The 144179-nt window shown below is 38.4% G+C and overlaps 1 pseudogene; it reads right to left on the bottom strand.

Annotated features, from left to right (window-relative positions):
- Positions 1–48326: 48326 nt before the first annotated feature.
- On the bottom strand, positions 48327–115687 carry LOC121333654 (annotated as a pseudogene).
- Between the last annotated feature and the right edge of the window lie 28492 nt (positions 115688–144179).

Raw genomic sequence — 144179 nt, 5'->3', positions numbered from 1 at the left:
CTGCAAATTTTCATTCATCATATGTTTGCTGTCTCTCTCTCTCTTAAGGTACCCTTATCTTGACACTTAAAATGTCAAAATAATTTGCAACAAGCATGCCAGCATCCCTTTAGTGGTGATAATTCATTTGATTGGGGGGCGGGGGGGACGATTTGGGATAGGCTAAAATATCCGGACAGTGTTAGGACTGAAGAGCTCATTCATTCTTGTTCCCTTCTTCCAGGAAATACAGGAATAAATTAGGTGAGGGAAAGATTGAAAGACACTCAACAAGTGAAAAATTTGGAGGCTTTTCTTCCTGTATTTTTTACTTAGCCATCTGTGTTCTTCAGGCCATATCTTGCCTTTAAGTGCTTTTCATAGTGGGAAAATGGCACTTTTTTCCAGAAACTTTACTGTGTGGAATCTTCCCTGCTGATAAGAAATTGCTGGAGTCAGGAAACAGAGAAGCAGCATGAAAACCTGGGATGATCTGGGTTAACTTGACCTTCATAAGTGCCACTAAAGGGCAACACTGTTATTTTGAAAATTAAACATTGGTGCAGCTGGTAGGTGTGTTACGTGAAGATGATGCGCTGCAATCTACCAGCAAAGGCAGCAGTGTCCTGCACATGGCCCATGAGAATCCTTGTGAGGGTCCATGCCAGGAGATGATACAACAGGATTGAGTGTCTAAGGCCCTACAGTCTTGTTCTCAAATTTGCCACAATATATTTATAACTGGCTTGTTCAATCTTGGCACAAAAAAAGGTGTCAAGTCAGACCTTCGCGAAATTAAACAAAAGGCATTCCTCCTCTCCTGACATTACATACTGGAAATAGGTGGCTACAGAGCCATCAGATTGTGATTCTTGGGGATGGGTCTGTGCAGGGCCAGGAGCTGGACTCAGTGATCCGTGCGGGTCCCTTCCAATTCAGCATATTCTGCGACCAAAAGCCATTCTAACCTTTGCCCTCCCACTGTAGGTCCTGATTCCTCTGTGAAGCCTTCACTTCCTTGCAGACTCTAATCAGGACTGAAGGTGTCAGTTTGTTTTTCTGCTTTGTAAAAATAACCTTGCTCATTTTCACTGCTTTAAAATGAAACAAAAATGCATTTTAAAAGTTCTTGTAGAAACACAAATCTTTCCATACATGAGGTGCAATGTTGCGGTGCGTTTTGAGGTGGGGGCACCCCGGGGATGTCACTGACCAAAACAACCTCAGTGTTTTACATAGAAGTATTTAAAACAAAAATATTACTTGGAACAGCAATTCTAAAATAACTTCATTTTAAAATACCTTTGTCTTTCTGTTTCCACCATATCATGGACCCTGCACCTGAGAGTCATTCCTGGGGACAGAATTTTCTGGGTACTTGCCTTAAATGTGGACTCTGAAGAAGGAGTTGCATACATCTTCAGCAAAAACTGAATCCCTAACAGACTGGTACCTACAGATTAATTTGTGGAAATTAACTCTTTTAAAATAACAACCTATTTATGAACCCGCTTTCTTCCAGACTGGGTGGATTCTTTGCCATATAATGTAATACTTCAGACAGGATGCTGTACCAGAACAAAATAGCTAAAAGAAAGGGGGATGCAAAATCTACTGCGTGGTAGGAAACAAAGCTTTATTTTATTTTCCAAATTTAAAACCTCCTTTGCTCCAACTCTGCAATTAAATAGATTCTTATAAGCAGTATTAAGAGAAGTGAATTCACCTGTGCGCTATCAGGAATAACTAAAAACTATCTGTAAGGAAAATGCATATATTTACTCAGACATCAAGTTTTACCTCTCACTTTCTGGTAAACAAATTAAACCTGACAAGGAATTAGAATAGCTTGAATCATTTGGCTAAGAAATAAGATGAACCCATTAACATTTCTAGAAAACAGGATGTATTTATATACTAAGTGGTGCCCTTATCTTTGAAATCAAAACAGAGAAAAGTTGTTTTGTTCTTGTTTATTCCAGGCTGGATGTTTATATTGCATGTAAAGTAAATCTCTATTACCTTCTCCTCCTGAATTAGAAATCAGAAAATATTATCAAAAGGTGTCTTTGATTATCCTCAGGTGTTTTATTATAACAGAAAAAACAAGGTAACTTTATTGGATTCAAAGATACTTACTACACCTTTTATAAACCCTGGTCTGAAAGAAAAACTACCTGCTTTGTTGCACACTATTTAAACACTTTGTGTATTTATCTTACTAAGGTAATCTGTCAAGATGAAATCTGTCTTTTTTTTTAATTTTTTTTTTTATTATTTTTTTTCCATTTATAATGCCTTTGTCACCACAATAGCTGAGAAGTGAGAACTTAAATGGAAAAGGCTCCAAAGCAATCATGCTTCCCAATCTCCATTGGGTTTTGATTGTTTAATTTTTAAGATCAAAATTCTTCAACAGTTTTGTGGAGAGTTTGTGGGGTTTTTTGGGGGTTGCTTTTGCAACTAAATGAAAATTCATTACTGTCTGACAGAAGTAAAACCTGATCAGATCATTCTTATCTCTGTACCATGGCCAACAATTCAATAAACATGTTTTCTGCTGAGGAAAGAATGTTTGTGATTGACTTAAACCATAAACCAGGACCTTGCAGTGGTATCCACCCTGGGCTGCAAATGGTTGGAAACTTTGCACCAGGTGTGCACTCAGTGCCAGGTGTGCTTGTTTTAATTCAAAGCCAAGGGAATTGTAGACAATGGTCATAATTGGACTAAAAGGGAACCTGCTGTTCCTTTGTTGTTGGCAGTAAATTGTAAAGAAACTCACAACATTAATAAGTGTTGTGCAAACAACAGCAGTGGGAATGAAAGCCAGAGTTGCTCCAGCTTTCAAGTACTTTCCACCTTCTTTTGTCCTTCCTTATTTTTTTAACACAAGCTAGGTTTGGAACTAAGAAAAGTGCCTTTACTCAAAGCTGATGAAGCAGCTGCATTTTAATCTGCAATTTTAAAGTGCATCAGTTTTTACATTTTCTGAGTAGTTTCACCTGAAATGAATTCAGGATTTGTTTCTTTCTAGAAATTTTCATTATGCATGTTGGTGAGAGGATTTTAAATTCATAAAGCTAGAATAGTTTTGGTTCAGCCCATTGTGGTAGTGTAAAATAAAAAAGCAATTTTCCTGCTCTTTTGTCCCAACAGGTGTATTTGATAATTCCTTTCAAGTGTAGCATTTTAACCCTTTCTGCTTTAATGGAATAAAAGCACATTCACATGGATTCATGGTGAATCCTCTTTTAAGTAGCAATAACACTTTCAAGCCTGGTCCTCTGTGTGTCATGTACAAGTACCCCCACTTGTTTTTGTGTCCACATGGGATTTTGGTTTGTACCAACAGCGTGTCAATCCTCTTTTAGTGGTCAGCCTCACTCAGTGTTTTTCCTAAAACAGCACTGAGAAACTGAAGATCAAAGAGTCTGAGGTAGTGCTTATGTTTATTAAGGTAGCTAGAGTTACATTCATTTTTTAATGCATTGGGAAAATAAATCCGGTTTTTTTACGGGTGTGAGGGAAATGTGGCAGAATTTTTTGCTAATGCCAAATTTGCATTTTACTCGCTGCAGTATGGATTCCTTTCTTCTGAAATGCCTTCCGCATCTCTACCAAATGTTAAAGTTGATAAAATTTTTTTCAGATTTTTTGAATAAATATTATTTTGACCAATGAAATCAGACTTCTCTGGCTACTATGCATGTGAACAGAGTCTTCAATGAGCAAGGAAATGTATTTCATTCAAACAGTAAAATGTGTTGCAAATATTATAACTTTTTCATTCTTACCACCAAACTGCCTTATTTTTTAAAATGTTTGTTAAACCATGTTTCACTTGGCTCCACTGGAATATTGAAAAATGTTTTGTAGAACTGAAAATGCAGGAAGTGTGAAGCTCCTGAAGTGCCTTCTGCATTTGCAAGCAAAATTATTAAATAACTTTGTATTTCTATTTGTTTCACAGGCTTGAATGGTTCACCACTGTGAACACAATTGTACTGACTGATCTGTGCAAATGTTTATTAATGCATAATGAATATTTGTAGGCAAGTGACCTTGCTTCCAGATGGATACTGCTTGGAAAATTACACTCAATTTTGTCATAAGGCATATGCAATGAGTGGCAAAGGTGAAAGTTCACCCACTTTTCTGAACAGGACCAGATGTGAGGTTAATTTTAATCTGGAGCAGGAGGAGATGATCCAGAGCTGCAGAACAGGCATGCAGCCTCCTTGTGTGCAAAATTCATAGTCTTGTTTAGCTAGAATAGGTGAGGTCAGAAATTTAGTTTGCCTACAAGTATGAGCTACTTTGTGTTGAAGAAATCTGACTTAAATCACAATTGTCATATCTGCAGGGAAGAAAAAAAAAAGTTTTCTCTTAGGTTAATTCTTTCCTTTGTTTAGTAAGCATTTACACTTATGTCTTGTAAAAATTCAATTACAGAAAACACTTAAATCCAGTTTCCCTTGAGTAGGCACAGCTTTCACTGTCCCTGTCTCTTGCAGTCTCTGCTATCTCTCAGGTAAAGGGAATAGTTGAATAGTTATATTTTCATTTCCTACTATAAAAGTTGCTAGAGAAAACAATTACCAAGCATCCTACTGCTGAGGAACAGGGAAATATTTACTTTTTTCCCTTTTTGCATACTTTAGAACTCTCCATATTTGACATATTATGTGTCCTAATATAATGACATATTCTTTCCACTTGGAATCTGACTTTTAAATTGTGCAAAATGATAATTTTCTATCCAAAGCCCTTCAACATGTTTCTAAGTGGCTTGGGATATAAGTATTCTCTATCAGGATACAAGTATTTCTACTTTCCCTAATCCACTTTATTACCAAGACAGTAGTAAAGAATCCCTACCAGCTAAACACAAAAATAGTTGAAGAGCTACTCAGAGCTTCTTAGGATGGTCTGGGTTGGAAGGGAGCTTAAAAATCATCTAGTTTCAACCCCCTAAGGTGGGCAGGGTGATATTCCTCTATCAGAATGGGACACTAAGGATTTGGCTAACAAGGAGCTAAATGAAGTCAAAGCCTTTTTCAGTCTCACTTGCTGTGGGCTCTGCTTGTAGAACAGGCTGGCACACAGTAGATGTGAGGAATCTGGGTGTGTACAGGCTCTTGCTGGGTGGTTCTTCAGCAGATTTCAGAGCTGTCTCTGCCATTCACATCAATATGACCCAAAAAGGAAAGACAGCCAAGTCACTTGTGGTCATCATCAGAGCTGTAGCCTTCACCAAAGACTCCTGTTTCCCTAAGGTTATCCTGAACATAAATTCCACTTTCTTGAGCAAAGTGCATCAGACTTTATTTTCTCCATGTTTTGTCAAAACACATTATTGAAAACTTTGTCTCCAGTATTGTTACGAAGTTCATAATGATGAACCAATGAGAAACACAGTCTGGGATCTACTGTATGTAAGGACAATGCAGGAAAGTTGAGTCACTTTCATCAGTGGCTGCTGCAGAAGAGAATGAATATTTAAACTCTAAATCATTTAATCAAAGATGACAATTGTCAATTATTATTCTTTTCTGAAAACTGTGGTATTTGCCAAAGGTTTCTGCTTAGCTCTTCCAGACTGACAATTGCTGTGAATAAAACATGGTCTAAAGTGTCCTGGAGCAGTAAGTATTAGTACAATTTTCATATGGCTTTACTAGGTTGGTCTTGCTGTATGAGGGACAATCACACGGTTGTGAAGAACCAGAGACAGAACACAAAGTCCTAGAGAGCAATTTCCTTACAGCTTTCTCTAAGAGACATTTCAGAAGTCTGATTTTAGAAAACTGTTTCTACTTCTGTTATATTTGGTAAAAATATTTGTAGAAGAAGTCATGTAATATAAAAAACAAACTAATTTATTCATTCATATTTATATGATTAATAGATTTGAACAACATATATTTTCCTTTTGAATCATACAGACACAGAAGTATGTTTACTATTAGTCTTACACCCTTTCCCAGTAGGAATTTAGGGTCCTGCAATGTATTGGATCCTGCAGTGGCTTGGAATCCTGATGTATCTTGCAAAACAACATTTACTACAATATAACTTTCGTCTCCCTCTAAGACTGAGGGAGTACCCATCAGAAATGTCTCCTGAAATTCTATCATCCAGAGATCTTTGTGAATCACCAAATAAAGTTAAATTGCAGTTGTGGGTACAAAGCTCATAGTTGCTCAGAATTTGGAGCTATTCCTCATGCAAGAGCATGAGTTATAGGTAATGCTGAGTTCTCAAATTTTTTGCTGGTAGAAAACCACCTGCTCAGTCCCTTTTACAGTCACCCACCCCTGAGCTACACCTGAAAGCTCATTACGCGGTTTAATTGTGGATCCACTGACATAGTATTGTGTATGCCAAAGAACCGAATCAAAACTCCAGTGGAGACATAATGCTCGGGCCTTTCTGATGAAGAACAGAATAGCCTATGTCACAGAGAGTTTCTGAGGAGTGAGACAAAAAAACCTGGGATTTCTAAAACATTTCCTGACAGAACCATGTTTTATACATCCTCTGTGAAGACAATGCAATGCCAGAGAGTACAGATTAATATTTTTAACAGTATCTAAAATAATATGACTTGAATCTAAAATCAAACATGCAGAAACACAATTTCTTATGTAGTCCTGCTGGCCCTAACTCAGGGAGGAAAATTGTCTTTGTGGACTAGCTGTTAAGTAGAAAGTATGGAAACCTCGGTCCTTTTGTTAGAGCTGAGAACAGAACTTTATTTCTCTACATATTTCAAGTGTAAAACTGTTCAAAAGAGGCTGAAAACAGGTTCTCAAAATATTATAAAGAGATTGAATAAAAACGGATTTGGTAGGTAATTGTTTGTTTATGGGCTTAAACCATATCCACATTCATGTATGTCTGGACTCTTTTAGCAAGAAGTTTGACAAGAGTCAGACAACGCTCTGTGATGTTTGCAATATTCCAGGCTGGTATCTTGACTTAACTAAAGTGAACATGAGGCAGGGAATAGATTGCAGGGAAATGAATTGTTAAAAATACCACATAGAAATAGGTCAGTACAAGGAGACAGAAGAAAAGAATAGAAACACAAAAGAAGGATGTGAAGATTTAGGATAACTTCAAAAGCAGATGGGAGCAAGGTACAGCAGTATTGTTAGAAAAAAGGTTCAATGATATCCTTCCTAACAGAAGATCCTATTTTCAAATATCTGCTGGCTCCTGCTGACTCAAGTGCATTGCCTCTACCTTCCATCTAAACTCTCAAAGCACCTACTGCAGTGAGGCTGCCAGTTAGTTATTTTAATAAATGTCTCATCACTGTAATACGTGCTGCCAGAGAGATCCTCCTGCACCGCTAGATTTCCTTTCTTTCCTAAGTACATCATTATAATTAAAGAAACCTGTTTAGGTGTTTGTATAGTTTTATTTGTGGCCACATTTCAATAATTCTATGTACTGTTTCCCAGGCACTTCACCCTCTGAAATTCAATCATTTTGAGAAGAGAGAAGGAGTGGAAATATTTGAAGTGGAGTGGTTCTGTTGATCACCTTGAGGCAATTTTAATAATAAATGACTTAGAATGGTAAGATTCAGATAGTAATTAGAATAAACAAACTAAGTTAATGAAAAGAATTTAGATGTACAAACTCTCTGAAGTATTTAGGGTAACAGTAAAGTCTGATTAAATTTATAAAAAAGTTTTCTTACATACAGTACTAAATAAAGATAAGATGTATTTTAATGAAGAAGGTATTTGAATGTTAGTCAAGGTAGAAAAATCTGGAATTACAACAGCATATATTTGACAGTCCCTATGCCCATATATTATCCTGAGGACTGGGAAAGAAGTCCAGGGGAGCAAGTTACCCCTGCTGCTTCAAAGGCTGGATGGTCTTTTTTTCTCTAAGACCAATCTCATTAAAGGTTTCTGTGTAAAACTTAGTTGAGTCTCCCTGTGTCTTCTGTGCACGAGATACTGTATTTTTAAGAGACTCTGATAATTACTTGCACAGGTGAAAAGTAAGCCAGGTGCAGGGCAGGTGCAGGCCAGTCCAGGTGGTGTAGTGTGAGCATCATATTTAAGGATTACAGCAGCTATTGGCACTATGCTGACAGTACACTAACTTTTGCTTTTGTAGTTGTTTCTCTTCTTAGTCTTCGTGTCAATCACAGCCTGCACCTCACATGTTGATTTGTACTGCCAGCACCATGAGTTGCCTTAGAGATCTTCAGATATGGAGGGGGCTGACTCTGTAGACCAGCAGTGCAAGATGACGAAGTTTCAACAGTGACTCTGACTAAGAGGTGTGTATGTATGTTGGGCCATGCGCTCTACCGTCAAGAAATAAATTGGTTTTGGAAAACATTTTTATAAATTAATACATGACTGATGGCTTTACAAGATGCCTATTAGTGACTGAAGTAAATTTATAATGAGATGTATTTTAAAATATAGCAGCTGTAATCCAGATCAATTTTTTTTTTTACTGTCTTTTTCATTAACCCTGTAAGGGAAGCAATACAATTTCTAACTATTTTTCTGAAAAAGTTATGCTGCTTGAAGAGACAAATATTCCTGTCCTTAGGCTGCAAACATTTTTAATTATTTGGTTTATTGCATTATCCCCTGAGTGATTATCAACTGATTTTCCCATCAATTGTTATTCACTCATCACTTTTTCGACTTCATTTTACTCACCTTTATTACAATTTTTTACTACTGAGGACTTTGGATTGCTATACTTTTATCCGTGAGTTAGTTTGAATAAAAAAGAAAAAAAATAAAATAGGTCTTTGATCTTCATCCAAAATTTAAACTGAATCCATTTATGTTTTAAAAATTCAGGTAGTTGGATAAATATTGGTTCATTCAACCCTTACTAAACTTTCTGGTTTCTTTTGACACAGAAAGCAAAAATACTGAGTTACACTAGGGGAAACTTTGGATTGATTTCTGATTCAAGAATGAAGAAACTGGGAAAAAAACTTCACACTGTCACTGATAATTGTGTGTCTCTAACTTAGTAGTCCTCAGACCTTCTCTCAGAAAAACTTGTGAACTATCCTGTTAAGTAATGGGCATATATCTTTTCATGTTTGCTGTGACTGGTTGATGGTTCAACCTCAGAGTGAGATAATAAGTAATTCTCTACACTGCAATAATAATCCAAACCCATTTGTTCTGCTTAGCGTTGTCTAAATAGCCAGGCTTGTGTGCTCCCTCTGCTCATTTCCAGTGTTCACTGTTGAAGCCAGAATAGAAGGACAGACCAGTCTGACCCTACAGGGCAGCAGTATTCCACCTCTTTTGAGGCATTGTGACTGCAGAGAAGAGAGCGATAGGAATCACTACAGGTCTACAAAGCATGGTTTCTGAAAAAACAGTGGATTAGCTGGTGTTGCATCACCCACAGAAATGAAAGCAGGGCAAACAAGGCAAAAATATGGCCATAATCTTCAAATATGTACCCAGCTACAGCCAAGGAAATGAATAATCTCTTCATGATGACTGCATTAGCTAGGAAATAAATTATACAGTTATGTTTCTGTGAAGGCAGTGAGGACTTGGTATCAGGTAAACCATTCTAGTAGAACAGGTTTGCTGAGAGCAATTGCATAATAGCAGCTGTTGCAGACTAATTTAGAGTAGGGAATGCAAAAATGCAGCATGAATACAGGCATATCTTTAGTTATGTCTAGGGGGTTAGACATGTAGAGTGGTTAGTTGTCCTTAGCTTAGATGTTCCTTTGTGGTTTTGTGAATTTAGGAAGATCAAATACTCCTTCCAAAAACAATGCAAGCTTACAAAGTAGTTACTAGGGTAATGCAGAGATTAGGGATGTTGTCTCAGCCTTCCACTATGCTGAGATAACAAGTATCAAGAAAACAGATGCTAAAATAAAAAAGAGTCATTACTCATTAAATGAGTCAAGTTAAATAAGCAACAAACCAACAACTGGTACTGGAAACAACCTCATTTTCCATTAAATGCAAAGTGCTGATATGCTGTAGCAGTTTCATCTACGATTTTGTTTCAGGTCTCTGGCATTTCTGCAGTAGAAACAGTCTGTGTTTTGGCTGCTTTAGCTGACTGGGTGGGCTCAGCAGGTGAGATACCTCCCCACAAGTGATTTCTTCACCACTGACCTGTAGTGGGTGTACTGGAACTGGCTGGGATGAAGTTAATTTTCTTTATTGTGTCCTTCATGGTGCTGTGGTCTGGGTTTTTGACTGATGACATGCCAGTGCTTTGGCTGTTGCTGGACTGTACTTGCACACCATTAAGGCCTTCTCCTTTTCTCGCTCTGATCTCCTCAGACAGTAGGCCGCAGGTAGGGAGGAGGCTGGGGACAGACACAGACTGACTGCTGACCCAAACTGTCCAAAGGTGTCTTCCATGCTATATAACATCATGCTCAGCAAAAGAAGTTGGTGAGAGCAGGCAGAACTTTCCAAAGTAGCTGTTGGCTCAGGGACAGGTTGGACATTGTGTGCTTGTGGGAGGTCGCAGACTTCATGTGCACCACTTGCTTGGATTTTTTCCTCTTTTTTCCTCAACTCACGTATTTATCTTATATTTGCTATTCAGATTCTTTCCCCCATCTTGCTGGGTGTGTGGAAGGGTAGTGGAGGGTAAATGAGTGGCTTAGTTTCAGGACAGGGTCAAGCCAGTATGGGAGCAGTACAGTCCAGCTCAGGGATGATGTGGACCCTGAGCTGGGCCAGTGCTCAGTGTTTGAATGATGTGTGGCAATACAAAATATAGCTACCTTCTCAGACGAAATATGGGTGGAAAATAGTTTGATTTCCAAGGCTTTGCATTACAATGCAGATCCATGTAATGAGGATACATCCTTGGGCAAGTTCTTCTAATCAAAGCCAAGAGACAGAATTTTTTCAAAACTTTTGATAACACCTATTTTACTGTGGTAAAAAAAAAAAAAAAAAAAGAAAGAAAAAAAATCACATGACCCTCCCCTAAAAACTCAAACCCATGCTGTATAACTCTGATAAAAATTTTGAATACATACGCTCTTTGAGCAGCCTGTCCAAAATAAAATTTATATAAGACTCTGAGTCAGTTGAGCTAAAGATAGAAATGTTGAGTTTTGGGGAGAAGACAATTTGTATTCCTGTCTGAGAAGGGCCATGAACATCTGAGGGCTGAAAACATACTCCCATATATTATGAAACACTGATTGCTTGTCTAAGAAGATTTGTTTTATTTCTTTTACAGCTCTGCACAGCAGAGAGTGTTAGAGTGAACAGTGGAGCCATTCCCACTAGGAACTGTTGATTTGGGTTTGTTATTCTATTTGAAAGCTTATACAATGTCAGAGTGACCCTGAACAGTGTGTACTAGCAGGTGTTTGTGGAAGATTGCATCAAATGAACATAAATGCTGTGAAATTTCTGAATAATTACTGCCTAAATGAATAAAACTGCCTGTCTGAATTGGTTCTCACAGTTAGAGTGGAAAGAAAACTTCAGGGAGCATCAGGATAAAACAGAAAATCAGCTCTTAACACCACAAAATAGGCACATAAATCTTTCTTGTGTTTTCCAAACATGCTGATGAGTCACTGAAGATATTTTTGCTCCAAATTTCAGTTTCCTGGTTGCAAAGGGCTCCACTCTCAGTTTCTTCCAAGGAGTTAGGATCCCAGAAGATGAATAAAAGTTTGGATAGGTGAGACACTCTATCAGATGCATGGGCTTCCTGCAAAGAGAGATGAATAACTATAAGAAGTACATAATCTCTTTTAGAGTAAGATCCTTCCCTTCTAAGCAGAAAACACAAAACTGCATACTAGATCAGAAGGTTAGGAGAGGAAATAATGAAATATAATATCCTTCTTATACCTTCAGCCACACAAGAACTTGTTTGTTTTTTTTTTTTGTTAATATATAAAATTCTTCATAGCCCAAGACCCTGACTTTGTAACTATAGAAGAACTCAGTAATTTTCAGTGGTAAAATAAAAGTCAACTCCTACAATTTGTTCATGTGGAGGATGCAGAGCAATAACAGGTGAGGAACTGAAAACAGCTTTTCATTCCAAACAGATGGAGAAAAAAAATTTTTTTTTTTCTAGTAAGGCCACTGTTATCCTGGAGCTTACACTTGTTGGTCCAAACTAACCATGACCATATGCAGAAAAGATTCTGGAATTTGTTATAAACATGTAAATGTTTTACGTGTTCAGACTTTGTTCAGGTTATGGTGACACTGAGGGGTGAGCACAACGTGGGTCCATGCCAGCACCCCCAGCCAGGGAGCAGGGTAGGCTGGAGGAAGAATTATTGCAGATTTTTGCAGATGTTTCTGTTTTTTTGCAGAGAAGAAAAAAAAAAAAAACCACACACACACAAAAAAAAAAAAAAAAACAAAAAAAACCCCCAAAAAAAAAAAAAAAAAACAAAAAAAAACCCACAAAAAACCCCAAACAAATAAACAAAAACAAAAAAACCCCCAAACAAACAAACAAAAAAAACAAACAAAAAAAACAAACAAAAAAAACAAACAAAAAAAACAAACAAAAAAAACAAACAAAAAAAACAAACAAAAAAAAACCTAAAAAACCCCCAAACAAACAAACAAAAAAACCCAAAATCCAAAAAAAAAGCTAAAAGGGAAAAAAAAGATTAACATTATGCAGAAGGAAGGGACTGCCATCATACGATGGAGGACTTGAGGGAGGTCTGCATTCCCCATATTACAGATGCATGTTTTATCTACCAACCTCTGTCCTGCTGTCACATATCCTGTGCTGGTCGAGGAAAATGTGTCTTCCTTCTGCACTTTACCTGTGGTCACCTTGGTTTGTTTAAACATTTAATTGTCATCGAGAATGCAGTCTGCAGGATATGTGATCCGTAGGGTTTTGCAAAGGCAGAAACCCTATTTTTTGTTGTATACTGTCTGCTTCTTAGCCAATATTCATGTGGCTTGTTGTTGTTTCATTAGAAATATCTACATTCTGTCTCTGTAATTAACTGCCTTCTTTTATATAGCTGTGTCAATACATGTTTCTTGTTGGGGTTCCTCCTTTTCCTCAAGATAATTTTTATTCAAAAATATGCTAAGAGGAACTAGAGAGGCTATTTGTTCAAAGAGCCTACAATATGTTGATGTTTTGGATGGTAAATAAGACCTTTGAAATAAAATATGATCACTTAATCTTTTTATGGAAGTATTTGTTAAAGTCTGTTCTGAAATTAACTCCTGTGTGATAACTGCATTATGGATTTCTTAAGATTTATAATTTATAATTGAACTCTGATCTTGAAAAATACTATATGATTATTTCATTGTCTGTGTGAAATAGTTATTCATCTTTTAGCCAAGAGACGATACCTGAGTGTCGTGGGTAGGTGGAGTGTTGCAGGAGTGAGATCTCAAAGGGTTATATGTGGAAAAGTGCCATTTTTGTGTTGTTGCACATGCTTTACTACAGTGAAAAGCAAAAAGCTTATTTGTCGTGGTATGGGGTACATTTAAAAACTGGAGATATCCCATTGTGGAAGCTGGAAGGGAATGTGTGGGGTGTGCTGAACATCCCCTGCGAATGGGTAGCTGAAACAGGGAATTACTGATGATCCATCATATCACTGATCATTATGCAGGGCAGGAACAGTGGTGCAGGGACACCCAGAAATTAATCAGAAATTTCACAAAGATAAGCCAGTGTGTTTCCAAATAATTTTTGCTTAGAAAAGTCCAGCACAGGGGCAAAGATTTAGGAAACCCATAATATGGACCATAAATAGTTTGATTGATGGACTTTGGCTTACCCAGTCTGCTGGTTCTTATGTAAAACTTCTATAATTCCAAAGGAAAAAGTGTCATTGCTTCAGCCTCTTGCTACATAAAAATATTTTAGTTTGAGTCCACACATTTCATACACCTTGATTTATGACAAATGACATCCAAAGGATTTTCTTCCTTGACGTATGTATTATAAAGGAGCAGGGGACCATTTGCATTCTAAAAATCTCCGTCCTCCCAGGTCTCAAAATACAGGCAAAATAAAGAAATAAATACAGGCAAAGCTATTTTTTCCCCCTCACTGCTTTCCCTCTTGTGAAGTTCTTTCTTGTATCTCGTGGGAAAGGAGGATTTCTCACATGCAGTTGTTTGAATCAGTAAAATCTTGCTACCAGTAAGTCACCATGTTATCAAGGTTTAAACACCTTAAAATGTAAACAATGCAGACATCATATAGGGTTTTAATGTCTTGGAAATTCCTATAACTTTTTTTTTTCCAGTTGTGTTTCTAGTTACATTGTCTCATCTTGAGGTACCTTAGGGTTCTGCAGTAATTCTGATTATTAAGTTTCAGCATTTGTAGATTGCTTTACTATTACCTAACTGATAGCCATGTGGTTGATTTTTAAAGTGTTCCCTAAACTTTAGGGTGATTTGATATTTTTCAAGAAGATATATAATAGAAATATTTCATCAGCATAACTACAGTGAGGAAAAGGATTTATATTATTAATGAGTGGCTTAAAATAATAATCACAAACATTACATAGCAAAATAATACTGTTCATCAGGGCTTATCATTTATAATGAGGACAGCTGTGACAATATACAATTTCATGGCTGAGATAAAGATGAGTCTTTGATGAGTTATGAGTGTGGAGGTTTGAGTGTCTAGCCTTTTGTATGGAAAATTGCCGTTTGCTGATTAGATGCATGCAGAAAGTCAGTGAGCACAGAGTCAAGTAGGCCATGTACTAACCTCCATTTTGCTTAATCTGCCATCAGGGTGAGGCCCTGGCAGCCAGGGATGACAGAAATAGAAGTGACATCTGGGAACTGAGCTTCTGCACAGGGTGCGCTCCTTGCCATATTGCCCAAATAGCATGTCCAGAAACTGCCTTGGTCTCATAATGTGAACTGGTCTCCCATCCAGGAATCCACCTCTACCCCAAATTAGACATAAACAGGAGTTGGTTAGATCTGAGGGTGTACTGGAGCAGGGAGAGCTAGGCTGTGACAATTTTCCTCTCTTTCTGTCTCCCAGGTGTGTTTGTTTAACACGCAATCTGTTCAGCACACACTCCCCACAGCTGCCTAGCACTGATGGTAAGGTGAATCCAAGGCTGCTGTCTTCTGTTTATGTTTGAGAGCGACCATCACAAATCAGGGGGCTCTTTCTGATGTAACATGGTAATTTTCTAATGAAACCAGCTTCATTTTCCTTTTGTTCTGACACTGCTACCTTTTCTTGGGAAGGGCTAAACTCTTTGCTTTGCCTCAGTCTTCACAAGTTCTTGCTATCTTGAAAGATTAGTTATGCTGTGGACAATGACAATTTACAAAATGCCAGCTTGCACAACAACTAGCCAGAAGTAGGTGGGATATTAACAACAATCCTTCAGTGCATGACTTTTCATTGTGAATGCACTTTTTACTCTGTGTTTCGGGAAAAGAGCAGAACAAAACTTTTTCTGTGTCATCCTTTACTTTACATATTGCCCTGATCTCCTTTCATCATCCTCTCACCATACAAACTGCTGCTTGTCTCTAACAGCCCCTCAAGGAACATCAAATGTGTTGCACTTCCGTGAATATGAGTATTTATTTTTTCCATCTTTTTTTTATGTAGGACACAGCACATTATAAAATCCAATGTATATAGAGAAGATTTATTGTGAGTTTTTCAAATTATATTTACTTGTAATTAATTTGGCTGTGTTTAATATTATAGCTGTCAGATCACAATGTAAATAGAAGAAGAACAGAAACAGAAGTTTCAGGTGCACACTCATAAAAATGAAAACATCTAAAACCTTGTTTGGATGTGAAATTTTTTAAACCCAGCTTGCACCAAAGTCAGATCACAAAGTTATATTAATAATTTGTAACTTTTTACACTGGGTCGCCAGGGACAAGAAGGTTGTTTTTCATTGCACTAAAAAGGTATGAAAAGGTACAAAACTATTGTATAACTGTGTTTCTTTGACAGAAAAGTAACAAGTGACATCAATGGGAAGAAAGACGCCTACCTCCTCAGAAAGTAAGGTCCCCTATGTATACTTGCCTAAGTTTGGACACCACAAGGGACTTACTCAGTCTGCATACTCTTGGCATGTTTGCTATGCATGCTTCAGTGAGCTGAATAGAGAAAATAATCTTGAAATTTTTTTTCAGGGTGAAACTAAGTAAGTTTGCAGTTTACTTAAGCTCATACTCAAAATATGACAGCCTGTCATATTTTCTTTAGGTGAAGAAGACTAACCATTTTCCTATTTCTCCCTGTTGTGAATTGAACTAATGATAGCACCTAAACTATCACTTGAAAATGGAGCAGCCCAGGTAGAAGCTTGTTGTGGTCCAGACTAGCAAACATCACTGCCATGGTAAGACTTATATGAGTTGTGGTTCGCTCTGTGTCAAGAGCTGAAGTTTGTGATGGCAGGAAAACATACCAGCAGCAGAAGTGTTGCAGAGAAACCATGTTCTCAGAGGGACATTTTGGATGGCCACCAACAGAAGACACTGCTTGACAGAGCTCATCTACTCCTCTCATTCAGGCCAGAGCAGTGTTTCACTTTAGAAAGAGATGTTTTTCTCCATTGGGTTAATATTCAAAGCATAGACAGCTTAAGGAGCATGGCCTATTTTACTGACAACAGCCATTATTATGGGCTGGCCAGTGGGTGCAGATAAATGGTGTAAAGTGGAATCAGAAACAGAGAGTCCACTCCAATCCATGTCAGGCATCTACAGATGAAACAAATTCATACAAATTGTGCCCTATGGAAGGTCTGTAAGAGAGCAGGATTAATGTGATTTATGGTCTCTGGTATATAATAACTGGAGCAGATGAAGGAGTGAAACACGGTTGATTCCTAAACTGTTCAGAAATAAGGAATTCAGCCCAAGGTCAAATGTGAGACAAACATAAAGAGAATTAAGCACCATTTGATACACTTCAAGAAGAGCCATTCTGGCTTCTTGAAAGCTAGTTCTGTCAATTAGCAGGTACTTTGTGTTCATCTCTTAGAAAATATGATGGGAGATTACAATAATAGCCTCGAGTGACTTCAGGAAAGCATATCCTGTGGAGAAGCTGGATGAATTCAAAGGGTAAATAACATTTCTTATGAAAACAAAATTCCATAGCCCTGATTATTCCGGATTATTGTTATTGTCCTAATTGAGGAGTTAAAAAAAAAAAAAAAAAAAAAAAAAAGAAAAAGAAAAAACGAAAAAAAAAAGGAGAGAGAGAGAGAAAGAAATCAAAACTGTAGTGTAAGAAAACTGGTCTTTTTTTCTATCAAGAACCAAAAATATGGTTTGAGGAAGAAATCACAGAGCCTATGAATATTAATGACAATGCAACAAAATAATGCAAGAAGATATATGCTTCCTCTGAGGCTGAAACATTCTGCAGAAGTTGTTTGTTGGACAAATTTCCACCTGGAAGGTTTTTATGTTGTCTAAGCAATGAGAGCAACTAAAATTTATACACAGTTGACATAAATTCTACCAAATTTATTTGACTAAGTATAGCCATAAAGCACAGAGAAGGAGCCAATAACACTACTCAGACTTTAGGACCTTGATCTGATCTCCCATCAAAGATGTATCCTGGACCCTCTTGGGCTCAGTGAATAGGGCTGAGCAGCTCTCTGACTGAATGAGTGAAGGAGAAGCCTGCATGTCCACTGTGTGCACTCTAGGCCTTCCTGACAGACACACACTGGATGGTTTTACTTCATGAAAAAATGTTCAAAATAGTCTATATTAAAAAACTAGGAATTCTGTTTTCGCATTTTAAAAGTTTGTCTCACAGTTATACACATTCTTCCTCTTTAATCTTCAGCAAATAAACTTCAGTGATTTGGCATTTTCCCTGCTTAAACTTAATGTCACACTAATAGTTAGTTTGTGTTTGTCCATGACCTTATATGCTGCAATGTAAGAACTGTTTTAATGTCAGAATTTTAATCTTTATGGGTCCTTTTGATCACTGACTCACATAAACACAATGATCTTCACAAAATGCAATAAGTGAAAACCTTTATTTTGGATCTGAACTGAAATAAACCTCTGAATCTTTTGAATGGTAGTGAGTGGTAGTGAAGTATGGTTCCTGTACAAGGAACTGTCCTTATGGCTAAAATATTTCTCAGGCAAAACCACCATAACTGTTTTCTAGTCACAAATAACAGTTCTATTTTCTGTAGGAAAAGTACAGATTCTGTCAGAATTATTTGATATGCAAGGATTTGATAATATAGTAGGAAAAATAATGATAATGACATTTAGACTCGTCTTTGTTGGTTGTCAGTGAAATCATGTTCTTCAGTCACTTCTACTTAGGTGGAACAGATGCTGTAACCCCTAAATCTGTTGGTGATAAGTGACACATTTGGTAGTGTATTACGGGAGAACCAAAGGCAGCCAGCTGCAGAATTTTTATGCAAGAGCCGGGCATTTTCCCTTCCCAGGCTGATTCTTTGTAGGTGACAGAAGGAGGTGTAACTGGGAAAAAGATCATAAATGCATTCTGCACTGATGGGCTGTACCCCATCACCCTGTGATGCACCCCTTCATCCTGTGACTAGAGCAACAAACCGATTTGCAATTAGGACTTCCAACTCCTTCACAGATTGAACGAGTGAAAATTATAATTGTTTCATATAATTTAGCATTCATGACAGATTTTGCAGAATGATGCTGAAATAATGTGTCAATTCATAAAGTTTCTTGTGGGAAGTGTCACTTCACAGAGCAGTGAAGCATTTTCCTATTATTTCTGGCTGCAGTGTGGGTATTAGAACCATCCCTGAAACTGTATTCTGTCTTACTTAAAAAGGGACTGCTGATCTAGAAAAGCACAGAGAATATCAGTGGCAGTGGGAGAGTCTTGGGAATAGCGACCTCTGGGGATAGTTTGAAGACCCAACATTCAAAAAGTACACATGCATTTTAGGTCTGCACACAAAAGAGTTGAGCCAACACTCCCAGCAATGTTTGCCAGGCCATGACTAGGTCCCCATTTGGCCCCTCACCAGAACTTGCAAACACACACCAAAAAATTCATGCAATTAGAACAGATGAGAACTTCATGAAGTATGCATTTCTTTAATGGAAGAAAGAGTTATATTTACACTGACAAAAAAAAAAAAAAAAAAAAACAACACCAATAATGAAGAACTGTTGTATAGAACACTTTAAAAAGCATTAGGAAAGGGTAAATAAAGAGCCAGGTGAGGTTACCACATGGGTGACATGAACAATATGTTCCAACAACACCCCTGCAAACTTCTATTTCTTCTATTTCAATGAAATGATCTGCAGATAAATTACATGAAAGCGGTATTATAGAAAGTAATTCCTGGTGTGAAAGGAGACAGAACAAATGACCCCTTCCTTCCATTTCTTGCTTACATAAAGTATATACTGTGCTTTTCCCCTGTGTAATTCACACAAACTCAGTACTGAAACTTTCTTCCTTTTGTACAGCTGTTGCAGGTCTGCAGAAGAAAATTGCTGCATAAAAGTTAGGTGATGTGATTTATCAGAGTGAAATTGCTTTTCATGTGGAATTGGTAAATTGTAGGCAGGAGATGGAGGAACTAAGAAGGAAACAGAATGAAGTGGTAAAAATGAAATACTCTTAAATAGAAAATTAAAACTACTTCTGAAAGATAAGAAGCAGGAAAGAGTGTCAAGGAGAGGGCTAGATTCATGGAATTATCTCTGGGGTTTTTTTGTTTGCCTATTCACAGAAATTTGTCTAATTTTTTGTTATGTAGAGTAGATTACAAATTGCCAGAAAAAATGAAGTCCCACTTTTCTATATTATAAACTTGAATATCAGGCTTACTTAATTTTCCTGTTCTCTGTTGTTCTAGCCCAAACCACTTGCCTAAAGTAAAACTAGTTTGTAATTTTTGTTGGGGTTCATTTTACATAGCACCATGTAGTGCAGACAGCGAACTGGGTAATAATCTTGTTTGGAACAGGCTCCAGCTTCAGGTGGTAAATTTAGAGAAATACTTCAGGTCAGTCATTTTTTTTAATGTTGTGGTGGATGGATGACAATGAACAGTGTGGCACAGTCGATGTGCTGGAGGGAAGGGATGTCACCCAGAGGGAGCTTGATAGGCTTGAGAGGTGGGAACCTCCGCAGGCCTCCTGAAGTTCAAAAATGGAAAGTACAAGATGCTGCACCTGGGTGGGGGCAGTCCCAACCATAAACAACACAGACTGGGCCAAAAATGGATTAAAACAGGCCCTGTGAGAAGGACTGGGGGGTGCTGGTGGGTGAGGGGCTTGACATGACCCAGCCATGGGCACTCCCAGCCCAGAAAGCCAAAGGTGTCCTGGGCTGCAGCCAAAGCAGCGTGGGCAGCAGTGAAGCGAGGGGATTCTGCCCCTCTGCTCTGCTCTGCTGAGAGCCCACCTGGAGCCTTGCATCCAGCTCTGGGGTCCCAGCACAGGAAGGAAATGGACCCATTTGAGTGAGTCCAGAGGAGGGCTGGAAAGATGATTAGAGGGCTTGAGCAACTCTCCTGTGGCTGAAAGGCTTGGGGTTCTTCAGTCTGGAGAAAGAAGAATAGAGAGACCTTATAGCAAGCCTTCCAATACCTAAAGAGGGTCTGCAGGAAAGCTGGAGTGGGACTTTGGGCAAGGGCCTGTAGTGATAGGACAAGGGGTAATGGCTTTCAGCTGGAAAATAACAGGTTTAGATTGGTTATTAGGAATAAATTATTTACTGTGAGGATGGGGAAAGACTGGAACAGGTTGACCAGAGACGTATTTCCCATCCCTGGGAGTGTTCAAGGCCAGGTTAGATGGGATTTTGAGCAAGCTACTCTAGTGGAAGGTTGGACTGAAATTAAATGATCTCTAAGGCTCTTTCTAACACAAGCCTTTCTATAATTCTATGATTCTGTGATTCTATGATTCTATGATTCTATGACTGTGGTCTTCAAAGGTATGAAGGAGACCATTATCACCAAAACAACAATTACTATGACAGTCTTTTTATGTGGTCACTTCCTTACAGAATCTGCCTTGTTGTTAACAATGCAAGCTTTGGTAATGATTCACCTCAGACAGTGAACAAAAATGAAGGACTTCTCCCTTCCCTAGTTTGTGATTCTTGGTGACTCCCGAGCCAAATCCAGCCTCTCAGCCTCCATATGTGGTTGCACAGAGTGCTTCGTACAGATCTTCTTTCACTAAACATCCTGTAACCAGAATATCCCACTTTGCAGAGAAACACCTCTAGCAAAAGCAAACAACCATCAATAGAGGTACAATGCAAGTAGGTCTGTAACTGTACCAACCTCCAACCAAGAATAAACAGGAATTCTTAACATTGCCTTTTTTCTTTGGTTATGTAATCAAAGATAGAACTCAACACAACTCTACCTTGCAGCTACTTCAGGTTGCAAACATTTTCTTTAACCATAGGGGACCAACACAGGAAAAAAAATATGTATTTGCAAGCAAAGGCAAGAGGGGAAAATTAATTAATTAATCAATTAATTAAGCACATTTTAATTTATTAATTATCACAGCACACAAAGACAATGAGAGTTTGGGGTTTTGTTTTTGTTTTTTTTGTCTTTTATTTATCAGCAGACTGTTACAGGTTATGGCAGCATATGAAGTGACAAATGTTTTATTACGTTTTCTAAATTGCCCTGCTAATATCCATTGACCATTATTAGCTTCAGCACTATTCAAACATGCAGATTCCAGCCATTTTTTTGCACCATTTTAAGTCTTTTCATCTCTGGCCTTACAAGTGTTGAAATCAACTTTATTTTCGGCTTTAATTTTCTGCTTTAAGAGTTCTTTAAGTACCAATAAGTGTTCTTAGATACATCACACATGCTAAAATCCTCCTGAGATAAATATTTTAGAGTGAAATCCTGTCCTCTCAGTCACAGCCGCTTTTGTGAAAATATCAGTGATATATGAAAATAATGGACTGTGGGACTCACCAATGTGCAACAGTTGTTCTGTACTAGTAACTTTTTTTTCCTTAAACTGAATTTCCTCATATTTCCTTTTATATGGTTCTCCTCATGACCTTACTATTGCAGAAGTATGCAGCTGATGTATTCAGCTGAGTTACTAAGGAATCTCAAATTCTAATTTGTTTTTATTATCCAAGTCCAGCTGTTGTTGTTGTTGTTTTGATAATTTGGCATGAATGTGAAGATATATATATCAGCATCATTTTCTGAAATCTAGATTTCTGTTTTCAAGCTAAATAGAAATGGCAGTAAGGAGTCAATAAAGCACCATAAATGACTACTATATGGAGAATCAAAAAACAAATTTCAGTAGTCTTGTGCAACTATCTAATAAAGCCTTTCAACAACAAAAAATTATTTCTGGCTTCCTAATTTCTGTCAAGCTGATACTGCGCCACTCCTGAAGTCTGAGCAGATACATTAACAGAGCTTATGCTACTTAAGCATTATGCCACTAAGCAGATGTTAAACCATGTTGATTTATTACTGATTATTTCAATGGGCTTGCATTGAGATCCCTGCTGGAAAAGTTTCAACTGCAACTTGTTTAAAGAACAAGAACACTCAAAGAGCAAGGGTCAGGCATGTCAAGTATGTGTTCAAATCTGACATAGCTACCTATAGCACATGGTTTTAAGTGTTCTAAATTTGAACAGTCATTTTAATATTACAGTCAAATTTCAGACTTAATTGTTTCAACTTGTAGATTTTCCTTCATAAACTATAAAATTCCCTCTGTACAGTGATGTTAATATGAAATTCCATTTAAAAACCTAACAATTTTCAAATAGGTAAATATCTCTTTTCATACACATATATACGTGTGTATCTGTGTCTACCTGCCTGTATATAAGTAAAATTGCTGTATTTCCTAAGTAGGAATAGACTGTCTCATTTGGGAGAGGAAAGATTTCAGCCTGTTCCTTCTACCAAGAAATAGTGCATGCCAGGAATGGGTGAGTTCACAGGAAAAAAGGAAGTGTGTTTGAGCCAAGTGGATTTGTCCTGGGCAGGAAGTATAAGACAAGATGTGCTGTGTTATAAACCATTGCTGTAGGTTTTTTGAGGGATCTAGCAGCATGCATGGATTTGTTACAGCTGCAGTAGGTCACAGCCCACCTATGACATTCTGCCTGACAGTTGACTAGTATTTTAATTTGCCACTTAGCAAATGCCTCGTAGGCTCTACATGGGCCCTTGACACACCTGGCTGAAGGCTGAAGAAACACTTAGAAGATTTGAGTACCTGTGAGTGTCTCTGTTGTGGTCTCAGTCCTTCATGGGACTGCAGAATGGATTTCACTCTTTCCAAGCTCTTCCAAAGCACAGGGATGACTATGAACAAACCATAACATATGTTGGAGGACTCTAGCAAACAAGGGTTTGAAAATACCTTCAAAAAGGGAAAAAAAGTTTGAGAGATATCACCACACAGCAGAAAGATGAGATGTTATCACTTTCTGTCCAGATGTTGAGAATATGAAGAAATCAAATAGCCTTACTTCTTCTCTTCATTATCAAAGAGAATTCTTTCCTTTAATCTAAATTTCTTTTGGTTGTGATGAATAACAGGTAAATAATTTGACAATACCTGTAGAGAGGTGTAAAGGTTGAAATTATTTGCCCTGATACTCTAGGCTTTAGAAGAAATGTGTACATTTAATTTTTTGTACAATAATACTTTAATTTGTGTTCATCTTAAAAAAGCCTGAAACATAGCAAATGCAATAAGAATATAAATTAGTAGAATAGCAGGAAATAAATCCTGGAGACAGTGAAAGAAATTGCTGTGTCAAACACAAAACACCAGAGAATTTGCAATCTCTCTAAAGACACACAGATTATTTTTTTACTTATGTTGTTTCCAACATAATGCAGGGTGCTTATACTACCCAGTCAAAAAAAAAAAAAAAAAAACAAAAAACCACTAATGAGTTTATGTTCTTACATTTTTTTAAAGGGAAATAGAGAAGAAAACTACTTTGATTCATGAAATTCAGGAAATTCAGCAGGAAAAAGATATAATTTATCAGTTAAGAATACATGTTGAGAAGTATTAACATTTGCACTGCACTGTTTCCTGGAAAAAAAGCATGTCTAAGCTACATCATTTAATTAATATTTAGGTCTAATCTGTATAAAGAATAATTGGCTTACTTAAAAGCTGATTAAATTAATATTATTATGGCAACAATAGGGCAGTTTTAAGCACATCCCATTAAAAAAGAAAAAAAAGAAAGAAGTATTACATTCTTCTTACAAGAAAGAAGTGCATGGAGATGCTGGCAAGAAGGAAAACAGGTGGAGAGTTTTATTTCCAATATAGCAAATAGAAAAATATTTGGATCATGGAACTACTGTGCTTTCTCCATTATTGCATTCACCGGTGTGGTGAATGGGTAAAGGATACCTTTTGATACACCCTGATGTTGAGTAGGGACGTGCGCATCTTGCTGCCTTTGTACAAGGGGGAGGAGAGATTTCAGTTTCACTTATCCAGCTGGGGAAGGAGCAGAGAGTTCGGGAACAGTCTGATTCAGCTTATTCTCAGTGTATAAGCCCCATGGAGCAAAACTTTACAAACAAGGAGACCTGTGGGGTCTGGGAAGTAAGGAGCAAGGGACTAATCCAGGAATTGATGTTAATTGTAACTGAGTGGTAGTTTTCTCTAAACTCAGAATTTAAATGTATTGTGCAGTAGTCACATGTGCAAAAATCATCATGCAGATAATCACTACTTCTTCCCAATAATTTTTTTTGTTTTAATTTTTTAATTTAGCTTCAAGACATATATCTGAGTTCTGCCCAAAATCCTAGTGGAAAAAGACCCTATATTCTTTCATAGCCACTAAGAAATAAACAGCAAATTTGTTGTTTGGTTATTTGGGTATTTTTTCAGATCCTAAGAAAAATAATTAGTATTTAAAGAGCTGTGATTAAACTGCAGTTGCTGCAGTTTACTGTGTCATCTCCTCCTACGAGGAAAGAGAAAATATACCCTAGGAAGCAGCTCTCTGTGCCAGAAGTACCTCTGTGACTTTAGTTTTGTGTCCTGTGGTTAGACAGTTTTTTGTCCAAACAAATTGTCAGTTTAATCTGGTGTGAAAACACTAGTCCATACCTTAGCCTTTCCTCTGAAAAGGGGGAATTTACAGCTGCTCAGTTCTCAATATGGCAGTTATTTTTGCAAAACCTGTAGGGGTTTAATGATCTCCAACATCTGTGTTAAATGTGATGGAAACTGATGACTGGGGTAAAGAAGTTACTGGGATCGTTCATAGACAAAGGATGAATTAATAAATCCTGTTTACATATGAAAACAAACAAAAAGCAGAGAGAACCTGAGTAATTTTAGTAAAAATTATGTATTTCTCCACACTACTAATTACACTGTTCTCTGGAAGCTGGAGAACTGAAGATTTTTTTGAGAGTAGCACTAATCCTGAAGACCTAGAGTAACCTTTCATGTCTTCTAAATGTTTGTATCTCTATTGCTGAGAAAACAATCAGTCTTAAAGTCAAGGGAAATTCATTAATACCAGTCCCCTTGAGACTAGAGGAAAAAAATGCCACAGGTATCTGTAGCCAAGATGAACCAGCTTGTTACGGCTTGTTTTGTCCACTGAAAATAGAAATTGAGGCCTGTTGCATTAGCTAGTGCTTCTCTGAAAGTGAGTCACGCACAAACACCAGAGGAGCACCACAAGGAATGGGAAATTGTATCTCCGAATGATTTGTTATCAGCCACTGTTTGTTCCTGGGGGATCCCTCATGCCCCTCTGCTGCTGCTGATTCTGGGATGAAGGTGCATCTGACTACAGGAGGAGGTATGAAGGACAGCACAGCTCAGCACTGCTCTGCAGTCCCCGGGGATACAGCCCCTTCTCTGGGCACCTCACAATCACCTCACCAAGAGGACGCTCGCTGAACTTAGGGTGCCTGAGGCTTTGCTCTTCCACCCACAGCAAATGCTGGCCTCAGACCTGACAGACATGCAGGACACTTGGTGTGTAGGCTGCTCCAGTCTCCCCGCTCTGCTCCAGCAGGCTTGCACACGGAGTGGGCATGTTTCTTGTGGATTCTGCTGCTTCATTAATATCAGATGCTGGGCCCTAGTTTTGAATTTCTTGTTTAGTATGTTGCAGGAGACTGCAACCCCGCAGGGAGAAGGGGTGTTTAAATTCCAGCTGACCAGCTATGTCTGTTGTGGATTGTACTACTTAGCTCAGAATGTCATTTCATGGGTACAACAGAGTGGATGCTCACCATTCTGACACTGGTTTAAAACAAGGAACTGCACTGATTTCGTCTTTTTTGTGCTCTCAGATGGATATTCTTCAACTCTTTTTTTCACTAGGCAAAGTCAGCCCCCTTAAGTTAAACAGGCATCAATCATTCCAAAAAATACTATGCCTGGCCTCCTTTTGAATTGTTGGTTTATTTTATGGCTCTGACTAGTGAGGTCTCTTTGTGAAAACTATCAAATGCAGAAGAAATAAAAAAGAAACAGGAAAAGAAAGTAAAAAAATCTGTATATTCCAGGGGATCCTTCATAGGTAACTGACTTATATATTTCTACACTTGTCTCTTTCCAAGCACAGAAACACTGTGCAACAGGCTGGTGACAAATGGGAAAAATTAATCTTTTGTTCTCTAGAAATAGACAGCAGCACTCTATATGCTGTCAGCTATCACTACCAACTGCAAACCACAATCTTTTCCTTTTTTTTTTGTTGCTTCTTATACTTTTGTGAGCTTCATATGCATGTACATGGATACAGGATTCATTATATTAAATGGGGTTACATCAGACTGGTGACCTGACACCCATGGGCCTCTGCAGGGCTCCATTTTAAGCCCAGTTCTCTTCAACATCTTGACCTGAACACAGGACTTGAAGGGATACTGAGTAAGTTTACCACTGACACTAAATTGGGAGGAGGTGCTGACTCCCTTGAAGGAAGACAGGCCCTGCAAAGCAATGCCCACAAATTAGAGGGTTGGGCATTCACCAACCATTTGACATTTAACAAGGACAAGATTCTGCATCTGGGATGAGGCAACCCTGGATGTACAGACAGAATGGGGAATGAAATGCTACAAAACAGAACAGTGGGAAGGGACCTGGGGATCCTGGTCAATGACAAGGTGAACAGGAGCCAGCAGTGCCCTGGCAGCGAGGAGGGCCCCGTGCCCGGGGGGCATCAGGCACAGCATCAGAGCCGGGCAAGGGAGGGGATTGTCCTGCTCTGCTCTGCACTGGGGCAGCCTCACCTCCAGTGCTGGGGCAGTTCTGGTGACACAACACAAAAGAGACACTGAGCTGTCAGAGAGTGTCCAAAGGAGGGCCATGAGAAAGGTGAAGGGCCTTGAGGTGAAGCCGTGTGAGGAATGGCTGAGGTCCCTTGGTCTGTTCAGCCTGGAGGAGACTGAGAGGAGGCTTCATTTGAGTTACAACTTCCTTGTGAGGGGAAGAGAAGGGGCAGGCACTTATCTCTTTTCTGTGGTGACAGTGACAGGACCTGAAGTTGTGTCAGGGCAGGTTTAGGTTGGATATTAGGAAAAAGTTCTTCACCCAGAGGGTGGTTGAGCACTGCAAGAGGTTCCCCAGGGAAGTGGCCACAACACCAAGCCAGACAGAGCTCAAGTTGTGTTTAGACAATGCTTTCAGGCACATATTCTAATTCTTGGGTTGTCCTGTGCAGGGGCAGGGTTTGGACTCAATGATCCTGATATGTCCCTTCCAACTCAGGATACTCTGTGGTTCTTGATTCTACTTTTCACAGTCAAATACACTCACATATGCACAAATGGAATCCACCATGTCAATATCACATTATTTATAAGAATTATTTCCAGTCTCTAGCTCATACAGTGTAGCATGAATTAGCTAAATGCACTCTGTATATGTTTCTATTTAGGGAGGAAGAGACAGTTTTCATCTTTTGATAGACAAAAAAAGTACCATTACCATGGTACACACAATGTACCATTATAGGACACCAGTGCTAAAACTAGTAATAGAAACAACATGCTATGAATTTCCTTAACCATAAGGAATTGTATAAGACCTAGAGAATTTTATTTGCTCTCATTTAAGAAGACTCTTAATAGAAAGAATAAATAAATCTTTCTGAAAGAAACCAGTCTGAGTGCATACTCTGATATGGTTTATCTTTCTGATTCAAAGGGCAGTTGCTGACTCTGTAGAAACTCAGAATTGGAAACTGAATTACTCTGAACTGGCAAAAAGGATGCACAATACTTAATCTACACTGCAGCAGGCTGCTGACAGGTTCTTGGTAACAAAAAATGTAATTCCTTAGCTATAATTTTCTTCTTGAGGGAGTAGTGCAACCACTGAGAACCTATCTATCTATATTCTTCAACTTTAAGAAAGGAATAGTATCTTCTTTTTTGTTTATAGGGCATGCTGAGGGACAGTTGAACTAAAATAGAGAGCTGTTTAAGAATTCAAGGTCCAAAGTGCATTTGTATTTCAAAAACTGAGATAGAAAATCTCTATTCTCTAAAAATAACAAAAAAAAATTCTGCTTTTTGTAAAGACCTATGCATTTATCTCTGTTTAGTTAAGCTTAAATTATTTGGTACTACTTCAAGGACCTGAAAAGTAAACATACACAGCTCTGATCTTCATGAGAAAAAGAAGGTCTAAATTGTGTTTCAGAAGTAAGTACAGCACATTTTCTTGCTTGGAGCCACACTTCTGCCTTTAATATGTACACAAGCAAAAAATACATTAGACTTTAAATATAACAAGAGAAAATTTCAAGTCCTTCCAGTCAGATTTATCTCCTTTCTTTTTGCTTATTACATTACTCTGAAAATGCCAAAGAATATGACACTTGCTAGCCTGGAGACCTGCAAATCTTTTAGGCAGCCATAGTCACAATACATCTTTTGATTCACATTTAAGTAATTTCCCCTCTAACTACAGCTTCTTCAGAGATACTAACCAGTAGGAACCCACCTATTCTAAGGTAAGAACATTCAAAATTATAAAGGCTTATTTTACATCACATACAGGATGAGAAACTACAAATTCATCTCCTATATTAGAATCTCCTATTATAGAATGTGAAGCCACGTATTTGGTAGAGAGGGTAGATAGAAGCAGCACTGTTCCCTTGAGTACTAAAGCATTGCAAAGTTTCTTGGGATCTTGGTTTTAATTTCCTCACTGTCATATATTATCACACTGCATCTCTCTGCCTTCATATTTAGGTAAGGACCACTTAGATCAACTTAGATGCCATTGTGAATTATTGTGAATTATTGTGAAATTATTTTTACTTCGACATGGTAAGAATGCAAATGGTTACTGTCTCCAAGGCGCAGTGTTTTCCCTGTAAGAAGTCAAGCTTTTCCTGTAATGCCTTCTTGGTGCCTGCAAGAGCAGACATTATTTCAAACTGGTGAAGAACAGTGAGGTAATGATGTAATGATGAGTGCATTAACACAAGTCTGTATTTTCACATGCCATGTAGAAGTACTGTAAGGTTTAGAATAAATCCCACAATATCCTTCTCTGTATCTCATGTATCTCACTATGCTTCCATCAGTTCCACTACATGGCATTACACTGTCCTGCAGTGCAACACCTGCAAACATTAGTGCATTAAAGAGTCAAATTCCCAGTTTCAGGAAAATGAAAAGAGCAGGCTGATAGTTTCTGGCTGATGTGTCTCCAGTCTTAAATTAAAACTTGCTATAGGGCGAATGAAAGAACAGGGAGAGACTGCAGTTGGTGAGGGAAAGGGCAGGAAAGAACCTGACATGAGTAAGCTCCTCTCCATGCAGCTGAGGAGGATCCACCACGAGAGGACTCCACCTGCAGGAATTTAATTGCAGCTAGGGCTCACTTTAGCCTGTTCAGGGATACAGCTCTTTTAGTAAGTGACCAATTAAATTAAATGTGCTCAGTGCTGAAAGAATGAAGACATGAAATATAGAGCAGCTGTGACACTGGGATAGTTGTAAGTAAGGAGCTATAGAAATATTTTATGTTAGGAGTCAGGAAATATCTAGCCACTGTTTTATTTCTCAACATCCTGCAGAAAGTTTCCAGATAGAAAACAGAGAGGACATGCACTCCCCATTACAGCATGAGTAAAATCTGAGTTTCATACAGTTGAAAGAACAGAATCAAAAGGTTTTAGAACAGGGCTATGTTCCAAAAACTGATCTCTTTCAAAAACTTCTGGTGTGCAGTTTTTATGTTGCAGCTTTTCTCAACCTGAGTACCTGCCTGAACCCTTGTATATATAGCCAAGTGAAAAAGCCAGCACTGAAATGCCATCATGCACTTTTATATATTTTTAAGAAAAGTATTTAATCTCTTCTCAGAGCTTTTCCACTGACCCAAGCAGAGACATCCCCAAGTATGCTGCTGTAATTATGCAGTGAAGGTGGTTGTCAGATACATTCTTTCTGGTAGTGATGACTATTCCTCCCTTGCAAGGTGGGGAGAAGGACATGTGGGAAGTTTGGAGGGAATGTGGGCTTTTCGTCTTATCAGGGGGACTAATATTTTTGTGATAATTATAATTTTATTCAGTACAGTGTTCCTGTGGAGCAATGCAGATGCTAAACTGTTATTTATCTTTGGTTATCATCCAAGCTAGAATTGAAAAAATATAAAGAAAAACCTCTTCTGTTATTTTTTTTAATACCTAATTGGACATTAAGACTATCACAGCATTTTTATGAAAATATGTATTTAAGATGCAGTTTTGGAATTGCAGTAGTAACAACATTTGTTCTGTGTGGTAAACAGAAGCCTTTTGGCAGTGGGATGCTTTAGTTTTGAAAACTACCAAAAATTGTTTGTTTATGTACAGAGCTACAGCTACTTACTTTGCCTGTGACTCATATGGAAAGGAGTCCAGGGTAAACACAGAGCTGTAGTAAAAAGTAGGTGTGCAGGAAACATGCATTATTATGCTGGCAAGCTAAGCTACAGGCAGCACCCTGTCATTAAGAGGAAAGAAAGAGTGTGTGGGGGAGAAGAGCTGAAGTCAAGCCTGGATATTCTAATGTAATTTGGAAAGGACTGCAGAGTAGTCTAAATGGTAATGGTTTTTGACAGTTTGATATGTATTTATAGCTGTTGCCAGCCCTTCTTGAATATTATGTAGGACTATCTGGGATTTTCTGGGTTTATCACCACAGGCATGCAGGATTAACAGCCTGATGAAGTAAAAAAAATAAAAATTACTCAGCCAACCCAATCCCTATACTTATATAGCGCCCTTCACACACGGTCCCAGAGCACTGCACAAGAAACACCATAACTGCCAGAAAGGATGGTGAAATAAAAAATTGCCATCTATGCTTGAAATCCACCGTGGAGCTGGCTACAGATTATCTCCTAATAAAAGCTTCCAAAGAGCCAGTGCCCAGCAGAGCAGAGAATGGGCATCACTCATCACACTCCCTGTTGGTAGTACCAAAGACACATAAGACTTTTTTGTGCTCAGCACTTTCACAGTGGAAATACACAGATCGATAAAAATTTCCTGAGGCAGCTAGAAGCTAGGTGGAGGGAGCTCCAATTAAAAGTAGATAGTGGATACACAGGATCTCCTTTGCCACAAAACCAGTAGTCCATCCTACCTGTGGCTTTCATCTGGTTTTGCCCAATCTCTTTTTCTTTTTCCCTCTTAAGCATTCCTAAAATTTTTTTCTTCAAACTTTGCAGTAGCATTCATGCTGCAGAACAGAAGGTTTCCCTGATTTTCATGTGTCAGTCTATCTTGAGCTGTGTTTCATCAAAAGATTTGCTAACCATTCAAATGTATTTAATTTCTTCAAACAGAAAAATATACCCAAACAACAATGAAGCAAATAAATCTGAGCCAAATTACAGATTAAAGGCTCATCACTCACAAAAGAGCAGTGGTGGAGACCCTGCCTGCATTCCCTATCATAGACTGGTGGGGAAGTCCTGTATCCCACACTAGCCCACTATCAGAGTTTGTCTTAAGATGGAGATTCTAATGTAGCTCCTGATAAATTGCTAATTTTTAGAGGAATGTTAGAAGAGTGCTGAAGTTGCAGCCCAGCTGAAAACCAGCAGCTTCTTTCTATGCTTTTCAGCACTGTAGCTCATTTTCTGGTTATTGATCAGGATCCTTTTGGGCAGATATCAGCTGTACATAGAACCAGCTAAAGCTCCAGGCTGCCTGCGATAAAGAGGAGATATCTTTAAGAAATAGTGTTCAGCACTGTCTGATTTGGAAAGGATGTCTTGGAGGTGACCCAAGGGGTAAATGTACCCATAAAACGGGATTAAAACGTAACTTGGCCTAATGTTTGCAGCTTTCCCAGTCACATGGATCTGAAGGTGGGTATGCAAAGTCAGAAGTGTTTGCCCTGGGTTTTGCAGGATGTACTACATGTGATCTCTCTCTTTAATCAGAGCATGTGTTTTGCAGAAGACCTCTGGGGACTACAGCCTCTTTACTGAAAAATCTTGTTAGGACAGTTAATGTTCATCACTATCACTCCTGCCAAAGTAGCTTGTTTTCAGCTTTTGAACTTCTTGCCTAGACCAAGTATGAAATATTTTTTTTCCTGTTTTGTTTTTTGGGGTTTTTTTTAAGACAGTTATAGACAATATAACAATGATATGCATATGTTGTGGGATGAAACACAGATGTCACTGCATCTTCAATGCTTGAGAAAAGGCACTAATGGTAGCATTTTTGCTGATGCAAGGAAACAACCTCTCTGTGCTAGTAATTATTATGAATACTACAATTTGTATTTGAAGGGTGGCTGGTCACCTTCTCCTGTAAAATAAATCCAGTTTTTCCACATGCAGATTTTGACATATGCTTTGAAGAACAGTTAACTACATGTTTTCCTTGAAAGCTATTTTTAACTGCTTTCAATAAAGATTTCCCTTTTAGATATGCTTTATTGTTGTAATAAGGAACCAACATCAAAAGCATGTTTATTTACAAGAAGAAGTTCAAGACCAACTTTTCTCCAGGCTTCAAGGTAATGATGTTTTGGATATGCACCAGGTAAAAAGAACTATGAAAGAAATAGAAAACTATTTTTCCAGGTGTGGAGAAATTTTCTCTAAAATGAAACAATAAGAGGGAAAAAAATACTTCAGTATAATAAAAATAATTATTTAAATAATATTGGATCATTGTCTTCTGATTCTTTTCAACTTAATAAGGTCACCTGAAACAAAAATGTTCAAAACATCCTGTTCAATCTTATTTAGACTTTTCTATTTTTTCTTGCAAAAGAGAATGGTGTTGCAATTGAAATAGTACAGCAGGAAGATTTACTTTTTCAAAAGTGCCATTTTTGATAGAAAATTACCGGTTATATACTGATGAGGTTGTCAGCTGTGTCCATAAGAGGAAACTGGATTGTATTTCAGTTTCTATTTTTATAAAGTTTTTTACATGAGGAAAATTTCCTTCAATAACAATTCTTTTGCCTTATTGTCACAACTTTGATGCACAAACCCAGGGAAAAACAAAGAAATATCCATCTTCCATTGCTCTTTTATCTACTCTTTTTCAGGAAGGCATTTGTTGGATTTGTTCCCCTACTTATGGTAGAGTGAGCAAGGATAACTAGGAGGCTTTTGTGCTTCAAGCAGGATGATCTGGGGCTGAGCTGTTCTTCAGTGCCTGTGTGAAAATGCCAGCCCATGACAAAACTCGTCTCATACTGATAAGCTTTAGTATTGTGGTCCTTACTGCTGATATAAGTGTGAGGTCTTCCATCCACAATGTAGTTTGTGCAAGTACTGTACAGTAGAAATTATTAGAGAGCCTTCATTTTTGATCACAGTATTCATACACGAGCACACACTGAAATACATGAGCACAAAAGACACAGGTGCATGTGCACGCACATGCACACCGTTCTCCAGTGACTCACGAGAAAGAAAAAATTATTATCCTTATTTTTATGAGGCCAGCAATAGGGTTACCAGGCTAATAAATGAAGCATGAATTATTCATCAGTCTGCATGTCGTATGGTTCTTTTAAATTACAGCTTAATAAATGGTAAAACTGTGAGCTTCTACCTTTCTTACAAATCCAATTTAATTGCAAAGGCATGATAATGTTTCTCCCCCTCTTTTAACCATTTGCTATTTTAATGAAACTAGAGGTAGCAGCTTAGGTAGATTTACATAATATACAGCTAATGTGATACAAGGTACATTAATAATTTATAGGTCTGAAGTGTGCTGGACCTTTAGAAAGAAAATCATCACAGAAAAGTGATCACATATTTCCCAAACACCTTATTTAACAGAGACATTGGCTGCCTTTATGAATTTTGTGTTTTAGCAGATGAATTTTGTAAATATGCTGGACTGTATTAAGCAGAGCCAAGGATACACTTTTTAATACTTCTACAAAATTAATTTAATTCAGGCCTAGCACAGGGAGATAGAAAATATTTAGATGTATAAGATTGTTTACAACGAAAGTGTTTGAAACTGTTGTCACATTATGATTCACACACCTCAGCCTTCTCTCTCAGGATATGTGTTTTCCTTCATTTTATTGGAGATGTTTATATATAACTGCGTAAAAGGCTGCAAAAACAGTCCTTATACAACAATATACCAAATTGTTAATGATATTTCTACTTTTTTTGCCACTCAGCAAACAAATAAATAGGCAAAGCTAAATTGAAAAAGAAAATTAATGTGGCAAATTTTAAATGAGGTAACCAGATCTTTCATAACAGCATAAAATACTTATATTTGTTTATGCAACAGAGTCTAAGCATTTTTAATGAGAAAAAAAATCATTATAAAAGAAATACTCTGTTTTGTTCTTTTTCTTTCTTCTGAAATCTTACATTAAGGTTTATATTTATCCTATCAATTTTTCTTCTTAATCAGATAAAAACAATCTTCACAAAAAATGTGTTGAGGGGGACTGTACAAAAAAAAAAAAAAAAAAGCAAAGCAGAAAAACATTACATCTATGTGCTATTGTGCTATTGTCTATGCTGAAGTTCCATATTTGAACAGAAAACATGCAACACATTCAAAAGTGTGCTTAAACCCATCCTTTACCCAGACCACAGAGGTACTGAGGGTGTCCAGACTCTTACAGGGATGAGTTTTTGGTATATCTCAATACCACCAGTCAAATTCAGTCATTCTGGGGACCCTGGAATGACAGCCTAAGTATACTCTTTTGTAGCTTCTGTCCTGGGTTTATTGCTGCATTTGTTATGCTTCCTTCCTTAGGATTTAAGGCTCTGGAATACAAGATGATCTCTCCATAAAGAAGGACCAAGCTGCATGTTCTTCCTGAATTAGTCTACTGTAACTTCACATCTAGCACATCATAAAATACTCTTCAGAACTAGTAATATAACTGATGAAGCAGTTATAATACTGTATAATAATACTACTATTATTATATAGTAATATAACTGATGAAACACACATATGTTGCCTATTCTTCAATTTTTAAATCATTCTCAAGCTCCCAACCGTAAAAAAATTCATAGGCATGTCTGAAGTGACAAAAATATAATGGTATCATAAATGTAGCTTGATGTCAAAAAAAATAATGTGCTGTGTTGACTAGAACTGATGGAATTATATCTCCTTTTATGTTGGTTCTGATGCCCATGCTGGGCACCTTTCAGAAGTTGGAGCTTTCAGCAGACACAGTACCACAACAGGGATGTGAGGTCAGAATGAAGGGAAAGTATTCATCTTCAAAAATCCTCTGAGATGCCAAAACACTTCAAGCCCACGAGATACCATCAATATACTCATATAATTAGTGCTTCTGCAGTGATTTGACCTCTAAACAGCAAACATCCAGTCAGGACAAATTCATTAACAAAAAGCATTAACAGAATAACTGTCAGTGGAAGTCACTGGTTTAGAAGAAACAGAAGGAAAACTGTATTTCTGTAGCTTCCAATCCCTGCAATACCCTAGTCCAAAAATATCACCAGAAGAACAAACTAATGAGCGGGGTGTCACCCCACCTTACTCATCAACAACAAAATTGGCAGTGAAAATCAAGCTGCCAAGTTTGTACCTGCAGACAATTTAAGAATTAAAAGATCTCAGATTGATCTTTCAAGTCCCCAGCTGAGTTTGCTGTCTGACAGCAGGAAAACTCATCTTCTAGCTCTTTAACTGCACAAATTAAATATGAAAGAACATTGAAATAGAACAAATATAGAAGCTGTCACACATAATCATTTTTAGGGTTTTATTTTTGTGACAATTACTGAACTGAAATCAAGGGTGAAAACATCATAAAACCACCACTGTTTAGTTTTATGATTTTTTGAAAATACCTGTCTCTGGAAATTCGTAAGCATGGCTTTTGGTGTCCTATTAAACTGTCTTCATCTCAATCCATGAGTTTTTTCTAGCTTTTACCCTTCCCTTTTTCTCCCCAGTCCCAGCTTGGTTGTTGGCTCCAAGTAAACCATGACAGACCTTCAAAAATCTGTGGGAAAGTGTGAAAACCAGCACCATACATCAGGGAAAGTACCCCATCCTGAAACAGACCATATTAGAGGTCTGGCAGCTGAATTGCTGCTCCATAGAACAAAGAATTAATAGTACCACCATAAGTGGTATTTTTGTCTTATCTTGGTGTGACACATTTGGGTGTTTTTCCCTTCAAATATGTCCTCAGGAGAGGGGAGGAATCAAAAAGCACTTCCTTCATTTTGCATCCCCTTGCCTCAAGACCTGGCACCATAACAGTCCATGTGACATTTCAGCAGAATACAGTGCTTTTGTGGTATCATGGACTGTGCTGTTCTCACAGGAAAATTTGTTTTGGTGCATTAAACTAATTCTGGTGTTACCTGAATATGCCTGCACAGCCACAGAGTAAATGTATCTGCACATATTTCAATCTAGCAGTGGTAATATCAATAGATGCAGAATAACAAGGGCTTTCACAGAACTCAGAAATTAGAGTATTTTGGTATATTTAGAGGTCCTTGGAAATTCTGTAAGCATAAAATCAATACAAAATCCTTTGTTGGTGTTTTCATTTCTTTTGTTATCTCATTTTCTGTCTAGGATGTCTAGGCTTATGCTTGTTGCAATCTTCACTTTGCTGGGCAGGAGCATAGAACAATCAATCAATCTGTTTCATATAATGTACTCAACTCTCTTCTGCAGACTGCACATCTGGAGGACCAGTGCCAAAGACAACTTGTACAAATGCCAAAATGGGAAAATGATAAGTGTCATTTCTTGCAGTTCTTTGGTACGTACCCCTTTATCCTGAAACCTTGCTCATTCAACACCTTTTTGATAGCCGTCAGACTGCTCTGAATATGTAGCTGAACTGACTTTAAATCAAGATAGCCAGTTTTACTTGGTGTGGTTTCTGTGGCAAATGGAGTTCAGACAGCCTTTTTTTAGCATTTAATAGTTGAATTCCTCCCTAAAAGGGGCACAAAAGAGAAATCTTTGTAGAGCTGATGATGGTGGTTTGGGGAAGGAAAGACTTGTCTTTTGAGAGGAGAAAGTGCAGAAAATAGCAATGGAAATTAATAAAAATTGACTTAAAGTGCACATCAAGCTTTTCAATAAAAGTTTTCAGTAAAATAATAACACCTTTCCAAACAAGCAATTCAAACTGTTATTTCACTAGACACTGGAAACTATTAAATACGTCAAAATTCCTGTCTTGTGCTCCATTGCTGAAATATTATTCCTTTTCTTTCCCTTTCCCCCGAATATGTGTTTACAGACTTTTCATACCAATCTAAACTGAAGGACCGAATGCACTGTTTACCATATAAACATCTTTGAGGTTAATTCTCAAGTGAAGTATTACACAACTGTTTGGGAAAATGTATTTTTCACCACTCAGAAATCTTGAGATACTTTTGTCAAAACAGCTGAAGAACATCTGTAAAGGGGAAAAAGCACATACTAACTTAGAAGGTATCTCAAATCTGCTTCTGGGCTTGCTTGTTTACTAGCAAGAGAGGAAAGTAAAATTAACTTGGGTTTTCACCTTCCCCAGAGAGGTGTCTGCTTCACACACAGAGTTCTCTTTGTGTCAAAACTTGGTGGGAATTTGAGGTCTGACATAGTGGCTCCTTTGGGAGCTTCCTTTGGGCAGGAGATTGGACTACAGACTCCCAGAGATTGCCTCCAGAGTGAATTATCTGCGTGAACACTGTGAAAGTGTGGCAGTACAATAAACTCCCTCCAAATAAAAGAAATATGGCAGCTGACATCTCTAGATTCTCCTGCCTGTACATCAACAGTTTCTTCTCCTGGTACTTCCTGTTACCATTGTGGCTTCCCAAATTTTCCTTCATAGCTGCAGTAATGAGCTTCCTCCTCTTCACCCTTTCCTCAGGAAAAAGACAGATAGGTAAAGTAAGAAGACATTTACATTGAGAAGGTCTAGAGATTTTAAGGCTGTAAAACTGCATTTGTCTGTCTGGAAAATCAGAAATTTCTTTTAAAATGGTGTAAATACACTAACTTGCTTTCATACTAAGCTATTTTTTCCCCAGTCATGTTGTGCTATTTTTCACATCCCTGTTAAATAATTTTGTGTTACTGTTTCACTAATTTATTTTCATACATTTTTTTCCCTCAGGCATTTGTGCTATTTTTCACATACCTGTTAAATAATTTTGTGTTGCTGTTTTTATGTTAATCTCATTACTAACAAAAAGCCATTATCTCACCACACAGCAGTATCAGTTGATTTATCCAAGATTCCCTTCTGACACTGGGGAAAAGCAGCCTTGCTCTGTTTCCTATGTGCATGCAGATAGGAGTGGGCAGGATAGCATTTCTTCTCATTTCTTTTGCAAAGTGTGTGCAGGTGATGCTGTCTTACCTTGAATTTTGCCTCAGTGGAGTATTTGCCTGCAGAGTTTTGCATCTGTGCTCCATCTGGGCTAGGAGTTCTGTGCAATCTGCCAGGGGATCTGGAGGAAGGGAAACCCCTTCAGCTGGGTAAATTACCCATATATTTTGCTGGCAGGGAATGGTGAAAAGTTACCACATGTACTCTTTGTGTGAGAGATGCCAGAAGAAGGAATCTGATTACAATACCTTACTCACTCAGGTGTCCCCTTTCTCCTGTTTTGCGTTTTTTTCTGATAGTCCTTGCCCTTTTATACCTCCCCCCTGCCAGAATGAAGGGTAATACTACAATTGTTCCTCCAAAGGTATCTCTGCCTTGCTAGTCTGCCCACAGACCTCAAAAATGCACCGAGGGGACCTAGCCCTGCAGTGCGTGTTGTGAATCACACATCCTGCACCAAAGGCAACTTTGCTTTGAGGAGCCCCCAGACAGGGTGAAAACCAAGTTTCTACCCCACATCAGCAGTCACATTTTTTGTCTTTTGATCCTCTCCTTTTGAATCACAGGAGTGACTTCCCAGAGCCATAAGACCTGAGGCAACAGGCAGCTTTTCCTTAGAAGATTCCCTGCCCCTCTGTCTTCTCAGACCCACCTTCCTCCCACCTTCTTCACCTTACTTGTGGCATTTTATCTCATCCCTGAGAACTGGATTATTGCATCCTGGCTGAGCTCTACAACCAGTTTCCATTCCCACATTAATTTCAGGTAACCAAATATCTGCTTGCTTGCTTGAACCTTGACCACTGTGAAGGTTGTGTTTGGAAAGCTGATTTTTTGAAATTGGTGCTGGTCAAGTAGTAAATTCTTTGTTATACAACACTTGGTTATACAACATATAATGTTTTTATTATATTGTCTTAATTTTTTATTACGTAAATATACTCTCCATCACTTTTATCACTATTCTTGTCCTTCAGAGATACTTTTATAACATTTAAGGTAACTCTTTGGATAACTCCTCTGATCTGTTTGGAAAATAGTTGTCCTCAGATATTACTGCCATCCTGTAGCTGATGCACAGCCATTGTGACAAAAAGGTGGTGTAGAACTTCAGGGTGAGCATTTGCAGCACCAGTAAGGTGTGAAATTTTCTGAGTATTGTGATCTCAACACCATTACTGGTATCACTGGCAACCTTCTGCCCTTGCCATTAGGAGTATGTGCAAAATTTGGATGGAGAAGGGAGAAAGAAAATGATGGTGAATACATTGAAGAGCTGGACAAAACTCCATCCTCAACAGCCTTGGCCTCCAGTCACAACATATTGCATTTGTAATGTAACTGTACTTGAAAGAAAATGTGTTCTCTTTGTCATTGTAGCAGGACATCTGCCACCACCCCCCCCTCCCCCCCCACCTCCCTCAACCACAGAAATCTTATCTGCTCTGTCCATCTGCTGGTGAATATGGATGAGATAACCCAGGCCTGGACAGGTGCCTGATGGGGGGCGGGGGGTCATCTCTGGCTCTAAGGGAGCAAAACCCCCAGATGAGAAATAAATATCTTGGCCTTGACAGTGAGATGTAGACAGATAAGCCAGGAATCATTGACTGAGAGACACTGATTTTGCAACAATAAAATCCATACAAAATTCCACTGAAACAGAAGCCTCCTACACACTTCCTGGAAACATGCAGGGCTTCCCCCCATGATGTTTGGATGCGTCTCCATGGATACTTTTCCAGAAGCTGAGAGGAAGGGTCCTGTGTATGCCCCAGCAGAAACTGGATGGTAAGATGCATTGAATCCTAATCTATACTATTTCTTCTCTAGCTGTAACACAGGGGCCTCACTCTCATGCTGTATGTCTATCTGCTAGCACTGTTTCTTTGCTTGTCCCGTGTAGTAAGTCATCTGTTAAAGTCTTGTGTCATTTAAATTTGCATCTATCAAATAAATGGTTCATTTTTTAATAGACTTAATCAACCATTATTAAGAACTTGCAATGAGAGGGGGCTTTGGGGTGCTGGCCACCTCAGTAAATGTACTGTCTAAAGCCAAAGGGCTGGAAAAGACAGAAACTGATTTAAAACTCCCCTCTCCATTTGTAACAGTCATAAGGTCACTCTGCAGTCAGATTACATCTATTCTTTTCTTGCTTGCTTCTTTGGGAGTAGCAATTACTGGAGTAAGGAGTAGTTTGGAATAGGTACTGATACTTCCTCAAGCTTGCAAACAAGAAATCATACTTTTTAAAATGTTTATTCCGAGCTGACCTGAACAGGAGACACTGAGAGGGAAGGCACTGAAAGAGAAGGAAAGTTTTTTATATTTTTGAAAGAGCTATTGGTTCTTTTTAGAAAGGTGAATAATAAAAAGAGAAATCAAAGTATTTGTTGAAAAACAGCACGTTGCATCCAAAATGGAAATAGAAATCCACAGTATAATTCATATACTGTCCATATAGATTTTTCAAACCTATATATCCTATTCAACATATTTTATAAATTTATAGGCACCGAAGATTCCAGTTTCAATGGGTTCCTCAGGGTATTGGTGAACATTACCAGTCAAAGCTAAATAGACAAGAGAATACTGTGCAATATCAAAATTGAGTAAATGGCAGATTTTTCTTCCTTTCTATTGAACTTTACTAGAACAAAGAGTGACACATATTTTCCATGTCACCACTGCAAACATCACAAAAATAAAATGTTAAAAGCTGGTTATATGATGGAGATCATGAGAATATAAATAGGTAGTTTATTTTTGTAGATTCCCGCTTGCTGTAACTGAGAGCTGGAGTTGAGCAGCATCTCGGAGGGTAATTTAATCCATGCTTCTGGAGGTGTCTACCTTTTCTGTCACTTTCATGACAGATATTCAAAAGGAGCCAAGTTAAAACTATTCTGCAAGTATTTCAGGCAGCCACCTGCAGCATTCTTGTGTGCTTACCTTTCAAAAGTAGTTGTAGTAGTGTCGTGGTTTGACCAGGAAGTGAGGTTTTGGGAAGTTATGGTCAAACCAATCAGTGGCCAGATTTTAAATTGGCACCTGATGTGGCCACTGGGGACTTGGATAAGCCTCTGAGAACACACAGGGGTTAAAAGCAGAGCGTTCCCAGAGAGACTTCCTCTTTGGAGTCCGGCAGGTGAGCACATGGGATCTTGTCCCCTGCCCGGCTGAATCTGGGTGGGGGAGAGGGAGGCCATACAGTCTGAGGGAGGGAAGCCGGAGCCGCTGCAAGATGCAGGGGTGGAGGAGACCTGGGATGGTTTGGGCAGCACCCCCCCCACCCCCCAGGAGAGAATGATAAAGAGATTTTGCTGGCTGGAAATTTGATATCATGTGCCGGCACCACGGTCAGGAGGAGAAGGTGGGGGGGGCAAGGTGCCCAGCCGCTGGCAGACCAGCTCTTACACATTTTCTCCTCTAAAGTGGTCTTATATTTAACCTCAATGGAGACTCATTCGAATTCCACTTGCCTTTTGCCCTATGCACTGTAGCTGTGAAAGAGACATGTTTTCCTCCTTTTCCCTCTACTAAAGGCTATGCAGAGCATTTTGCTGTAAGCAAAACTGTTGGGAAAGTAGCACACATATTTTCTAATTTCATACATGAAAAGGCACACAGAAATTTTAGCAGACGCTTAACAATGTACAAAATTTCATTCATCATGTTCATGCAACTATTTAATTCTTGATACACTGAACATTTAGGAACCGTGAATGTACTTGAACACGTGAAACTCCAAAACTTTTATAACATTGCAAAATAGTTAAGAGAATGTGAAAGAAAGATATAGATGTCCTAATGCATCTTTGTAGTTCAATCTCAACAATGAAAGGTAATTTCAACAGACACTCAGCCAGACACAGGCAGAATAGTTTTTCTTCCTCCTTCTCTCTGTGGCAACTACAAAAACACCAGAAATTTTTACTGAGCTGTTATTTATTAGTAGTTGCAAATAGTTGGACTAATAGTCTCCCCAAAATTCACAATTATTATGTTTTATATATTCAAATAGAATAATTATTATCAGTTGAGTCTTGGAGCAGGTCCAAAAGTAAGACTCAGCAATTTTAATTTTCCTTTTTTTAATTTCAATTTTCTTCAATGATTTTCCCTTGTTTTTTCTTTATTATTGTTGAGAAAAAAATACATAAACTGAAGAAAAAATATATAATAAAGAAATTTAATTTTATGCTGTGATGTTTTCCACATATTGGACAAAATTTCTGTGAGTCTATCTTTGTAGTAAGAAAATTTTTAACATCTCAGCTTTAATTTACATGAGAATATTACTTCCACAGCTACTACTTATGAAAAGTTTTATTCACAAAGTTTTATCCAAAGTTTTATCCTTTTTAGGTAAAAAGAACCATCTCTGTTTCAGAATTAAGAATTTTTTAGAGATCAGCAAGTGGACTCGGGAGAAAGAGAACAACTGGTCGAACATAAATAGTCTTGATTCACTGCATGTATAGCAAAAAATGTAGACTTTTGAGAAATATAAGGAAACTGGACACAGAAAGGATTATGCAGGTGAGCAAAGAAAATTATAATCAGGAGGAAAAGGTGATTGTGTGAAAAAAATTACAAATTTATTTTACTTTCACCATCTGATGGAGTGAATACTTACTTATCTTCAGAAGTTTCAAGTCCCTGGTTTTGCTAAAGCAGTTTTTACTGCATGAAAACTAGATCATGACACAAGATTTAAAATGTTTAGCTTCATCAAAAATCTGTAATTACTTTCAAATTTTTCTTTCTGACACAGCCCGTCGGTGTTACTTTGGTCTCCAAGATCACACAGTCAATCTTAGCTATGTGAGAAGAACAAACCAGTGTGTGTTGTGAAATTGTCTGCTATGAAATGTATGCACAATATTCTAAGAAAAATTATCAGCTGTGCATGAAAATGCATCTTGGATAGCTTTTTGTGTGTGGGGTTTTTTTTTCTGGTGGACTTAAAACCTCTTCAGGTAGCTGGAGGTCAGAGCAGGTGGTGATTTGCTGAAAGGAATTGTGTCACATAGTTTTGATGCACCATTCTAAGTTAAATTTTGAAAACTTTCATAACTTTGGGGGCTGAAAAGAGAGCCTTCAGAAATATTTGGCTCATTCCAGAGACAATTTTTTAAAAATATATGCCAATCTGAAAGCCTGAGTGTTTTCTCATTCCAAGAATTTGATTAAATTCATAAAAAAAAAAAAAACCTCAGAGATCTGTGAAGATGCCTAGCAGAAACACATAATGTTACTATCAAAAATGTATTCATAACATTATTTATGTTATGCTGTGTTAGTTGTCTCTTCTTCAATTCTTTCACATGGGCAGCCAGTCTCATAGAATATAAAAAAATACTAGTCACTCAGTTTACTTTTATGCTATTGGCAGAACTTTTATGCAGAAGAGTTGAAGGATCCTGCTGATTAATTCAGTAATACCTCAATATTATTTCCAAGTTCCAACTTCTGAATTTTTTGTAACATAAAAAAAAATTGTAAATGAGATTCTTCATAATTCCAATTATTTTTGTACCCTTTCATAGAACAATGAACCGTGAGTACAGACAGCTTTCTCAGGTAGCAAAACTCCAATTACTAGGAAAAGCTGCTGCTAAAAAGCCAGAAGTCATGTAGTACTATCCATTATAAAGTTATTTACTAGGTAGTTACTGAGAATTAAATATTTTGTGGCTCTGTCCTGTGGTTAACATGATCCATGAAATGATTGCTGAATCTATCCTCTGTCTTGGGAAAGAGCACAACAGGATAATGAACAATGAGTAAATCCTAAGAGAATTGTTAAAACTCCCAGACTTCCTGGTAACACTGTCAAATGCACTCTCTGACTGAAAAGGAATATTATCTACCCCACAGAATGTGAATGTAGCACACATACATTCAAAAAAGCACATACAAAAAAGAAAGTAGGCAGAAATCTTTCACAAAATGTTAGTTCCTATTGTTCTGTGGCTGGGGGGTTTGTGCTTGTTTCTGCAGCCTTCAAACACATTTTGAAACAGTTTAAATCTAACAACAAAAAGTTGTTAGAGGAACATTCCTAACAACAATTTTGAGTCAATGTTGGGAAGTCTGAATTTATTCACCACAGACACAGTCAAAGAAACAACAATTTTCAGGCATTTACATAGACTATAACATCCAAGATTTTTATAGGCACTCCGTCAAGTCCACCCATTATGCTATATGTGTTTTGTTTCTTTTAATTACTACCAGAACTTTTAATCTATCTTTATTTAATGAATAACCCAAGTTTTATCCAGCTAAACAGTGCTTTATTAAATTTACTGTCCCAGTTAGACAATTACTATTGATTAAGATTTCTGGGGTGTACTGGACTATGAAATAGCTCTCTTACTGCACCTGCAATATATTAATCAAGTTTTCTGGGATGTATAGACCTTTGACTCTTATGTTTCTCCAGATATCTTTCTTGTTCTATAACATCTAATTAATCTCTAGTTATGTGATAATTATTGAACAATTCTTTATTGAATTTTGTTCTTCAACTATTGATTAGGTTCTCCAAGAGGTATGAGTCCATGGAGTTCCTTCCTGCCGTTACCATAAGGTAATTTCTCAGGGTTTTCTATTGACAGTCAAAATCAGATCTAAACCTAAACCAGCTAAAATGATAGTCAAACATTTTTAAACTAATTAAACCTAGTTAATTATAAAATCTTTGAAGAATCACAAAGCTCCTGGATAACTAAGATCTAACTCACCGTCAATTTATGATGACAGTGTTAGTTTTACCCTAACAGTGATTAACATTATTTAACCAGTGCTTTAGGTCCACCTCCAAAACAAGCGTTAGTCTCTCTCTCTCGATTTATTTTGAGGGCTGTTCAAAAGGCCTTTTTATGCTGAAAAAAGTGCTGTTCACTCCTTTAATGTTTGTTTGTTTGTTTGTTTGTTTGTTTTGATTAGGGTTTTTTTGTTTGCTTTGCCTTGTATAAGATTTTCTTCATAATCAAACCTAGCTCAAGGAGTCATATGTAATGTGTACGGGCAGACTGTCCTGCTGCAGCCTTATGGAATGGCATGCCAGCAAGTCACTTTGTTTCCAGAGATATCCTGAATATGCTGGGCGCCTAATCCTGTGAAGTCACTGAAAATAGAGGATGAACTATCAGTGGCCATTTATGATGTTTCTTTCCACAAAATTGGCCATTTCTCCAGCAGCCTGGGTCTTGCTCATGTCACGGTATGTAGCTCTCTATTTAATACTACACAGGAGGGAGAGCTGCTCTTTGAATCACCATTTGGTGATCCAAGTTTAGGGCACTCAGAAAATCCCTTCTGTTTAATTTGGTAATTTTGTTTTCTGTTTAGATGGGGAAGTTTGTGCTGACAGGTGTGACACTTGTCTCTTAACTCAAGGGAAAATGAGATGAGGCTGTGCCATGCAGAAGCTCCCTGCCTTTCAGCTGAAATATGCTAGACATGAGGGCACAATGAAAGCTGCCAAGAAGGTTGTGGTTCACCTGGAAATGGCAGGAAGTAAGTAATCTCAAAATATGAGAAGAAATCCAAATTTCTAAACTATTCATTACATGTTTTAAGACTTTGGAGAGAAAACCATCAAACACTAAAAAGTAGGAAAACCTGAAACCACAACCTCCCAGTATTAACAAAGCAGTACTGTGAAAAGCATGAATTATAAGGAGATGGCAAAGTAACCGATATACATTATTTTCTTGTGCAGTGCCTCAGAGTAATGAATAACTGAATGGTCTGACAGTGAATATTGCACATATAATTTGCAGACTGCATTTAAAAAACTAGGATTCAATTCAGTTGAGTTCTCATTTCTCTTTCCAAGGCTTGTCTATTTGTACTGTTGACCACCTATACTCATCAAAGTTGGACTTGAAAAGTTAAACAAAATTGACCATTGCAGCGAAATGCATGTATTATTTTCATTCTCAGTGAATAAAAATATGATGTTTTACAGCATTATAATGTGTTTTCTGTCATTTTTATTTCTGATTCACAAATAGCATTACTAGACACATGCTAAACACCAGAAAGATCAAAGAAATGAGAAAAAAATGCTATGTGGACAATGAAAGCGCCTGTAACACTTCTAAGCAAAAAATTCCTATGAGAGATTAGGATACACAGGGTCCTAGTACAGAGTATTTCTGCCACAGCTCCTTGTGTCTTATTTTAATGCACTGCTTGGGTGAGACCTGGTGAGGCTACATTCCTCTAATTCAGTCCTGGGTCTGTTCTTCCCTTTGATATTGCCAGTTGTGCCAGACTACAGAGGTTGTCGAAATAGTCAAAATACCAGAAAATAACCCAATAACAGATGGGAGAAAAGTGAAAGGGAGAAAAAAAAAAAAGAGAGAAAAAAACCAAATAGAATAGCAGGTAGTGGTTATTTTGTTTTGATCATGGTCATAAACAACTCTCAGGATGTTGTTAGGTATGCAGAACAAAAACCCCTCAGTTTTGTTAAGTAGGATCTGAAGAAATGAAAGATAGAAGTAGTGGTTCGCATACCCATATCAGCTTCTACTTCTGCACCTTCTCAAGCTAGTAGTGCTCTTTAATCCAGGTTTTTTGCCAAAATAACCACAAGCATGACAAAGAAAAAGAATAGGAAGCTTTTATATATAAAATTAGATCCATTTTAGATATATACATCTGCAGGTAGAAATGCCACTTTGTTCTTCTCAGAGCATAAATATACGCAAATATATAAATATTTTTCTGTGTGCATACATCTCAAAGAATGATTTCCACAAATTTAAAGACCATTTAAAAAATGTACTCTGCTGACTGATTTTCAGACAATCTGCATCTAGTGAAAGCAGACATGTCTGTAAATCACTCTGCATTTCAGCATTCTTCACATAAATCTTTGGTTTTAAGTATAACCTGAATTCCTGTTGGTTCTTGAGCTCATATTAAAATTCACCCATAAGCTTAAGTGCGGTTAAATAGGGAGGAACTTAATCTAAAAAAAAATAATATTTATGTAATGAAAAAGAAAAACAAAATGAACTGCTATTAAAAACAAACAGATAAAATTATTTACTCTGTGGAATTTACTGTTGCAGAACACATGAGAAAGGAAGAAAAGTCCACAGGCCATTTTTTCCAGTTATAATTGGTTACTTTGCAAGTAGCTTAACAATATCAAAGGGCTTGTAATTAAATATTGTACCCAGGTGAGTACTGAAATATCATGAAAAATACTGAAGTAATCAGCAAGCTATATTGAGTATATTACAGTATGCTGGCTACAAGTTTCAACCTGAAAGAGAGAATGGTGCACAAAGGGTATTTTTCAAAAAATACCAATAGCAATAAGACCCATGGGGAGCAGTCCGTTGTAAGAAGTGGCTGGTTGAAGATTTTGGGATGATATTCACATTGCTCAGATGATAAATCCCTTGCTGTGGTACAGCACCACATGTGCAAACACTTGCCAGAGCTAAAAGTCTGTAGTGGGTTGACTCTGGCTGGACGCCAGACACCAAAGCTGCTCTATCACTGCCCTTCTCAGCTGGAACAGGGAGAGAAAAAATCACAAAGGTTCATAAGGACTGAGTAATACTATCATGGGCATAAGAAGAAAAATAAATCTTAGAAACACCCTCGCCCCCCGCTTCCTCCTCCCCAGCTCTATGTCCTCCCATCAACAGCACAGGGAGATGGGGAATGAGGGTTATGGTCAGTTCATCTTGAAAGTTTCTGCTCCTGGTCTGGGAGATGAGTCCTTCCCCTGCTGCAGTGTGCAGTCCCTCTCACAGGAGACAATTCTCCATGAATTTCTCCAACCTGAGTCCATTTCATTAGCAACAGTTCTCTGTGAACTGCTGCAACACAAGTCCCTCTTCCATGGGGTGTATTCCTGCAGGAGTAGGCTGCTCCAGCATGGTTCGTTCACAGGGTCACAAGTCCTACCAGGAGACTGCTCCAACAGCATGGCTCCTCTCTCCACGGGTCTGCAAGTCCCTGTCAAGTCCCTGCTCCAGCATGGGCTTCTTACAGATTCACAGCCTCTCCTCAGGCACCCACCTGCTCTGGCGTGGGTCTCCTCCATGGGTGGATCTCTGCAATCCTGTTGGTCTCCATGGGCTGCAGGGGCACACCCTCTCCAGCCATGGTCTTCACCATGGGCTGCAGAAGAACCTCAGCTCTGGCGCCTGGAGCACCTCCTCCTGCTCCTTGTCCACTGATCTGGGTGTCTGCAGAGCTGCTCCTCTCACTCCTCTGTTCTCTGGACACAACTGCCTCTCTGCAATAACATTTCCTTTTGAAATACGTTACCACAGAGGCCTTACCAACATTTACAATCTGTTCACCCTTGACCAGTTGTGGGTCTGCCTTGGAGCTGGCTGGCATTGGCTCTGACAGACACGGAAGCAGCTTCCAGCAGCCTCTCTCAGAAGCCACCCCTTTAGCCCCCTTACTACCAAAACAGGGGTGCACAGGCCCAACACAAAGCCAGAAAGCAGAAGAGGAACACTTGGCCTGAGGAAGAATCTGACATTGTGAGTTCTGCAGGGCACCTACCCGCCTCCCTGCCTGCTGCTGCCTGCATGGGCAGGGGCCCCTGTGGAAGGGGATGTATGAAACTTAGGACAGGCCAAAAAATGAGTGAAGCAATTAAGGTACACTGGGATTTTTTGAGACTCAAACAATTCCCACTTTTCCCACTTTTATGGACATAGGCAGATCTCACTTTTCTTGTTTCAGAATTGTCATCTGTAAGTTTGTTGTCATAAAACAGAAAATTTTTGTTCGACTTTTTGATATACAGGTGTTTTAGGAAATGAACACATTGAATTCTCTATGTGTACAAGAGTGTGCAAACTGAGCAAGGAAAAAGACCTGGAGAGTAGGAATTCCTTAAGCAGGAATTTGTGACCTGTTATCCACTGTGGCTTTTCCATACATCACCCCCTCAACAACTGACTCTTTGCCTCCAGCCTCAACCAGTTTGTTGACTGTCAGGATTTTTGATGTTCTTTCACTGGCTAATGCATGTTATAGACTGCTAGCTTGTGCTGTGCTCTGTGGAACAGATGACCTTAAAAGATGTTTTCTCTTGGATTTGTTTGGGGGTTTTTTTGGTTTTTTTTTTTTTGTTTTTTTGTTTGTTTGGTTTTGTGGGGTTTTTTTGTTTGTTTGTTTGTTTGTTTGTTGGGTTTTTTTTTTGGTTTTGTCGGGTTTTTTTTGTTGTTGTTGTTTTGGGGTGGTTTTTGGTTTTTTTTTTTTTTTTTTTTTTTTTTTTTTTTTTTGGGGGGGTTTTTGTTTTTTTTTTTTTTTTTTTTTTTTTTTCTTTAGTTTTGGGGGGTTTTTTAAATTTATTTTACTTTTTTGATGCTAAGAGAGCTCAAAAAACTGATTGCACCCTAGAAACTTTAAATTAAGCACACAGTTACTGCTTACTGAGAAACCACACAGAAGACATTTTCTCTGTCCTCTGTAGTCAAAATGACCATTCAAAAGGGAATGAGCCCAAGGAACTTGCAGTATACACTATTTGAAAGATAACTTCAGGCACTGAAGCAGAATGTACATTTCTTTCCATTCAGTTAAGTTTCAGCTATTGAACTGAATTAAGTAATGTCCACAATTTTCAAAATTCAAGGTGTCCTGAATAAAGAGAATATAATATTTTTCTATCTAGAATGCTGATCCTCAAATTTTTACCAGAAATACATTGATTTTAATAAGTATTGCAATGAGTCTCTGTCAAAAAAACCCAACAATTAAAACTTTAAAGCCTTGCAAGCTTCCATGGGATATAAGTCTTTTGATTCAGTCACTTCAGTAATTAATAAAAGAGATGTTTCATAAATCCTTTCACAGAAATATCAACATTTTGCCTTTATATGTTTATTCAGGAGGAAAGAAAAATCCTGAATGTCAGGATTGCAGCATAAGAGAACTATCACATTTTGAAGCTCCTTATACTTTACTATAACTGACATGCCTTAAATAGGCCTGACAACAGATATGGGATCCTCGAAGTCTGACCCTTCAGATGACAAACATGGAAAGCTCTGTTTTCACCTGGAATGATGACATGTCCATGAAGAAATGACCCAGTAAAGAAAACCAGAATAAGCAACCTGATCCTTGAGTTTTACTAGATGACATTGCATCTGGAAGGTTGCACTAGATAGCCTTTAAAGTTCCATTCCAACACAAATTATTCTATCATTTAATCATCCTGTCTCACCTAGAGTGTCACAGATATGCCTGTTGTCACAGATATATCAAGACCAGTCAGATACAGATTGCTTTGTTCCAGCTCCTTTTGAATTACTTTGTCTTTGCTGGCCACTGAAGAGTAAAGGACTGGTGTGATTTCTTCTCTTCTGTCATCTTTGATCTGATTGTTACTCTTCCCTATAGTGAAACCTGCATTCAGTTCTTTCTAGTCATGCCTCTGTTGCATTTTCCTATTCTGCTAAGTTACAGATATTTAAAGCTTTAAAACCAGATATTTAAAGCTTTTAAACCACAAGAAACCACCTTTTCTGGTTCAAGCCTTTCCTATGCTTTGTGATTAGCAGGTCTCATGATGAAAAGCGAACATTAGCATGCCTCTTTTAGGAGTTTACAGAGAGCTACACTTTGATTCAAAATTATGGCAGCAGCAGTATTGTATGAGCACTATTTACTGAGAAGAGACATTGATAAATATTCTGTAAAGGAAGGATATGACATGAAGATAAGTGTTTTCTTCCTGGCTTCAAGCAAGAGCAGAAGTACATGTATCAGGCAGACTGTATCTTACGTTGTTTTTGTTTGTGTGTGTAGGTAGCTGTCTTATACTGAAGTATCTCAGATTTTGACATGCAATATTATACAAAATAATACAAAAATACTGTATGAATTCCCTCTTTATCTTATGAAATAGCTGTTCAAAATATACACTCAGCAATCAAAATAAGGAATTGCGACCCCAGATTGTCAGTCATCATCTTGCTCACTCTCCTCCAAGCAAGAAAATGAAACGGGGAGGGAAAACATAAAGTCTATGACACTGAAGTGCTGGATTTGTCTGCTGCCCAATGCAGGAGTCCAGGTTTTCCACAACAGCTGAGCAGGAACTTTCTAGGGAGATGTCGTGGACTGATGTTTGTCTTCACAGCATACGGTATGAGTCCCACCTCTAGGCAGAGCGGAGCCTGCACAATATCTCACACCATAGCTCCAGATGGCCCAGAAGACTGATTAGGAGGGAAAACAAGAACCTGATAACAGTTTAGGCTCAGGATGGAAACAGCATCTATTTGCCATCAACGTGCCATGTTTGAACAAAGTGAAGTAATGCATTCAAGGACATTTCCTAATGTATTTCTTGGCAAAAATCTCTCTGTGTGTGCCTCTTGAACATTCCACTTTATTTCAGCAACACAATGGACACCAAGTATCTCAAATATTCCAATATTCATCTTCTTAAGGACAACAATAAACAGCAATTATTAGCCTCCTGTATAGAGCCCACCAAGCTGTAAATAAACAAAACTTTCACCAGAAAAATATGGTTGTGTCTTACTGTCTAATAAAAAAAAGGTAAAGGTGTCTGTTTTTGTTTTTTTTTTTTTAATTTTACTGCAGCAAAAGCAGAAGCAATTAGTTTGTTGCTTGGTAGCTAGAAAAGATAGAAGTTTTAAGCATTCCTCTGCTGCCCACTTTGTTAATTTCTGAAGTCTGAAGTCTTATCTATAATAAATAATGTTCACTGGCAGTACATATTGTAAAAAAAGGTAAGATTTTTACAAAATTAGAAGCCTGAACGCTACTTGATACAAAAAAACCTGCTTAGACTGTCAGAAAATGCTTGACACTAGACTTAAGCAATTTCTTCCAGAAATTCCACTCTTTTTTTTTTTTTTTAACTTTAGTTTTGAGACTCTTCAGCAGGAGAAACATCATCCGGGCTCTAAAATGTAACTTTACGGATCTTCATTATGTGGTAAAAGATGACAATTTGTACCAGATTGTTGGTCCAGTTTCAAGGAGATCTTTGCTTTTTCTTTGGTCAAATGTTGAATGCAACTGGCTAATATAATCTGATAAAACTTCAGTTTGGTCATAACTCCTGAAGCCTCCAGCAACAATCAGTGCGTACTCATGCAGGAAAGCCCCAGCCTTTTTATCCCCTCTCTTGACAGAAATGCTGTCACATCATATCTGTTCCTTTCTTAATCCCACGTATTTGTTTCAAGAGCCTTGTAGTCTCACCTCACATCCATCTACAGTGTGGCATGTCAGCCTAAAGGCGCCACATCCTCTCTGCCTTGTCCTTGGTTCTGCACATTGCATGGGGGATATGTGTCAGTCACCAGGACAAGTAATGTACACAACTGTGAGCAAGGACGAGAGGACTGAAAACAGCTTGTTACTACAATTTATCTGGATTAGTATCAAGTACCCTGGCAATCCTTGGGCTTTCAGTTCAGGAATCAGGAAGTACCTGCTGTCACAGGCTCTCCTTGCCTCACCAGAAGGGCAGTGTCACTCAGCCTGTGTTCTCCACAGCTTAGAAGCATACCTTAAATATCACAGAAACCAGCAAAAAAGACACCTGGAACAGAGCTGAATAAGATACTGCTAAAGATCGTCTCTACCTGCACATGTGATTTACAAACCAACCAAATTTTTTTCATCACATCTTATCACCTTCTCTTTCCGTGGGAAAATGATCATTTTTAACCTGAGAGTTGTGGTTCCTAGTAACTGTCAGGACCTTAGTTTGGACAAATCCATCTAAATCCAGTCGTTCTCCTAAAAAGAAAGATGGCAGTTTGATCAGCAGCCAGGCAGGAGATGTGTAGCTCAGAATCCACAGCAGTGGGCTGAATCTGGACTGAGGCATGAGACAAATATTCAGCAAGCTGAGAAAGAAGCTGATGTCTGGACAAATAGAAATTAGCAATCAGAAATTGAAAGCAATGATCCAAAATCTAAGGTATTTTGGAAATTTCTGTGCTAAATAAGCCCTTAGGTGTGAGGGAAGAGCTGGTCCTCAGACCACTGCCAGAGACATGGGCTGTGGTGGTCAGCTACTGCTGGTCAACACTGTTTAGAAACACAAGTTTCAACATGTTGATCAGACCATGGCTTTTTACAAGGTAGCTGCAATCTTTAAAAGAAGGAATGATGCAGCATGGCTTGACAGATATTAAAACTTGAGAAATATTCAATAATAGGAGTGAGATTTTGTTCTTTCAAGACAGAATTTGTGACAGGAATGGAATACCATGGAATTCCTTTTTAGTTGTTTATAGCTTATACAGCTTATATTGCTCAACTAAAGTGATTGTTGAAAGAGAATTGTGGAATGCCAGTATAAAAAAGCAGACACCTGGGTCAAAATGTAGAATTTTTCATTAACAAATCTTCCATCTACCAACACAACTATGAAAATTAAAAATCTATTTATGAAGGTGTTCACAGAAACAGAAATTTCAGAACTACATGGTACGGCTAGGTACTTTTTTTTTCCTTTAGCTGCTTGGACATAGTACGTCAGAATTTAGAAGTTTGCCTCTAAAAGTTTATTCTGGCAGTGATTTGGCTTGCTGTGCCTTAAAAGCAGATTATGTAAATTTATTTGCTATTTGTGTCAATCTCATGCTAATAATCTAAAATGGAGAAGTTTGGATTCGAACAGAGATGAAATTTTATTAACAAAACAATTTGTAAACAAGTCATTCACTAATTTTGGGATAGGACCCTTTTTCTGTCTTGTGTATTTCAGCTGGAAAATCATTGAGATTAGGACCCAGGTTTTTAGTTGTTACATTGCTTTTTGCAATCATACATTTGTTTCAGCATTACATCACAGTACTTAAAAACTGCATAAATTATGCAATCTGGTTTGCCCACTGCCCCCATGACAAGTTTTATTCATATTTGCATGCAGTGTTCTGTTTTATTTCTTCATTTGGAAGAATTAGAATATTTGTATTTATTTATTTCATTCTGCTTCCTTTGGGAAAGTAGAAACAGTAAAACGCTGGACCAAATGAACACCAGAAGAGGCTAATAACCAGCCCCAAACTCTTGCAGAATCCAACATATGTGCCTTTTCTGAAATACAGTAAGTAATGTGTTTTTGGCACACAAATGTAAGTTCATTTATTGAAGATGTATTTTCTACTCCGTTTCCTTCTTGCCTTCTTGCATCTCTTAAAATCTTGTAAGAAACTTAGTTTACTATTTTTATTTCTGTCTACTGCCTTAAGAACATCACCACAAGTACTCTGTGGCCCTCCTTGATGCCTGACATGGAAAGTCAGCTTAGAGGGAAATGTGACCACAAGACCAGTTTTGTACATAGCTAGCAGTCTGTGATGAAGAGGATCTGTTTTCTTCTCTACTCTTGTTCTGCTTTTTCTCTTCAGGAAGAGGAGGTCAGATTGACTGTGTTTTGCAAGACTGAATAGTCCTTCCATTAAGCCTTCTCAGAGAAGAAAATGGGAGGGAAAGTGGGAGGGAAAATGGGAGGGAAAATGGGAGGGAGGGTGGCATAAGTGTTACCATCTATAATGGATGGAGAAGACAGGGGACAGCTGCTAAAATTTAGAGAGCTGTGCCTGAGACATGATGGAAGGAGCTGGAAACTAGCAAATGTAGTGTCCTGGGCATCAGGTTAATAATTTAATTACAGGTTCAGTAGTCTTTCATGGAAATGGTTCACCAGATTTGGCATATAAAAAATTTCTCTCTACTGTTGAGTTTTACATTCACTTTCTCTTGGTTTTGTTGTTGTTCTTGTTCATGTTTAATACTATAAGATAGCATTTTTATAAAGAGAGCAGAGTCTGTGTAGCATGAATTGTACTGAACTGTCGAGTAAAAGAAAAACTACTGTGGCTAAGGAAGTGATTTCAATCTCTGATTGCTCAGCAGGCTTTCTGCACCGCTCGATAATAAGTACCTTCAACAGCTGCAAGCCAACAAGTCAAAAAACCATGTTATTCCTTTCCAGGAGTGAATTTGTCAAAACTTCACTGGGCAATTTACAAGTGTATTGCTACTTCTTCTCAGGATCTCTTGTATGTGCATTATGTTGTTTCGGTGTATTTCAGGTATTGCCTATGACGTGGGAACATACGGGATTGAAGAATAACCAGAATGCTGGCATAGTCTCAGATTTTTTGTCTGCAAGGCCTTTATTTGGTAGCAAGTTTTCTTATCTCAGTCCTGTTACCCCTGGGAGATGCAAAGGATATGTGTTGGTCCCACTACTGTACTGTGTGTCACAGAAATCTGCTTTGACCTTGAAATAAAATGCTAAAATCTCATCTCCTTCCATGCAGGAGAAATGGGATCATGAAACTGAGAGGAAAGAATTCAAACATTTTGAAAGTGAGCTTCAGAAAGCCAGACCTCTTCATTAAATAGCTGGTGTAGCCTGGGTGATTCCAAGCATAATTTAAGTTGTAAACACACAGCTAGGGGAGTGATAGGCAATCCAAGTGAGGATACTACCCCTAATGACATTTTTCTGTCCCTGTAAAAGCTCAGATTTTTGCAGCCTGGTGAATTAATTTTCTTGGGATCACCAGATAGACATTGCTGAGGACACATGTCCAGAAGTTTAACAGCAGGAAATGTTTAATTTCCCCCAGCTGGCAAACAACTCTACATAAGGAGAATTTGATTATTTACCTTGTGAGTACACCTAAATGTGAAAATCCAATTGTATTTAGTCTCTGAAAGGAAGAATAGCTTTACTACTGCTGCTATAATTACTATGCTTTCAGGAACTCAGGTGTGTTTTATCTAAATATGGATTAATAACTTTCTTCCTTGGTCACAGGTATTTGCATACAAATACAACCATTAAAATGCCACTCTTTTACTTACAAATAAGAGAATAATCACCAGGAAATAAAATAGAAGCTGTAGCTTAAACATAGATTTTATTGATTTGAAGCAGATTAGCTTTTCAAAGCTGTTGGAGTCTGGAAGCAGGGTATGGCACAGCTAATTTAAAATATGTCAACATCACTGATGGTTCAAGCTCAGGATGGTTCATTTGCTGGTGACAGCCTGTTTGTGCTATGCAGGAGGAGGAAGGTGAGCTTGTCAGCAAAAATCAGAGAGACTAAATTTTTATTTGGAAGAGAGATCAATAGTATATTACAGTAAGGAATTTGGGAGTGGTTATATCACCTAGTTTTGCTTTTTTCTTTTGTAGGTGGCGCAGTAACTTTTTCCCTAGTTGCAGAGAATAATACATGGGTGAGGAGTGCGAAGGTCACACACATGGGGCTTCTCTTGGGGAAATCTCAATTAACTCAAACGTTTCTCATCTGGGCTCTACCAGCTCTTGCCAAGGACTAGATGATGGAGCTGTGGGAGGACAGAAAGCACAAATGGTTACCAAGATCAGTTTTGTGCTTTGGCTTTCTTAGGGGAAAAAATAAATGCAGAAAGGATGACCAGACACTTACCATGAAGGCTAGTTTCATTCTTTTAAATTTTTTTCCCCCCCGCTGGACTCAGTGAAAGATCTGGGGAAGAGTCGACAAGGAAAAAATCACAGCATAATATTTCCTGCATCAGTTATAACTGTGATGCAGCTTGCATCCTTCTTTCACCTATTAATCAGAACTATCCTGTGGGACAGTGGAGAAGCCTTATTTGAGAGAAAACAAACCCATGAATATTATTGTATATTATCTACTTCTCTTTGGAAATAAAGGTTGGACAAATAAACTACAAAATCCTATCAGTTTTGTACTGTATTTATCTTTCCCTCTGCAGGCCAATGCCGGTAGCAATAAAAAAGAAAGGAGACAAAAAACCCGGAAGAAACAACAACAGCACCAAAAAGCAAAACCAAACCAAACCAAAAAAAAAAATGCCCAAAAAGAAAACCCAACAGCTATAAAATTGGAAAAAATATTTGCTATGAAGTCTTTCTCTTCCCTATTACATGAAAAAGAGTTTTGACAGAGGAGAAAAAAGGCAATCACCTTTGGCAGCAAAAATAATCCTTAAATCAGATTTGTTTAAGCTGGTACTTTAAATTAAAACTTTTACAGTACTAAAAAGCTGTGACTTAAAACCTTCTTTGTCTCAAACGCCCATATTTTTAAAGAAGGGTGAAATATTATTTGTTAGTTTCTTTGTTTAGGGCATTTTTTTCGTAAACTCTCCTGTTAGCCAGGAGCAAAATGTATCTTATAGGAGGGGTGAAACCTCAGATCTTTTAGCCTCATTTGTGAATAATGGTAGTTAAATTCTGTTTAAGGATTGCAAGGCAGGAAGATGTAGACTTTGAAGAAGCAGCACTTTGGCTTGTGTCACTGCTTCCTCATGACTCAGGAAGTCTATATCCCAGAAATTCCTCTGCCAAAAGCAAGATTAGCAAAGTCATGCAATCACAGAATTGTTAGAGGCTACCAGGCAGATCTGGATACTGTCTTCTGAACCCTGCTCAGAGCAGGGCCAGCTAGACAAGATTTGGTATGTATTTTAATAATTTCAGGGATGGAGAGTCCCCAACCTCTCTACGACCCACTCCACTGCCTGGCCACTCTCACAGTAACAAAAAAGGAGGTTGTCCTTAAGTGGAATTTCATCCTTCCACTGAGTATCACAGCAAAGTTTTTGGTTCTATCTTTACTCCCCTGCATCATATATTTATGCACAAGATCCTTCTAAATCTTCTCTTCTCCGTCCCTGGGTTCCCTGACGTGAGGTTTACTGACTTATGGATCCCCATGTACTCCTTTTTTCTCTTTTCAATTGAATATAAAACTGACACTGGGCTTCTCCCTGTATTCAGGAACCCTTCCAGTCACTATGGCCTTTCAGAAATAATCAGCAGCAGCCTCACAGAGCCTTCAGCATGCTACTTAAGCACCTCTGGGTGCTGCTCTCCAGATCCATGGACTCAGGTCCATGGACTTAGGTCCAGCTCACTTAACCTGGTTCTCCATTACCAGGTTAAATGAGGCACCTCTTCCTTGGCGCAGCCTTTCTCAGCAGTCCCAGCACCTGGGATTTCTGAGGACTGGTATTACTGGTTGAGGTATTACTGGAAAAGACTGAAGGGAAACAGGCAATGAACGTATTGGTCTTTTCCATGTCTTTTCTCACCATAATTCTCTGCCCATTCAGCAGAGGTACCCCATTTTACTTACTCATCCTTCTACTGTTTATAGAAATTATCCTTGTTGCCTTTGACATCCCTTGTCAAATTCAACTTCACGTAGGCCTGGGCTTTTCTAAATCCATTCCAGCACAATCAATGTCTCCATAGTCCTCGTGGGTCACCTGCCCTGCTGACACCTTGTATACACTCCACTTTTATATTTGAGCTAGTCAGAACCTGTTTATGTCATGTTTACTTCATTTCCAGCTTACTGAGCATCATTCTTGACCTTGGAGAAGGTGTGTCTCGGGCATTAGACAGTTCTCCTGGATACCTCTCCTTACAAGGGCTACACCTCATGAGGAACAAAAAGGGTCACCAGACCAAAACATAATGCACAGCCCCCGTTAGCTCTTTTGACTATGAGTGCTTCCCAGGAGCACAACTCTGATTAGATCAGTGACAGACTTTCAAGGCACACACTCTCCTGAAAACTGTTCATTCTGGAGCAGGAAAAAAGCAATGAAAGTTTCTGAACTTAGGTGTTATGTCACTTACATAGTTTTGTAAATCTGTCATAAGGCAACCATATTTGAGGTAGAAATGTTAAAAACTGATCAATTTAAAATTGATTTTTAGAATGCACATCACATCTGTGCTCAAAATATACGACACGTAAACGAGCAAAATTAGGACACTATTTAGCTTTTAGATAGATTATATTTGTTAAAGGCGGAGTTATACTGTGTAATTGCTACCTCTGATACATATTCATGTGGGCCACCTTGCAATTAAACTTTCCAAATTCAGTATTCAAATGGTTGTTTTTCTAATTTTTTTTTTTAACTTCTATAATCTCGTATATCCATCAGGAAAGCTTTGCATTCATAAACGGATTCTGCAACCTACCATAAAAGATCTTCTGTTCTGTAGAACATGCAAATGAAAAGTATGATCCTTACAGTCTTGATAAGGTCATGTCTGTCAGGATAAATTGCTACTTTGTGTCACTCTAGAAAGTTTCCAATATACTTTCAGGTATAAAGCAAATATAGGCCTACATGAATATATCATAAGTGTAACTCAAATCCAGTAAATATAAATTATCTTTTTGCTATAAGGACTGACACCTAGTTTGAAGTAGAACTAAAAATCAATGCTCCCTGTTTTCTTTTTCAATTTTATCTAACACGTAATATTTGCCAGACTCATGAAAATATATTTTTTCAGAAGTGGGCTTTAGGAAATTATATTTAAAATTTTGGAAACTGTATTTAAAAGAAACAGTCTTCTGAGAAAAATTTATCTTTACTTCTATTTTTAAAACCAATTTCAGGGCATTATGTCATTATTGGCAATGGTAAATTAAAAAATTGTATTTTTATTTATGTATTGTTTTGGGCTTGTCAATAATCACAAAATAAAGTAAGGGAAGTGCCTTTCTAAACTATAAATGCTATCCTGAAGACAATATATTTTAAAACTTTCTTTTCAAGGAATTAAGGTTCTGTAAAACTTTTTCTTGTTAGGAGATTTTATTGAGCAAAGGCATGGGATTTGGACATTCTTTTTCCAAATGTGATATGTACAAGTTCTTCCCCTGCCAACTGCAGTTTTCCAGTTCAGCCTCCCACACAGTGCGGTTAGATTACTGTAAGAGAAATAGCGAAAAGAACAAATTTCTGGACTTTAATAAATTGCATGGGCTGAATGTTATTTGCATAAATTTATCCTATCCCTGCACTACTTGATGTATGAATAACATTGGGGTTTTGCTCCATTTAAACAGAAGAGTAGCTGACACTGAAATAATATAATCTTAGATAAGATAAATTGTTTAAAAAAAGATTAATAGTCATATTTTGAATACAGACCAATAATCCTTTACTATCAGTGCCATACCTTGAGCAGATCTGATTAAATCAGTGTTTTTTTGATACTTTTCTGGGGTAACCTGAAAATTCTGGGTTTTTTTTAATATTTATGTATCATGTGAATTTCTACAAAGTACTCTGGTAAAATCATTTACGTCCCTGTTATGCTGGGCTCTGGAACACAATATCATTTTTTCTGTGCAATGTAGTAGTAATGAGCCTGCCATCATCTGTGGGCACAGTACTGTAAAGAGTAGAATTACATAGTATTACTAAAGTTCCATTCTATTACCTGAGACTTAAATAAGCATGATAATGCAAGCAGCCAATATGAAATCCAGAGGAAGGGCAAACTGAAAATTACTGCTCTACTTTTTCATTCAGGACACAATTCCAAGAGCCTTTCTGCCCTTCCACAGCTCATTAGTGTTGGCTCTAGGAGCTCCAAGGCAGTATCAGTGTAACCCCTGAAGAGACACAAGGCAAGGAAATGTTTTTCAACTTTAAAACAGTCCTCTCCCAGCTTTGCCTTTAACAACTGGGAGCAATTTGAGAGGATTTGCATCCTCTCTCAAAATCTCCTCCCTGCTTATTAGTGTTAAGTACAGTAGAAACAAAGAAACACATCCATGTTCAGTGCATTTCCCTTTAAAGCAAAAAACTGATGAATTCATGGCTAGTCCTACTGGACCTCTGTTTCCTTTGCTCATTTACTTGCTTCTGAAGGAAAACAGATATCACTTTTTTGCAGAGAATATTCTGTTCCCCATTGTTCCCTGGATCTCCATATCCCTGTTTTATGTTGCTCTTTCTTATGAAGAAAAAAGACTTTTTGCCTATTTTTATGTATTTTTTTAATTATTATTATTATTATTCCAGATTGTTGAGAGTTAGGTTTCTTTCCTTTTGTTCCTTTTTACTTATAGAATTTTTTCCTGTAAGTTTCTTGGTAACACCAATGACTGGATACTTAAGAAAAGCAAAAGAAGTGGCCAAGCTCAGAGGAGGAGGGTATCTGGTTGCATTTTCCTTATCTGGGAATTTCTCTCTGAGGGGCAGAGATACCGTGGGAATTGGGAAGGTAAAGAATGGGCTGGAGGAGCTTTCTCTCTCTCTCTCTCTCTCTCTCTCTCTCTCTCTCTCTCTCTCTCTCTCGCTATCTATCTGTGTATGTTCTTCAGGTCTAAGTCTGTTGGTCTCCTATCACTGAAAGACTACTATCAGAAGAAAAGGATTTAGAAACCCTTTATTTGGTGGGATATTTATTATATTCATTCATCATATGTGTTGTGGAAAAGGAAAATATCCAAATCCATCAAGTTTTACTGGGTTCTAGATCTCAAATACTTGGATGATCAATGATCAAACACTTCTCAGAAGACTGCGTAGTACTTGGCAACATACATACCATTGTGTCCCTTGGAAGGACTTCCCAAATCCTGCAGGGCTATAAATTTAGGATATTTCAAGGGCAGCTCTAGACCTAGTTCCTTCTAAACTTCAGTGACATGACAACTTAGAAATTGGTCTCTTCCTAGTCCCTAAAAGTGATGCTACTTCTCTCACCATTTTCACATGATGAAGCTTGCTGCAAAGGCCCTGCACAGACAGAATTGATCACAGATCAGCACAGACAGGAGAACAGTGCCTTTACAGGCACCCACATAAACATAAACAGATCTCATGTAACCACCGCCTGATCTTGTTCTCACCAGCAAATAAGACCCAAAATTCACTGGATCTCTGGGATACACACAGTCACAAGTTCACATGGCTGTCTTCAGTGGCTGGTTCTCAGATCTGTGGTATCGCCACTGCCTGGGTTACAGGTTCCTGGTTTCTGTGGCAGTTTGCCCCTAAAACAGCATTTAGCCCATAACCATCTCTCAGCCCTACCAACACACTACTCCAGTTCCGAGTTCACTAGCTGATCACGTCTGCACATACAAAAATAGAGGAGATGCACACATAAAATAATACAAAAGAAAAGGTAAAAATAAAGAACTGTGGTGATCAGGTGAAGGCCTTGAGTGATTAGTTACTTTTTACCTCCATTTTCTGTCTCAGTGATGGTCCTTGCTGTTCCATCCCTATTCTTTTCTTCCTTGAACTTTAATCTTTCCTCCAAAACTCCCCTAAATGCTCTGTACATTCTCAAACATGTACATCTCTGTACATTCTCTGTACATTCTTAAAACATGGAACAGTAAGAGCTATATATCCCCAGAATCTTCCAAAATATTTCCTAAGATTTTTCTTCCTTATGGCACCCATACCAATACCTTAAAATAATCTTATTTCCTTTTTTCTGTCAATTGAAAAGTGTTGGTGGAAGCCCTTTGAAGTCTGACATTTCTGCCATGGAGGATTGCTCCATGCATTATGGACTTCTTACAGTCTTCACCACCCACTCTCAGTTAGGATTTGTGTATTTGAGAATTTAAATTAGCAATTTTCTTGTTTTGTTTTTTGTTTTTTGGTTTTTTTTTTAGGGTAGGAGGCAAAATTGGCAATGTAGTACTCCTGTGGCAGATACTGTGTCAAAGATGTTTCCTCTTGTAAGTTTGTGGATTTGTTCAGGGACCAGCCTCTGAGGCTGGTTAACACTGTACAAATCTGGCCATGCAGAAATCAGCTATAAGACAGCCTTCACTTTCATTGGAGTCAGACTTTCACGCCTGCTGTTTTATTGCAAAAGATGATGCATGCATTTAAAAAAAAAAATTCTCAGTAGTCTCTTGGCCCCTTGGGGATGAATGTAACAATGAAGGCTGAGAAAAGCCAACTGTGCATCACTGAACCAACCAAGAATGAAGTGCAACATAACACTAGCCAAGGAAGTCTTTTATAAATTCTCTGGGCTGAAAGGGGAAGTGATCAGCCACGCTCATTTCATTTTTTTTGAAATACGCATCTAACTTTACACTTAGTTTGCCCACTTGAAGTGGATACAGCATTTAGTGTGTCTGTCTTTGAGATTTGTTTTAGGATCCTTTCAAATATGAGAAAGGTGAAAACTCTAGGTTGTGAGCTCATTTTTAAATGTGAGCACATCATGCTGTGAGATGTGTGGCTCTAACTCAGGCATAGTTAATGCTGCAGCATTTCACTGCAGGTTGCATCCATCAGAAGCTCTAAATTAAAATGAGAGAGAGACTGCTGATGTTTATCCACCCTCCTGTGGTAAGGGAGAATAAAAGGGTATGGTGTGTATGGCAGGAACATGCACTCTACCCAGCAGCAGACAGTGTCTATGAGGGGGCTTTAGTGAAATACTGAATCTCACGCATACGTTGTTTAAACAAACAAACAAACAAACAAAAAACCAAAAAACCCTTGATTATCTTAATCTGAGTTTTTCAGATTATGTGACATGAATGATTTTCAGGTCTCTCTCTGTTATATTTACTACTAATCCCCACACCTACACATTTTCATCTCCTGCAGATCGACTTCCCAATAAAAAATGGAGGAGTTAATAACAGGAATAATCAACAAAGTCAAGAAAGCTGACAAAATCTCTGTTGTCTTCTAAGAATGACATGAAACCCATGATAAACCATGTGATTATCATTTTCAGGTACTTTTGGTCAAGTTGGGAGGAATAAAATAACTGTATGAGAACATGAGAAGAGAGGGGTTCTCCCTAAGTAACATACTGATGTGCTGCTTACTCAATGGCAATCAGATTCTCACACTATTTGTGCAATTATTTATAGAATAGAATAATTTTAAATTGGAAGGGACCTACAATGACCACGTAATGAAACTGAGTAAGAGCTCTGCCTTTTTTCAGTGTATACTGCACTGAATTATTCCTCTGATGAAGGAATTTGGAGGAAAATGGAAAGGGTCACAATGGAGTATTACAACATAACTGAAATTGATGTATGCAAATTCAGGAGCTTTTAACACCTGCATGGCTATGTATCCTGTGAAAAGACTTTGGAGACTACTCCTTTTTTTCATTTTCTTAGCATTATTCCCCAGTGCAATTAGTTAGCCATTAATTTTCTGCTAATATTTAAAACTAGAAAACATTGGCTATAGCTGCTTTCTGTGAAGGCAAGTTAAGTATGTTGTAGTGGAAAATCTTGTGTCTTTTTAACAATTGACTGACAAAAGGAGCAGAAAACCCATGACTTTTAGAGCTGTCAAGTGTTATTTCACTCACCATCAGATCTCCCATAGCTTTCCCTGGAGTCATCTGGTGCTGCAGTGGCAATGAGCTGAGCCTGAGCACACATCAGTGGACAGAGGTTGATGGCACAGCTGTACATGGCGGTCTCATCTGTTGTGAGCTATCTGCAAAATATTTCCTAAATCTGGTGTGTTTTATTTATGGAATTAATGACTTCTTTTTTTTTTTTTTTTTTTTTTTTTTTTTTTTTTTTTTTTTTTTTTTTTTTTTTTTTTTTGTGGGCGCAATTTAATTATCTATAACAGACTGCATCATTTCTCATATGTATTTGTATCGTATATATTTTCAAGTTATTTTAGTGTTCTTCTTTGGGATTTTGGTTGTTAGGATTTTGTTTATATTGTTTATTTATTTATTTATTCTTGTTAAATAAATATTCTCTAGTTTCCTGCAGGTATCCAAAATCAACAATGCCTGAGGTCCTATTCATTTAATTCTAAGTAAAACAGTGGCAAAAAATCCCAGATGAGTGACTAGAATATGAATGTAGGGAATTCAATTAATAAACTGCTGTTTGATTCTAAAATATTTAACTAATAAATCCTTTCCAATCCCTCCTAATAAATTCTTTCCCATGGTGCCAGGAAAGCAAATGTTGTTTCTCTAATCTAGTGGAGGGAAAAAAAGTATTTCCATATATAAGTATAAAAATACAAAATATGTTTAGCAAAATGACTTTTCAGTGGATATTATCTAAAGAGAACCAATACACTATTGGCAGTACCAATTCAATAAATTAAGTCAGGTAGGATCATACTTCAGTATTTGACCTCTGGCTGTATTTAGCTGTCTCAAGAATAAATTATAGAATTTCCATGCATAAATTTCTCTCATTTTTTGTCGTGTAAAGACAGGCTTACTTGAAACCTTAAGAAAGTATCTCTGATCATTGCAGGTTTTTCAGTAATGAAATTGTTATACTGGGCAAAACTGACAACTGTAGTCCAAACGATGTTATCCTGAAAAGAATGTGCCTTTGTTTGCTGCTAGATACAGATAGGTCATACTCTTGCCACCTGTTTTTGGAGGCTTTTTCTCAGTAGCCCAAAAACATATAAAAATAGATTAAAAAATATGACAAAGAAACCTACTCAGAAGAAGAGATATCCTATAGTCAGAAACCTCTTGGAGAGAGGTTTCTCTCTCCAAGAGGAAAGGTATTATTTAAGACCAACAAATATTGTAAATGTTAATATGATACCCACATGTCTAATAGGTAGTAGCTTCTTTGTTAAGGAATGTGTTGTAGAGAACTGCGCCCTTTTGGGTCACAATAAGGCTATCTAGACATTTCTGCACATCAGCTGCCAAAGGATTCCATAAAGCATGTAATGTCCAGTGAAGAGTGCCTTTGAGAGATACAATGTTTTTCATCAAATTTCTAAGGAAAGAGGTATTTCACCCCTGGTTTCGTTTAGGTTTGGGTGAGGCTCATTAGAGGAGGCATGACCTGTTCTTACATCCTTTCTTTGGGTTCTCTGTGTAACATGTTAAAATCTGCTTTTGAAACTGACAAATGCAAGCCCCTTTTTTGAATATATAATTTAATGTGGTATCAAGGTCCAGATTTTAAACTGGTCCAGTGATAAGCCTAATGGACTTTCTCATCTACTTTGTCAGTCTCACCACCAGGATAAATGCATTTGTTCTGGTAGGTCTTTGTAAGTCACACATCGCTTGAACTAACTTAGGAGGAACCCTCTCGTTTTCACCACTAGAGAGGAGCAGAGACGTACTCCTGGCATTGCTGAGTGTCCCACACAGTGTTTCAATGCTGACCAGCTGTAAGTTCAAGGGCTAAATAAAAGGAAAATCTCATGTGTGAGGATGGCTTTGCGGTGAGATGGATGTCACTGTACTGGACTCGGGACAAAGGGCTCTGCTGGCAATAGCATGTGATGAGGGAGCCACAGGGAACTGATCATGGCCTTACTGTGGCCACTGAGAATAGTATACTGAAGTGCATCCAGGGAAGGGAAGACACACCCACAGGGAAAAGTCAAAATATCTAATTCATATATTTTTTTAAGGGATTTTTCACAAAGCTCTGTCCTTTCTACAGTAAACACACACCTCTGGATCACTGGTATTGCTGCCCCTCATTCCAGTTTTTAGTCAAGTTGCTCAGTGCCCTCTGCAATTATTTCATAAAACTCTATAAAATTCATTGGGTAGGGTGAACATCTAAATGAGATTTAGCTACACTTTACGAAGTGGAAAACTTGAGTATTTGAGCCTTATGCACTAAGAATATAATGCTGAGCTCCATAACTTCTAGGCCTGAGTCTAGAAATAATTTTTTTTATTATTATGGTCTTATCAGATATAAATCACCCAAGCTGCTTCAAAAGGAAGTGGCAATTCCTCTATTCATGGGGAAGTCAACAATGTGTTTTTCCAAAGCATAGAAACCTGGAAGAGGAGAATTAGAAAATGTCAATGCAAGGGGATGGTGGGTGCCAGGAATCTGTCTCTGGAGTTGTGAGCAGGACTTGGAAAACAGGACCAGACAACTGCCTCATCCAGAGAGCAGGACAGCCAGACAGACACCAGGGACATCTCCAGGCAACAGACAACCCCATGCAAGAATGAGATTCAGTATGAATTCAGGGGCAGGATAGCCCAAAGCACTCATGGGTTTCCATCCCATAATCATCCTGGCATGCTGAGGTTGCTTTAACAAAACTGTTCAGGGTTTCCTGCTTTCAGGATGACCCTGAGAGTCCCTTTTTCCCAACCCGGTGGTCGGAATTCTTCAGCTCTGATTCACAAGATTGTTTATTGTCTCTTATCTAAAACATTCTTTTCCCGACCCGCAGAGCTCAGTCTAGCAGGTCTGTCCGAGGCACACTGCCCGCCCCTGGACTGGTGTCTACATTGTATTCTATGAATTATGTGTACTTTATTTATCATTATTTTCCAATACCTATCACATATGTTAGACTGTCTACTTCTATTTTAAACCAATCCAAATGTGCCAACATACCAAGAAGATGGAGGCTAGGAAGGAGAAGGAAGAAGAATAGGACAACACCCAGATCCCTCCATCTTGCCCCCTAGACCCCCTATAGCAAAATCCCCAAAACTGCACTTTTCACCTGGTGATTAATTCATTATTACTCTACTTAAACTTCTGTGACTTGTGATTTTTCATACAAGGTTGTTAATTTGCTCCATGGGTTAGGATCAAAATCCCAAGTGTCTTTGGCTTCCTGCCAGGACTCCCCAGGCCCCTGCCAGGGGCATTTGTCATCCAAGGCACCCAGAGGGATGTCCTGGGTTCCAACAAAACTGTAGTATTTTTTTAATTGAGTATTTAGTTTTTACTTTTGTTTTGATGTGATTGGGATCTCAAAATGGTGATCTCATATAGTGATTTGAAAATGAAGAATTTAAAATGGTCAAATGAAGAATTTCCCAAATTGAACAAAACATTTTGAGTCAACAAAATATTTTATGTTGACACAAATCAATCATATTTTGTTTCAATTTTTTTGTTCAGCTGAAATACTCAAAAATTCTGTTATTTATAGTCCCTAACCTTTCTTCGCTGTTTGCTAAACTAAATGACATTTTCAAAAGTTTAAATTAAATTCTATAGCACATTCTGGCATACTTAGATCTGCCATTTACTTATGGCTTTCTTTCATTAATGATCATGGCCATATTGGAATTACCAACTGGAAGTACTGTGTTTACCATTTCTTGATTTATCCAAGATTCAAATCATAAGTTTTGAGCTGTGGAAATATCTGAGTTACATAGGAAAACTCAAAACCAAATGAACTTTACTTATGTTTGGTTTGGGGGGTGTGGGGGGGATCTTTTTGTTTTGGTAGGTTTGGGGTTTTTTTTTAAATACTCTAATTTGCATTATGATAGCTCTTAGGGGTCCAGGTAACAAAACATATAATACCTGGTGATGGCAGTGTAGTCCCTAGAGCTAGTATTTCAGACTCAAACCTATGATCCAGAACTTTTCAAGTCATTAACAAAAGAGCAGTAGATAATTATGCAAGATTATTTGCCAGGTTTCTACTATTGCCACAGGAATTTTACTGAGTGTTTTTTGCAATTTGCTGTCCAGACTATTGAACTGAAGAATACATATCCTGAAAGTCATGTTAGGTTAAGATTATATTTAAATAAAAATATGTACATATAAGTGCCAACCAGTTTCAAAGTTCTCCAAGTTAACAAATCCCAGTGTTTAAATATAATGAAGTAGTAGTAGTGATTATGAATAATAGAATATGTGATACGGTTAGTGCAGGATCCAGTATATGAAGAATACCTACAACCCCTTTTTCTGCTACACCAGACATGTAACATGGGTGTAGCATTTCCATTTTCAATCTATTTTTTTACTGTCTTTTACCAGAGTGGAATAAAGTGTTCCAGAAGACCTCTCCTGAATCAAGTTTCTTCAGTGTTTGTACATGAGATTAAATCTGAGACCTTTTAGCCTTCTGATTAGAGGCAGAAGTCTTAAGACTTTGATCTCAGCTTCTAAGAACAGTAATAAGGACAAGAAGAGTGGAAAGTTTTCTGCCATTTTAAATAAAGCATGTAACCGATGTCTCTTTGTTTTGGCTATAAACATTTCACTAATATGCAGAGCTCATGGGAACTCAAAGTCTGCTCTTTGGCAATCTTTGTTTTCATTTGACATTCCATATGAAATATGCCTTCTGTGGTATGAGAAGAATTAGAAAGTTTTGCCTTTAACCTGAACTTAAATGCTTATGAACGATTTTTAAAAAGGTGGGAAAATTGTATCTGCAGGTATTCTCACACACTGTATGAAAATTTTAACAGAACACTCATGTTCATATTCCAGCTTTCAACATTAACATCTCTGTATCATAAGGAGATTGTAAAGTCACCAAGTGACTGTTTATGACTTTTTTTGAGTGTGGCATATCCTATCCCTAACAATAAAAAAACATCCCACATGAAGGTGATAGTACAGTTAGTTTGCTGCTGATGGGAAAATGGTATTATTTATGATTCCAGTTACACAGGAGCTTATTCTCAGAGATTCGTAAACAAGTTGAAATCCTGCTTTCAAAATGGCTTGAAAGTCAAGAGAAAACCAATATTGTTTAATATTTCAATAAAATGCCTAATTTTTCTGCATGGTAAATTAGGTGGAGGAGTTGATTAGAGCAGTTTAGGAGAAGAAACAAGAAGTAATTTCTTAACATTCAGTGATAGAAGAATGAAGGATGGACAAAAGAGAAAATGCATAGTTGTGATCAATTAGAACATGAAATCATTTTGGGAGAAGGAGGGAGAAATTGAAGCACTGTGTTTCATCACATTCAGGTTCAACACAGTAGCTGAAAGTGTTCTGTGCAGTATAATTCTGTCTGAATTGCAAGAAGAAGCAGCCTGACATAATATTTAAGTCTGGGGCTTGTTTCATGATTTTGAAGTTTGATTTGCATCCAAGGATCAACACAAATTTCAGCAACATTGTCAGTCTGTGCACCTCAGGAGATATTTTTCTTCTAAGTGTTCTGTGTTCACATATATGTTGTCACCATCACAGAGAAGTCTTTAGTGCTGCCCAAACCGTAGCTTAGATAAAGTCCTTAATGCTCATTGCTGTTGAGTCTTTCAGAATGAGGTTTTCAAAATAGTATGCTCCCATTTTCAAAATAGTATGCCCCCAGAATTCTGTAAGAAATTCTGCTTAAATTCCCAAGACTGTGTTAAAAATCTGTTTTTAAATTGAGGAATGCAGTGGCAAGGGGCACTAGAAAACTACAAATCTTGGGGTCACCTCTGTCCTTCACTGTACTTGCATGCACTTGCAAGTACCCAAAACCTTTTAATTGTTCTTTCCTAGTGTGGGTTAGTAAGGTAAACAAATCTCTGAAAAATTACTTGATATGCAGTTTGGTAATGTGGGTGCTGAAAAACCAATTGTCAGGTACATCCTTCTACATCAGCAAATATTGACATGCTGTCCCTATCACTGTAGTGCAATTAACTCATCTTGGCCATTTTACCTTGCAAAAATCTGTAGCAGACATTTGGGATCTTCAGTCCATATTTTAAAAATTACCTTAACAGATCTGGTTTGTTAACTCTTCTAGTGTCAGGGCTCCTATTCAGCCTGGGGCTTGTGAATAAGGCAGATATTTCATTCTTTGGCATTGTTTTTCAGTCTTCCAGTGTGGTTCCCAGAGGATGAGATACAAAGAGGTTTTGTTTGGTTTTGTCTGTTGTGTTTTGTTTCTGAAATATTTACAACATTATAGAAGCTTAGTTCTGGCCTTGATTATTACCTCTTAACATGCTCAAAAGTGCTGTCTCTATACAAGGCATTAGAGAAAATGTACTATAAATGCTGTGAATGGTGCTTTAAAGCATCAAAAGAGGTTCTCAATATCTTTACTACTCCACTGAACTTTCCATGGTATCTACATATATTTCAAGATGTTCATGGTAAGGTTCTGTATTGCCAATATATTAATGGCTTGGCAAATCACATGAGCAGGTATTCTCTGTTCCCAGTGGTGGGTTCTCTGTAACCATATTCAAACATTTACTTTGTTAATCATCATGAACTCTTAAAATAAATAAATCCTACAATAAATAAAATGTTCGACTAGTTCTTCACTGTTCTTGAAATCCTTGCTTGAGATACTATTTTGCTATAGGTGGAAAAAAACCACCAACATTCTCAGCTTCACAGTAATGATTAGTGGGTTCTTTGTCAAATACCCCAGATTTCTCGTATGTTTTCTAATCTCAAATAAGTTGTTGGGCAATTCAGTCCACTGCTGGCAGAATCCTTGGCTTTTGTCACAGATAGGACCCCAAGGGAAGGTTTCTTACCTGTTCCTTCATTAAACAACATGAAAAATATACTTCCAATCTTGTGAAATATTTTGTTGATGGTTTTTACAAATCTTCATGTAGTTGCTACTAGAAACCAGAGCTGCTGTGTAAAGAAGGGCAAAAACCTAATTGATGTTAAAATTTAGGAGTACAAATGGAGTGATTTTCTGAATCTTAATATTGAATTTGTTTGCTTCTCCGATGAAGAGCTCTAAGTAAAAAAAAAAAAAAAAGAACAAACTTCTTGTTCTAGTCAAAGTTTAATTGTCCTGTCAACTGTTACATACCTCTTTAGTTATTTTGCCTTGGTGAATATTTTCTACTTTCTCCTGTGTTCAAAATTAGTCTCACATTATTCTCCATGGTAATGAGATAATACTTAATGGAAGGTAGAACCCATTTTGACAGATCCCTGGACATGAAACTGACTCACATGTGAGTCAGAGATATATTCTGGTGGAGGTTTCCAGAGGTAAGAATGAATACTTCAGACTGGGAACAATTTACTAAAGAGACTGGTGGAATGTTTTATCTTTCCACTGCTGAGGAAGGCACTCAGAAGTGTTTATGGACACCCTGTTTCTCCTTCTGGCAGAAAAATGTATTATCACAGTGGCTGCAATGGAACAGTGGGTGTTGAAAAGATATTTTGGAGGATTTATTTTATCTTTCTTTGATTTTTGTTTGATAGCTTTACTTCATTTCTACTGATACGACCATTGCCACAGTGTTGCAGATAGAGTGAGCCTGATCCATCTCTGTTATTCTGTTGTTAATTTTCTGCATTATAATTTTCTTGAGAGAGCAAATGAGTGAACAGTGGTGCCTCTGTGTTTTGCAGCTCACAGAGAACTATGCCAGACAATGTCAGCTTCTGTACCAGTATCAAGTATGCAAAGCACATCCTCCAAGAGAGGTGGAAATGCTGACCTTTACTTCTTTTCCTCCTCAGGATCCACCATACTATGGGGACCAGCCTTCTGAAGGCAAAGAAGGATGAAGGAGAATCACTGCTTCTCTCTCCAGGTTGACGCTCTGTCGTGTATGGTGTACGGACATTTCCAGGGCTTGCTAAGCCAAGGAACACCATTCCAGTTTTGAGATATTCAAGTGTGGAGGAAACAGCAGAACAAAAAGCCCTCTGTCTTGCTCTGTTGGTGGAGGCAGTATTTGTCCCTGGGTAAAGGAAAGTTTCCTTCCATCCGTCTTAATCCATACACCCTGCCATCTCCAGGAAAGTAGGAGTGCTGTAATGCTCCTGGTCATTTCAGACTCATGGCAGGCACTGCCAGATCTGTCTCGGGCAGAGGAAACGAAGATGCAGAAACACAACATAAACAAGCCACCCTAACAAATGCCAGAGCCAGGAAGAAATGTGAGAGAGTCAGCAATTACAACAGCAACAAAATGTCAAAGGGAACAAGTCTTGAAACAAAAGAAAAATAGGTCAGGTTCTATCTTTATGGAGCTCTGCAAAAATGTAAGTGACATTTGAAAGAAGTTTTATATTAATTGCTCCAGACACTATGTTATTTGGCAGTGAATTACTTCTCCATTCAGATTTTAATTCTGTCCTGCTTTCCAGCCCTTCAAATGACATCCCTCTAGGAGCATTTTTAGAAATAGCAGCTGTTGGGTTAAAGTCAAGAACAACAACAACATGTCTTGTCTCCTAATGGATGAGGCTGTATTCCATCCATTTGGATGTCTGTCCCTGTAATATGTGATGCTGGAACAAGTACACTTGTTTCACAGTACCAGCTCATGAGGACCACTGATAACTCCAATGGTGCTCTGTAGACAGTGCTTTCTAGTCTGTCGTACAGTGAATATTCTTCAAATGGATAGATAGGCCCAAAAAGACAATATATTCAAAACAATGTTTCTGATTATATTTCCTTCATATGGTAAGCATTCCTTTTTATCAGGAGAGAAAAAAGAGGACCAGAGTCTGGATTGCACTTTGCCACTAAGAAATCTGTTAATTTCATTTTTAATTCCAGTTTGACTGTCTTTAATATATATATATATGATTGTATAATCATATATAAAATATGCACTAATATACAAAAATACAATATGGAGAACTTAGATAAGACTTCAAGGCTTATGCAGGGGCAGAATTTTACTCTTTTGCCATCTAGTATGTCCATTGTCTGCAGGTTTTCACTTCCACATGTTATTTTTGCATTTCTTTTCCAATGGTATCTCTCCTTTTTGACTGGAATATGTAAAATTATTTTAACTAGATTGCAGTTAAATACAATGTATTTCCTTTGTAACCTCCCAAATCAATACTTTTGTTACAAGATTAGCTAACTACCAGCATGTGTCTTTTCAGTCAGTGAGGAGAGTGCTTTCCTTGGGAAGGGCTGGGTGGAGAATAATGGTACTATTTTATGGCTGTCCCTTTTGTCCTCCAGTCAGCAGCCCACAAACAGTTCGTTAGCTCACAATAAAAACTAGTTAAAGGGACGCTTTTTCACTTCTGTAATGCAGTTACCAACTTCCTTCAACTAGGACAGATAAGACAATGTATACCATTGACTGAGGAAAGAAATATAAGTAAGGAAATGCACCAATTGCCTTTTGTGCTTTTCACCTATTTCATATCTTTCTTTCTGTAAACACTTTCTAGTACCTTGTCCTGCTTTTGTCTGGGATAGAGTTCATTTCTTCTCAGTATGCAGTACAGTGCTCATGGTTTGGATTCAGTATAAGAATATTGTTGATAACTTATTGGTGTTTTAATTGTTGATAAGTATTCTTTATCCTAAATCAAGGAGGATTGTTGTGTCTCATGCTCTGTCAGTGAGGAGGAAACCAAAAAGCTCTTTGGGAGCGCAGCCTGAACATGTGACTCGGACTGGCCAAAGAGATGCTCCACAGCATAGAACACCATTGCCAGTATATAAACTGGGAGTGTTATCCATAAAGGACACCTATCACAGTTCTGGGATAGGGTCTGGCCTCAATCAATAGGTGGTGAGCAATTGTATTGTTCAAAATTTACATTTCTTTGGGTTTTACATTTGAATCTCCCCCCCATTCCACCAGGATGGGGTTCATGCGAAAGCAACTATATGGTTCTTCTGCCATATAGCTCTGCCATCTTCTTCAGCTGGGTTTGAACTATGACAGACATTTCTGACATCCAATGTGAGGTCCACAGGGCTGAGATAATTATAGATCTGGCCAGAATACGTTAAACCCAAACCAATATAAACGTTAATTGTAAATCCATTTGGGCTGCCACATTGTGGCATCATGTTCATGCCTGGATGGAGGTGGTGAAGGTACCTCATGTACGTGCTTATGTATCCAAGCAGTGGGCCACTGAAGAACATCAGAACAACCAGCAGGGGGGTCAGGCTGCTGATGGCAATTACTGATATTTCAGATATTATGGGCCCTTTGTCAGGAGATAAAACTACCCAGCAGAAAAGCCAAATAATCTGGGCACTTCCTCAGAGACAGAGGAAATATCAGCAGTACAAAGAGCTCCATTTGCACTTCATTTGTATGAATCAGCCTTGTCTACCCTTTAAAGAAGGTAAATGTTGTTTTCTAAGGTGAACTAAGAGATGTCTTTTACATATGGTCTATGTAGTATGTAACAAATGTTTAAAAAATCATCACCTCTTACATTCACTGCTTCAGCCCTCATACCGCTATTAGTTTTGTTATGATTTCTGAAGTAAGTTAACAGCTTTTTAGAAGGTTCCTTTTTATTTTTTCCTTTTTGGAAAGGACATAATGGCTTGAAACTTTTGGACAGTTTAAAAATATGTATCATGAAGAATACTTTTCTGTGCTACGATGGCTACTATATAACCTATGTATGTTATGAAATATTACATGTGCAATATGTAATGCAAATATTACATATGTATTTTAATTTCTTTCTTTTAATTGTGTCCACAATTACCATTCTCGCAAAAGAAAATCAAACCAAACCAAACCTAAAACATCCCCAAAGCAAACAAATAAACAAACCATAAATAAATGGTCTTATGATATTTTAAGACCTGAAGTAAGAAATCAATCACACAATCACAGCTTCTAATAATAATCATCCCCAAAAAACAAGACTAGTTAGTCTTCTGTCATTTCATATAGCATGACATTCCTTCTGCTGCTCAGAATGTTACCAGGTTTCTCTTCATAACAGATTTTGTAGAAGAATCATCAGATTTAAAAAAAATTAATATTAATGTTATTAATAATATAACATTATATTAATGTTATATAATAACATTAATATAATTAATGTTATTAATACCTTGTATACCAGAAGCATTGTTTCCTTTTTTCCTCTCTGTTGATTTGTTTTTTCTTCTGGTGAGTCTTGAATAAGAACATTACTCAGCACCAGAACTTTCCTACCTGAGAAACTCCACTTGTGTCTGATGAAAGACAATATGGTTATACACCTCTCCCTGCTCTGACAAACATTGCCATCCTCAGGCCAAACCTCATTTTAAACCATGAAGGTCTTTATTTTTCTAGAAACTAGGTATGATAATTTCTTTTGACTGGACATTTTAGCCCCAAACCTGTGACAAATAATTATTTACTTTGTCATTACAAAACATATTGGTGTGAGCTCACAGGGAATCTAGGAACTTGAGCTGACTGTCCCACAGGTTTCCTATACACTTGTTTTCAGATAAATGCTGTCTAGGTGCACATAAATTTTGTCCTGTGGATAATTAACTTTCAATGCATACAACTTTTGCAGAACTGCTCTTTATAACTGATGAGCTGATGAAAACGGAACTCAATTTTAGGTACTCTTTTCACAATTTATCTTTCTAAGCCACCATTTGAATACTTCTTATTTCTAATCAATTCAAGCCTTTTAGTTTCCTCATTCTTTCACCCTTCCTTTTCCCAAAGCATGCTTGAAGGAAGACACTCCTGCAAAGGAAGTAGGCCTGGTACAAAATATTGCAGCCTATTGGTATGGTAAGTTTATGCATGTGCTTGAGACATGTTTTCCCCTGACAACTGCCACCACGTCTGCCCAGTTTGATAGTCAAAATAATGTTTTTATTATCTTTTGAGTTGCAGATTAACCTGAATTTAGGAGAATCAAACTGATTTTATTTTATTTGCTCAACATAAACAATATCAGGAACCCAAAATATGCTCAATTTCAGGAGTGGTTGTTGAAGATGGAAGCACTGATAGAAGGCAGCTTGACTTTGACTGAGTTAAAATGCCCATGTCTGGCTTATATGAGCTGCAAAAAACCCCATAGTACTGGATTCAGGGAGGTTCTGTGCACATTACATACACAATATGTACAGTTTTCTTATCAAGAGATTAAAATAAAATAGAACATATTTCCTGCAAATTTTTTTGAGACTCCAGGTTGTTCATATGCTATGCAAAATTCAGACTTAACTCATTTATGTAGTAAATATCATTAAGGTTTATATGAACTTCCTTTAAAAAAACAATTTGTAGGAGAAAGCTACACCATTTTCAAGGGCAGACTTTCTTACCATTCAGGTATGCATGCAAAAATAAACACTTTTAGGGCTTCTTTCTCTGAACATTGATAGAAAGGAGGAGGTAGGTATCCAGCCAGGAGGGAAAATGAAAAAGGGAAGTGTGTTTATGTAGACATTCCTATGAGTAAATTCCTGTGACAAGAACGTCTTTTCTTCTTGCACAGTCACACCTCCAAATAGAGTTTTGGTTGTTTTTTTGTTGTGTGGTGAGGTTTTATATTGTTGTTTTTGTTTGGTTTGGGTTTGGTTTTTTTGGTTTTTTTTTTTTTTTTTGTTTTTTTTTTTTTCTGGGGGGGGGTAGGGGTTTTTTTTTTTTTTTTTTTTTTTGGGGGGGGCTTTTTTGTTGTTGTTGTGGGTAGTTGTTTTGGATTTTGGGGTTTTTTTTTGGCTTGTTCAGTTTTTTTACATAAACTGTCCACCTTCTGTCATAAATTACAGTTTAGAATGTTTCAATCAGTAATCTAAACACAATGTTGCATGTTACTGAACTACCTGAAGTAAAAAGAGAACCACCTGTGGGATAACAGAGGTTTCAAGGATTTGAATTTTTCTCTTTCATCTTGTTTCTGTGCACCATGTTACAGGTACCTACCTTGCTATCTGCAAATTGCATTCAAAAATTTATCCCACTAAGAGACAGCTCTTTTCAATGTCATTTTAGTACATCATATTAAGTCCCTTTGATAGTAAATGAAGAACATACCAGCTCTCAGTGTCTTGAGATTGCTTTTATAAAGAATAAAAGAAACATCTCTGAGTGACCCCATATGAGATATCAAAGGGAACAGTTCCCAGCCAGTAGGGGATCATAGGAAAAAGATGAAATAGGAGATAGGCAGCTTCTATTTCCTAAACTGCTGCAGAAAGTTCCTTTCAAAGGACTGCTTAATGTATCCCAGTCTTTCACTGAAATACATCAGAGCAAAATGTGTCATAATATGCATGGGTATTTGTTTGTTTGCCTTCTAACTTCCTTTCATTTTCTTAGAGGAATCAAGAGCTGGAATTTTGGAAAGCAGATGCCTTGAAGTAGCATAAAATCAGTAGCTTTCTGAGAGTTAATATCATAGTTTGCTATTATCTGGCAGCTATGAAAAATGTGACTGTGGAATTGTTCTGAGAAACTCAGTCAGTATCAAGTGTCATTATCCTTCCCTTTAGATTAGAAAGATGTTTGCATTTGGGTTTTTTCCTGCACTATTTTCCAGGTAGAAAACCCTCTTTTCCTAGCTGTCAACAGTGTCACTTTCCTTATTCTTTGTGGTGGGTTTCTACATCTTATTTTGAAACAGAGGTGCTAATTAATCTTCCCACATTCATGAACTGCAAACATATTTCAATTTCAAATGAGGCAAGACCCACACTTGAAACACCCACACTTACAATTTTAGATAGCTTTGTACCACGTATTGAAACTGGCCTGAATTTTCTTCATGACATTGATATTATCAACAATGAGCTTGTAAAGCTTTGTATCGAAAGGCAGCCTCTACATAATAGCTCACCAACTCATATTAGAGTTGAGAGAGTTGAAAATGTACAGGAAAGAGTAAATTAAGAAAATTAATTACTTCTAGCCTGCGTACTGGGCTCCTGCTTTTCAATATCCACTTATATTAGTCTATTCATATGCATGCCACTCACTTCATTTTCCAAAATCTTCATGATTTTTATGCCTCATTCAATTGCTACTTAATTATTTACTTAGCTCATGTTTAAGGCCAAGAAGCCCAAACTGAATTGCAGGAAATTCCATTTAAACAGAAGAAGACACTTTTCTTATTGTGACCTTGATTGAGCACTGAAGCTGGTTGCCCAGACAGGCTGTGTATTCTCCATCCTCGGGGATTTTCAAAACCCAATTGAACACCAGTTTGGGCAGCCTTGATCCTCCTCAGAGCAGGGGCTGGATGATGGCCACCTCTAGATATGGCTGTGACTTGTGAACTATTTTATTTAATGAGTGAGTTGCATGCTGCGTTCAAAGTCTTCCTGTTGGTATGGGGTTTTTAAGCTCCTGAAGTTTTCCTTCAGGAAAGAAATAAATATATGCCCTAGCATACCTAACATCATATATCAAGTTTCATTACTCAGTTGGTATGAACATTCATAGCAAGATGACAGCCCAATGCAGGGTCTTAACCAGAGAAACTGAAATTCTTCAGTACATTATTTTCAATATCTGATTTTCTTATTTTCATCTCTGCTTAAAAACTCCCTCTTTCTATATTATCATTTAATTTTCTCCTCTGACAACTTAATATTCATAATCATGTGACAGTGAGTATCTCAGGTGAGTTCTAGTGTTTGTTGTGCTAGATACTGTGTCAGCCCCCAAGTTTTCCACCCTGCAAACTGATTGTACCCCTTTTTCCTTGGACTGTCCTGTTATGCCACATTCTTTTTAATTCTGAATCACTGTTGATGATGACTGGGTCCCAAAATCTATTACCAGATACAAACAGAGTAAGAGAAACAAACCACTAGTCTTTCAAGACATGTGCAGAAATGAGGTAGAGAGAGACAACATATTTCTGCAGAAAGCATGAGGCAGAATCCATATGCAAAATACTACTCCAGGGCCATCAGTGCTGATAATTTCCTCTTGCTTCTTTCCTTTACCAGACCTCAGTTCACTGACCATGTGTTTCCACAGGGCGGGTGAGATACTCTCATTGAACAGCTGTACAAAGGTACCCTGTACGGTGAATCCTTTGTCATATTGAGAACTAAGCTCAATTACACTGTGCTCCCAGTTACACTGGTGTAAATATAAATTAATTCATTAAATCATTGTTATTGAAGACAATGTGATTGTGGCAAATTCACATCATGGTCAATCAAAGTAAAATGTAACAGCATGACTTTGTTAGTTTATTAGACTTCAGCATATTTTTGCAGCTGTGAAGAAAGAGAAGCAACTTTACTAAAGGAACAGAAATGGTCACTGCACAAAGCATTTTTAAATATAACTCTTTTTAGATTTTAGGTGTTTTTGTCATTCTGACAAGAGATCTTCTTTTTGTGCTCTGATTGCCAAACTGGCAATGACAGCAATGTGTGGCAATATGGAAATGCAAAACTGCTGTGTTGTGATGTTCAAATTCAGTAAGATACTGTTTCCCTTCGCTAGACAGAACACAGTCCAGTCAGAAGTAAACTACAGTGATAGCTCTTCAGAGTGATACTATGGTCACTGAGGTGAATTGGTCTATGTTATTACAAACATTATGGCCTTCGATTCAAGCACCTTAAGACGTATTATTGAAGAATACATTTTGCAGCCAGGTAAGCAGTGACAATTTAGAGGATCATACAAAACTGCAAATAATGCATACATTGTAAACAGCTAGAAAGGCTTAGGGCTAGTCAGCAGTGGGAGTGCTATTGCCCTCATCTCTCTTTCTCCCTACAGGTTACAAGAACAGGTTTGCTGCCCCTGTTAATTGTCATGACTCTGTTTGCTTAATTGTTGTCCTGAGTCATGATATACCTGAGCACCTGTCCCAAGAGCTCTTCCTTCAAATCAGTTCCCAGCAGGATAGCCTTAGAAATGGAAATGGCTAAAAGAAAACACTAAAGATCTAAAGGTAAACTGAATTTTGAGGGTCTTTTGTTTGGGTGTATAATTCAGAATGAAATTTCTTAAAGTTATGAATCTTAATTTAAAGTGTCTGTTTATCATTACATTAAAAAACAATGAATGCTTCACACACCATCTGCTTCCATTTTCCCCAAAGGGTTTTGCATATTTTCAGGAAGAAATGACTCTAAACATCCTGCAGTTTTCTCTAAAATGTTTAATTATTTTACAGCATTGATGAAGTACAGTATGTGCCCTTGTAAATAAATCAAAATTATTTTAAATTGCTGACAGAATCCTTCTATGTCATGAAAATATACCAAAGCTTCTGAAGAGGAGAGGTCCTTTTTGGCTTTAGTCAAAAGACCGGGGACTGCTAGTGTTTTCTTATTCTACTGTTTTAGAAAGTACAAGTAGGTATGATGGGTAACACAAACAATATCAGTCTTGCCTCTGGCAAACTGGGGGATAGTACAGAAAAATTAAAAGGTCAGGGTACTTTTGAAGGCCCTGTGAGATGTATCAGCCACACTGGAGCACACCTGCTGTCTTGCAGAGATGTACCAAGGACTCCTGAGATAATAGAAACCAGCAGGGAAACATTGGATAAACCCCCCAAGTAGCAAAAGAAGGCTGAAGAGGGAATACCTTGACCAAGCACACAACTACTAGAGAGGATTATGGGTGGTCCTTTGCACCTCCACAGAGATATTGCCATCATCAAATACCTCTATTGGGCGCCTGTACACCAGTGCACACAGAACTGTGGGGAACAAACAGGAGGAATTAGAGATCTGTATGCAGCCTTGGGGCTTTGATCTCACTGCAATATCAGAGACATGGTGGGATAGCTCACAGGATTGGGATGTTGTCATGGGGGGCTACACATTGTTTAGGAGAAACAGTCCAGGAAGGAGTGATGGTGGTGAGGAAAAATGGAACATATGAATGGAGCTATGTGAAGAGAAATGGAACATATCAAGCTCTGTCTTGGTGAGGAGCAAGAGCTTGTGGATCAGGACAAAAGGGTAACCTAGTAAGAGGGACATTGTTTTGGGTGTGTGCTACAGACTGCTGAAGAGGAGGAAGTGGATGAGGCTTTCTACAGGCAACCAAAAGCAGTCTCGAAATCATGGCCCTGGTTCATGGGACAGACTTTAACAGACTCCACCCTGACTTCTGCTGGAGAATATACACAGTGAAGCACAAACAGTCCAGAAGGATCCTGGAAAGCACTGACAATACCCTCCTGTCACGGGCTGTGGAAGTTCCCACAAGGAATTGTGTTGCCTGACCTCCTACAGATACACAGAGAAGGCCTTGTTGGAGATGTGAAAGCTGGGGGCAGCCTTGGCTGTAGTGACCATGAGATTGTAGAGTCCAGTGCTGAAAAAAGATGTCATAGGATAGGGAGCAAGATTATAGCCATATAACTCAGGTCTCACTTCAGGAGACCTAACTTTTGCCTGTTTAGGAATCTTCTTGGAAGAATCCTTGGAAGGAGAGAGACCCTGTAAAGAAGAGAGGTCCAGGTGAGTTGGTTAAAGGCTTAGTTCCTCCAGGCTCAACAATAATGTATTCCAATGGAAAAAAATCAGGCCAAGGGCACAAGAAGCCTTTGTGGATGAGTAAAGAATTCCCGTCACTGCTCAAGTATAAGCAAAAAATTCACAGGAGATGGAAGTGAGATCAGGCCACTTGGAGTAAATAGAGACAAGTGATCGGGATAAGTAGAAATGAGACTGGAAAGGCGAAGACCCATCTAGAATTAAACCTGGCCAAGAATGTTAACGATTACAAAAACAGCTTTTTCAAATACATAAATAACAAAATGAAAACAAAATGTGGGCTCATTATTAAATGGAGGGGAGAGCCTGATAAGAGAGGACACAAACATGGCAGAATTACTGAACACCGCCTTTGCATTGGCCTTTGTTAAGGCCAGCCCTCTGACCCAGGAGACCAGGATAAAGGAACGCTGGAAAGGAGACTTTCCCTTGGTCTGGGAGGATTGGGTCAGAGAACACCTAAACAAGCTTGACATCTGCAAGTCCATGCACCCTGACAGGATGCATCCATTATTGTTGAGGAGCTGGTAGACACCACCTTTGACTGTCCCTCATGCAATCCTCATAGGCAAACTCAAGAAGTGTGAATTGGAGGAGTAAACAGAGTGAACAGTGAGATTAGGAACTGATTGAGAACTGCCCAAACAGCAGATCTCAGAGGGTCATAATCAGTGTCACAGCGTCCAGTTGGAGACCTGTCATTCGTGGTGACCCCTAAGGTCCAATAGGGGGCCCAGTTGTGTTTAATTTATCCATCAATGACTTGGATGAAGGGGCAGAGGCCTCCTCAGCAATTTCCTGACAGCACAAAGCTGGGAGGAGTGGCTGATAGCCCAGAGGGCCGAGCAGCCCTTCAGAAGGATCTCAGCAGCCTGGAGAGATGGGCACAGAGGAACCTTCTGAAATTCAGCAAAGGCAAGTGCAGGGTCCTGCAGCTGGGGAGGAACAGCCCCAGGCACCTCATCAATTTCTATAGTTATCTGAAAGGAGGGTGTCAAGAGGGTGGACAAGATTTCTTTAAGGGGCGCTAAGGAATAGGACAAGAGATAATGGACAGAAACTGATCCACAGGAAATTCCCCTTGAACATGAAGAAGAATTTCCTTACTCTGCATGTAACCACAAACTGTAACAGGCTGTCCAGAGAGATTGTGGAGTCTCCCTCTCTGGAAATATTCAAGAACCATCTGGACACAATCCGGTACCATGTGCTCTGGGATGATCCTGTTTGATGAGGGAAGTTGGACTACGGTCCCTTCCAAACAGGCTGATTTTGTGATTCTGTGAAAGTAAGACATGAGAAAGACACACAGGAATGCTGACTCAGACTCTACTTTGAGTAGGAAATTGAGAGAAAGTGTTCTGCTGATATTTCAACATTTTTAACTGTTTTAATAGCCTACAGTGTCAAGTAATTGTGAGCTCCTAAATGCCTTCTCATGGCAGTGTTTAGGTAACGTAGGAAGTCTCTATGTTTGTAGCTAATGCTGGTTTGCCATGCAGCTTTTTTTACACTGTCTTTAAACACCTCATCTTCTTCAATGCAGGCTCAAATCCTTCCTGATGTTTATAGAGCTCGCCACATAACACAAAACAGCTCATCTCAAGATTTAGTAAAAAGGTCTCACAGATGAGTAACAAAGTGCAAAAAATTATGTCAAATTGCAGTTGGATGAACCAGAAGATAGAAGTTAAACTGAGTAGTTTTGAAGATGTGCTTAATTTTAAGCAGGTCTTTTGTGTGACATTTCTGGAGCTATTTTGGGTGAGTTAGTAAACACTTCACAAAAGTGCATTATTTTCAAAAGGCTTGGCTTGCAGTAATCTCTTGCTAAAGGACTCATCGATGTACTTGTTCCTGTATAGTACAGTGTATAGATACAAGAGCAGTAGGACCAGTTATGTAGTTTATTTTTATTTGTGAAAAGAAATATGTGAGGTTTCTTGACACTTGAGGCACCCCAAATCTCTGAAGCACAGTTGCATGCATTTGTCAGAGGGGATGCCAACAGCAGTGCTGGACCTGGAATACCAGGTGAAAAATCAAGGATATATTTAATAATCCTTGTCAACCCCTGACAATGGAATATCCCTGACTCCGAGTCCTCCAGCATTTTATGCTCCTTTTAGACATGATGAGGGACTACATGGAGTGCTAGGATTGAGTTATTTTGACCTTTGATACAGGTCCTTACTAAAGTAACAGGATTTGCTATATTTCCCTTATATTCACTTATTTATACCAGATACCAAGAATACCATTTTCTGCCTTATAATCCATAGAATATGCATATTGAACAGATAAATTTTCCAGGGTGTGTCCTTAATGCCTGCATTAGGAGACTAGCGTCCTTAAGGTCTTTCTGTGGTCTGTGGAAAGAGGTTTACTTAAGGAAACTCAGAGCATCTGGAAAACATTTCTGCCCTGGTTCATTTTTGTGGGGGAGCATTTTGCTGTGACCACAAAAGGAATCAGAGAGACAACTCTTTGAACACAAATACCTACTTAGGTGTCTAAAATTAGGTGGTGTGAGTTCAATAGCATTTCATAACTGAATAAGTTTCTCTGCATTTCTGGAAGAATGGACTGTGGATTTCCAAAGGTCATGGGATTCTGATTGGAAAGAAAAAATCTCATTGTTTTTTTGTGCAATACCTCTAAAAAGTTCCTAAAAGTCCATCTTACTACAAATAGTTGGCAGGGGGTGAAATTTACAGAGTTAGTATCTACAGTGTGGAGTACATTTGTTCCCTGGGAGCAGTTGGTTACTACATTCCTCGAGGGAGGCGCTACTGTTCTTTCCTGCCCAGTCTGCTGGAAGGTTTGTCTATCACGCCTTCTGGTGTCTTCTTCCTGAGACTTACAGCAGTTAATCCTGCTCTAACAGCTCCTAGATACTTCTCGGTACAGGTTGTGTTACAACCTGACCCTGAAAGGGAGGTTAATAGATCCCTTGGAGTGGATTAGAGTGAAACCAAATGACCAGTGTTTATTCATATGCATATAAATACCAGTCACTCAGTGTGAATGTACATGTAGGGTTTATTTTAGACCTCTTTGGTTGCAATGGAAAGGAGGCATATAGACATCTTGATTATTACCTGTAGAAATATAACAATATAAAAGCATATAAAGAAAATAAAGAAAAAAAAAAAAAAAAAAAAAAGGATAAGAGTAAAAAGATGCCACCATCCATAGACCCAGTGACAAGACTTGATTTTTGCAATTTCAGTGTCTGCTTATTGAAGTGATGGCCACAGTCTGGATCTGTCGTGGGCTGGTGAAAAACACAAATCACAGAGTTCGTTGAATTAATGTACCTTCAGGTTTATGGGAGCACCAGGCACCTCCTCTGCGAGTGTGGGAGTTTTACACCCTCTAATACAACACTGTGGGCCATGTGCAGTCCTCTGGTGGAAGGCTCCAGAAGTGAGTCTGGAGGCACTTTGGGGTCAGTGGTGGTTTGTGACACCTTCTAAGACATGACAGCTGCCTCTCACATCAGAGTAGTGGAGCCAATTATAGCCCATCAGGAGGGCTGGGTACCTTCAGGTTCTTATGTGAGTGTCCTGGTACTTCCCCAGAGGAGAGTTTTCACACCTGATCCAGTTGTGCACACAGGACTTTGGCATGATAAAAAACATTATCCCACTTAGTAGGGTCTGCCTATTACCAGCCTCTTGCCTTATCTGGCTCAAACTCCAGTTGCTGCTAAAACAAAGGACAGTTTGAACAGTCATTCTGCAGCGATGGGTGCACACGCTCCCTGCACCTGAACTGTTCTTACACAGATCAGAGGTTTCACCATCACACCCCCAAAACCTCTCTCTTCCCCTTTGGCTGAGGGGTGCAAACCTGACCTCAGCAAAGCACCCACTACTTTCACACATGGCCAGTTGTTTGAGTCATTAACCATTACCATTTCAGTCCCTCACAGATTGCTGTTACCTGAAAATGAGAACATATAGTCTTTTTTCTTGTCCCTTCAGCCTCCAGCATTACTCATGATCCAGCCCTTAAAGTCTAACTGCATTTAACGCTGGGATATTTGAGAGGTAACTATTGTTGCTGAAATAGGGAGTTGACTGAAAAGGGATTAGGTTGACTGGTACATTATTCCTCTGTTCTCAAATAATATATGGTAAGAAAAAGTTCATTATTGAACTGCTGCTGTCCTCTGACAACAATATCAAGGGCGAGGCTTGAGCTACTTTTCATAATGCGCATTTCTATGGCTGTCATTCTGCAAAGGCATTGTAGGGAGAAAAGGAAGTGGCTGATGCCTGGTTTAAATTTTGTTAATCACAGTAAAGTGAAATATGTTTAAGAGCTCTGTAATGCCTATATGCTCCATGTAATATGCCTCCCATCAAGGTGCTAATTTCCTTGCCAGTAGTGACAGTAAATAAAAGCAGCACTTTCTTAAACCCAGCTGTTAGGGTATCAAAGGAAGTAAAATAAAAGGGAGAAATGAAGTCAATGTAGTGTATAAAAAGAAAACACATAGAGTGATAATGACATGAAAAATTACACCTGTAAATGGAAATTAGTATATGAATGGAGATGGTAAGGTGAAAATTTTGAATCACTATTTAAAATTCCTGCAAAAATGCAACTTACGTACATGTCAATCCATGTGAAGTCTTGATTTCTACTCTATCACAGGGAGACAATTATGTTATATAGCTATACTACTTTCACATGGTTACAGTGTTTGTAGCCTATCTTTAAAGAATTTGTTTTTTGGTAAGAATGTTTTCAAATAATTGATAGTGAAGAAAACTGTCTTTCCATTCTATCCAGCCCATATTTTAAGTTTTGCATCAATGTCACTTCTACCAAACACACCTGCAAAATCAGGGGCTTTTTACCTAGTATGTGTGGGGAAACATCACTGGTTTTGTAGATTTGATTATGATAATGAATCCTAAAGAAGCGAGAAGAACTGGCACATTTGTTTCCAAATAACATTTCCAGTAATTCAGATAAATAGGCTGTTGTTCCTTCTCCAGACTTAGAAAAGACTTATCCCTCGTAGGGACAACCTAAGAGCAAGTGACATTTTGTGGTGCTGCAGAAGGGGAGATACCAGATGATAAGAGGAAGTTACAACTTCTTGTGGTACAAGAACTGAGTTTTGGTTTTGAGCAGAGGTAGGGCGTATCTGCTGTGTGCTCCCTTAACAAGATGGGAGAAAAAAGGAATGCACTTTCCTCCTCTCATCAGTTGTATATTCTGGAAAGAACCATTTCACACTCTGTATTTTGTTGCAATGAATGGGGGCAAAAAACATTACATGAGCTATTCAATTTTGCCTTTACTGCATGGCAGATTCAAAATGAACATGATTTTGACTGTCAGATGTTCTGTCTCCTTAAGAGAAGCGCTAGTGCATCTGAAAATTCCCTTCCTCTGCTGTTCTCACTAAAGTTTAGTGTGCAGCTCCTGTTTCATCCTTCTCAGAAGACACTGAAACTAGCAGCCAGACTACAGCAAGATCCTCAAGGCAGACTGTCAGAATTCACTTGAACAAAAGAGTCCTGAAAACGAGGAGGACCTGGGAGCTGTGATCTGTGTTTAAAGGCAGAAGGAAGGCAAGGGATCTTTTATTTCAGTCATAGCTGCCATATAATTCCTTTTCATTTGTCTCCATATCAGTGGTCCAGGGATATTTTTAAAATCTTGGTCCTAGCCTCCAACAGCCATTGTAATATCAGGTAAAAAATTATCGATGTGTCCAACAATCTGTATTATAATTTGTAACAAAGATAATTAACTCTCTCTTGACATGCACACTCTCTTTCTCTCACCTCATCTGCACTGGGGAAGTACTTCAAACACTTTCCTAGGAGGCAGCCATGCTTCTCCCAGGTTGAAAGAGGTTTTATTCCCTAGATGGAGAACAGTAGAGAGCAAACCCCTGGACCTTGCTCTTTAAAAATGAGTAAAATCAATGCACCTCTGAAAAAAAAAAAAAAAAAAAAAAAAAAAAATTAGCTGAAATGTTCCACCTAGTTCCACATGTGGCAACCAAGAGAAATGGGAAAGCTGTGAACAAAATGTGTCAGGACTGAATATCATACAAATTAACTTCTCAGCTTTCCCCATTTCCAACACCATCTTTTAAGTGTCAGAATTTGGAACCATAGATATTATGTGCACTAAGAAAGGACTAATAACATATAAAAGAAAAAAACAGAATTTTAACTCCCACAATAAGTTAGAGACTTCAGGCTTCCTCTTAGAGACAAAATTGAAACTCAAACGTCATAAGCTTCTGTCTTGCCTGATTACCAAGGATTGGTCCTTAATTAAAATTAGAGTTCTCATTTTACACTGTGATTTTAGCTATATTTTCTTGTTTGAGCAGTATTATTCAATGAAGTGAATAGAATTAAAATTTTTCTGTATTGTGAGCCAGAATATCAGTCTCTTGAAACACAGAACAGATAGACACAAGTAATCTGATCAGTGATGGGACTAGGAGTATGCAAAAGTAAGAAGATTATTTACCTTGTCTTAATGTTTCTCATTACTATTGTTATTGAGGCCAAATCTGAAAGTACTTAATCTAAAATACCATTGAAGATAATTGGATTATACTTGTCGAGATCAAAGCGTAAGAAGGCTCCACAATTTTACCCAATATAATCTTTTTTTCATTTAAATAGCTTCTCAGAGCTCCCTAAAACTCATTCTTCCATAAAACAGAAATAAATGGTAATGGCTTCAAGGAGCCACCACTGAGACCTGCTAACACATTATATTATTATTTTACAGCATATCAACAATCCCACAAGTTTTTGTTGGGTGGTTTTCTGCACTTTAGGAAATCTGGCTTTTTATATGCAGAGGTGAACTGTGAGGGTCATGTCTGAGCAAAAAAGATTGGGGTAATTTTCATTGGTTTTGTTGCTACCCTTGATGATCTTTCATCTATAACTATATTAGGAAACAAGTAAAAAAAAATGTCCAAGTTGGCATCTAATAAAAGGTTCATGTCTTTCTTAAGATAGTGTTTTGTTTCACTTGCTGAAGTTGGAAAAAGCACATGGGACTCTGAAAATATTTGGATTTTAGCTGCAGCACATGGGAGATGTGATCAATCCTGGCAAAAAAAAGGGAAAGTTGATGAAGTGACAGCTCAGGAAGAAAAGGTGTGATATCAGTATTAGAGCACTCTTGATGGCTGTGAGAGAAAAAATATGGTCATTAACAGGTTTTGCTCTTTCCTCTTTTTTTTAGTACTTGTTATACCTATGAATAATTTAATGCTTTCAGCTGACTTGTGTGCTGTGAATTATGACTGCATAAATATTGCAGTGGGAGTAAGAATTTCCATCTCACTTTGTTGCTTAACGACTCTAGCTGTGAAGTATAAGTACTCACAGTACAGTATCTATACTGCCCTGTAAGAGCATCCCTACCTAAGCATCCTTAAGGCAGGTTTTCCTTACCACCATCAATGTCTTTACAGTGAATGACATGGGGAAGCAGCTCAGACCAGGACGTTGCCTGGGCTTTTCATGACCCCCTCACCTCCCTCCATGCAGTATGGATGCCTCACAGGGAGAGCAGAGCTGTCTCTGCTGACATTGGTGTCTGCCAACGCATCTCACTAGAGCAACGTGCCCACTTGTGCAAGAATACAGTGTTGGACATCTATTCAGACACTTCATGGGATGTAGAGAGCTGTGGCCAGGAGGACCAACTCCCCTGGGACAGTGTCAAGGGGACATTCCTCCCTCCTCAGGTGTAAGCTGTGCTTGTCCTGATGGACTTGAATCATTGCTGATGTACTCCAGAATTGATCCAGCTTGCTTGTGACCCCCACTTTAAAGAAGCTGGATGAATTTTGGACTGAGGGCTGTCATGCAGCACAAATTTACCTAGAAACCAGTTTCCTGCAGCTTGAGTGAGAAGCATAGAGTTTCTTGCAGCTGGGGTCACAAGGAAGTGGACATCTGCTGCTTTTCCACGTGTTTGTAGGTCCTTCATACATACTTACCTTCCTGTCTGGATTGCTGTTCCATTTCTAGGTGGCCATTACTTCTGTCCCACAGACTTTTACACAGACACAGAGGAAAGCCAAGGGGGAAGGTGTGTTATTTGTTTTCAGGACACCTCCCAGGGTGAACATTTCCCACCACTCCTGGCTCACGTTTCCCTTTTCCTGCCCTCACTCGTTCCCCACGTTCCATCCCATGTGCTGCAGAGGAGACATACAGTTCTGTGTGAGTGACACAAAGCTGCTGCTTTCAACTCAAGGTCAATCAGCTCAGGCATCACAGTGCATATCAAAACCTTCTTCAGAGCAGCTGACTGTTCAAGTCACATAAGGAAGCCTACTCTTATCTTCCTCTTTGTGCTTTCAGTGTCTTTCAGTTCTCTCCAAGTCCCACAAGCAATGCCCATGACTTCTTGCCCACCTTTCATACAGACATATTTCCAAGCCCTCTGGCTTTCCAGGGAGAACCAGACACAAAGCTTAATGCCTCCTTTGTAGGGGATCTTGTGTTTTTCATAACAGGGAACAATGTGAGGAACAGTCTTTTACCACAAAACTGGCTTGCTCTCTCCATATCTTGACATGACAGTTGAGAGGAGTAAGAAGGCATTACCAGGCCTCAGAGAGTATCTGAAGATAGACTTTCCATGGTCCAGGATGCTGGAATAGACACATAGACCTGCAGCTAGAACCATCACAGCAAGAAAATATTACAGGACGGGCATGTGGGAAGTTGGGTTTGAACTATTTATTTCTGGACTATATAATCTAATCTAATCTAATCTAATCTAATCTAATCTAATCTAATCTAGTTTGGTCATTTCTTTGCCCAGAAATACTCAGATCACTGTTAGAAATTGTGAGTCATTGGAGTCTAAGGGTAATGATGTTTTGATAATGCTTACTAGAAAAAGCACGTTCAAACTTTTCATTTACGTGGAGTTCAACTGCACTGTACTATATACTTCCTTGCAACAGCAGCTATTACTAGCTAAATTCCAGTTTGACATGCACTTAAGATAATGCAAACATTTTTGACATGTCTTCTGCCCGTCCATTTTTGACATATGTCTCTGTCTGATTAATGAAAGCATTGACTGGTTGGTCATGGTAGTATAAACTCTAATTCATTTGCATTTCTACTCAGATTAATTTGCCGAGTTACCATGCTCTCACAGAATTGGTCACATTGAAAGGAACAACAGTGGGTCATTTAGTCCAACCTCCTTGCTCAAACAGGGTCATCCCAGAGCACATGGCACAGAATTGAGTCAAGACAGTTCTGGAATATCTCCAGTGAGAGGAACTCCAACCCTCTCTGGGCAATCTGCTCCAGTGTGTGGGTACCTGCACAGAAAGTTCTTCACTTGGAATTTCCTGTGGATCCGTCTCTGGCCATTGCCTCTTTTCCTATTGCTTGGCACTACTAAAAGGAGCCTCGGCTTCTTGACACCCTCCCTTCAGACACTTACAGAAATATATGACGTCCTACATCAGTAGTCTCTTTACAAGGGTGAACAGGCCCAACTCTACCTTTCCTCATAAGACAGATGCTCCCTTAATCACCTTTGTTGCCCTCCTGGACCTGCTCCAGAGCTCCATGTCTCTCTTGTACTGAGGAGCCCAGAACTGGACACAGCATTCCAGGTGAGGCTGCACCAGGGCTGAGTAGAGGGGCAGGATCATCTGCCCCAGCCTGCTGACAATGCTCTTCATAATGTACCCAAGGATGTCATTGGCCTTCTTGGCCACTGCTGGCTCATGGAGAGCTTAGTGTCCAGAGGACCCCCAGCTTCTTCTCCACACAGCAGCAGGTCACCCCCAGGTTGTGCTGGTGCCTGGGGTTGTTCCTCCCCAGCTGCAGGACCCTGCACTTGCCTTTGCTGAATTTCAGAAGGTTCCTCTGTGCCCATCTCTCCAGGCTGCTGAGATCCTTCTGAAGGGCTGCTCAGCCCTCTGGGCTATCAGCCACTCCTCCCAGCTTTGTGTTGTCACTGAAATTGCTGAGGAGGCCTCTGCCCCTTTACCCAAGTCATTGATGGAAAAATTAAACACGACTGGGCCCCCTATTGGACCTTAGGGGACACCACGAGTGACAGGCCTCCAACTGGATGCTGTGACACTGATTATGACCCTCTGAGATCTGCTGTTTGGGCAGTTCTCAATCTCACTGTCCAATCATCCAATCCACACTTCCCATCTGGAATATTTATTCCAGGGCTTTTTATTTAATGAGTTTATGCTAGTCTGTACCCTTTAACATGTTTTTTTTTTTTTTTCTCTCTTATATTCTTTGCACTTTTTTCCTTGAGTTCTTAAATATAATCAGTAATACCTAAGGAACTAATTCAGCTTCCCTTGGTGTCATTATATGGTCAACTTAGTTAGGCTCAAATAACTCCCTAATTTAATAGTCTTTTTACTATTTTCCCTCTTTTTCTGGCTCAGGTTCCGACTCCAAATTGTTACAATCAAATAATTATTAAAAAATCTGATTCTAATTACCCAGTTTGTTAAAAATGAAGAAAACAGTCATTGAACATTTCAAATTTCTCTGTGTGGCAGGTTATTTATTCACATTGTTGGCTACTCAATGAACTCTCATTTTTCTTTTATTGCATTCCATACTACAACAGTGCTTCCCCTTGTTTTACTCTCCCCTGCCCGGAAACATTCAGCACATCCCCATCTCATGTTTTCATGAGTGCAGAGAATATGTACGTTTTTTGATAAATAACGTAAAAATCATGTCCCACTGTTTAAAAGCACCCAAGAGTTAAGCCAAGAAAAGCTAAGCTAATAAAATCCCATGACTGTGTTGCCTATCATGCCACAGTTTTCACAGTACATTACTTATAGCTCTTCCAATTTCTCCCCAGGTCTAGAACTAAGAGTTTTTTAAAAATTTCCTGCTGTTTTTCTTTAGTTTAATTTATGACCCTATTGTTTATTTCCATGAAGCATGCCCAAAGAAGGGCAATACAGCTGGTGAAGGGTTAGAAAAACAAATTATATGAGAAGCGAACTCCACAGGAAGTTCCACTACTTAGTCTGGAGAGGAGGTTCACAGGGGACCTTTCAATCTCTATAGATACATGGAAGGTGGTGGCAGCCAGGTGGAGCTTGTTCTCTCAAGTAGCAAGGCAAAGGATAAGACTAAAAGGTCTCTAGATGTGACAGGGAAGTTTGGATTGATTATTAGACAAAATTTCTTCACTGAAAGCTTCACTGGTTAGCCAGGTATTGGCACAGCCTGCCTGTGGGAGTGGTTGGAGATTTCCAGAATCCCTGGAGACATTTAAAAACACATACAGATATGGTGCTAAGAGATGTTGTTTATCATTGCACTTAGCTTTGTTAGGTTAATGGTTAGACTCAATAATAATGAATCTTTTCCAAACTAAATAATTCCATGATTTTAAAAGCATTAAACATTTTGCCTGCCTTCATCTCTCTTCACAGGCATGCACACTCACCCTCTCACTTTTGATTTATTGAACCTTTTACTACATTGTGCACTTTCAGCAGCTAGCTCACATTCAACTACCTCACTTTCTAATTAACCAGTTTAACTAAAACACAAGCCAGTAGGACCTGAAGAGGCTTATAAGTGACATCATGTGTCTTCAAAGAAGAACACATGTTATTCCCACTTTGCTACTCAGTTGGATGGCAGTAGCTTGGTAGCTTTAAAGATATAAGGAAGAAAAGTTGTTTGACTTAACAGCACTATAGCCTTAAAGCTCTTTTCCACACATTTAGAATAAATTTTGCATCTCCATGGAGCATCTGTTTGTTAAATAATTCACTTAGCTTAATTTCCATCTAAATATCTTTTTGTTGTTTCTTGTGTTTGGTTTTGCTTTATTTTATGACATCTAGCAAGCAATGAAATGTAGTAAGTGTTTGGGCACGGAATCTTGGAAGAAATTGTCTTTTGAAGGGAGGTGGTAGAGAAAGCATGAGGAAGGAAACCTAAGGCCAAATGCACTAGTAATTTATTCAGTGTTACAGAAGTGTGTCAGCGTAGTACAAACAGTTGTAGATGAATGAGGTACACAAATCATATATTTAAGAGCTTGTTTACATAGCTCTAGGCTGAAATATTGCATGACTTTTTTTTTTTCCTTTACCTTATAACTTACTTTCTCTCCTCTGACACTGTTGACAAAGCTGAAAGAGATGAAGTAGCTTTTGTTCTGGACAAACAGGCATTTCAGTCAAATTTTGCATACCTTTAAGGAACCACAGACAGACAAGCAAGAAAAAATGGAATAAGCTACCTTTGCACTGATTTATTTTTCGTAGAAAAGCATAGGGCACTATTTAATATTTTACATGAGAGGAGAACTCAGCAATGTAAGGTTCAAGCAGCAAATAAATGCACTGAAAGCCTCTTTTGAGTGCAATATTCTTCAACAATGGTATCTCATGCACTGAGCTGCTCATAGATGAGCCTTGTTTTATGTGCAAGATCAGTGAATATACTTTTGGTCCAAAAGTATGCTGAATCAAAATCTTCTCCAAGTTACATACTTCAGCTGACTCCATCAGGTGAGGTCTTGTTCCATTCATTGAATCATGTTTTGAAGAATTCACAAGGATGAGCGAAATTAGAAGTTAAGTTTGCTGAATGGGAAACACTACAGAAAAAGTCCAAAAAACAAAGTCCATATCCAGGTAGCATTCAACACTTAGGGAATGCCAGGCTGGCTTGACATGAAAACTCAGGTCACTGCCCTATGTGCATTTTAGGGGGAATCAAAAGAAAAAAGATAATTCTAATCTCTAGCAAAACCTACACACTTCATTGAAAGAAAGAAAGTTTCTTTATTGTAAAGATTTGAAAAAAAAAAAACTACAAAGTTTCTAAGTAATTTTTTCCTCTTTTCTTAAAGAAACATTCTTGCAGTATCAAGTCACTGTTAGCCTCAAATGTAAATTACCGTCAGTAATTCATGTGCATTTTTCAAAGCCAAAATCATTTCAGGTATTAGAACCTTTGAGTTTATAATGTCCTGTATCTTTTTGTGGGTGATATTTGTGTATTTCCTTTAGTAATTTCCTCTCACTTAAAGCATTTTTTCCCCTAGTTTTTGCTTTGGTGGGTATTATAAAGTGGTTGGGTAAGAGGAAAGGATTCCTGGAGAAAACATTCTCAGAAAAAGAATCTATGTACTACTACCAGCCTCTCTGACTGATATCCTTTGTTTCCTGCATCTGTGACTGAATGGGCATTCTTATGTTTACATATTCACAAGGACTCAGAGATGATGCAGAGAGACCTGTAAATCTTAAAAACCTTGTTCATGCCGCCAGTACACCAACAAGGACATTTCTATATAACCTTAATCAAACCAGGTACAAAGAGGGCTGTCGGGGCTGTGCTCTGAGTAGAAGGCTTCTCATGTACGGTCAGGAAGGTCCATGATCTGTGTGCCCACACCAAGGGCACACCAAAATGGAGCCAGCAGTTCTGGCAAGGACTGCAACAACCAGAAAAGGGTCAGTGCTCCAAAAAATTTGCTCAACACCTGTGTGCTGCAGGAGACAAGCCCAGGAATGGAAAGAGTCTCTAGTGTTACTCAGAAGGAAGCATGTGGGGACCTAGCATTCCTGAATCACATGGAAACTGGGGCAAGGGCATAGGCACTTGGGGCCAGTGTTATTTAGAGAAAAAGGGAGGAAAACATGCTGAGAAGTCAATAAAGCTTCTCTACTACTTTTTCTAACACTCTCCTACTTTGATTTATTAAAAAAAAAACAACCAAAAACCAACCAAAAAAAAACCGAGAAGTATAACATTTCTGTTCATTGATTAGTGATGATCAAAATTTTCACTGGGTCCAGAAGTACCCAGGTACCCTACTTTCAAATGGTTTATCCAGACCTTTTTTCTGTATAGCTCTGGGTTGATTTTTTCATGAGGACTGCCCCTTAAAGGCAAGAAAGCAATTCCTCCTCCCTCCCTCTAAAATTTCAAACTGTTTTTATATGATCAAATAAGCACTGATAATAAGAACGGCCCATTGCAAAATTTTCTTGTGCTTTCATTAATTAATTCATGCTACTGTGAATGCTTGATTTAGGATGAAGCATTGTCAGTTAAGAAGAACTGGTAACCAGGGTGCTAGATGTGATTTTTTTTTAAATGTATGTCTTAAGAAGAGTAAGGAGACCATACACACAGCCATGCATTTCTATTCATATCTCTCTCTCTCTCTCTCACTCTCTCTCTCTCTCTCTCTCTCTGTAACAGTATAGCACAAAAATCAGTTTTAAATAGATTATTAGTAACTGCTATTTATTCCAGACCATGCAATAGAAAAGAAATTAAGTTCAAAGACATGCAAATTAACTCAAAAGTGCACAGACAACCTGGAGTGACATCAGTTCAAAGTAATTTGTACCTGGTTCTTTTCTGTGGCCAGAGCTATAATCAGTTGATTTTAGCACAGATTTATATCCAAAACAGTGAATACTTTGATCCCACAATATTTGAAAGATCAAAGATTTATATGTATCACTGTACTTGAGCAGGATCTAGCATAACGCATTTGCTGCAGTTTCTTTTGAAAATCAATAGCACTTAACTCACTTCAGCTCCTGGGTTCCAATAATGGAAAACCACGCTTCGACCGGGCACTTTTCTTAAAAAGTACTGGAAAGATACTTGTTGAAGAATATGTCTTTCTCATAGTTTTATGAGTACATCAAGCAGTTTCTAATAAATATTCCTTCCTTTGTGTTTCATTTCTTTGACTTTAAAAAGTTTTTGTGGAAGATGTCAGCCCATTCTTACTTTTCACTCTCTAATTTTATTTCAAATATTAGTTGTCAATGTTGCACAGAATGCACACTGGTTTTGTCTTAATTTTAATATAAGTTTGATCCATGTATAGTCTAGGGCTGAAGACATCCCACCATTTCCAGTTTTGCAGCAGGATTTTAATCACAGCTCAGTTTTCTGCCATGAGAAAGAGTTAAAGAAGTTCTACAGACTTCTTTGTTTAAGGCTGATTTGAGTTTCTGAAATATTTCTGCAACACTGATCAGGTTACAACCATAACATTTAAATGAAATTTTATTCTGTCTAGCTAATTCACAGGGCATTTTTTAATGACATCTTTTCATCCATGTGAGACTTAAACTGGGAGTGTAGGCCTGGGAAGCACAATTGGAAGCTGCAAAGAAATTTTGCTAATCTACCTGAGCTAGACAACAGTAGCAGGAAAGATCCTGAACTTCAAAGCTGGGCCATACAAGCCTAGAGCACCTGGGAATGTGCTTTGATTGCCAGTGTAGCAAAGTCAGTCCTCCTACTCCCTTTTTGCTATTATTTTTAGATAAATGAAATACTTTAAACTTTCCTAGGCTGGCAATCCAGTCCCACATATAATGTGAGAAATACCTTGTGTGACCTGACCTATATATCAAAGTGCCTACACAAAATTCTCCTGGCAGGACCAGAGACACTGCTTGCAGAAAGATTGCTTTATGGGCTCCCAGTAAGTCTTTCCTTATATGAGCTCAGCTGAACCTTTCCCCAGGAATTCCCTTCTATATGTCAGTCATGTTTTTAACTCTTCTCAAGTCTCAAGTAAGCTTTCAGCTAAGCAACCAGACCTCCACTGATCTCGAGGTTAACTTGAACTGATAAATTCAAGTGAAGAATTTAAAGGAGAAGCAAATTCTACAGTGCAACAGTTGACCCAATTCCTATTGTTGCCAGTGTGGTAAGATCACTTATCCTTAGGGGTTTTATGCACTAGACATCCAACTTTTTTATCATTTTACATATATATATAAAACATATCACTTGCAAAAGTGTTTCACTAAGTAAAATGGCTCCTAGTCTGTGAATTCTATAGATCTATTGAGGATTCTGATAATCAGGAAATAGAGTGTGTCTACAACCAAAGTAGTAACTCAAGTTTGTAACACATTTATCACACAAAGAGAAGATACATGCAGTATTTTTCAGATAGTTTAGGTTTAATTTCCTTGTAGCTGTAATTCAGGAGTGAGAGGGCTGGATGTGCCTTCCCAGTCATTCACCAGCCCAGGAACTTCTGTTTCAAGACAACAAATGTCAATGGTCACCTACTGGTTTGCTACAAAAAGCATTTGGGTTAAAGTGTTAGCCACATGAGAAAGAACTCTCCCTTCCTGTATTAAAAACAATTCTAGAAGATGTTAAAAACCTTTACATTTATGTAGAATGTTTATGCTGTCTTCTGCAAGAAGTTATATCAGTTGGATTAACACTTATAATTAAAAGGAAGTTTTGGAAACAGGAATGGAGACGGCTGTAAAAGTTTTGACCACACAGACTGCTAGGATTGACTAACTGAAATGTAATTTTCCTTTGGCAGGATGGCTGGAGCATGGAGCTGGGAGCACCGAGCAGCCCAGCTTCCTTCCCTCTTGGCCGGTTGCTGTCCCATGCTGCCGGCCTCAGAAAGATTAGAGAAAAGTTAACTTTAGAGGAAATATAACCATATTCCATATCTACTAGAGGAAAGAAGGTTGTACTCTGATTAAAGCAAGGAACAGTGTTCAACATCAAGAAAGTAGGATTCAACCAACTCCCTCATTCTGCAATATTGGAAAAATACTGTGGGAAATTACAGGTAGATGGGGATAGACAGGGACAAGAGCAAGCACTGCAGGATGAGAGAGATGATCTTAAAAGGGAAACCGCATTGCCATACACCTCTAGTTATAAACTTGCCTTTGTTATTCCATTTTGTTTTTCTCTGACATTAATCTCACTGTCTTTCCCCATGTTATCCATCTTCCTTCATACTTGTCAATATCCACTGAAAGCTTTGACCTGCTACCTACAAATTTCCAGATCTTTCCTTCAAACTGTTCACACACCACTGATCCTAAGGGACTGCCAGAATATTGAGCCAAAACCAGTATTAAATTCCTACCAGCAAACTTGAGCCTCTACAGTACCTACACAGAACTCCAGGGTAATCCAAGCAGAAAATAATTTGGTAGTCTAAGAACTAGTTAAAAACTTCAATTAAAATTCAGTTGCACATAAAACTTTTTTAAAATATAACATTATTCATTATTTGATCTTCTCTTTTTCTCCACATTTTCATGAAAAAGGGCAAAACCTGAAGATATACAAGATGTATGCATGGCAACCTCTCAAGTCTGATAAAAATGTGTTTGACAACAAACTATTTTTTATTAGTCAATTTTCACTGAAAAGTGTCTCTGAAGTGTCTCTGAAAACATAAACAAAGAGGAAAATTTTTTACTTTGAAGTTTCAGCTTAGAAAAAAAAAAAAAAAAAGGACAAAAGAAAGATTCATTCGTTTGCCCAGGAAGATTGTACCCCTATACAGCTTGGGACATTGCGAGTTTCAGAGCAACACAAAGAACTAGACAAGGAACCATTTATTACTGTCTGACTTCACCTGCAGCACTGCCTGCAGCTCCAGAATCTTGAACACTAGAATGACATGGAACTGTTGGAGTGGGTCCAAGAAACGGACATGAAGAAATTTGGAGGGATGAAGCACCTCTCTTATGAGGAAAGGTTGAGAGAGATGGGGCTGTGCAGCCTGGAGAAGTCTCCAGGAAGACCATAATGCAGACTTCCTGGGCTTCAGCAGCTCTTATAAGAAAGATGGGCAGACGGTCTGTAGTGATAGGGCAAGGGGTAACAATTTTAAGAAGAAGAAGAGTCAGTTTGCACAAGATACAAGGAACAAGTTTTTACCATGAGAATGCTTACACATGTTACTCAGAGAGGTCATGGATACTCCCCATCCATGAAACATTCAGGTCAGATTAGAGAAGCTCTGAGTAATCTAGTCTAGTGGAATGTGTCTTTACCCATTGCAGGTGTGTTGGACTGGATGGTCCATTCCCACCCAAATAATTTTGTGACTTTATGATTCTTTGTTAAGCCTACAGAAAACCTAACACCCTGTAAAGAGGTAGTGTGCATCCACCACTACTGTCCCACAGACGTTGCCACCATCTCACCCTATCACACATCGGATGCCTCTAAATGAAATCCTCATCCTCTCCCTCCAGTTGTTGGATCAAAACCAGGTTTCTGCGACATTCCTTCAGCTCTGTATCAAAAACCTGGTCTCCACTGCACTCATTTGTACACAAGTCAGCTGCAATACAGAGGAAAGCAAATTTCATGACGTGTTCCGGCAGACCTGTTTGCTACATATCCTGCACTGTCGGGGTCTGCTGTTATGTGTCTCTGCCCCGGCACAGGGAAAGGTGGTTCTGGGCGGCCGCGATTGCAAAAGATGAGTCTGGACTCTCAAATTTTCGGTCTTCAGTTTTGTTTATTATCTCTTATCTACAAAGTTTTCTCTCTGCCTAGCCGAGGTCCGCTCAGCAGGACAGTCAAGTGCACTCTCCCCCGCCCACAGGGCGGTTGTGTCTTTTATAGTAAAAATTACGTGTGACATATTTACCTTTATTTCCCAATACTATTCACCCTTATAGACAAGTGTATCTTCACCATGAACCAATCCCCAAGTGCCAACATCACCAGACAAAATGGAAGACATGAAGAAGAAAGAAGAACACAGGACCACGCCCTGAATCCTCCATCTTGCCTTCATGACCCCCCTGTACCTATTTTTCTAAAATTTATATTTCTCTCCATAAATGTATCATTCACACCCAAGAAGCTCTCATTTCCTCCTTCACAGGTTCTTCTCCTTTTGATAGATTGAAATCCAACCACCAAACCCTTTAGCAACATTCCAGGGTTTCCGAGCCCCCCAGGGGCTCCCCTAGTGTCTCTGCACATCCACAGTGATGTGCTGAGATCCCACACTGCACACCACACATAATTGGCTAATCCTTCTGCTACAATCTAGACAATTCCTGACCATGCTGCACCACAGAGAACCTCAGCAGATAACAAAGGTATTTTAGCCTTACTCCTGGTGTACTGTGGGACCCCACAAAGTATTTTGGGCAGCCCAGGGTGTGGACATCTGCAGCGTCAAGCAGCCTCTGCCTGTCCAAGTTGCCATACCAGGGCTGACTGCCTCAAGGACCACAAGCAAGGTTTCCCCATCTTCAGGGGAGAGGATTTGCTCCCCTCTTTTTCTGCAAGCCCCCTGTGTGAACTGGCAGTTAAACTGAGTTAGCAAGGCTGTCCGTGTCTGCATGAATATTGAAATAAGCGTTCATCTTTGCAAAACAATAAAGTCTGGCTTGAGAGGTGCTAGCAACTCCATCAATTTAATTTGAATCAGATTATATATTCATTTCAATAAGATTTGAAAAGCCCATTTTTGATACTTTTTAACTTCTAGAGCAAGCCATAGGTGGAGGAAATAAGGGAACAGCAGGGGCTCTACTTCTGAATCCACTTCAAATTTTGTATTTGGAAAATCAAGAAACAGGGTTTTTTTGAGACTTTCTAGGTTTGTTTATTTATTTAGCACTGCCTTCTTCTCCAGTTTTGGTGGAAAGCCTGCAATGAATTATTCCATGAGAAGATGGAAGAGACCATAATTAAAATTTTTGCCTGATATAGTTCTCAAATTATTAATTTCTCAGACTGAAAAAGATTATTTAAATTCATGGCTTTTCTAATCACAGACAATTTTTATAAGCAGAAAAAAAAAGGAATGCTTTTTAAAAGTTAGAGGACAGTTTTGCACTTTAAGCAATTTATAAATTCATTTCAGTCAGTCTTTTACTGATTTTTGTTTTTATTGCTTTATTTTATAATCAGAAGTACTCCATAGCTGTGGACCTTGCTAATAATTTGCATGACAAGCGAAGAATTCAAGTAAAAGTGACCCAATAGATAAGAACCACAAAGCTGATGATATTAACAGAACAATAGTAGCATTGAAATATTTTGAATTTAAAAAAAAAACCAAACCAACAGGGCATACTAAATGGGTTTATATATCTGGAGCTTATGGTGAAGTGCAAGTGAATTTGGGTGTTTTGTTTGCAAATATACTACAAAAATGTGCCAATGCACATGTGTATATGTTCGGGGTTACATACGTTACATATTTCAGTGCCCTGTGAAACATTCGTTAATCATGTCCCTCAAAGTGCATTCTGCACATTCCACAAAGACTGTCTCTAACAGCCAAATCATTGAGCAGCTCCTATCAGCTGAATTTTTTTAGAAATAGACAACTGTCTTGAAGCAGAGATGGATGTCTATTAAAAAAATATAGAGAGAGAGATCCTAATTTTCTTCCTTCCCTCCTTCCTGTCACAGCTGCCTGAAAAGCAGTATATAAGCAATCCTCCCTCTTGGAAAACTAAAAAAATATATGGTGTGATTCCCTGGCTATATTCCAAGTAGTAAGAAACTATTTAATCCTAATTTTATTTTATATATATAATATATATATATGTATGTATGTGTACAACTTGATACTATGTACTTGAAATTATTTTGAAAACTTTCAAATCTCTGACTTTTTTCTTTTTCTCATTTTTTAACTGGACTGAAGATAATTAAGTAGGGTCCCTTAAAAGGGGAAGGGAAAAATAGATAACACATAAGACAACATTTCCATGTCCTTGCTCAAAATACTGCCAAAGGTATTTTCCATGTATGGTAGATTCAGAGGAAAAAAAGTTATTATAATGTGGTTATGCATTGTTCCTCTTCTGAAAACTCTTCCTCCTCAGCAGAACTCTAAAGTACATTTATGTCCTCCATACTTTGGTGTTCACAGACCCTACAACTTTTAATGCAGCACATGCCCTGTGAGAAAGAGAAAAGGTGTTATTCCTCTGTTAGAGGTGGGGATCTTAGACACAGAGAGTAATCTGGGATGCCTGAAGCCATGCATGAAAATGGCAATGTAATCCAGTCATGAATCCAGTGCTCCCAGTCCAAATTTTTATCCTGAGGCATCTTTCATGAACAGCTTTTGATATGACTTGCACACAGGTGCTCTTGCAGAAGGAAGCAATTGCAATGCAAGAACTTTTCAGGTAGTAAATTCCAGTTGGAGTAATTTTTTGATAAATTTTTTCAAATTTGTGTACTCAAGCAACAGTTCTCTTCCATTTGGCAAAAATTGAATGCAAGTCAATTCCAGTGCAATTCTGAATGATAATAAGTGCGAAAACATCATAGTTTTTCCTGAGCATAATGGCCCTGTTTGTTCAATGCTTGATGCAACAGTAGCATCCATTTCCCATATAACCCTGGCAGTATTTATATGCATGACATCTTTGTTGAGCTACAGAAACAGATGTAAAAGATGTAAACTTTTCAAAAGCCTTGCAATGCCTAAGTCCTTGAAAACACTCAGGCAGCTGGTGTTCTTTAAGAAAGTCAGGGAACCTAAAAATGTAGAATCTCAGGCAGAAAAGAAGATAAATACCTAGTGTCTAGGACCTTCCATTATTTGCAGCCAATTTTTACTTTCGAAGAGGGGATCTAAATCCCTCAACCAGGAGAGACCAGCAAGCACCAGCATGCAATGGAGAATTGCTGACAGTCCCTGCTCTGGCGTTTCTTATCTGTGCCACTGGTGCCTGAAGGTATTCCTCATTATTGATTTTCCTGTCAGAAAATAGGCTAATTGGTAAAGAAATAATCACATGATCTCAGCTTTTGCAGACTGAGAATGGTGTTGGATGAGGAACAGGCTGAATGTTAAATGCTTTTAACTTGATAAAGTTTTGTAAATCCAATTTCTAGCATTGTGTGCTGGCACCATGAATTCAACCTTTCTTCATGGGTGATAAGAAAAATTCTGTCCATTTTCTCCATGTCTCCAGAGCAGGTAAAGCTCTCAAAATCAATGACAAATGACAGTATGTCAGAAAGAAGAACTCAAAAGTTGGATAAAGCATTCCTGCCTATGCTACTTCTTTTATTTTCTTTCTTTTCCAACAACAACAAAAATTTCATATTTTCTCCTAACTTTTTAAGAAGGACATTGAGTAAGTCTTTAAATGTTTCTATGGAATTCACTGCTTCAGGGTACAGCAAACAGTGAAGGATCATTGGTGAAAACATCAATTCCAAAGGAGCCACTTCCATGACCAGGAAAGTGTATGGAAAGACTTCCACTTTACTCCAGCCAGTGCAATACACATCAGGGATTCCTAGGGTAGATTTATACAAACTCCAGTTCCATGTGTATTAAGAAAATAAATACTGTGTGAGTATTAGAGAATTCCTCCTAATCTAAAGGTTTCTGTGCAGTTGCATCAGTGAAGGAACAGGCGTGGGGGAAGAGGGGAAGGGGAGGGCAGGGCTGGAATATAATAATTTTCAAAATCTCACAAATATTTAGTAGGTACATTAAAAAAAAAAAAAAAAACTAAGAAAAAATAATGGTTTCTCTGGAAAGATGTTCCTGTATATATTCATAAATGAAATATGGCAACTGTGACATTTTTGTGGAAGAAAAACAGGAGCATAAGAAAAAAATGTGCAGGTGAGAAGAAAAAAGGAGAGCAAATTTACAACTTCTACTCACATTTGGAGCAACCGTTCCTAAAGCAATGCTCTCAGCTGGCATTGAAGGCATCTCCTGATAGCTTGGTTACTTTTGCTGCTCCACCTCATAATGCCATGTAGAATGCACATTCACTCCTTGGAATAATAAGCAAGAAAGATGAGTGTGCTGTAGACCAGGAAAAAACCATCACCTGATGGACTGTGATACTAAACCAAATGTAAGTTAGGTGAAAAAAAAAAAAAAAAAAAAGACATGCATGAAAAACAGTGTGAAACAAATAATTGTAGCATTAACTCACTTCTGCAGGCATAAAGCAAATGTCTTCTTTTATCCTGCAACCACAATCTGTATTAAAATAATAAATTTGAGATAATATAAAATAAAAAATTTGAGATACATCCAGGGCTTCAATGTCATCCTGATTATTAGCAAGACCCTTCTGTTTCAACCTGACTTATGAATGTATTGCTCTCTGTGTCTCTTTTCCTCTCTCTCTCTTTCCTGAACTTTGTTATCTCTCTGAAATGATGTCTCACATACGTGTGGAATAAAGATTAAAGAGCAAGGCTGCAGGGAGTTGAGAGAAGATGTGTTATAGAGCAGCAGTGGTTAGACAAGTAACCATTAAATGTAAAAGAAGCCAAGAGAATGTAATTTTCCAAGATGAGTCCTACTGAAAGTAGTGCAGGAGAGGCCAAGACATCAGCTACATCTCTGCAAAGACTTGTGTTCAGAAGTCTGTCAGCCTTCACAACAGGCTCTCATGGTGGGAAGTCTGCCAGGCTTTTCTTTCTCTGAAGTGCTAAAATACTTGCGCTGGTCCCCTGCCTTTTGCAAAGGGACCAAGGGACTGCCCTGGTGCCACTTTCATTTCAGCATCTTTGATATTTACCGTCATAGCTTGAAAGTGCAATTTATTGACAGAGGATCTATTTTCAAAAATACACACCTGTGTCTTTATTTTTACTCAGGTAATAATCAGTTTAGTAGAAAAAGCTCATGTCTATACATCTCTTCGGTATGTGCACACAGGTTTTAATGGCAATATTGCCTTCTTACTTTTCCAAATAAACAATTTTGTATTTTTAGAACATGCCCTGAGCTGTCGATGTTTGATAACCTAGCTTCAAAATCACAAATATATTTACTCTTCTTAAAAGACCAAACTAGTGTACACACATACTTCTTTGTTTCTCAGTAACAGCACACTGAAAGCTTGCAGCTGTCCTGTCAGTGTTGCTGTAGTCATGCAAATCACACAATTGTTTGTTAATGAGTGAGATGTGAAAACTACTAAGCAAAAAGTGCCTGCATCTCCTGGTATGATTCCAAACTTTTTTACTGGTCTCCAAATTGTCTTGACATACTCCAGAAAATCATTGGCAAGATGGATTAAAAGCTAGAAAAATAAATAGGGTATACTTTAGTTGTTATAAATTGTCCCTGTGAGGTGCTGCTCTGCTCTTATTCACCTGATAGTAGGAAAAAAGTCTGCAAGACCAAAACAGGGAAAAAAAAAGATGGAATATAACCACATGAAAACTGGACCTGTGCTAGAAATAATAATCACAATGCGTAGTCTCATTTTACACTATATACTGAAATATCCTATTTCAGTACAATAGGATACCATCTATCATATCAATAATCTTTGGCATTTTTAGCCTGTAAACACAGGAATTTTTTTCTACTTGCTTGCCTTTTCTTTCAGTTTGAACTGGGGGAAGTACTGCCTGAACCTCCCTGTATACAGTCTGGCCATTTTGGGGACTTGGGACACCACCACCACCAGAGGAGGTCCTGAATTTCCACCGAAGACCAGACCTTCCATAGGACCACCACTTTCAACTGCAACCATCATTTCAACAGGACTGCAATCACTACTTGATAGGCCTGTGACTATCACCCTGACCAACAGAGTGCCAGGTTGTATTCTGACTTAGTGGGTTTAAGCCAGTTTTTCTGTATCATTGCATTTATTGTAATCATTCTATTAAATTGTAACTCCAGAAATCTCTCTCCAGGTATTTGTGTGGGATTCATTCCTCCCACTGGTTCATTTTTGAATCACCACAGTCTGCTCTCTTCCTAGTGAGATGGTAGAAGAAGGATTTTGTCTTGATGGGGTATTCCATTTACAAATTTGGAAGGCAGTATTGCAGCCTAGCAAATTCTGCATCATAACAATTCCTGAGTGGAGGTGGATGTCGTTATAGAGCGTGACACGGCACAAAGTACCCAGACTCCATCAGAAGGGTGTATAAAAGAGATTTATTACAGCAACATGTTGTTTTTATAGTTTTTGAAGATATTTACATTTACTTAACAAAAATATACATCTCCCATTGGTCATAAGAAAGAAACAGAGTTCTCAATAGGTGAACAGGGAGCCACGTCATTCTGTGAGCCAGCTAAAGTACATATCTTTTAACTTTCTCTCTTCCATCATGTTGTCACAGTGATAGCCTTGGTGTGTTCCTTGAGAGAGATACGGGGCTCTCCCTATCTCCAGGAAGCCTTCGCTAGCTCATGAGAACAGCACGAAATGTCTTTCCCACAGGTGGACTCTCACAAGTAGGAAAGGACAGTAAAGAAGACCTAGGCTTTATCCAGAGTAGAAGTATACATATTTTTATTCTGATGATTTGGGAAGTGTTAGATTGCCTCTTGCTGCTGCTGTCTATTGTGGCTTTTTTAAATGGAAATTGTTCCAATTGCTTCCTTCAGTTGTCACGTTTTAAGTAGGACAGCAGCTTGGCAGCTGGGGATGTTAGGCATAATTTTTGTCTTTTATCAGCATATGAACAATTATCTGCTGAGTCTAAATGTGGGGCAGGGCTGACCTAAGCAAGGGTCTTAACCACCATGCAGTCCAAGATGAGGGAAGCTGGTGACCAGTAGAGCAGAGAATAAAAGACATACATAGAGCAATTTAATGAGGACTCTCTTGGTCCTATCTTGAAGAAAGAAACAGTCAGAATCAAAGCAGAAACATGCTTCACAGGCATGTAGGTCACAGAAAACTCATCCCAGGATAAGAACACTGTGTTTAAGTCTAGCTAAACAAAGCCTATACATATATTATGTATAAATTTTTTAAATGAAACAAGAAGATTTTTAACCTGTAAAGTACAGTTCTGACACTGTCTTTTCAGAAGGATTGTGCAGGAAGGGAAGGAAGAGCAGAAGGGAACTACTTCTAAAATGGCTGACCACTTTATGTAAAGGATTGAAACACAGTTTCCTCCAGTATCTTGGAGAAGAACTCCGCTAAGACCTGCTGTTGCTGTGGTTTCAATATTTCCTAGATTAAACAATGCCTAAATTATGCTTCTGTACCAAGGAGGAGACCCTGCTAGCTGCAGGTAACTTCCACACCAAGCCTTAAAGATGTGGAAGATGGGTATCTTCCACACCAAGCCTTAAAGTTCTTGGCATATTTTTGCCTTTCCCTATGAGTGTAAAGAACTGAAGTCTTTATAATGCTTTCCCCATAAAAGACAGGCAAATTCTTAACTTTCTACTTGGTACATTTTTCACAATGTTTCTTCACAGCCACCTCTGGTATCAGACAGCTCAGTGTAGACCACGTGGACTGTGCCATGATCTCAGCTTTCATTACAAAGACAGCATTCATTACAGCTTTAATCTGAGCTCATGTTTGTACATTTCCAATGAGCAGTCCTATTGTACTGAATAACAGCACACCCAGGGCGCATGCTGCTGTGTTTGCACCAAGTCTTTGAGGGCTCTGATCCCAACCACTGCTGTGCTTTTGCACAACGCCAAAGGCCAAGCCTGGTTTTGTACATCCCCTGGGATGGAACACAGTGGTTGATCTTAAAAATCATGCTACGCACAGTGCCAACACTCATGGATTGCCATCTCCATCCTCTCAGAAGGCAGTTTCTCAGTACCATTTAAAGAACTATTGTATCTCACCAAACGGAGTGCCTCCATAATTAAGAGACATTGTGACGAATGTCTAAAAATTAGGAGGATTGCTCATATTCCTCAGCACTTAACAGAAGAAAAATAATACTTCCATGGGATTGTACTCTAGCTCATGTTGTAGAACAATTAAAAAAAAAAAGGCATATGGTCTAAAGTTTTTTTATTGCATTTTAGAGTGACTACAAATCAGAACATGCAGACTTGCATTCAATTCACAAAGGAATTTTTCCATCTCTGTTAGACTATAATTTGAACGTCTACCAATTGCAGATGCCATGAGGATCATAACAATAGGAGAAAACTAATCAACATTGAAAGAATGTGCATTTTAAACTTATTAAAATCATCATAATACTGATGATGAATAATCACTGCAGTAATTGTAATGAAATAAACGTTGATGATTGCAGGATAGCAATAACAATCTCGTCTGTATTGTACATGGGCTCACCTGTAAAGGAATAATGGAGAATTGCACAAACACTTAGAAACTCATACACCGTCAAAAATTTCTTATTAGGGCCTAAGTCAATAACACATTCTTAAAATATTTGATTATGACTCTTTTTTTCATGTGACAGGTTTTAATAGTTTGCAGCTGGTGGTTTTCCAAAACTGGAAAGTTGAAATTTGGAAAGTGAAAATTTATTTAGAAAACTACAACAAAGAAAAACTTCTGTTGAATCTTCACTAAAATTGAGTAAATAGATCATTTAGCTGCATATTATTTTCTTATATAATTCACATGAGAATATGAATATTTGACCCACTTTGGATATATGACATGTCTGACAATCATAGTTTATTTATGTTCTGTGAACTATTGCCAGAACTTTAAAATTAAATTTCTTTCTGGTTTTGTTCTACTGTTTTTGCAGTGTTAAAAGGCAGTCTGAGCAGTTTAAGTAAGCCTCATTTCTATGACTTTTTACAACCCAACAGAGAAAAACAGCAAAGCTGCCTAATGCATTTGGAAGTGGGTGGGTAATATCAAGAGTAAAGAATAAAAAGGCATGAGAAGCTGATAAAACTGAGTTGCTTCTGATGGGTGGGAGAAACTGCCCCAGGATAGGGGAGAACTGTCCTTTGCCAGCCAAGGAGACTGCTTGTGTGGAGGAGAGATGGTAGATGCTGGGTAAAAATTTGAACTCAAATCACCAAAAGAGGAACTAAAAGTTGGCCTTGTAGGAAGAGAGACAAAATGGTGTGGGGATGTCCACATTATAACTAGAAAAAGAGTCCTTTTTCAAACCTGGAAAAAAATATTTGCTTCACCAAATCACTCAAATATTACACTGTCATGAAATACTAAAATAATGCTAAAACCACAGTCTCTGCTTGTGGTTATTTTGTAGAGAACTCTGCATTTTATTATCTATATAGGAGTCAATTACTAAAGCAACAAAATAAAGTCTGCATAAAGATAAACAATTAAAACTATGGATTCTTGATGTGGAGGGTACTTTTGCATTTTGATAGTCTACTACTAATCAACTACTATTTTTTCATATGGTCCTGCCTCTTCCACTGCATTCAGTTAAGGAAAGGGAAATTCATTCAAGTATTAAGTTGTTTTCCATTACTTCTTTTGCACCACTTACCACACTCACATTTATTTGGAATTCTCCATTTGCAGAGATGCCTTATAAGTAATCATATAGCTAGGCTCATCAATGTCAGGATCTCAAAAAAAAACCCAAAAAACAATCACATAGGTAAATTACGGTTTTGGGCTGTGCATGTAAAGTTCAATTTCCTAAGGATACTACTTTACCTCCACTTTACTCAAACTAAATGGCTGAGGTTTTTTAGAGTAGTTCAGAAAATAAATGAGGCAGAGAGGAAGGCAGAAATCTGATTCCCAGAGCATTTTTACTCCAGGCTCAGGTCTTCAGTTTGGGGTTTTCAGTTTTTAAATTCCTGACATAAGAAAGATTTAATAATTCATACCTTATATTAATGGCTGAGTTATAACTTCAACAAGTTGGCATTACAAAACTGTCAAAAATGTAACAGCTCCTGCCTTCTTTAATTTCAACTGCTTCTGATGAATTGTAGGGAAATGCCTTATTGGTGTGCAGTGCTACCAATTATCTGACAGAGCCAGAGTGTATTTCCAGCTAATCAGAAATAAGAGCACAGAATTAAATCTCCCATGTGAAACTCATCATTTACATATTTATTATTCAGAAATTATAATAAGGCTAATGAGAACCTCACATGATGCCTTTAAAAGTCAAGCCAATCTCACTGCAAATTTTCAGCAGATAAACTTCCCTTGTACACAGTAGTCAAAAGATAAATTCTGCTGATTACAGTTTAGTTTAATTAAACATTACAAGTTATTTGTATGGATCCATACACACTTTGCAGGAAGTGATTAGTTACATAAGCTGAACTGTCTCAAGTGAATGGACCAGGGCAGAGAGTTAAAGAGAAGGTTGTTTTTGTATCTGCATGGGTATAAGAGCAATAAGACACAGAATGAAAAAAAAACATGGAAACCTCCTTCAGAGGGGTGAATGCTGCTTTAAAACCCCAGTGCAGCAGCAGCCACATGATGCTCATGCAAGCTGCAGGACAGGCGGCATATTGTGACCTCGTGGGAATGGTCTTCAGGCAGATAGTCCCCCACCTCTAGTCTGAACGTGACCACCAACCCACCTGTCTCATTCTCACTGCACATAAAAGAGAGCTCTCCAGAGGCTGCTGAGGTTGCTGATGCTGGCACCTGGCCCTTTCCATGCATTTCCAACACAAGCTTCTGTTCATTGAGGGCATTTAGACTTCAAATCAGTGGCAACAATTTTCAGACACTATATAATCAACTGTCATTGCTGATCTTGTTTTCCAGGCACACCTTGATTACTGCACATCACAAAAACAATCACAAAACCACAAAAACACAAAATCACAAAACACAAAGAGAAGACTTGACTATCTACCCTTCTCCCAGAAGAGGCATTTGCATTTATATGTGTGACTCTCCATGAGCAGAAATATGACTGTGCTTCCCTGGGTTCCTTTCCAAATCAAATGCTATCTCTTGACTTAGGAAAAAAGTGTTCTGAAAGTGCTTGGCATATTAGTAATTTAAAAAACAAAACCAGGAAAAAAAAAAAAAAAAAAAAAAAGAAAAAGAAAAAAAAGGAAACAACCCCTGCTTGCAGTCACAGAGTCACTTGGGCTTGCCTTATGCTGTGTTGCAGTAAGAGGTTTCCTTTGTCTGTGATTTGCTCACAGCCAGCACTTCATTCCCAGTTCTATGTATGTCATAACAACACTTAACACAAGGAAAGATTACTCCAGTGCCAGCAGACTACAGCAAAGTAGTAAAGGCACTATAAGCTGTGACCTTTTAGTACCTTTTCTTTCCAATATTCTCTGTTCCTCATGTCTTCCACAATAGATAAGGAAGCAAAGTCAAATAAAGTAACCCCTTGCAAGTGAGATCCACTTCAGCCAGAAAAAGCAACCACTTTCAAAATGTGTTCCCAAATAATTTTGATTTGGTAATTGGCAGCAATTTTGTTGCAAGATATTTAGTAGCTTAAAAAATTGAACATATTTTACCAAGGGCAACTATTAACTTAATAAAGGGAGAGAAAACTAACTTACTCATCACTTTCTCAGCTGACACTGGTTCAGATAAGTAGCTGAAGATCTACAGCAGCATACATTATTCCATCTAAAAGCTGTCCGTTTCCACTTGCAATGACAAAGGGCTCTGACTTGACTGGAGAAAAGCCTGGGGTTTGCAATCACCTTCTTTGCAAATGTAATTAAGGTTCCTTGGGTTGTTCCTGCCAGCAGGACGAGAGGTCTCCTGCCTGTCCCAGAGGCCAGAGAATCCTATACAGTGTAAAGAAAGGACAGGGCCCCAGGGCAGTGAGGACAGTGAAATGCACCACTAGCCCTGTTTCTATGCCATGCGTGCCACGGTGAGATCCCCAGAAGTGCTGGGATGTGGACACCCTGAGAGTCATTCCCTGGGTTAGGGAGACACAAGAAGCTTCCCTCAAAGTCTGGTAGGGCCCATTGGTTCCTTCACTTGTTCCTATGTCCCTCAGCCACTCCCTCCCACCGACACCCAGAACTGCACCAGAACCTCCTTGCTGCTGGTGTGCTCACCGACACCCAGAGCCACACCAGAGCCTCCTCTGACGTCACCCCACGGGTCAGCACTGGAACACCTACAGAGAATCTTGCCTTGCAGCCTCAGTGGTCATAGATGGGTTTCATTACTTTGTTTCACTTTTCACATCCCCAGGAGTGTTGTTCTCCTTGCAAATTGCATTCTTGGTTTTCATAAGTGTCTGCATTTAATTAGCCTCAAATTAGAAACGTGCAGCACGGCTGTAAAGCAAATACTTAGATGGGGTGAAGGACTAGAAAAAAAAAGGCCTTTTTTTCCCCTGAAGGAAATCATTCACAGCTGCAGTAGCAGGAAAAGACATTTTAAAGGGATTATACTGTATACACCAACAATCTTTATTAGTGGTGTCTGAAAAATTGCCACAGTCAGATATCAAAAATACCCCTCAAGGCTACACAGCCATGGAACTTTTTTCACTTTTCATATGTAAAACAAAACAAAAAAAAAAATCAGCCACATAAAAGGTAACCTGAGTGAAAGATTGACTAGTAAATATATTTTTCATATGCAAGAGAACATGCATTAAAGGACGTTTATTTTGTTGCTGGAAAAAAAAATTATATCCTTCAAGTTTTGGGAAATAGCTTCACCTCTTTTTTAAAAAAATGAATAATTGTATGAATACTTGTAAAAAATGAATAATTCTTAAGAATGACAAAATATCTGTGTCATTAAATTTTTTTTTCTGCAGCTGTCTGTGTTCCCAAAATTCTATATTTAAGAGAAAAAAATACATTTTTCTCTGAGGAAAGAACTGCACACCTAGCTGGTGCTATGAAGTCCCTTGTGCTTTTGAAGTGCCACCTGAAACAGGCACAAAGAAGCAAGCTGATTTTCAGAGGTGAAATTCTTTAGACATTTGTGTGGCCATGAGGAGAACTAGGCAGGGGATCTGACACCCCCGTGGCAATTACAAGGTAAAAGCAAGTTTCCTGTCTGGGCTTGCCCCAGGCAGAGAATCTCATCCACAGTCTTGCGGAGACTGGAGGAACAGCTTCAGCCATCCTCAATCCTCTGAGCTTGCCTACCCCTGCAATGTGTCAGCACATGCTTTTGTGAAGCCGCATGGTGAACCAGATGGAGGAGCTGATTTGCAGAACAAGAGGCCTTATTTTCATCTGCATTGTTTCTCTGATGCAGCACAACAACAGCAAGGGCTGCACTGGAAGAGCTCAGGGGCCATTGGATCAAGACCTTATAAGGACAGCATGAGGACACTTGGTTTGTTCAGCCTGGAGAAGACACTGGGAGTTGTCTCAACCCAGGCACACCTTGCACTTGGTCCTGTTAAAGCTCATGAGATTCCCAAGGGCCCACTTCTTCATCTTGTCCAGGTCCCTCTGGATGGCATGCCTTCAGGTTTGTCAGCAGCACCACTCAGCTTGGGATCATCTGCAAATTTGCTGAGGGTGCACTTGATCCCTTCATCTGTGTCATTGATGAAGCTACTAAATAACACTGGTCCAGATACAGACACCCCTGAGGGACACACTTTTCACTGATGTCCACTGGCACACTGAGATGTTGATCACTACAATTTGGATGTGACAGTCTACCCACTTTTCTATCCATGTAACAGTCAACTCATCAAATCCATCACACTCCAATTTGGAGAGAAAGGCATTTAGGGGAAGACACGTCGAAGGCTTTACATAAGTCCAGATATAAGACATCTGTAGTCCTTCTCTGATCCACTGATGCAATCACCCCATTATAGAAGGCCACTAGGTTGGCCAGAAAGGATTTTCCCTTGGTGAAGCGAAGTTGGCTGTCTCAAATCACCTCCCTGTCCTCCCTGTCCGTTATCACAGCTTCTAGGAGGATCTCTTCTATGCTCTTGTGAGCTCTAAAGTGAGCTGACAGGTCAGTAGTTCCCAGGGTCCTCCTTTTTGTCCTTGTTAAATATGGGTACAAATTTTTCCCTTTTCCAGTCACATGGAGGTTCACCTGACTGCCATGAGTCTTCAAATATGATGGAGAGTGACTTGGCAACTACATCAGCCAATGCTTTCAGGACACTCTGATACATCTCATCAGGTCCCATGGACTTATGCGCATTCAGATTCCTCAGGTGGTCCCCTTCTCCTATGTGCTGTTACCAGTTCACCAGCATAGGCTATTGGCCTGCTTTTTCCAGTAAACACACCTGTAGAAGACCTTTCTCTTACTCTCTACTTCTGTTGCCAGGTCCAGTTCCAGCCTGATCTTCAAGGAGAATGCTGAGAACCAGACTGGAGGAATTGAATCAGATGCCAAAACCATTTATGGAAAACATGGGGTGTTTGGAGTTTTGTTGCTGGATGAATTTCTTGATGCTGGTCACGGCATAGTTGCTGAACAGCTGTGCTGCCAGGAAATCCCAGGAAAGACAAGTGTAAGAGGGAGGCTGCTTTTTAACATTTTAAACACTGAAACATGTTTAAATCTGTTTACTCACGTTAACATATTTAAAACATATTAAATGTGTGATTTTAATAGTGTGCCAGAGTAAGAAACACCAACAGTCGAAGCTCATCCTTTCTTAACCGAAGCACCATTCCCTCAGGGACTTGTTTGTAACTAGACCTTCATAAGCAAGCTTCATAAATTGCAATGTAAATTAAAATTATTCTACTCATATCAATGTGGTTCATCTGAGTTGCTTCAGCTGAGGACCCAGGCCAGCAGCATCACTCTGATCAGATGAAATAGCAGCATTCAATCACTAGCCTCAGTTCTCTACAGAAAGAGGTCCTCAGAGAATTGTTCTCCTGTCCTCCTTTTCCTTCACTCTTGCACCATTGTGCTCGGTATCTACTACTAGGCAGAGGAATGACTGACTAATTTGCTGACATCATTTTTACATCCGAATAGCCCTGCAGCAATTCTCTCCTTCTTTACCCTACACAGAATTATAGAATCATTGAAAGGTTTGTTTTGGAAGAGACCTTAACGATCATTTTGGTTCTACCACCACTACATGGACAAGGACACCTCCCATTAGAAGAGGTTTCTCAATCCCTCATCCAATCTGGCCTTGAACACTCCCAGAGATGGGGCATCTACAAATTCTCTGGGCAACCTTTTCCAGTGTTTCACTACCTTCACAGTGAAAAAGTTCTTTTTATATCTGATCTGAACCTACTTATTGAATTGGAATCCATTCCTTCTTGTCCTACATGCCTTTGTAAATAATCCTTCTCCATACTCCTTGTACACCCCTTCAGGTACTGGAAGGCTGCAGTGAGGTCTCCCTGGTTCCTTCCCTTCTGCAAGCTGAACAGTCCCAACTCTCTCAACCTGTTTTTGCAGGAGAGGTGCTCCAGGCCTCTAACAATATTAGTGGCCCTATTTCTTTTGTAAGTTAAATGTTATCTATATGGCACTAAATAGATGTGTTGTCTTGAAGATCCTTTCTGTTCTGTTCACTTCAAGTAATAGCTTTTCTTTAAGCCAGTTCTCTTCTCTATTTGCTTTGGCTGGCTCATAATGAACCTTACAGATAATTTTTTTAAATTGTATTCTGTATTGCACAAGAGCCAAAATATAGAAGTGTCTACATCCTCTAATTCTGCAGTCCTAGATTCTATGCAAATAGCATTGAAATTGTTATTTTTCATTCTGTCTTCCTTTTCTTCTTTGACTGATACAGAAAATATCAAAAAGCATCAGGTGCAGCAGCTTTCAGCCAAACCTAATTAAAAGGAATTTATTTTACATATAAATTAACAGCTTGAGGTTTCCATTCCTGCTTCATCTTAGCAAGAATTCCCTGTTGTAACAACAAATGTTAATTTTAGTGATTTTAACTTGTTTTTTGGCCAGAAATGGACAAAGTGCTTGTATATTTTTTTCCTTTCATCTGGGTCTTTCCATCATTCCTATCAGAGTGCTTCATTGCTACTTGAATGTCTTCTCCAGAGGATAAGTGTTTTCACCTGGCATCAGCCTAATTTCCATATCTGATTCCCAGCCTCAGGCACTTCTCTCCCATTACCATCTCTGTACTCCTTATCCTATCAGAGATTAAGGGTGTCGCTTCAGTGGCTTTACACAAGGACCACAAATCTTTGTTTTGCCTCCCTGTTTTTTCCCCCCCGCTGTCCCTTTTGCTGGTTTTCCTACTATGAGCTACACACTATACACCAGTGAAAATGCTTCCTTTCAGCATGAGAGGAGTTTTGTGAACAAGGTTGCAAATAATAATTAAAGACAATTAAAATAATAATTAAACAACCTGATTACAGTGGTGGATCAGAGTGACCCTGGGAGCAGGTGGCTTGTGAGCAGTCCAAGTCAGTGAAGCACAGTTGGTGTTTTATGTCCAACACGGCTGCAGCAAAGCCAACAGTAATGGTCCTGGGTCTCTGTACCTTTGAAGCTGCTACAAGATTAGATTCCTTAGAAGCCTAAAAAAATCCACCATCAGACGGCTTTTCTTAAACTCACGAAACTAGAACTCTTTGGAATATTAAAGGCAATTTCAGTACTTAAAGAGAATAATTGAAATATCAAGGGAACTCCCAAAGAAATTGTTGGTAAGGTGAGGATCCTAGCACTGGGCCCCAGATGACTCTACATCTATGCCTGTTTTTTCATTCAAGCATACTGCATACCAAACTAACAGCTATTGAACATAGTGCTACTTTCACCTTTGCTTCTTTTTCTGGGAAGATCTAAAACATATATTTGCTGCTTGATGCAAATGAGAGAGGGACTGCTTTAATTCTGTCTGTCCTTTACATAATACTAATACTAATTCTTAATAAGAGGGGAAGTTGGACATTTTTTGTATTTTTTTCTGGTTTTTTTTTCTTTTGTATTTGCATTGAGAAAGATAAAATGTCAGATGTGAAAGATCTTAAGTAAAAGTTGAAGCCAAACATCATGTATCTCCTATGTCTTACTCAGAGGGCTGGCCATGGTAAAAAATATAACATCATTTCTACCCATGTAAAAGGATGAGTGTAAATGGAGGCACTAATCTTTATTCTTGGAATTTTTTCAACGTGTTCCTCCACTGAAAATGTTTTTGAAATATGCAAGAAAGCAGGAATATCGGAGGAAGTACATTAATCTCTAAAAAACATGCAGAAGTAATACCAAATTTTCATGACAAAATATGTGAATGAGTTGTGTTCTTCAATTGCTTACTTCCTTCCTCTTCTAGCTGAAAGTTTCCTCTGTTGTTAGTCATGGGTTGACATGAGCTTCCAATTAAGAATCATTTTAACATGACTTGACATTCAAACAATTATGTTTTCAAATACTGCCTTTGAATACACCCATGGTGTGAATACACCCATAGAAGGTGCCCCATTTCTGCCAGAGAGCCTTGGGACAACTTTCTAGCAACAAGCAATCAGAGCCTGGGACCCAGTAACTCGGGATGTTACTCATGTTCATGCCAATCACGTTAATTGAAGTCACGGTTATAAAAAAGCCAAGTGGCACAATTCAGCTATGGACATGAATAAAGTGATTTCTTAAAGATGAACTCTCTAAAGACTAGGTTTACATACACTCATCCTCTGTCCACATCTGTTGTTTTCTACAGCATTTTATTTCTGCCTCTAGCATGTTGTGAGAAAAGCACAAAATAAAAGAGCCAAGTTCCATAATCCTCATTTTGAGGTTTTTCATAATAGCTAGGTTCAAAAATAGGAATCTGACTGATTTATGTTATTTAAAGTGAGGAATAGCTTTGTGGAAAACTGAAAAATTTTTTAATAATGGCAAGTTTCTTGCACATGTACTCACATGCACTGTACTTCACTAGGGAATTCTACAAATATTTTCATTATTTCTAAACCCATTTTTTTTTCCAGCTTGACAAAACCTGGCTGAATTGAGTAAGGAAAAGTATTACTTAATGAAATTTCATTCCATAGGTTTCTCTTGAATGACTCACTGTACTGATGCTGAAACTAACACCACTTTGTACTGTGTTTTTGCACTTCAATTACGATTTCCAAATCACATGCTAATTTTTGAATGTCACCCAAACTGACAGAGTTGTCCAGATGGCCATGTAAATGCTTGCAGTCGGTGCCAATACTCACGCAAACATGCATTCACTCCCTTATCTCTGATGTTTTACTTAGCATTGAACATTCCTCTGAACAAAAACTTGCTTTCAGAAACATTTGGAGAACGTAAATGAAAAGAATTCTGAACATCATGGAAGCTGATTCATGGTTTCTATTCAAAAAACTGCTAGTGAAACCTTCTAAAATCATGAGCATATTTTTCTTCCCCATGACCCAGATTAGAAGTAGTACATGGGTAACTTTAAACATGCAAATAGTGTCAGTTGCTCACAGATTTATATATGCAATTACCTTTATTTTTTTACCCAGGAGCTTTATGATTTTTATTCATGTTCATCTTTTCCTGAAATTTTATGGGAAATCTTTAGGAATGGCATAAAAGCAGTAACTTAATGCAAATGTTAATCAGTCACAAACTTTAATGCCACAATGCAAGGGAGAAAGAACGACACTGGAGCAAAAGATACAGATGAACAAAAGGAAATATACAAATGAGCAGCACATAAAGCCAGCATGACTGTCAGTCTGGAAGAATATAAATGTAAAGTCAATTATTAGAAGGTTTACAAGGCCAATCAATAGTGAAATTGCTTGAAGTAATTCCAGGGTTAGAATTGGTCGATGACAGTAGACAAGATGAGGATCCTTCAACAGGATGGAGTGTTGCTAGGAAAAGAAAGTCTGTACATGAACTGGGTAAATAACAAAAAAATTTAGTGACTGAAGAGTCACTGTAACAATAATCAGAACAGATTATTTGATTAATTCTCCAATAACCTCAATCCATTACATATTTCTGAATTAATTCCTTTAATTTCTTTATAGTACCTGCACTCAGAGCTTCTTCCTTTAGGAGAATAATAAGGATTAATTTGTAATAAAAGTCATAAAGAAACTTAACATCAAGTGAATTGTTTACCTTTTGTAACAGGGTATCCAGAAAAACATTCAACAAATCTTTGAAATGGCTGTTTAAAAAAAATCCCAAACAGGCATTTTGCCAATGAAGGAGTTTACAATGGTATTGGATTTCAAATAATTTTGAGTACAGTCAGTCAACACAAATACTTTAATCAATGATTCACAATGTTATTCTTCTGCAAATCCTACAGATACATCTGCTCAGCCCTCCACTCCTTAAGTATTTTAGACAAGTGGCACAGCAGTAATAGGTAGATTACTCAGAAAGCAAATTATTTAAGATAGTGATGTTGTCTCAAGCTTGTTTTGCTGTCTATGATACAGTGCTCTAGGAAGCTGGGGGATCCATTATTTAGGGGGTAAGAAAACTAACCAAATATAGCCTTTCATTGAGGAAGTAAAAGAAACAGAAGAAATGAACAGGAGAGCACAAGGTTGGAGCTACAGTTTTAAGGGAAGACAGCCCAAGGATACAAGGTATAGGGTAAAAAAAATATAAAGGAACTAGAGATGAAGTGGGTTGCTTGGGATTACCAGCAAGCCATGCTACCTTTTTATAAATAATTGTGATGCCCACCTCTCAGTCTCTCTCTCTCGCCAAAGAGCTGGACTTCATCAGTAAAGAGTGGTTGCAAAAACATGAGTTGAAAACACTTTTTCCTTCTTTGGTATCAGAAACTTTCATACTTCTACTCCTGGTGTAAAAACCAACGACCACAGTAACACACACCTACTCTGTCTTCCTAAATCCAGGGATCAGGGACCATGATGTGGGGTGAAGATGCCAGTAGCAACCTTATTACATTAAGGGGAGGGTGATGTCTATGCAGCAACTGGATAGATAAGATTTTCCTTCCTACTTTTCCATAAAACTTCTCAGATGCCCAGTAATAAGATTCCAAGGCTGTCTCCTGAGACACCATGAGCACTGTCTTCCACAAGGTCATATTTTAATGGTGTTCAATGCATCCTCTTTTCCAGTAAACCATGTAAGTAAAGAAGCTTATTCTGAAGGCATGAAGATTTAGATCATACAGTCACTTGTGTTTTCATCTTCCTCTTGTAATAATCAGCAGTCAAGGAAAAAGAAGCTGGAATCTGATTACATAGAGAAAATGTACAACAGTAGCACTAGCAATAATAATAGCATAGTAAAGGCAAAAGTAGAATTAGAGTTCAGTTGACATCTATGACCCAGAAGAAGAACTTAGGTAGCCAGTTAAGTGGATGTGTTTTGCTTTGTTGAGATTTATTTTCATTAGGTTCAAACAAAAAACATGTAGGGGCTGTCATATTTTCTTAAAGCAAAATCTAAAAATTTTCAAGCTACTAAAATAGGATACTACATACTTACTTCAATCCATTTTAGCCATTGGCAGTTATTGTTGAGTGCATTTGCACTCATGCTTCACATTAAAAAAATATTTATGGCAAAAAGCCCATATGTTTGTGAGAACAGCATTAGTAACCTGGTTTTCCTCTGGAAAAATTATTTCTTGGTAACAACAAATGAATACACTACACACACTTGTAGTAATTAATTACAATCTACACTAAAACAAGATGTTGCCTGTTTACTTTGCTACCTCAAGTCAAGGACTGGACTCCAAATTAACTTATCTTACTTACCTTTTGGACTCTGAAGTTTGAAGACATACAAACATTTCTCACTAGAAGATAAAAATTCTTCTTTTTAAAAATTAAATCTCTTGGAGCAAGAATCTGGAGGGAGAGAAGCAATGATTTGGAGATAGACTCCCTTAGGAAGTAGTCTGAGGAGGCGTAGCTAAAGTTGCATCCTCCCTGGTGTCTCTGACAATGATTCCTACAGAAAGTCAGATAACATCAGTAGACACAATCTGGCTGTTAAAAAGCATGGAAAAGTGAAAAGGAAACTTGCAGAGAACAGTCTCCCTTGTCTGTCATTCCCCGAAAATGGGATTGTATTGAACAACAGCGCTACTGGTGAACACAATGTGTAATCTGTACAGCCTTTCACTGAGATTTGGGGAAGTTTTAGTTCTGTATGGTTCCTCTTAATCCTTAGAGGTGCTTCTCCAGCTTCTGAACAACTCACCCTTCAGTTTTAGAAGAGATTTTTGTCTTTGAATCATATGCAAACAGCTCCCATTTATTGATTGTGGGATAATTGCTCAGAAGGAATCTTTTTGGAATACATATGCCAATGCCATTAGTGCAGCTTCTCACTAATGGACTCTTGAGCATATTTTTTTCAAAAAGCATGTGAACAATATAAACAGAAATTGGAACAGCTTTTCTATCCTGTAAATATGTGACATATGCCAGTGTGGTGATTTTATTTTGCCTGGGTGTTTATTACTATCATTATTATTATTATTACTATTATTGCTATTGCTAATATTATTTGTATTAGTATTAATAATAATTATAATAATAGTAATAAATAAAATAGTGCTTCTTTTCAAATCCTAAGGAACTCAATAATTTAATTTTTACAAGAGGAAATAATTACTATTCTGTGCCTTTTCAGTGGTGGGAACAATCCAAGTAATAACACTAACAGATACACATTTCTTTCTATCAGTAAGTTATAACCCAAGAAATTTGAAAACCTTGAAACGCTTTGCAAACCTTGAAGCCAGAGTCACTGTGTTGGATCAGCACACTTAGAGTATAGTCAACCAACAGCACCATATTCTGTCGAACATTTCCATCTTGAAAACAAACCCCATGGCCCTGCATATGTGGGATCTCAAGCACTATATGAGACGTTTCACATTTCTTTCTGTCTTTCCATTTTGTCCAGGGCTTGTTGACAAACATGACTGCACTTCGCAGCTATAAAAACTGTGTACCAGGAAACAGTTCATTGCTTCTTCACAAAGAGATCCTCACAAAGTAACCCAAGACCTATTCTGAATTAGTTTTGGTGCTTCATGCCTTAAATTCTTGCTGGTTAGACTTGCAATGTACTTTAACTGTGCAATCTACAGGGCAAGCAAATATCAGGCTGCTAAACTGCAGGGCACTGCTCTGAGAAAATATCATGTTACTGTATACCCTGCTGCCATTTTTCTAAGGCAAACCAGGTCACCCTATTTCTGCGTCTGTCAGTATCCTCAGTAAATGATGTTTCAGAGTCCTGCCTATCCCAAGGCTGCTGTATTTTAGCCCCTGCTAGTCACAAAAAGTTAAACAGGAACCTGACATGAGAACAAGATTTGGGAAAGTTGAGCAACTGTGTGTAGGACAGAAATAATTAAACAGATTTCTTGTTTTAAAGAGTTTCTTTTTTTTTGCCTTGCTTCTATTTATGAGGAATAAGGTACTAATAGACCATAATTCAGAGTCCTGTAGATAAAAAATAGAAAAATAAATCCCTAGAAAAAAAGCAAAGAGGTAGATAAGCATGGAACTTCTTTGACTGAATAGGTGTGTAAAGCATTTACAGAAAGTTAGTTTGTGCAGTTAAAAATAGCTACAAAGGAGGTGGATGATGTAAGAAGTCAGCTGGTAGGGACATTAAGCTCAGTGGGCATTGGGGTGGGGGTGCAGGTTGGACTTAGTGGGTTATCTTCTGTTCCTAACTCAGCCAAATCCGTGTGATCAATTAGCAGAGGGTGCACTGCGCAGAGGATGTACATGGAGGGAATAGAAAAAAGGGGAGAAGACAGGAGAGAGGAAAGGGAAGCAAGTCAGAAGCAGACAAATGAGTGCAAATGAAAGCTTTCTTGGCATTGCTGGATGTAGTCAGGGTTGTACAGGTCTCTGTGAGCAAAAAATATTAAAGGTAAAGCCCAGATATTGTGCTATAGATTTTTCATTTAAAAAATTCACTCCACCTATTCCCAAATTTTGATAATTACGCAACTAAAGGGAAAGAACCATGTTTTTCAGTACAACAGTCTGCTAAGACCAAGTATACTTCCAGTTTTGCTGGAAGTATACTTGGCTGATTATGTATGAACAGAGACACTATTTGCTGCAGCTCCAGCAGACCTCAAAGATACAGACTTTCATCTTCATAAACAACAAATCTCTGAGACTTGCCTGATTAAACAAAGGCCAATAGTGGAAACTCAGTGTAGCTTACAGGGACTACAGATGGCTCTGGGACTCTGGTGCAAGAGTGTGTAGAAAGTTAAAAGGAGGTTCTACTAACACAAGTCTGGCAAATCATAGGGAGTTTCGGGAAGAGATGAACAAAAGGCAGATACAAGATCAATATGTGTCCCCTTGAGTCTCAGTAGCCAGTTGATTTTCATGAGGGAATTAAGGGCCACGTTTCATCAGGGAAAAAAATTACTAAAAAAAAAGATCTAAACACTTCAAAATACCAATTTCTCAAATTAAATGGAATAATAAAATCAACAGACAGTTAGAACTGAAAGCCCTTATGGGAGAATAATGTAGAATTGTAATTAAAAGCTTTGAAAATAACTGCAAAATGATTAAAAGGAGTGAGAACATAATTTAATTTTGAAGAAGATTTAGGAATTTCTGAACTTCATTATAAATTTAAGTTATGAATTCTAGCTTAAAAAAACCCAAAAACTAAAGAAAACACAACAAAACATCAACTAAAAAAAAAAAAAAAAAAAAAAAAAAAAAAAAAAAAAAAAAAAAAGAGGCCAGCTCTGGGGGGGGTGTAAAATAAAAGCAAAGAGGTAGATAAGCATGGAACTTCTTTGACTGAATAGGTGTGTAAAGCATTTACAGAAAGTTAGTTTGTGCAGTTAAAAATAGCTACAAAGGAGGTGGATGATGTAAGAAGTCAGCTGGTAGGGACATTAAGCTCAGTGGGCATTGGGGTGGGGGTGCAGGTTGGACTTAGTGGGTTATCTTCTGTTCCTAACTCAGCCAAATCCGTGTGATCAATTAGCAGAGGGTGCACTGCGCAGAGGATGTACATGGAGGGAATAGAAAAAAGGGGAGAAGACAGGAGAGAGGAAAGGGAAGCAAGTCAGAAGCAGACAAATGAGTGCAAATGAAAGCTTTCTTGGCATTGCTGGATGTAGTCAGGGTTGTACAGGTCTCTGTGAGCAAAAAATATTAAAGGTAAAGCCCAGATATTGTGCTATAGATTTTTCATTTAAAAAATTCACTCCACCTATTCCCAAATTTTGATAATTACGCAACTAAAGGGAAAGAACCATGTTTTTCAGTACAACAGTCTGCTAAGACCAAGTATACTTCCAGTTTTGCTGGAAGTATACTTGGCTGATTATGTATGAACAGAGACACTATTTGCTGCAGCTCCAGCAGACCTCAAAGATACAGACTTTCATCTTCATAAACAACAAATCTCTGAGACTTGCCTGATTAAACAAAGGCCAATAGTGGAAACTCAGTGTAGCTTACAGGGACTACAGATGGCTCTGGGACTCTGGTGCAAGAGTGTGTAGAAAGTTAAAAGGAGGTTCTACTAACACAAGTCTGGCAAATCATAGGGAGTTTCGGGAAGAGATGAACAAAAGGCAGATACAAGATCAATATGTGTCCCCTTGAGTCTCAGTAGCCAGTTGATTTTCATGAGGGAATTAAGGGCCACGTTTCATCAGGGAAAAAAATTACTAAAAAAAAAGATCTAAACACTTCAAAATACCAATTTCTCAAATTAAATGGAATAATAAAATCAACAGACAGTTAGAACTGAAAGCCCTTATGGGAGAATAATGTAGAATTGTAATTAAAAGCTTTGAAAATAACTGCAAAATGATTAAAAGGAGTGAGAACATAATTTAATTTTGAAGAAGATTTAGGAATTTCTGAACTTCATTATAAATTTAAGTTATGAATTCTAGCTTAAAAAAACCCAAAAACTAAAGAAAACACAACAAAACATTATCTAAAAAAAAAAAAAAAAAAAAAAAAAAAAAAAAAAAAAAAAAAAAAAAAAAAAAAAAAAAAAAAAAAAAAAAAAAAAACATAAAAATGTGCAATCTCTAGGAAGTGTCCAAATGTGATTTTTAAAGGATTCTAGTTAAGCTTTGTGGTGTGGGGGAAAACTGGGTCCTTATTAACAGCTGGAGTCTGGAAATCCTAGAAGTGCTAGTTCCCAAGCTCTAAGCCTGCAAATTACATGCCTTGACTCTCAGCTCATTTTTATGACTGGCAGCTAGAATCCTAATTGAAACCTGAAAATCCAGAAAAGCTCCAATTCCCACTTAGACAAGAAGCTGAAGAGTCTGGGAAGTATTTAATCTCCAGCAGGCAGGTAGGATGCAGAGATGTTAAAGAGAATTGCTGGCAAAATTCAAAACCCTGTCTCTCCTATCATACCTTCACAGAAATAAAAACGTCTCTGCAAACTTTTGAAATTTGACAAAAAATTATTCTCTGATGGAAAAATTGTTCCCTTTGAGAATTTCTCAACTGTCTATTTAGCAGAGTTGAAACACATCATATTCCAGAGATGAGACACAAGAAATTAATAAAAAAGATTTTCTGATTTTCTTTTAATGGCTTCTGAGCTGTCTCTTGTAAGTCTGTTCTGCTCCTTTAGCTCCACCTGAGATCTTAACAGCTTTATCACAACTGTCTAGCTTCATCAGTTTGGTAACAACCAAGAACTTGTTTTGACACTCAATACTTTCTGTCAAAAGCAAAACTTGTAACTTGCTGCTACAGTGATACGCCATTACAAGAAAAATACTTATTTCCAAAGGTAAATAAACACAGTTCATACAACTGCAAGACTGAATCACCTGGTTTGGGAATACTGAAATACTACCTTCACTTTATAAAAATATCTCTAAGATGCTAGCGTACACAGGGTTTATGGTTCAACAATGAAAAAAAAATTGGTTTCTAAAGCATGCAATGTTTGGGGGGGAGATATTTTCCATCCAGTTGTGGTTTTAAGGTATTTTAAAATTCTAATTATGTAAAACACTCAGAACTAAGACGAGTCTTAAAATCCAGAAGAACTTCCTTCCTAGATTATTTTTCAGTTCTTTTCAAGTACAGTATTAGAAAAAGCTCAAAAGGACTTCACCGTTATAATGAGAAAATAGGGTGTCCAGGCAGCTTCTTTCACTGACTTTTGCCTGTCATAAAATCAATGCATTTAGCAACAAGAGCCAGCAGGTGTATACTGGAAACTACCAGAGTTCACTTCGGATATGTGGGCACATGCTTATGATAAGAAATACCAGTGGATAACCAGCTGGGTAAATCACTTCAAGTTGCTCCTCTATTTGTTAGGTTTAAAATCAGAAAAGCAATTATGGTTCCAATTTCAGACAGATGGGTTTTTTTCTGCATTTATCTGTGTCGTAAGGGAGCCATGGTGTAGACCTTCTTGGTATTTATGTAAGGCAGAAAATAATTAGTATTGCAATCTGAAAAATACTGCCACAAAATCATTTAGGGCATTATACTCACCTAAAGTCGTACCATTTTTCATAAATTATTAAGGTATGCTTTTACCCTTACTAAATTTTTAGTGCTACTCCCAAACAGGGATTTTGTATGTACAGTCTTGGTTGGTAGGTCCCAGCTAGACTACTTCCTCAATACCCCAGGGAGAGTAGTGACCACATGAGTTTCCCAGGGAACCAGTGCTCTGACTGGGACCCTCAGGAATAGAGAAGAACAGCAACATAGGAATTCACTTTCAGAAGCAAAGGAATGGTTAGGCTTCACACCTAAGATATGGGAAACAGAACAAGTTTCTTTCAGCTGTTTGAATTTAAGTACTTCAATGTTCTTGTTCACAGTTTTTTATTCAGAGGTTTGACATCCACTGAAATCTCACTTCAGATGCTTTTTTGGAATCTGGTATGAGGAATCTAATAAAATATTAACATGAGCATGTCCAGTGTAAGTTTTGCAGAGTACCAAAGCTGAAGGGCTTAATATTTTAGTGTGAAGGGAAGGGCTGGAGCACTTGTGTTTAAAATTATGCCATAGAAATACCCATTCTGAAAAGTGGCAACCTGTTAAAGTTAAGGACAGGAAATAGAAGAAACACTCAAAAATGTTGTTTAGAGGCTGCTGATGTGGCCAGTCTATCACTGCATGGGGAAAGCACAAGAAAAATTTTCAGGATTCCTGAGGAACACTCAAAAAGCAAATCTGTAGAAAGAGGATTCTGGATACCAGCTGTGAAGGCAAGCAGTGCAGCAGCTGGTGAGCCCATCAAAATCAGGGAACAGCAGAGACCCTGTAAATTATCACAGAAATACCCAGTGGATTTTTTCAGACTGAAAGAAAGAGGTAAGCCTGGACTACAAAACACAGCTGCAGTCACCAATTTTGGCAGCAAGCCAGAAAATTAAAAAACATCCTGTAGTCATAGAAAGAAAATAAAAACTGGACCTCTCAGGTTTTGCTGTCAGACCAAAGGACTTCTGCCCTTTGTACAACCACGTAGGTGGTTGCTGCAAAGGAACACAGACAAAAAATAGGCAGTGTGACTCCTCAGTCAGGGACGCTCAAGTGAACTCAAGGAATATCCAGGGGGTAAGAGCAAGTTGGTCAGGCATTTCCTGAGTTCAGAAACCCATTTGGCAGCCCTGAGCCTCATCACAACCTGGAAGCCCTCAGCAGCCAAGGCAAGGAGCTCTAGTGCCAGGAGAAACCAAGGAAGATTTCAAAAGATTTCAGGGAGAACAAGCCTCCTGGAGGGTGGTGAACAGGGACAAGGACAAGGCAGGGATGTTTAATGCATTCTTGCCCCTGACTTCAACACAGATGAATGACCAAGGAGGTGTCAGTGCCCTGAGCTGGAGGATCATGACTGCGAATGATCAACTCCCAGTCGACCCTGGAGCTGTTCAGGATCTGCTGGTCCAAACGAATCCCTACACACATCTGGGGCCAATAGCAGCATGGGTCTTATAGCAACATGGGAAAAGGTTTCATTGCATAGCCTGTGTTGGGGAAAAATGTGCTTAGTTGAGAAAGAAGATTTATGAATGATACATACATCACATGTTGACTGACTAAATTTGACTACAGTTTCTTTTGCTCTAGAAACAGACCAAGGCCTGGATTGTTAGAAAGCCCACCTCTTATTCACCACCATGAACCAAAATCCTAGCATGAATTTATAAATTTTATGGAAAAGTGTCTCTCACAAGGAGGAAAAGTAAATTTCATTAAGAATATTTGGGATTAGAATGCTCTCTTGAAGATGCAGAAAATGTGATTTTTCTCACAAGGCAATTGGCATGCATTATGCACAGTCAGAGCATTACTGGTGGCACCTGCATGGAACCTATGTTTGTGATGATACTCTAGTCCAGTCTAGCAATCTAGCAGGACACTTCAGTGTGAGTGCTGAGTGCTGCTGTGTTACTCTAGTGATCCTCCAACCACTGTGGGGCTGACCTGCATGCAGCCAGAGTAGTCATGTCTTTGCCTGTCATTTGCACTCCTGGCTCCAGTATCTGAAGTGTCAAGATTTTGTGCATCTCAGGTCTTCAAAGAGATGAGAGCAGTTGTTGGTTGTAGTAAAGTTCATTATTGCATGAATACATCAGTCTTGAAGGCAAGGAGTTCAGAGTATTAAAGTCCGTGCTAAAAAGTTTCTGTCATGGAGTGCTGAGCAGCAACAGCAGCAGCAGCCGCAGCAGCATTCCCACCTTTTCTTCTTCATCCCCTTCTGAACCCCAATACAGGGATTTTTTTTTTCTTTTTCATAAATCATCCAATCAAATAAAAACACAATTCTAAAACAACGTTTCTAAACCAATCTGAACTTGATTCTAATGTACCAAAGTAGTATGAAAGCAGTGTCAGTTCTTACCCAAAAACTATGTATACAATATTATCTATTTAAGCAAATGGTACTGTCTGTTTTCTTACTTCAAATTTACATATTTAAGTTTATCTATTTACATTAATAGTTGTATCTATTTACACATAAAATTCTATCTAGAAATACAAGCAAAGTTCTGCTATGTTTTTGCTATGTCTGGAGCGAAGTTAAACTTGTGAAAAATAACACTACTGAAATTTAAACTAGGCTTTAGGGCCTTATACTAACATAGTCTCTTAAGGAAGGCACTTAAGATATATTTCTACTTACTTAAAACTAAAACTTACACTTCTCTTTCATGTCTTTGTGGCTTAATATATTTCAGCTTCTCTAGAGGTTCTAATTCAAACCCTGCATTCTTTTCTCACTCTGAAGGACTCAGAGAGGCTTCTGTTCCATGCATTCCTACATGAAGCACAGACCTGTCCAAACCCAGAAAGTGGTGAAATTGCTCCCTATATCAGCGGTAGTGGGTTGCTGTAGTCTTCTTTTTGACCCAGGTCTTGTCTGACTGGACATATAGAAGCCAATCCGTTTCCTAATTGTGCCTTGGTTTTATAGTTACAAAATGTGACACCTATTCCAATCTTCTTGAACTATGAACTCCTCTCATGCAATCAGACTTTTCTTAGCATAATCCCAGGAAGTGAGACTTGCTCATTTTTTCCTTACACTTGCCACAGATAAGGAAGGGTAAACCAGCAGAACAGCATGCATAAACTACTGCTTCTCCCACATCATTCTCTTCCGCCCCTCAAACACTTCTGTTTCTACTCATCAGCCTATTAAGCAAGTCTTTTCCACTTCATTTTCTTTCTACATTCACCTCATGAGTGATGGATGTTATTTTCATAGAGTAATCAAGATTTGCCCTTCATTCCTCTTAGAGATAAAATTTCCAGCACAAATGGGAGTTTTGATGCCTTGCCTCACACAGATGAATATTCTATTCAAGAGACAAAATGCTTTTTCTATTCTATTCTTTTATTTATAAGTGACTGGGTTTTAGCTTCTAGTGCATAAAGGGTTTGGCTTTAATTTTTTTTCTTGATCTTCTGTCTGGTCTATGGCCAACACAGTTTGTTGATTCAATACTTAGAATGTTCCTGAATATACTCCATAAGCTGATATCAAAGTGTCTGGCCATTAACTGTTGAGACTTCAATTACATTTGGAAAAGGATGAATCTAGAATAATCATCTTTTCCATTGCACAGACACTGTCCCTCTTTGCTAAGGCATGCTTGTAGCCAAGACAGAGCAGGTGTTTAGGGAAGACTTTGGGGAAAGTCTGTGGCACCATTTCTTGAGGTTCTCCTTCTGGAACCATAGCAAGTGCTTCTCGGAACCAGGAAGGAAGTCTTCAATCAAACAGGAGTCAGACTTACACATTGAGGGCACCATAATGGGTGATGCATGCTGAAGGGTAACGGTGCCAAGCTTTGCTTATAAGAACACACTCTGCCATCAATGTTGCCTCCTCCCAGTACCAACATCCTCCTCTGCATGGTTTCCCTCCAGTCACAGAAGAAGTTGAGAGAAAGCAAAAGGTACTAAAGTTGTTGGACTCTGTGCCCTGTTCATTTGTCATTCTGACAATCAAGCACAATTAGGAGATTTAATTAAAAACAACTGACCCATCAAAATCCTAAGAACATGTTCTCAGGAATATTCCTTTTGAAGGGATGAGAAAATGTAATTACATGTTGCCAGACTCATTGCTTTCAATGTGTCATTGTACCTGAGTGGACTGTACATGAAGATCTGTTACAAAATTCATAGTATAAACCATAATAAATGCAGAATTTTACTAGCAAGCAAAGCAACCCTCTTACAGGGGAAAAAAAAAAATATATATATATTTTTTTTTTTTTTTGTTGTTGTTGTTGTTGAGAAGTAACATATAGTCTAAAATTTTTTGTCAGGTAGTTGGAAATCTCTGAGTGAGTTTTATTGAAATGGGAAAGAAAGATTAAAAGCAAGCAAGCAAAGAAAGCAATGGTAATAGAAAAGTTTAAATGCAAGTTCTCACATTCCTGTGGAAATGGTTTAATTTAAGATGACATTTAACAGTCCCCTACACCCACACTGCTGGAAACTAAAATCCAAACAGAACAGCATTATGGTTTTTTGCAAGTGAAATTTAACACGGATCAAGAAAAGAAAGGTATGTTCTAATTTCAGTAAAACAAATGTATCACAAAAAGGGTAAATAGAAAGTAAAGAGACTAAAATATATAAATTACTTACTGTGATAACACAAGGGCCATTAGTTAACACATCGAAGAGATTGTGCAATTAAATGAATATTAGCATATATTCCATCAAGAAAAAAAAGATAAGTCCTCTTCTAGAAAGGCTTATGTGCTACTTCCTCATTTAAATAATAAGAAACAGATACACTTGTCAATCAAATCATTAAAAAAAAAATCACATTAAATGCTTTCCTACTCTGCATCATGCAGTTGTCACCCTGTGTTCTGCTTAGTGGACTGTACTGGTAGAAATAATGACCCTCTGACATGGCAGTAGATACCTGGGCTACACTGGTTGACTTCAGAATGGTACATAAATGAGTGGCACTCAGCTCAGCACTGTTCATTTGCTCTGATATGCTACTTCTAAGACGTCAGTGTTAGAGAGAGCACGGCAGGAAATTACTTCTGGGAAACTTAGGTCAGTATCACTGACTTTTTTCTGATACAGTATCTTAGCTTTCAGGGTTACTTTTAATCAGACTCTGTTGCAGAGAAAACTTACCACTGTTTTGTGCAAATAACCAAAACCATGGGAGTGATTCTGCACAAAATTTTCATTAAAAAAATAATAACATGGGATATTCTTCACAGCTTTAAACTTTGCTCACATTCACACCTAAGCTCTAGCAGATAATTGCATTTTGTTGACTGTAGAGAATAAAAAGCAAGCAGCAGAGAGGAAATGGAACAGAGGCCCTTTCCTAATACACTGTGCAAATCATACAGTAAAACCCACAGCAAATCATTACTTCTCTTCTATGGTATTGCTGTATTCCCAGTTGCTGCAGACTCTGCTCTGACATCTGCAGAACTGCAGCTCAGAAGTCACCCTGGTGATTCTGATACCCCCTATCCTGAACTGCACTCATGCTTTGAGGTAAGGAGAGGGTGGAATGATTTCCTGGAGTGTTTACACCCAAGAACTAATGTCTGGCAGATCAGCATGTGTCCTACTTAACTAACACTGACAACTTCAGTGGAACTACTCACATACTGCTGGTCTTTCTTATACACAAAGAATTCTTATCCTAGTTCTCAGCTGGCTTGACTCAGCCCTTTATATTTTTGGTGTGGTTTTTTGTTTTTTTGTTTGGTTTTTTTTTTTTTTTTTCATTTACCTGCCATTAAAATTATACCCCAAACTGACATATTTTTAAAACTGTAACTTTTCCTGATATCCCTGTTCTCTTTGATACCTGTTCAACCTCCATGACTGTGGGTTCTGAAGGATAACTTTTTACTGTATTTTCAGAACCCTGAGCTGAAGAAATGCTATCATAGGCATTTTGCAAGCAAGGGGTCAATATCACACACAAGCTGATGGAAGCTTTTCTTTTCTGAGAATGGATTCTGTGGTTTGTATACTGAATACTGTGTGAAACTTGCATTTATGCACATTTTCCTCTCCTCTAAAATATGCTGCGATTCTTGATATATTTATACTTTTTTTTTTTTCTCACTCCTGTATTTGTTTGAAATGATTCAGCTCATGAATTGTGTGACTCATGGACCAAAACTGAATTTCAAACAGCCTTCCACCAGAGTGGGAGACATGATTGCTTGGTTTTGTTTGCATGGCCAACTTGGTATTGGTTTTGCTCTCTGACTAAAAATGAACAATCTCTAGAATCAAAATTTTCCTTCTATGAATATTCCATAGCATCAGATGTTTTAATAAGATCACTTGAAACATATTTCGTAAACCAGGCATAGAAATATATGAATGTAAAAGTGGTAAAAACAATAACAAGGTGACATGAAACAATCTGTTCTGCACATGTGGATCTTGGCCTTTTCAAAATTTCTGTACATATGCTTGTGTGTAATTTGCAAGAGTGATCCCTTAACACTTTCCAAAAGACACTATTGATAAATTATTCTAGCTACCTGCCTAGCTTCTCTCAGCCCTTCTTGTCAATGAATAATATGCAGATGAATCATCACACTTTGGTTTTTAGTAAAAAAATAAACTTTGGTATGTACATAGAAGCCGCAACCAATTGTAGGGGTGGGAAACCTTTGTGAAGATGGATCTCAAAGAACCTATTCTACACCCATCCCACAGTCTCCCCTCTACACACTACCCTGGAAAGCATGGGAAAAGCTGTTCAGCAGCTCCCACTGTTGAGCACACAGGTTAGCTTAATTTTGTATTGGAAAGCTTTCTGTCAGTCCCTCATGCCATGGGTACCTGGGCTATATGTGCTACATGCCTGACATTTTGGTAAATGCTTATTGGGGTTACACTGTTTATGGGGGAAAACTGCATGCTTTCAGCGGGACCACTAACTTAGCTGATCAAGATCAGCATTCAAATTCTGAAGCTTGTTTAATTCTGCAACAAGACTTCAAGGTTATTTGTGAACTGCCTTCCTTTTTTATCTCCGGAAACTGAGCACTATTTTGACAGTAAAGTCACAGCATCAAGGAAATGACTCTTCTCTTCTCAGATTAGAGTCTGGTAGCAGGTGAAAAGTAAATATGCAGGGCTGCCTAAGCAACAATCTTGCTGAATGAATGAGAAAGAATACAGCCTAAGTTTCAGCAAGAATCCAAAGCACAAAATGTAGTGAAAGAGTAAATTTGTTTTGTTTTCTTAGATATCTGATAGATGCCTGCTGTTGTTTCAGTGGGCCCTTTACATTTGCTATGAATTAGTGCTTTAGGCTGCTCTAAAGGATGTATTCTAAAGAACATTTCAAAGAATATTCTGAGACCAGAGTGTGGCCCTTTTTTGGGGTGGGGAATGGGACAGCGATGCACCCACCACATCACCATGACCATACCTTTTAATCTTCTCCAAAACCTAATTATTTCATGCATGCATCTATATATGTATGTTTCATTTAGACAGAGTTTGGAAAGTTCTTGTCTTACTGATACCCAAAAACTATCAGAAACATATTTGAACTTAAGGGAAAGCCTGCATATGCAGTTTTTCCAAAGTCTTGGCTAGGCTGCACCTGGCTTCTCATAACATCAACTTTAAATCAAAATCACAAGCAATGGCAGGTATTGAAAGAAGAGTGGAAAGGGTCTTATAATGAAGAGAATGGAAGGAAAAAGAGGTACAGGTGTAGGGAAAGGAAAGACAAGTATATAATATTGCTGTTAATAAAAATCTATTAGTGAATTGCTATGAGGTTTAAAACTCTCAGAAGAGTAGAAGAAAATTCACTCTTGGTATTGCGCAGTATCAGTTTTGAATGAGCAGAAATGGTAAATTAGCTGGCAAGAAGCCTGGAAAAGCTGTTCTATGAAGACTATCCCCTAAATAAATAAATAAATAACCTATATTCTGTGAAAAAGTTATAGATTTTTGTGGCTTCTTTATCACTTTCTGATTACGTGTAGCTATTTTTTTTTTTCCTTAAGAATCAGCAATAAAGGATTCAATCTGTTTCCTCATGGATACACTTGCAAATGCACAAAAATGTTGTTTTGAGAAATATGTTTTGTTCTCAAACATATCAGGAAAGAAAAATTCAGCATCTGGTGTATACATACTGTGAATAAATGCATAAAAAAGGATGCAAATATGAATCTAACTAAGCAGCTATAGAGATTTGAAGCATCTTCCTCCATGCCTGAGAAGTGCTAGTGCACTAGTTTTAGTCATTGTGTTTCTAAATAATCAAGTCATACTTGAGGATTAATTGCTTAGCCTGTCTTTGCATGGAGAGAAATGGTATGCAATTAATTTAAATTATTTGGTATAGGGTTTCTGGAAGGGTCTTTACAGAGGTGAACATCCTTAAACAACTTGCTATTGACCAGCCTGCATGGTCAGCCACTCACTAGCACCTCAAGTGTGGTGCAAAGCGACAGGAGGAATCACACTTCTCAAGAATGTGTCTGAGTAATCACCAGGAGCTACCAGCGGGCTCCTGTCAAGGAGCTGATGGGGTCAGAAATAGGGTGCTCCCTACCCTGACAGCTGTTTTTCCATCTGATGATGCTCAGTCCATGTGAGTTGTACCTCCAAGCTTCTGTCTGTCCAAGCAAGCACCAGGCGACAGCGATGGCACAGCATGAGGGGTTTGCCCAGCCACCACTGCCTCAGCAATGGCTGTGGAGCTGGGCTGAGAGAGGGGCTCACACAACACTCTGACCTCCTCCCAAGGCAGCAATGTGGAGCTATCCAGTGGCCATGAGGTCTTGCACTGCCTCACTGGATAAAGGGTAAATTTTACACAGACTTTGCAACCAAATGGATTTCATTTCCACAGTCATGAATGTGGTGCCTTCCACCAGCTCTGCAATCACTTTCAACTTAAATAAATTGAAGAAGGCAGCAGGGCAGGGGAAATTAAACTAGCAAAGGAAAAAAATTATTTAAACAGGCTGGAACAGTTACTGCTGCCTGCTAGGAAATGTTTTTCTAGTATTTTATCACCACATACAATTCCTAGTCCCATGTGATTAGCAAATTCATCTTGAAACACTGGTGTTGCTTGACTGCAGTTGAAAAATTAAGTGGTATGTTTAAATTCTTGTTCCTGAACTCAGTGAAAAGAGATGTTTTGCAGCATTTGGATTATAGCATATATAATCAGGCTGCACATTTCCTATCACATTCAACACCTTGCAATCTCCTGTGTGCCGACTGTGCACAGTGCAGTGATATGTCTAGAGGTAAATATTTCTGTCACTTATACAAGGGCAATAGATATGAGAGCCATCTCATGCTTACCTTTTTGTATACTTTTAAATGCCTGGCTGGTTTATTTTATACACAGGAACACATTTTATGTCAGAAATTTGTTCCTGAAAACAAATGCTAATGTAGACACATATGAAAGAAATGGGCCAAATATGCTGTCTTTATTCAGAAGTCTCTGAAAATTATTGGGAATGCTGCAATAGATGGACAAAGAAAAGATAAAGTGAATATATTATTTTAATGACATAAGGAAAGAGCCCAGGAAAAGAGTCCTAGAAATATTGGTGAATGAAAATTGAAAGCCAAATCCATGCCCCTTACTGCAGGCTGAAAGGACGAAAATGCAACAGTTCTGGTCTTGTTGTTAGTTCCATCAGCCAAGTCCTGCAAAGAAAGCTGTAAGATACCCTCTCCCTAGAAAGAGCCAGTCTGCATAGTAATCCCTTATGCCATGGAGGTGACACAGGTACCTGAGGACCTGAGGATAATGTGACATGTACAGAGAAGCAGATGCTGTGAGGCAGCCACCATCACTGTGAGAATGCAAGGAGCAGTGTCAAGATGGAACAAATCACCTCTGCTTGCTAGTGGGTAAGCCTACAGGATGCAGGGCAGGGGTTTCATCTCAGGAGAGTCAGCATGATGGTAGTTGAGTGAATGGCATTCATGGTTCTGGAGGGCTAGAAGAAGTGAAAGTTGTGCCAGAAAGAACTAAATCCATTCAATCCTACCTTAGCTCATAGAGGAGCCATCACTGGCAAGGCCTCATTTTTCTTTGTTTTGCCCTGTGGATTCTGCAAGCTGGTTCCTTTGCTTTTTGAAACTTTGTCTAGATTGTACATCTTGTTTCACAGCTGTATGCAAAGCAGCAATACCTTTTGTTCCACTTCAGGCATGTAATGTCTCCTATAAACTTTGGTATCACTAGGATCTCATCTCAGGTCCTGTACCTGCCCTCTTTACAGGGGTGAGCTTGGGAGCAATGGGCAGTGAGGGAGGACAGTAACAAGGAGAAACCCACTCCTGGGTGGTGCTCATTTTACAGACTGAAAACTGCTGGCTAGGACTTTCCACTGTTCTTACTAGAAAAGGCCAGCCTGAGGGATCTGAAATGTGCACAGCGGTGGATGATACTCCGTTTGTAGCTCCATTCTGGCCCAGATGACTTCTATTTGGCCTTGAAAATATTGCAAGCACTGGCTGTAATCAAAAGTCCTCCACAAACAGGACAAGTGGCATGGCTCATGAAACTGTACTTCTGCCAAGATGGTCTGGCAGACTCTAGTAGCAGAAAACAATGTAAGAGGTACAATTTATTGTGCTTTGCAAGTGACACAAAAGCTTTAATGTCACTGCCTGAGGTAGAATCATGCTCTACTCCTTTTCAGGCATCAGAAATGGAGAACATGGAACCACAGAGCAGGAGAGGTTCTTTGAGGAAGGACCTGTGATCAGATGCTAGTCACTAATTTTCTCAGCCCCTTAGAGCTCTCCATGCTCCCTCCCAGTGTTACGTATGATCACTAACAGCTCCACAGCTGAGACAGAAACATAAAACTATACATGAGGCACAAACACATCTTTCAAAATCTATTTCAGGCATGACCTAGGATGGTCATTTATATTAACTGCAAAATTCTGCAAGACGAATATTAGGTAGGGCACTAATATTTCAGCCATGAGCCCGGAATAAAATGACCTTTGGAAAAATACTTTGGTTGCTTTCCATAATAACAAGTTTCCCACAACAGGAGAAAAAGGTGAGATCAGCAGTTTCACTTCAATAGCAATTTCTTCAGCTGTAATTACAAAAAAAATTTAATAAGCCTACATTCAGACCACTCCTAGAGATAAACAAAAGGCTATTAAAATAACTGCAAATGATCCTTCATCAGCATAGTAAGACTTTGTCCAAAAATTAAAAAGGTAAATAACATTTGGATTCTACCTGTGTGAAAAGCTAAAAACGTCACCTGCAGAGATGGCAGGATGCTGTCAGCACAGGATGTTTCACATAAAACTAGGCCCAAGTAGAGCATCTATAAGCTCTGTATTGTCTTGGATGAGTTGAGTTGAGTTGACTGTGTTCAGTGAGCAGCTATCCACATTCAAAAACTAAAAGTAAGAATAATAAAAATGCTACTTGTGGTTGGTTTTAATAGGTGAAGAGGAGTATTCTGAGTCTACCAGGGACACCAAGAATCACTTAAGTGACTAATTAAGAAGTAATTAACCACCATTTACAATGGTGCTTCCAGAAAACCAAGGAGGTAAGGAAGATTGTTGTGCTGTCCTTGCAGACTGCTCTGCAAGCAGAGTATGCAAATGTTTGACTGGCGCCTTTGACTGGTCAGCATACTCATCTAACTCCAGAAGTCCATGTGCTTCTCTTTTCACCTGGAGTCTCCTTGCATTTTACAGACCTGTAATTGCCACTGAACTGCAAAGACTTCACAAAATTCCAGGTAGATGCATCAGACTTGAGGAATGCTCCATGAAGAAAAAAATTATGAGAATACAAGGATTACTTTGCTCTCAAGAAATGCCACCATACTAAAATCAATCATATGAATTAAAGGCTTTTGTCAAATGAATAATTCATACACGCTAAATTAATTAATGCATTTTCAAGACAGGCTTAGTACATTTTCCTGTGTTAGCCATCAGTACGTGAGCAGAGTTATAACAGCTCTGCCATCTTTGCTCCCTGTAGTCACGATTCAGATTTGGAAAGAGGATACAATTTGCATAGCACTTGTGCATCAGTGAAAGGATTACTTTTTTTATTTAGTAATCAGAATAATGCTGTATACATATTACTCTTTTCCTCCCTCCCCTCCTCCGCTTTGCAAGACACTAGGAGCAAAACAACTGTTTCTTCATAAACACTCCAACTGCTGTGGTGAGCAGAGATGACATTTACATAAATGGATTGCAGTGCAGTTGTTGAACATACACAGGGATGATTCTCTAATCCCATTTTAATTAGATGGATGTTGCAAGCATACAAAAAATTACAAGCCTCGATCCCTGTGGTGGTGCCATACTGGCAAGGAATCAATCACCACGGCCTCAGTTGCCATGGAAACTGATAGCTCCTGTGCCACCATCTAAGTGCTAATTGATTGGTGGTGTACTCCTAACACAGGAAGAGCAATGAGTTTTTATATCCCGTCCAGCAGCTGTGCCAGAGAGTTAATTAAAAGCAGAGAACATGAAATAAATCTAAATCTGTGAAGAAATGAAATGTACAGTACAAATTGAATTCCTGTGTTGGACAGAAATTAATAAGCAGCACAAACCACAGAGCAGCCTGAATAAGCAGCAGCTATGAATCCTGGGACCTGGTACCTCCGTGGCAGCTAAAACCCAAAAGTGAAGGGAGCACCTCCTTATCTTGTTACCTAAACAAGCTCTTCCTTCAGTGCTTGTGTGGACTGAAGCATGCAAATGCATCCTCTAATGTTAAAGGTTTGCAGAAAAGCAGGAAGGACAAAGCTTAACCAGGATCTAATTAGCAACTGCAGCTTATCAGTCATGGACACAATGTAAGTAAATATTTGCACTGCTGTACTCAAATTCACCAGGCAGTCTTTCTGAAAGTCAATGTGGTTTTATTGATAAGCTGTGAATTTCAAATTCATATTTCAAGCATCACTATTCCAATAGCCAACCCTGAAATGCTTTTATGATAAAAATATTAGCTCTGCATAAAATATTTTTTGGTGGGATGGGATGCAGCTGAGGCACAAGATTCCCACAGCCTCCCCTGAGGGCTCGCCCCCACCTCAGCCCTGCTGTTTAGGAGGGAGATTCCTGTGAGTGGGACAGCACAACTCCATTCTGGAAAGATGTTTAACCACTCACACCTGACAAACATACCAAGTGGGCAAGGCACCAAAGTTGAACTCATTCCTCTGTGCACAAGTGAAATTAAGGAGGGAATGAGAAAGTCTCCTTCCAGCTCCAGATGCAAGTGTGTCCTGAAGAGCCATCTTTGAAACAAGAAAAATTACTGTAACACTGTCTACATCTGAGGCTCTTTAGGTGATTTGCATCGTTATCAAACCTTTTATGTTCAGTGATTTCCTGTCAGCCTATTGGGTCAGCCTGGTTGGTTGGGATGATGGGCGTTGGTCATTTTTTTCCCCTCATTTCTCTCCCTTCTTTTTCCTGGAGCTGGAAGAGCTGTCTGCTCCTCCAGCTGATGTCAGCTGCACCAAAGTCTGAGGATTTTTCTCAGACCTCTGGAATGACATGCTGTGGATGCTGACAAATCATTAGCATCCAAACCAGCTGTGCTAGATTCTTAGGAAGAAATCTCTTAATCAGGTGTATACATTTTCAGCATCAAGCCACGAAAATTCATCCCAGAGGAAGCAGGGACCATGCAATGGGAGTGCATCTTCTCCTCTTACACTCTGAGCTAGACAGGCACCATTGACTCCTGCAACCTGTCAGACAGGGTCGAGGTCTTGGCAGAGCATCAGTCTAATGCAAGAAAAGTTCTTATCCTCTTATCTAAGTGTAACAAATCTGATTGATTTACTGTCTCTTCCTAGAGCCCATAGGGAAAAAATAATGTTTTAAAAGGTTTGCAAGCTTTTCTAATAAGAAAATACATCAAATACTGCAGATTTTCTGTGAGATAAATATATTTGTTTTGCAATCTTCCTTCCTTCCTTCCTTCCTTCCTTCCTTCCTTCCTTCCTTCCTTCCTTCCTTCCTTCCTTCCTTCCTTCCTTCCCTCCCTCCCTCCTTCCTTCTGCCACTTCCACCACTTCCGCCACCTCCCCAGTGCTCAGCTGACATACTGGAAATATTTCAAAGGATGCTTTCAGGTTTTTCCAGGTTCTCGTTACTGCTAAAATATTTTAAACAAACAACTCCAAACACACCCTGCTGCCTCCAAAACAGGAGCAGTTTGATGTCCCCAGTAGGAACTAAAACCTGGAAAAGGCCTCAGCCATCTGTGAGATGCAGCAGCTGTGTGCTCCCAGGATGAGATAGCACTCACTGCCTCCTTCATGGCGTGAGTACACACAGAGATGAAGCACCACATGAGGGTGTGCATCATTTCCATATTGCCTCTCCATCAGAGCAGTTCAGTTGGGTCCATGAGAAACCCTCCTGTTTTCCTTTCCCGAGATGGCAATTACTGAAGTGTCTTTCACAGAGCTCAATGAATTGTCAATTGGAAAAGCAGGGTCAGATACTTCACGGGTGAAAATTCTGCTGCTTTTCAGCTCAGCTGCAGAAAAGAAGTGGTGAAAGTACACTTGTGTGGTAGGTAAACTGCAAAAAAGGGGAGAAAAACAGGGATGCAACAACAGCATGAATACATAATAAAAGGGAATGAGAATACCAGCAACATAGCCATGCAATGGAATCTCCTTGCTCCATTTTTACTCCAGTTTCAATGAGATTGTGGGTGATTGCTGGAATTTAATTAGCATGAGAGAATCCTTCAGCTTGAAACCACTCCTGATAAATTTCACAGTAAAATTAACATTCAGCTGTAAGGATGTCACATGGAACTGGTCAAGGGGAGGACACCACAACTATGCCTTCCAGACACACACCACATCCACAGTTCTGCAGAAACACTAACACTAAGCCAAACAACTATGTATGTCTTTCATAATTCATGAGTCATAGGTCTCAAAGCAGCTGAAAATTCCTGGTGTCTCCTTTATAGTGACAGATCATTCTCATTTAACCCATCCCTGTACAATCAACCTTTTATATGCCTAGCAGAGCTTCCCACGTGGAAATCACTCCTTACAACTAAGTGCTCTAGTGAGTGCTTTTCTCCAGTGGCCTGCCCAAAGAAGGACTCCAAACTATGCCCAAAGAGAATTAACCAAATGGGAAAACTAAACCGTGAACAAAACTAACAGAAATTAATTTCCAGTGTTTTGAATGTGTGTGCTGTCTGTGCTTCTTTAATATGAATCTTTAAACAGTTAACAGGCAATGTAATAAATCTCCCACATTTTTAGACAATCAACATATCTGAAAAAGACCAGAGACTGTTGTGCCAACAGATATGACATTGATCATGTCTAAAATATTATGCAGTCTATTTAGTTTTATAATTTCAAAGAATAATTTCTTCATAACTGTTTTGGTGAAGGCCCCCTAAGTTATGTAGTGATTTGCAAAAGTGCCTCTAAGGGTGTTTTAAGAGCACGCCTTTCAAGACAGCTATTTTTCTCTAATCAGCTTTCAGACTGTTAGTCACTCTGGCCTATCTTAAAAAAATTCTAGAAAGATGGAAATTTCTCTCACTCATGTTCAAAATCAGTTTATTTTTTTTTTAAGTTCAGAAGATTTTTTTTTTCCAGTTTAAAGGCAGTGGTAATGAGACCACAAGCCAAATCACTGGTTTTTTCATTCATTTAAGGATTTAAAATCAAGAAAATCTCACAATTTCCATATCCCTATGGAGAGGAAACCATTTAGTGCTGAAGAAAAGAAGGGGAAAACTTGAAAAATGGTTAAGCTATGTCCAGATACCCTCTTTCATAAAGTGAAAAAATTTCGTGCAAGGACTCAAAACATTCAAAACATGAATACCTGAACAATATAACGGGATGGATATATCAAAAAAAAAAAAAAAAAAAAAAAAAAAAAAAAAAAAAAAAAAGGAAAAAGATAAAGGGAACATGTCTAAATATAAAAAATTGTAGCACTGTTTCCAGGTATCTGAAGTCAAACAGCAGTCCTCAGGGGAGAAATAAGGACTATAATTTTCAAGCTTTTTTAATATGGTTCCTGTTATTCTGCTTTGGAGCTAAATCCAGAGTCCTTAAGGTCATAGGTTAAACTGCAAAGCAGTATGGTCTAAATTAATAATCTTGTTTTAACAGTCCAAAGTCATAAGATGGTGTCAAAGTCTGCTTCCAGTTACACTTGTTGAGCACCAGAAAATTACAGAAAAATCATCAGTTTTATCAACTACTCTTCCTGTTAGTTCACAGTTGCAAGCTAATAGTTCACAGCTAACAAAGCCAAATTGATTGTTGGAAATCAAGCTATCTTTTGTTTACTTCCAGCAGCTCTTCATAGTATGAGCTTTGTTCTGATTTCAGCTGATTAAATATGGACTTTGTCAGAGATTTCTGACTTGTGGTAGTGAGGGTGTAGATGAAGAAATATTCCCTCAAATTCAACTCTGGCAAGGAATATGGAGAAAGAGAAAGAAATGGTATGGTAAGTGTTTTTCACAGCTGTGTCATGGACAACTCTTGTCATGTTGACTCTTCTACCTGTTAATTTTACATGGTATCTATCTCCTCATATGCAGCCTTTACTAGCAATAGTTTACAATTCTTTTCTGTTCACAAAAGCCACCAAAATCTGAGATATTTTAAGAGCAAGTAGCAATTTCCTTTGAGACAAGAAAGGT

The sequence above is a fragment of the Onychostruthus taczanowskii genome, unplaced genomic scaffold (assembly GCF_017590055.1).
Source record: "Onychostruthus taczanowskii isolate IOZ18803 unplaced genomic scaffold, ASM1759005v1 scaffold174, whole genome shotgun sequence".
NCBI classification, from domain to species: Eukaryota; Metazoa; Chordata; class Aves; order Passeriformes; family Passeridae; genus Onychostruthus; species Onychostruthus taczanowskii.
The sequence above is the reverse complement of the archived record's forward strand: the minus strand, read 5'-3'. Positions and strand labels throughout refer to the sequence as shown.